Genomic DNA, 138,124 nt, shown 5'->3' on the forward strand with positions numbered 1-138,124 from the left:
TGTTTTCACCAAGATCATCAATAGCAATAGCTACATGGATCTCCCTCAAGTACTTTCCCAAAATTTATTATGAAAAATTTCAAACATACAAAAAATGTAAAAGAATTTATAAGAAACCCGCATATTCATCACCTAGATTCTACCATTAACATTTTACTACTCTTGCTTTATTACACATCTATTGATTCATCTAACTATCTCCATCAGTCTACTTTATCTTTTATAATGAGTTGCAAAATCCTAAAATATTTCTATTAGGATTTCTGAGGACTCTGCTTACACCAAACACTACTTTTGATACTGTACTTAGTTCACTACAGCCACTCACTGGTCTAATTCTCAGCAATTCTCTAAAAACATGTCAAGTATGCAGCATGTTATCCCCATTTTACAGATGAGGACACTGAGGCACAGAGAGCCAAAGGACTTAGAGCTACTGGATGTGGAAGTTGGGTTTGAACCCTGGCCACCTGGCTCCAAACACCCGGTTTTTCATCCATTAATGCCATTTCTCTTCTCTGAAGAACAGGTGAATTTCACCACACAATGAAATATCACACAGTCATTATAAAAGAATGTTTAGAAGAGTCCAGTAAAATAACATTGGTATGTCAGATGATCGTGATTCAACTCAGATCCAGTGTCTAAGAAAAAAGGCTCCAACGAGGGACACCCACTGTTACTAGCAGTAGCTTAAGGGTAAATGAACGCTGTGTGATTAAATGAAATGCTTTTTTAATCATCACAGCTACTATTAATTGAGTTTTTTCTTTGTGCCTCACTCAGGCTCATTATAGGCTTTAGATGCTGTATCTTTCCAAGCACTTATGAAGCACCACCAAGCACCACTTCTCTCGTGGCCCAGTGCTTAAAAGTTTGCCTTCCAATGTCAGGGGTGTGGTTCCATCCCTGTTTGGGGAGCTAAGACCCCACATGGCTCAAGGCCAAAAAAAAAAAAAAACCAACCACCATGAAACAGAAGCAATGTTCTAACGCATTCAATAAAGACTTTAAAAATGGTCCACATCATGCACCTTGAGTCTATTATACAAAGTGAAGTAAGTCAGAAAGAGAAAAACAACTATCATATATTAATACATATATATGGAATCTAGACTGCTGACAGTCCCGTGGACAGCAAGAAGATCAAACCAGTCAATTTTTAGGGAAATCAGTCCTGAATACTCATTGGAAGGAATGATGCTAAAGCTGAGTCTCCAGTATTTTGGCCACCTGATGCAAACGGCCAGCTCATTGGAAAAGTCACTGATGCTGGGAAAGATTGAGGGCAGAAGGAGAAGAGGGTGTCAGAGGATGAGATGGCTGAATGGCATCACCGATGCAATGGACATGAACTTGGGCAAACTTTGGGAGATGGTGAGGGACAGGGAGGCCTGGCATACCGCAGTCTACGGGGTTGCAAAGAGTTGGTCACAACTCAGGGAATGAGCAACAACAACACGCAATCTAGAAAAATGGTACTAAAGAGCCTATACGCAGGGCAGCAATGGAAACGCAGACACAGTGAACAGACTTTGGACTCAGTGGGAGAAGGAGAAGATGGGACGAACTGGGAGAGCAGCGCTGAAGCATAACCATTGCCATAGGTAAAATAGACAGCCAGTGGGGATTTGCTGTATGGCACAGGGAGTTCAAGCCTGGTGCTCTGTGACAATGTAGGGGGCCGAGTGGGGTGGGAGGTGGGAAGGAAACTCAAGGGGGAGGGGACATGTGTATACCTATGGCTGGTTCAATGTTGATGTATGGCAGAAACCAACACAATATTGTAAAGCAATTATCCCCCAATTAAAAATAAATTAAAAATTTAAAAACTGGTCCACATTTAAAAAAAAATCTTAAAAAAAGGAAGTAGCCATTGCTGAACCCATTTTAGAGATTAGGACGCTGAGACTAACAGAAGAGTGGAACTAGTCCAAGGTTACCCAGCCAAGAAATGGCAAAACCAGCATTCAAATTCAGGTTTGTCAGCTGAATTTAAGCTGGTTATCCTTTTCTGACTCTTTCTACTTTCTTATTTTTCAGTAATAAGATGATTTACTTTCAAAAGGAAAGAATATTTTAGAAAGAAGTCCCCTTAAGAAAGCAGACTCATTTATCTTTATTTTATTAGCCATGTGTATTAGTTTTAAAATGTTAACACCACCACCTCACACCATACACAGAAATCAGTTCCAGATAGATTGCCAACCTAAATGTAATGCAAATGATAAAACTTTTGGAAAATAACAAAAGAATATCAATATGATTCAGAGACATGGGGATATAGCTTTATTTATTTATTTATTTTTATGTTGCAAAAAGCTTTATTGTTTCCATTTGGTCCAAGGCTTGAGAGAGGGCTCCAGGGTGTTAACAAGCTGCCTAGTGGCTGCAGAGAGGGGCTTCAGGCAGCCCCGATGTTAGGCGGGTTCTTCAATGGCCACTGGTCTCCAGAAGTTCCTAGTCGTGCTTGAGGGTGAGCCTTTCGAAGAAATACTCGCCCAACCCAGCCTGGGGACCAGCCAGCCTGCGGAGGTTGGTCAGGTGGTCACCCATCTTCTTGATGAATTTCACTTCCTCATCTAGGAAGTGGTTCTCCAAGAAGTCACAGATGTGGGGGTCTCCGTGGGCAGAAGCCAGGCCATGCAGATCCAACAGGGCTTGATTCAGGTTCTTCTCTATGAGAAGGACGGCTTCCATAGCGTCCTGGGTTTTACCCCACTCATCTTGAGATGGCTTCTGCACGTCCAGGAAGAGGGCGCGGCCGCCACGCTGGTTTCGCAGTTTCAAGAGACGCTCCACGCCCTTGCGCTTCTCCTTGGCCAATTCACGAAAAAAGTGACCCACACCCTCCAAGGCCACATCATCGCAGTTGAAATAGAAGCCCAGAGAGAGGTAGGTGTAGGAGGCCAGCAGTTACATGTTAACCAGGCAGTTGACGGCGGCCTCCACCTCGGTAGAATAATTCTGACGAATCTGGAAGCTCATGATTGGTCAGTAATAATGAGTTAAAAAATGGTGGCTGGTCCCGGTGATGGCAGACAGCTGAGTGGCTGACTCCGGAGATTGCGACTGGAAAAAAGGTTGGAGGGTGGTCGGAGGCTGGAGCAAGGGACGTTCCTGGGTCTGTTCCATCCAAGCACTGTTGAAGCAAGAGACAGATCCGCAGGGCTGCTGGGCACACTTCAGGGATATAGCTTTAATAGGATTTAAAAAAAATCCATAAAGAAAAAATTGAGAAATTGAGTGGTGCTAAAGTTAAGACTTTCTTTCCATTCAGTTCAGTTCAGTTCAATCTCTCATTCGTGTGTGACTCTTTGCGACCCCATGAATTGCCACACGCCAGGCCTCCCTGTCCATCACCAACTCCCAGAGTTCACTCAAACTCACGTCCATTGAGTCAGTGATGCCATCCAGCCATCTCATCCTCTGTCATCCCCTTCTCCTCCTGCCCCCAATCCCTACCAGCATCAGAGTCTTTTCCAATGAGTCAACTCTTCGCATTAGGTGGCCAAAGTATTGGAGTTTCAGCTTTAGCATCATTCCTTCCAAAGAACACCCAGGACTGATCTCCTTTAGAATGGACTGGTTGGATCTCCTTGCAGTCCAAGGGACTCTCAAGAGTCTCCTCCAACACCACAGTTCAAAAGCATCTAAAAAATGCCATTAAGAGAGTAAAAAGATGTGATTTCCCAGGTGGTCCAGTGGTTAAGACTTCATGCTCCAAATGCAGTGGGCCCAGGTTTAGTCCCTGGTCAAGGAACTAGATCCCACATGCTGCAACTAAGACCCAGAACAGCAAAAAAAAAAAAAAAAAGGCAAGCCAAAGTAGAAAATGTTCATAGTTCCTATAACTAACAAATGGCTGGTGTTCAGAATATATAAAGAGCAAATTCATTTTAAAAACAAACAACCCATAGAAAATTGTGCAAGACACATAAACAAACACATCAAGATAAAGGATATCCACAAGACCAGCATGCAAATGAAAAGATGGTCAATTTTAATTGTTCATCACGGAAATGCAAATTAAAGCTATTATGAGCTACCACTACAGATCAACCAGAATGGCTAAAAATAAAACACCTGACATGGCCAAGTGTTGGTGAGGATGTGGAACAGTAGAAATGCTCCAACATGGCTGGAGGGAGGAGAATAAATTATTACAATCACTTTGGAAAACTCTTTGGTAGTATCTATCTATTATCTATGTATCTGTCTGTCTGTCTGTCTATCTCTATCTCCCATGAGCCAGCTAGTCTACTCCTGGATTCATACGCAAGAGAAATGTTTACATATGTTCACAATATACTGTAAATGTACTAGAGAAAATACGTACTAGAATGTTAAGAACAAATACCATTTGTAAGAGACAAAAAATGGAAAGAAATCAAATTTCCATCTACAGTCAGTAAATAAATAAACTGTAGAGTATTCGCAGGATGGAATGCTACTTGACCACAAGAAGGAATGGACTGTATGTATAGACCCAACCTGGCTAAATTCTGCAGTTGTAATGTTGAGAGCTGGCTTAAAACTCAACATTCAAAAAACTAAGATTGTGGCATCCAGTCCCATCACTTCATGGCAAATAGACAGGGAAACAATGGAAACAGTGAGAGACTTTATTTTCTTAGGCTCCAAAATCACTGCAGATGGTGACTGCAGCCATGAGATTAAAAGACACTTGCTCCTTGGAAGAAAAGCCATGACCAACCTAGAGAGCATATTAAAAGCAGAGACATTACTTTGCCAACAAAGGTCCATCTAGTCAAAGCAATGATTTTTCTAATAGTCATGTGTGGATGTGAGTGTTGGACCATAAAGAAAACTGAGCACTGAAGAATTGATGCTTTTGAACTGTGGTGTTGGAGGAGACTCTTGAGAGTCCCTTGGCCTGCAAGGAGATCCAACCAGTCCATCCTAAAGGAGATCAGTCCTGAATATTCGTTGGAAGGACTGATTGTGAAGCTGAAACTCCAATACTTTGGTCACCTGATGCGAAGAATTGACTCAGTGTAAAAGACCCGGATGTTGGGAAAGACTGAAGGCAGGAGGAGAAGGGGACGACAGAGGATGAGATGGTTGGATGGCATCGCTGACTCAATGGACATGAATTTGAGCAAGCTTTGGGAGTTGGTGGTGGACAGGGAAGCCTGGTGCACTGCATTCATGGGGTCAGAAAGAGTCGGACACGACTGAGCGACTGAATTGAACGTTGAGAGAAAGAAGAGAGACACAGGAGCTCACAGTGTATAGTTCTGTTTATGTCATGTGGGGTGCAGGCAAAATGAAAGAGGCATGAAGAGACATACTTAGGTGCGGTAACCTAAATTGGGTAGAGGTTAGTGAAGTGGCTACCTTCATGGGGAGGGAGGAAGCCGTGCCTGGGAGGAGTCTGGAGGGAATTTGTAGAAACCTGGGAAGATCTGTTTCCTCACCTGGGCGGTGGTTACACAAGTGTGTTTGTCATAATTCATTCAGTAGAACATTTATATTTCATGTACTTTTCTATATGTATGTCATATTTTGCAATAAAAGATTGCAAAATATATTTTTAAAATTTGTTACTTCACTTGATTACGGATCACACTGCTGCAGTGCGGAAGACTTACGTGGTTTTTTAACTGAGTGACTTCTGCTGTCTGCCGGGGGAGGAGATGGAGGTAAACATTTCCCTTCACCTACTTCTGCGGGGCTGTGAGTGACAGAGACGGGCTACCCTGTGGTCAGGGCCACTGAACTGACATCTAGGATGGCAGGACTCTTCAGGTGGAGGGTTTCGCTGCTCCCCTGATCTCTGGCCCGGGGAGGAGCACCACAGTCATCCTATAACAGGCACCGAGGGTACCAGCCTGCAGATCGCTCTTCAAAGAGAGGTGACCCCCCCCCCCCCCAGGAAGAGATCCAGACTATTCTCTCGAGAGCCAAGTCCATCATTCCTACTGAGCAAGCACAGGCACACCCAGCAGCCTGGGGGGGTGGGGGTGAAGGATAAATAATTTAAAATGACTTTGAAAAATAGGTTTATCATAGCCTTACCTTACAAACTGGGCAGACTGGAAGTCTAGGGTAAATAACTGGGAGGCACTGTGTGTGGCGCTGGCTCTGTGCTGGGCATTGTTCTAAGTAGTTTATATCTATTACCTGATTTAATTGTCACATAACCCTCTAAGATGGCCACTAATAGTATCATTGTTTAACAGATGGAGAAATTGAGGCACGGTGAGGTTCAATCATTTCCCTAAGCTGGTCAATGCTAGACCTAAACACAGGCCAACTCACACCAGAGTAGATGTTCTGTTCGCCACCACAAGATTATTCTAAGGAGAGAATAAGAAATAGGGAAACGGGAGTCTATTGCTCAAAAGCACAAAAGCATCTAAAAAGAGAAACTAGAAATAATTCTATGGCTGTCCTGAGTGGGCAAGAGGCCTGCGTATGATCAGGACAGAGGAGAGGGGTTCATAAGTGAGCTACGACCCCTTTATCAGCCACATCAGGGACCAAAAAGTACAATTCTAGTAGGGCTTTTTTCTTTTCTGGCTGCTCAGCTTGTGGGATCTTATTTCCCCGACCAGGGATGGAACCTGAGGCCCCCAGTGGTCAAAGTGCAGAGTCCTAACCTTTGGACTACCAAGGAAGGCCCCGTGGGTTTTCCTTTTATTTCCTTTCTTTTTTGGCTGGGGTCTTGGTTGTGACGAGCAGGAGCTACTCTTGGTTGTGGTGTGCGGGTTTCTCATTGTGGCTTCTCTTGTTGCGCAGCGCAGGCTCTGAGGGTACGCAGGCTTTAGCAGTTGCAGCGAGTAGGCTCAGAAGTCGTGGTTCATGGGCTCCAGAGCACGGGCTCACGGGCTTAGTGGCTCCGTGGCCTGTGGGATCTTCCCAGAGCAGGGGTTGAGCAGACTCTTCACCACTGAGCCACCAGAGAGACCCCCAGCAGGGCTTTTTAACCTGACTCAGCGATAGAATTCAGGGGCCCTGTGAACTCGGACTGGAAAAACAACTTTGCTTTGACAGCCCTTCAACTCAATGATCCTCAGCATTGTGGTTTGGGAAGAAAGCGATTTTCATAAGATGTGTTTGTCATTTTCACTCTTTAGAAGCTACCTGACCTGCGATGACGTTGTCACTGTGATGGCTAATGAAACGTATGCATGTGTGTCCTTGAGTTTCAAAAACTTCCTCTTTCTGGGAATCCCTGGAGGTCCAACGGTTAGGAGTCGGTGCTTTCACTACAGAGAGCCCAGCTTGGGAAACTAAGATCTCACCATCCTTGAGACATGGCCCAAAGAAAGAAAAAGGAAAGGAAAGAAAAAAAAAATTCTCAATTTTATTTTCTTACATTGTTCTTCAGTCCCTCAGTCATTTCCAACTCTTTTCAACTTCATGGACTGCGGCACGCCAGGCTTCCCTTTTCTTTACCATCTCCCAGAGTTTGATCATGTTCCCGTCCACTGAGTCAGTGATGCCATCCAACCATCTCATCCTCTGTTGTCCCCTTCTTCTCCTGCCTTCAATCTTTCCCAGCATCAGGGTCTTTTCTCGTGAGTCAGCTCTTCCCATCAGGTGGCCAAAATATTGGAGCTTCAGCATCAGTCCTTCCAATAAATATTCAGGGTTTCTTCCATGGTAAATATTGATAGATATAACCCCACATATAACAAAACTCTTTGGGGTCCTCAATAATTTTTAAGAGGGTAGTTTACAAACTGCTGCTGTAATTGAAATTTACCAGGTGCTTCTAACATGGTGGGGGATTGGAAGGACCAACCCCAGGACACAGCAGATTTCTGGCTTTGTCATGAGAAGAAATTACAGATGTTTTTACATCCTATTATAGTCATCCCTATTATAGTCGTCACAAGACTCAAACACCATCAATACACTCAACAAAGCTTCTAAATTACTATTATTTTTAATGCACTGATAAAGAAGTACATATATTACGGTATCACATATACAAAAAATTTCCTGCATCTGTGTAATAGCATCCATTTCCTTTGTATCCTGTGTTTTTTTTTTTTTTTTTCTGTTTTCAGGTTTTATTGTGTGTGTGAATGTTGATCTGTTTTTTCTTCTCTCTCTCTCTCTCTCTCTCTCTCGTCTCCTCTCTTAGAAGCTTACTTTCAGGAAAGTGAAAGGCAAGCTATTTTTTTTTTTTCTTAATGCATGTAAAAACATGATTCAAGGAAGGGCTTCCCCAACCTACCGCAGGTGACTTTAGCAAAAAAACTTCAGGTAGCACTGGTAGCAAAGAACCCAACCACCAATGCAGGAGACGAAAGAGACGCAGGTTTGATCCCTGGGTTGGGAAGATCTGGTGGAGGAGGAAATTGCAACCTGCTTCAGTATTCTTCACCTGGGAAATCCCACAGACTGAGAAGCCTGGTGGCTACAGTCCATGGAGTCACAAACAGTCAGACAAGACTCAGCACACACACAAGAGGAAGCTAAACTTGCTGAGGATTTCCCTGGTGGTCTACTGGGTGGGACTCCATACATCCAATGAAGAGGCAGAGGGTTCAATCCCTGGATAGGGGAACTGTTGGCCCACAGGCCCCGCTGAGCGGCCAAAAAATTAAAAGCAAAAACAATTGCTGAGGGTGAGCAGGGTCTTGAGGTTATTTGAGTTTGACTAAAAGGGCTGCTTTTTTTTTTTTTTTTTCCATTTTAAGCTGCAATGGAGACTCCAGGAGATGGAGAAAAATCCAAGAAGTGCAAAAGCCCATCTTGAACCACGCCCCCAGTGTTCTCGGAAACTGGTGTCCACAGTCAGCAGACACAGCTCTGCTTGAATTTACAAAGCCAAATTGTGGAGTCATTTTGTCAGACAAGAAGAAGCAAAGAAAACCTGGACCCTCTGACTTTTCCTGCTGCTCTGCCAAAATGAGTGAATGAAAGTCGCTCAGTCGTGTCTGACTCTTTGCGACCACATGGACCATAACCTGCCAAGCTCCTCTGTCCATGGAATTCTCCAGGCAGGAATACTGGAGTGGGTAGCCATGCCCTTCTCCTGGGATTGAACTCAGGTCTTCTTTACCGTCTGAGCCAGGCTCCGGGAAAATACCCAAGGCTATCGTGGCAAGCCACTTACAACCTTCAAACAGGTCACAAACCTTTTACAGAGAGAAGTCTCACTGGCTCTCACCTAGTTAGTTAGTGCTTAGTCCGCCCCCCTGGACTGTAGCCCACCAGGCTCCTCTGCCCATGGGATTCGCCAGGCAAGAATACTGGAGTGGGTTGCCATGCCCCTCTCCAGGGGATCTTCTCCATCCAGGGATCAAACCCAGGTCTCCTGCACTGCAGGTAGATTCTTTACCGTCTGAGCCACTAGGGAAGCAAGGTCCCACCTACATCCCAAGGCAGTTTCTGGAACTCACACATTAATAATGATAAAAATAACAGCTGATTCTTATCCAGCCCTTACTCTGGGCCAGGCCCTGTTCTCAGCATGCAATTTCATGTGTCAACTGGTTTAAACCTCAGGATAGCCCACAGCGTTCCAACTGTTATCACCCTCATTTCACAGGCGAAGAAACCGAGTCCCAGCGAGGCTGAGTAACCAGCTCGGGAGCAGCACTGTCATTCGGCGGACCTCGATTTTGTTTTCAGCATGTGGGGGGCGGGGCGGCAGCTGCGGAGGACGTGAGCTAGGCTTGGAGAGAAGGAGGAAGGAACTGCCAAGAATACAAAGCCTGCGAGGAGGGAAAGGGATGGGGAAACTCCCCACGCCAACCCAGGTCGCGGAGGAAGGTGCCTGCACACCTGAGTACCTCGGGATCCTGAAAGGCCAGAGATAGGGACCAGTGTCAGTGCCCTGGGGGCTCCGCAGCTGCAGGGTGAGGCTCCTGGAGACAAGCACAGACTTCCCGGTCCGGGCGCTCACATGGTGGTCAGCTTGGAGGTGGCGGCGGTGGTTTACCAAACCTTCCTGGGTCCCCCTTCCTTCGCTCCGCCCTTGGCGGGGGGCGTGTGGGCGTGGGGCGCCTGGGACCGGCCAGACCAGTGGGACGCAGGGCCCCAGCTGTCTGGGGAGGCCGTCACCTGGAGAAGGCAGGCTCTTCCGGGACTGGGACAGCTGTGGGCGGTGGGATGGCTCATAAATACCACCATCGCATTGGTGCTCGAGACGCGCGCATGCTGGGAGCTGGCGTCCCAGAGGGTGAGCCGGGACCGGAGGGAGTCCCCAGCCCCAGCTCCCGGTTCCCGGATTGACAGTCCCCACCTGCCTCTGCCCTGGCAGGCAGGTCCTCCAGGAGCAGGAGATCCGAAGTGAAGCGGGAGGGGAAGGGCTGGGGAGAAGGTATTGGGGTCACAAAGACGGAAATGGAAGGTTGCAGGATGGAGGAGAGGACCATGAGGCCTCTGAGTGGGGGTGGAATGCTGGCGATGGGGTTGCCAAAGGCAACCTCCTACACTGAGAGCCCCACCCCCAATCCCATTCCCAAACCTCTTGCACTGGGAGTGAACGGTGGATAAGAGCAAGGGTTCTGCAGCCAGGACCCCTGGGTTCCAGTCTCTGCTCCCTCACACTTGAGCCATGCCACTGAATCACTCCATTGCTCAACTTCCTCACCCGTGATACGGGGCTGATGATCACAGAGGCCACCACACACAGGAATGTTGTCGGGCTCCCACGAGTTCATCTATGCAAAGTGCTTAGCACTCAGTGAGGCTCAGAGGGTATTTGTCTCTCAGTCGTGAGTGACGACGCTTGCTTTTGTTTTTTCCCCAGCGTCTGGATAAGCACTCCCTGCGAAGCCCTCCCTGCCATCCCCACTGCCTCGCTCCCTCTCTGCCGGGATCCTCCTCCTTCCCCCATCCTCTCAGCCCCTCCTGCTGATGCCTGCAGGACCCTTCCCCCTCCCCTGCTCCCCACCTCCCCTCTACCATGTGTTCCTTTCGTCCCTGCTGGGCCTGCTGCTGTCTGCTCCTCTTCTTCTCCCTGGAAGTCCAGGGGTCCCCAAAGCCTCCCAGCGCTGCCCCCGAGCAAGTGCACTTGTCCTACTCAGGTAAGTGTCTGTGGCCCCTCCCTGGGCATTTCCCAGTGAGGACTGTTAAATGGGGATTGTAAGCAGTAGGGCATGTGGCTGTGTGGGAAATGATTCTGGTTCTCAGCCTATAGTGAGCATTCTCCTTGGACGATTGGAGTTGTCCTTATTCATTGTGTAACTGCTCATTCTGTTGTCACAAAACTACCTCCTGGTCCTTGATCTTGGGGTGGAGGTGCAAGGGGGTAATAAAACCCTGGACTCTGGACCCTCTGCACCCAGACTTCCGGGTTCTAACCCGAGGTTTGTTGCTTATCTGCTGTGTGACCTTGGGCGAGTGACTTAACCTCTCTGGCCTCAGCCTCCTCATCTGGACAGCGGGGTAATATTAGTGAGACCTCCCAGTGAAGAGTAAGTGAAATATTAACCTGTGAAGTGGCAAACGGGAACTTGGAATGTGGCAGTGGTTCTCACGTGTTTCTGTCTCAGGACGCTTTGGCACAGCTGAAAAAAGTATGAGAACCTCAGAGAGCTTTAGCTTATGTGAGTTATATCCATAATAGTCACCATATCAGAAACTAAAATGGAGGTATTTAAAAATATTGATTCAATCATTAAAAATGAACAATAGTAAACCTATTCAGTAGTAAGGTAAATGAGATTTTTCATGAAAAGTAACTACACTTTAAAAAAGAAAAGCAATATTGTGAGAAAATTGGCATTGACTTATGAAATCAGGGTCTGTTTAATGTCCTCTCCTGCCTGTGACAGTTTCTCAGACTTTTCTTCTGTTTTTGGATCCTTGACACTTTTGGGGTAGTTTCATTTATTTCATTATTTATTTATTTGGCTGTGCTGGGTCTCCCCTGCTGCTCAGGCTTTTCTCCAGTTGCAGCGAGGAGGCTACTCTCTTATTTCAGAACATGGGCGGTAGGGCAGGCGTGGGCTCAGAAGCTGTGGCTCTCAGTCAGTTGCCCCGTGGCATGTGGAATCTTCCTGGACCAGGGATCGAACCTGCATCCCTTGCATTGGCTGGCAGATGATTCTCAACTCCTGGATCACCAGGAAGTCCTAAGGTAGTTTCTTAAAGGTTAGTTGCATTGAGAATCTGAAACCTCATGAATGAAATGGCTTTAGCATTTGCTGGATAAGTAACCTCGGACAAGGCACTTTGCCTGGAAGCCTCTGTTAAAGGGAACAAAAATAAAACTCATCTCACAGGGCTGCTGTGAAAACCCAGTGAGATCATAGCTGTCCTTTGTTTGGCCTACACAATAATGATAATAATAACAAATATACTCTTAGAAGTGATTCAGATGGAAAACTCATTTAACCTCTTATTGACCTTAAGCTGTAGGTACTATTGTTAGTTTCATTTTACAAAAGGATAAACTGAGGCCCAAAGCAATGAAGAGTCTCACCTCAGGTCACACACTCTGGGATTTGAACCCAGGCAGGCTGGCTTAAGAGTCTGCCATATTTGGTCTTCAAACTGTAAATTTTGTACTAATTTTAGATACCATGAGATCTTACTAATACCAACAGTATTTCAGTCCACCAACAAGGGTGTACTTTAGCCTTCTTTCCTCATTTGCAACTTCTTTTTCCAACATTGAGAAACCAAGCTCCCTCTATCTACAATAGACTTGCTTATTTGTTCAGTGCTAAAGTAAGCATAAAGGGGTTGCTCTGTGGCCTGTGGGGTCTTAGTCCCCTGACCAGAGATGAAACCCGAGTTCCCTGCATTGCAAGGCAGATTCTCAACCACTGGACCGCCAGGGAGGTCCCTGTTTTTTTTATATACTTACAGCCCTTTGTTAGTGTTTCTATTCCGTATTGACTTCCCCCTACAACCTACGTGTGTTCTAAGTCACTCCAATTGTGTCTGACTCACTGCAACCCTATGGACTGTAGCCAGCCAGGCTCCTCTGTCCATGGGAGTTTTCAGACAAGAATACTGGGGTGGGTTGCCATACCCTCCTCCACGGGGATCTTCCTGACCCAGGGATCGAACCCTTACCTCTTATGTTTCCTGCACTGGCAGGGAACACTAGCCCCCCTACAACCTAGGAAGGCTTTAATTGTTCATTTCTTGGGGTGTGTGAAGGAAAGATGAAACAGGACTATAGCTCTAGGAGTCAGGGTTTTAAGAAAAAGACAGATTCGAGAAGCATCCTACCCCTGCATCTCGACTAACTACTCCATTCCCTTCCCCTCTGTTTTCTATCCCTTCCCCATTCCAGCCCATGTAAGAAATCCAGCTGTTCAGTTTCTGGTGTACTTTTCTTGTACAAATAAATGAGCAGACACTGGTGTATTCTCTTACACCCTCTTCCGTGAAGAGTAGCTGACTACAGACACCCTTGTGTACATTGCTTCTTTTAATGTTGTGTCCTGGACGTCATTCTGTCCTGGTTCCTAGAGCTCATCGTCTTCCTTTCCGACAGCTGTGAAGTGCTCCCTGGTACGGATGTTACATAGTTCCTTAGGTCACGCTCCTATGTAGGGGCATGTCTGTGGTTTCTGATATTTTGCAATTACAAGCAGTGCTGCCATGAATAACCTGTGCGCGTGCCTTTTGTACACAAGTTGCAGGAAAAAGAATCACCTGGTGGGCTTCCCAGGTGGCCCTAATGGTAAAGAACCCGCCTGCCATCGCAGGAGACATGAGAGACTCCATTTCAATCCCCGGGTCAGGAAAATCCCCTGGAGGAGGGCATGGCAACCCACTCCAGTATTCTTGCCTGGAGAACCCCATGGGCAGAGGAGCCCAGTGGGCTACAGTCCGTAGGGTCTTAATGAGTCAGACACGACTGAAGCGACTTAGCACACGTGCACACACACCACATGGTATTTTTAAAACCTTGATTTTGTTGCTAATGGGGTTTGTTTGTTTGCAAATTGACTTTTCTGGTCATGCCTTGTGGCATGAGAAATCTTAGTTCCCTCACCAGGGATTGAACCCTCGAACCCAGGCCCCCTGCATTGGAAGCGGGAGTTTTAACCCCTGGACCTTGAGGGAAGTCCCTGGTTGCTGACATTCAAGAATTAGAAGCTATTACTTAAAAGTTTGTATGTGCTCTTGGGATACATAAACCACTGTGTAAAGATTTTGGAGAAGGCAATGGCAACCCACTCCAGTACTCTTGCCTGGAAAATCCCATGGAAGGAGGAGCCTGGTAGGTTGCAGTCCATGGGGTCGCTGAGAGTCAGGCACGACTGAGCGATTTCACTTTCACTTTTCACTTTCATGCATTGGAGAAGGAAATGGCAACCCACTCCAGGGTTCTTGCCCGGTGAATCCCAGGGACGGAGGAGCCTGATGGGCTGCCGTCAATGGGGTTTCACAGTCAGACGTGACTGAAGTGACTTAGCAGCAGCAGCACTTAGCAGTATAAAGATCTGCTCTATAAGTTGACAGACTGGCTGGTACCAAGCCTGCTTCCTGCACGGCGGCCATCCCTAGAGCTGAACAGTGGCTTCCGCTCTGAGACAGGGCAGGCTCTACGCTCGGCCACAGACTCCACCCCTCCCTGCTGCCTTCCTCCTTACAGCTGGCCCTTGTTCCCATATATATGACCTAACTGGCCTCCAGACATCTGAGTTTACAACCCCTAAACAGTGTCATGTGTAAAGTATGTGGCACAAGCCTGCACACAGTAACACCATTTATAATAATATCCATCCACTCATGTAACCCTGACTGTACCAGGCACTGTTTCAAGTGCTTTCCTCTTATTTATTCATCTAAGCCTCAAAGAACCCTATAGGGAAGATACTACTATCATTCCATTTTACCGACAAGGAAACTGAGGCTCAGAGAGCTGCAGTGGCTTGCCCAAGGAAAGCACAGCTTGGAAATGGTGAAGCAGGGATTGAACTTGGGACGCTCCAGAACCTGTGTCCTTAACTCCTGAATGTTCAACAGCCTCTCACTCTCTGCACATCCCTCCCCACCTCTGCCCAGGCCTCACTGCCGAACCTCCTTTGCCTCTCTCTCCAGGTGAGCCAGGCTCCATGACTGTAACCTGGACCACATGGGTCCCAGTGCCCTCTGAAGTGCAGTATGGGCTGCAGCCTTCTGGGCCCCTGCCCTTCCAGGCTCGGGGCACCTTCAGCCCCTTTGTGGATGGGGGCATTCTCCGGCGGAAGCTCTACATACACCGAGTCTCCCTGCAGGGGCTGCTGCCAGGGGTCCAGTATGGTGAGAGGCGCCCCGGGGCCCAGGGCGAATGGGAGGAGGAGTGGGATGTGGGCTAGCAGCTACTACTGGTGGGTGGCTCAGGCGGGCTGGTACCCTCTCTGCTTTCCTGCAAGCCTATTGTATGAGACCCTGGGGTGAAAACAGAAGGCTGGAGACTTGGGGTGAGGTGGTCAGAAGGGGCCTGGTTTAGACCCATTCAGTCCCCCCACCAGTTGAAGATGGATGAGGGTGAAGGAGACACCCTGGGGTACTCCTGCCCCCCCCACCACCACCCAGCCCCGGCAGACTGACCTTTTCCTCTCCCCTCAGTTTACCGCTGTGGCAGTGCTCAGGGCTGGAGCCGTCGCTTCCGCTTCCAGGCCTTGAAGAACGGACCCCACTGGAGCCCGCGCCTAGCTGTGTTTGGGGATCTGGGGGCCGACAACCCGAGGGCCCTCCCCCGACTGCGCCGGGACACCCAGCAGGGCATGTACGACGCTGTTCTTCATGTGGGTGAGGAGGCATCGGCTAGGTATGGGGTGGGAGGTAACGCCAGGACTGCGAGGGGCTGGGAGCCGGGGCCAGCGTGGTTCCAAAGGGACGGGGGAGGAGACTGGCAATGGAGATGCTGTCGCGGTTAACCGGGCTCCCGGCTTAAAATCAATCTGGCACTTAGAGCTACGTACATTGGTTTTCTCCTCTGTATTACTGTTGTAAGAGCTGGGACTAGGTTAGAGTCGTCCGACTGTTGTAATGACGATACGGACTTCCCAGGGGGCGCTACTGGTAAAGAGCCTGCCTGCCAATGCAGGAGATGTAAGAGACGCGGGTTCGATCCCTGGGTCAGGAAGATTCCCCGGGAGGAGGGCATGGCAATCCATTCCAGTACTCTCGCCTGGAGAATCCCATGGACAGAGGAGGCTGGCGAGCTACAGTCCATGGGGTCACAAAGAGTCAAACACGACTGAAGCGACTTAGCACGCAGGCACCATGATGAAATAAGTCGACATTGCCTGGCACGCTGTAGGTGCTACATAAGTGTTGCTTGTCATGATTGATTCTGCTGTGATCTGGGAGCCAGGAACCAAATGGGAGATAGAAACGGGCTGATATGATTCAAAGCTGTAGTAGACGCTGGAATCAGACTCCGGAGGTTTGATTTCTGGATCCTTAAGCTCAGCTCTGTGACCTTGAGTCAGCTCTCCACCTCCCTGGACCTCGGTTTCCCCATCTAAAATGGGGATGATAATAACATCCACCTCACAGGGTGTTTTGAAGATCTGGATGATCAAGTAAAGCATCTGGAACACTGCCTGGTACAAAACCAGTGCCAGAGCAGACCATGTCCGTCTCAATGTTGTCATTACTCTGGGAAGGGATGAGATGGGGCTGGGGTGCTGGGGCACAGGAGACCAGTGAGATCCTGGGTCCTGCGGGCATGTCAGGGACCAGAGGCTAAGGAGACGGTTCCACATGCTCATGCCTTGGATGTGAGGTAGGGATTGAAGATGCCTGAGTGGAAGGGGGAGCCAGGACTTGATCAACCAGGTCTCAGTTCTGGCAACAGCAGAGCTGGGTCTGGGTCTTCATCCTCTCCTCCACCCCCCACCTCCCCACCCCCACCCAGGAGACTTCGCCTATAACATGGATCAGGACAATGCACGTGTCGGGGACAGATTCATGAAACTCATCGAACCCGTGGCTGCCAGCCTGCCCTACATGACCTGCCCTGGGAATCATGAGGAACGCTAGTGAGGCCCGAGGGCTTTGGGGTGGGCGAGGGCCTGGCCAACAAAACCAGTCCTTCCTAGTGTCTCACCTTAGTTTCTCACACTGCAGCAGCTTGTTGATGGATGTGAGAGGAGAGGAGATGAGGGCTGGGCTGGGAGCCAGGCTTGGCCTGACGGTGGGAAGTGGGGGGCGGGGGTTGGGGTGGGCACCCAGACCCTCCTTCCTACCCTTTTACTTCCTTTTATCCAGCAACTTCTCCAACTACAAAGCTCGCTTCAGCATGCCAGGGAACACCGAAGGCCTGTGGTACAGGTAATCTGGGGGAGAGCAGGAACACCGGCCTCCCTCCCCTGAAGGATGGGGGATGCAGAGGAGACCCTCACCTCTGACCCCTGCCCTTTGACCCTTCCAGCTGGGATCTGGGACCCGCACACATCATCTCCTTCTCCACCGAGGTATATTTCTTCCTCCATTATGGCCGCCACCTGGTAGAGAGACAGTTTCACTGGCTGGAGAGCGACCTCCAGGTAACCTGTGGATGTCCCCCTGGGATGTGCCCCCCCCACCCCCTCCTCCATCACCGCCCCCCACCCCCCGCCCCTCACTCTGAACCCTTCTCTGCAGAAAGCCAATAAGAACCGGGCAGTCCGGCCGTGGATCATCACCATGGGCCACCGGCCCATGTACTGCTCCAATGCTGACCTGGATGACTGTACCTGGCATGAAAGCAAGGTGAGCACCCCCTCCCTGGGAACAAGATGCCGAAATCCAGGTCGGGGGTGAGCCCTGAAATCCAGGTCGGGGGTGAGCCCGAGTCACGCCTCCCCTCCTTGCTCATCTTGCTTAGGTTCGCAAAGGCCTCCGTGGCAAATTCTATGGGTTGGAGGATCTTTTTTACAAATATGGTGAGTGACCCCCCCCCTCCACCCCAGGACTTGCCAGGCCCCGCCTCCTTTCTCTCCTGAATTCGGAGGCCTGAACCCCTCTTGCTTTGTCTCAGGGGTCGACCTGGAGCTGTGGGCCCATGAGCACTCATATGAACGCCTGTGGCCGATTTACAACTACCAGGTGAGGGAGACCCCCCCGGGAGGGCTGAGACCCATGGAGCTGGTGGTGTCAGTGGACCCCTCAGTCAGATCCCTGGGGGCCTGGCTGGTGTGACACACCCTCTCCACCTTGTCACTTCTCCAGGTACTTAATGGCAGCCAAGAGATGCCCTACACCCACCCTCGAGGCCCTGTCCACATCATCACAGGATCCGCCGTGAGCAGGGCGGGGGGGGTGGGATGTTGCCTTTGACCTCTGATCTATTGAGGGTGGCACCTGTGCCAGCTTGGATGCCTCCTGCTTTATACAGCTGGCATCTCTTAGAGGGTTAGATGTACCTAGTAGTATGCCCATTGCACAGATGCAGAAACAGAAGCTAAGGGTAAAATACTCCTTCGAAGTCACAGGTTCAGTAAGTGGCAGGGGCAGGGGGTGCTTGCCCAGGTCTGCTGGTCGGATCGAGGACAGAGGGCTTATTATTATCCTTGTAACTGGACTCCAGCCTCTATTCACATTGCATGAGCTCATTCTCCACTGTATTTGGTTATTGTGTCTCCTTGCGCTCAGTTGCAGCCAACTCTTTGTGGCCCCGTGGACGGTAGCCCACCGGGCTCCTCTGTCAATGGAATTTTCCAGGCAAGGATACTGGAATGGGTTGCCATCTCCTCCTCCATGTGTCTCCTTAGTCTCCTCCCTTCTGTGACGATTCCTCCATCATTCTGGCCAGTTGTTTGCTTTTGGTCTTTTTCCTGAATGCCCCTGGATCTGGGTTTGTCTGATACTTTCTCATGCCAAGATGCAGGTTACGCATTTGGGGACAATCACAAGTGATGGTTGTGTCCTCAGGACCGAGGGGTCCAGGCCCTCACAGTGTCTCATCCCTGGAGGAGTTTCTCTGAATCACCTGTGTAAGGATGTTCTTCCACCATCAACTTGCTGTGTTTCCCTTTTTGGCGGATAAACATCTTGGGGGAGATGCTTTTAGACCCTGCGAAAGTTGTTTCTCCTCCGACTTTCACCCACTGTTTTCTTTTTTAAATTTGTTTGCCTGCACCAGGTCTTAATCATGGCACATAGACTCTTTCTTTTCTTTTTCTTTTTTTTTTTTTTTCAGTTGCAGCTCTTAGAATTTTTAGTTGTGGCATTTGAGCTCTTGGTTGCGGCATGTGAATCTAGTTCCCCGACCAGGGATCAAACTCAGGATCCCTGCATCGGGAACTCAGAGTCTTAGCCACTGGGCCACCAGGGAGGTCTCCACTTACTAATATTTGAATCCATCAGTGGGTCTTGCCTGCAACAGTGATCACTGGGGCGTTCGCCTGGGAATCGTCTATTTCCCTCATTTCTCCCTGATTTATTAATTAGCAACCTCCTGTGAGGAAGGATTGTCCCTTCTGCTCCATTTAGTTGGTTGGTTAGTTATGGATTTGCACCAGTGTGGCCTCATGGGGAATTATTTCCTCCTGTGGGTTATAATCCAGTTCTCCTGCTACTGATGCTGCTGTGTACAAGCTCTCACTGTGGCCACTGGGAGCTCTTCAGATCAGGTCCCGCATCCTTTCAAAGTGTCCCTGTCATTTAGTGGGCTCTTTCTTACTTTTTGGCTCCACAAGTTGCTCCAGGACCGTCTTGTGTCCCCTCCACTCCCACCACCAGCAGCCTTGGAGTCAATCACTTCCACAAGAAGTGAGGGCTTATTTTTTAAGCTGATTTTACAAATTAGTGGTCTTCCCAGTGGTCACATATGGCTGTGAGAGGTGGACCATAAAGAAGGTGGAGCACCAAAGAATTGATGCCTCTGAACTGTGGTCCTGGAGAAGACCCTTGGGAGTCCCTTGGACAGCAAGGAGATCAGACCTGTCAATCTTCAGGGAAATCAGCCCTGAATACTCATTGGAAGGACTGATGCTGAAGCTGAAGCTCCAATGTTTTGGTCATCTGATGCCAACAGCCAACTCATTGGAAGAGTCCCTGATGCTGGGAAAGATTGAGGGCAGAAGGTGAAGAGGGCATCAGAGGATGAGATGCCTGGATGGCATCAGCGATGCAATGGACATGAACTTGGGCAAACTTCAGGAGATGGTGAGGGACAGGGAGGCCTGGCGTGCTGCAGTTCATGGGGTTGTAAAGAGTCGGACACGACTGGGTGACTAAGCAACAACAAATTAGTGAGATCCAAGGAAGAACTTCTCGTGATAAAAATTCAGACAGTACAGAGGACACGAGATGAAGCCATCCACGTCCCTCTTGCTAAGTCACTGTAGTCGTGTCTGACTCCTTGCGACCCCATGGACTGTAGCCTGCCAGGCTCCTCTGTCCACAGGGATTCTCCAGGCAAGAATACTGGAGTGGGTTGCTATGCCCCCTCCAGGGGATCTTCCAGACCCAAGGACTGAAGTCATGTCTCTTATGTCTCCTGCAGTGGCAGGCAAGTTCTTTACCACTGAGTCCCGCTGTCAATGGTTACGCCTCTTGGGTGGCATTTGAGAATATTTTGTGTGTATGCAAATTAGTCAGTGTCTCAACAGAGACGTATTAGTGCATCACCCTCTTTTCATTTTTTTTGGCTACACTGGATTTTTGTTGCAGTGCATGGTGGGGCGGCGGGGGGCGGGGGCGGTGTTGCTCAACATTACAGCATGAAAGCTTTCTCTAGTTGCAGTGCCTAACTCCCCTGGTGGCTCAGATGGTAAAGTGTCTGCCTATAATGCAGGAGACCTGGGTTTGATCCCTGGGTGGGGAAGATCCCCTGGAGAAGGAAATGGCAACCCACTCCAGTACTCTTGCCTGGAAAATCCCATGGACCGAGGAGCCTGGTAGGCTACAGTCCATGGGGTCGCAAAGAGTCGGACACGACTGAGTGACTTCACTTTCACTTTCAGGCTTCCCGAGTTGTGTCATGTGGGCTTAGTTGCCCCACAGTACGTGGGATCTTAGTTCCCTGACCAGGGATCGAACCCACATCCCCTCCAATCGGAGGCAAATTCTTAACCATTGGACCACCAGGGAAGTCCCATCACCCACTTTTAAAAAACATTTCAGATCATCCTTCATACCCTAGCAGTTCTCAGCCTTGATGCATGTTAGAATTACCTAGGGAGGTTTTAAATCTTTGATGCCCTGGCCTAACCCCAGGACAAACACCAGAAGCTGAGGGCTTGGCCTTGGCCTGTGAACATTTAACCATTCTTGTTTCAATCTCTATTTCTGTCTGTCTGTCTCTTGATATGTGTGTGTGTGCGTGTGTGTGTATGTGTGTGTACAGTTTGACTATCATTTGCAGATCCAATGAAGAGTTCAGTTGCAGAAATGATGCCCCTTTAACCTTCCATCTGTGTTTCCTAAAAAAATGAGGACATTCTCTTACATCAGTACAATATAATAGAGTCAAGTAGTTAACAATTGATAATATACCATCATCCAGTCTCATTCAAATTTATCCAATTGTCTGATTCATGTCCTTTAAGGATTTTTTTTTTTTCTGATCCAGGATCTAGTTTAAGATCATACGTTCTATTTTTGTGTCTTGTTTCTCTCCCCTCCTTTAATCAGAAACATTTTCCCTTCTTTCTGCATTCTTCAAGACTTTGAAAAATTTGAAGAGCACAGCAACGTTGTTTGGTAGATTCTCAGTGTGGGTTCGATTAGATTGAAGTTACACATTTTTTATAAGAACACACAAAAGTGATACTGGTTTTGTCTGTGTGTGTGTGTGTTTTAATATTTACTTATTTGGCCTCGTCAGATCCTAGTTGCCACAGTCGGATCTTCATTGCCTCCTACAGGACCTTTTGTTACATACTGAGTCTTTAGTTGTGATGTGTGGGCTCAGTTGCTTTGCGGCATGGGGGAGGGGGTGGTCTTAGTTCCCTGACCAGGAATTGAACATGCATCCCCTGCGTTGCCAGGCAGATTCTTAACCACTGGACCAGCAGGGAAGTCTCCAGTACTGTGTTCTTTTCAGTGTATCCTATGAGGAAGTGCATGGTATCTCTTTAAGCCTCAGTTTATGCACCTCTTGCACCATACTTATGATTTTCCCCTTTAAAGTTAACAAGTGTCTCCCGAAGTGTCTACTTGGAGACTATGCAGATATCCTGCTATTCCTCATACTTTCCCCGCTACTGTGACCGTCCATTGATGGTTCTTGCTTCCAGCAGTTATTACAGAGATGGCTGCAACATGGGGATTTTCTTTTTTCTTTTTTTAAGCTCCCTCATCCTTCCTGCTCACATCACCTAGTTTTCTACTGCAAGGATAAACACTTCCTCTCTCCCAGGCAATGATGATTTTAAAAGCTTTCTTGGAGGGTCTACTCTGCAGCGAGGGTTGAAAGCCACCGATTTCTTCTATTCTGTGAATTGCATTTTCCCCTTAACAATACATCTTGGCCATCTTTCTATACTGCCCCTCTCTGTGATGGCTACGCTCTAATTTATTTAACTGACCCTTACTGATGGGCATTTGGCTGACTTCCAGCTCAGAGCTTTTACAGAAAACGCTTCAGTGGACAGTCTTGTTCAACCACACACTGTTGTCTAAGTCCAAGACTCAGGGCACAGAAAGCCTGGCTGGGTCAAAACCCCCAGTTGTGTGTGTTACCAAGGTCACGTCTTAACCAGCTTTGTCTTCCCTGGGGGTGGCAGGATCCCACCTGGCAGGTCTTTTCTGCTCCCTGGTGGGTACTTCACCTGCCCCAGCCCTGGGGCTAAATGACTCTTTTCAGCAGGGCTGTGAGGAGCTGCTCACCCCCTTCACCCTCTTCCCGCGGCCCTGGAGCGCCCTGCGTGTGAAAGAGTACGGGTACACACGGCTGCATATTCTCAATGGGACCCATGTCCACATCCAGCAGGTGTCTGATGACCAGGTCAGTGAGCAGCGGCCCGATCACCTGCCTGTAAAAGCAGGCCCGGTGTGTTCTGGAGTCAAGCGGTTTAAAAAGTGGGCTTGAGAGCTGGAGATCCTGCATTCAGATCTTGCCTCTGCTGCTTACCAGCTGGATAAACTCAAGCAACTCTGAGCCACAGTTTTCCCATCTGCAAAATGGGGATGTGAATCGTTTCTGCCCCAGAGGATTGAATGAGGGTTGAATGACTTATTATATAGAAAGTGCTCAGAATGGTTTCTAAAACATGGTCAGTTCTAAAGGGATTTATCAATATGAAGCAGGGGAAGGAAAAATTAGGTGGTGGGAGGCAGGCAGAGGGAAACCAATATGATGTGTGTGTAGCCCCACAGACTGTAGCCCGCCAGGCTCCTCTGCCCATGGGGTTTCCCAGGCAAGGATACTGGAGTGGGTTGCCATTTCCTACTTCAGGGAACCTTCCTGACCCAGGAATCAAACCCGAGTTTCTTGTGCCTTCTGCATTAGCAAGTGAAAACTCTACCACTTGTGCCGTCTAGGAAGCCCCATGGCTTAAGCTTCAGTTCAGTTCAGTTCAGTCGCTCAGTTGTGTCCGACTCTTTGTGACCCCATGAATCGCAGCACGCCAGGCCTCCCTGTCCATCGCCAACTCCCGGAGTTCACTCAGACTCACGTCCACCAAGTCAGTGATGCCATCCAGCCATCTCAACCTCTGTTACATTCAGAAAACGAAGATCATGGCATCCGGTCCCATCACTTCATGGGAAATAGATGGGGAAACAGTGGCTTAAGCTTAGATGGACCCATATAATCATGGCCCACCTTTCTGTATTTTTGCCATCGTAGTTTTAAAATAGCACTAATAACTATGATTGATTGAACACCTATTGTGCACCAAACCCTGAGCTCAATGCCTTATATTTAGTCCCTTTAATCACTACAATAATACTATGGGGCACATTTTCTTTCCATTTTACAGCTAAGAGAACAGAGGCTCAGAGAGAGGGCAAGTAACTTTCCCAGGGTTGCACAGCCAGAGGTTGCGGAGCTGAGATACGACCACAAAGACCATATTCTTTTTACGATAAATAGCTACCATTTATTGTGTGGCCCATACAGGGTCAGGCACTTGTGTGTATTATCTATTCAGTTCTCCCCACTTTGTATTGGGTTGGCCAAAAAGTTCATTTGGGCTTTTTCTAAACATCTTAATGAAAACCACAGACAAACTCTCCGGCCAACCCAAACCCAATAGAATATGAAAGTCCCGCTGAGTTGGACCATGTGCTGGAAGCCATAGAGGGTGGCTTTGCTGGCATATAAAGTGAGTTTTGTCTCACTCTGGGGTTTGTGCTCTAATAGTAACAGCCTACATTTACCCAGTCCTTGCCATGTGCCAGGCTCCCTTTTAAGCCTTTTCCAAATACCTCACTTAATTCTCACGGTATCTATGATGTGCGTACTAGTTCTATCATCCTCTCTTTCCAGATGAGGAAAACTGAGTCTCAAAGAGGTCTAGCCACTTGCTCAAAGTCACACAGCTTATCAGCGACAGAGCTCGGATTTGAGCCCCGGCCACTTGGCCCCAGAATCTGGGCTTTCGGCCCTGATTTCCTCCTCCTTTTTTTTTTTGGTCCCTTGCAGGATGGGAAGATTGTGGACGACGTCTGGGTGGTGAGACCCCTGCTTGGCCGGACGATGTACCCGTAGGAGTGGAGACAGCTCTCATCAGGAACCCCGGGCCTTGCTGCCAGGCCCTAGAGGGGAGTCGGCGGGGGTGGGGGGCGGGCCTCGACTCCTCTGCCGTCCTTGGCACCATGTAGGGTGGATGCAGCCCCGAGAGAGGTGGAGCAGCTCTCACCTCCCAGAGAGCTGGGGGTCCCAGCCTGCTGGGTTGGGAGAGCAGTTGTATGTACAGGCAGAGTGAAGCAAGACAGGTTGTGGGTGGCACCACCCTGCCTTCCTGCATAGCACTAACTGGGCGGAGTGTCCACAGGGCCTCGGGAATAAAGAGGCTTATGGCTGTGTCTCCCTGGACTCTGAACTTCTGCTGGTGATGGCCCCTCTGGGCTGTCTCTTCTGCACGCCTAGCAAAAGGCCCTTAACTAAAGTCAGCAGGGTGGGCACAGCTGTCATGACACCACTGTCCAGCAGGTGGCGCCAGCGACCTTCTCCTCCAGGCCGGCCCTCTGTTCCAATCAGGGGCCTGGCTCCAACAGCCCAAGGGAAGCTAGCCAGTGTGGTCCGTGCCGCAGTCTCCCAGTCTGCCACCGAGTTATCCTGGAAGCGGGCAAGTGTTAACACTCCAAACTGCCAGCTGGGACAGCTGACAAGCTTAGGAGCTCACAGACCTGCGGTTTTCCTCCCTTTAAAAATTTCCCCCCTCCCTCTGTTCGCCTCTTCCTTTTGTGTAATCAATCGTTATTTATTGAGCGCCTATTATGTGCCAGGACCTGTTCTCCATGCCGTGAACAGCACAGAGATGTCTGCCCTCATGGAGGTGAAATTCTATCCAGGGTGTCAGACAGCAAGCACAATAGATAAGTAAAACACATAACAGGGCAAATGGTGATCAAGCACACAGCAAAGGCAGGAAGGGGGTGGAGGAGTCACATGGGCAGAGCGGTCCAGGCAGAGGAAGAGCCAGTGCAAAGGCCCTGGGGCAGAAACACAGCAGAGCATCCGTGCAGAGGCCAGTGTGATGGAGCCAGAGGAAGAGGAAGAGTAGGGATGAAAACAGAGAAGTGAGAACAGCAGATCCCATGGGACACTGTGGGTCACGAGGCGGTCTCTGTCCTTCATCCTGAATGACATGGAGCCACAGGAGGGTTCTGAGCTGCTGATGGGCAGGCCCTGACTCCAGAGGTCCTAGGCAAATGCTGGGCTCCGGCCTCAAGGATGAGGGCTCTCCTGAGTGAAGCCGGTGAGTTCCTAGCTCTGCAGGCTGACGGCACATCACTTCGTCCATTGTGTTGTGCGGTTTCAGCCTCCTCAGATCTTTTCCCCACCCAGCACCCACTCTGCCCAAGGCTGTTTGCAGTGGTGTTTTTTTTTTTTTTTTTAAATCTTGGCTCTATTTATTTATTTATCTTTATTTTAGTTTTTGCTTGTTGGCTGCACAGCACGTGGTATCTTAGTTCCCTGTTGTTTAGTAGCTAAGTTGTGTCTGACTCTTTTGCAACCCCATGGACTAGTCCACCAGGCTCCTCTCTCCATGGGATTTCCCAGGCAAGAATACTGGAGTGGGTTGCCATTTTCTTTCCAGGGGATCTTCCCCACCCAGGGATCAAACCCCTATCTCCTGTATTGGCAGGTGGATTATTTACTGTTGAGCCACCAGGGAAGGCCTTAGTTCCCTGACCAGGGATAGAACCCCCACCCTGGGCAGTGGAAGTATGGAGTCTCAACCCCTGGACGGCCAGGGAATTCCCTCCTTGCACTTTCTTGAGCACCAAGCTCTCTCTCACTGTCGGCCCCCGGCCCTGTGCACTGGCTCTTCACCCTGTGAGTGCCCTCCCTCCGCTCATTCGGGGCTGCATCTGCTCAGCCCCAGGGGTCGGCCTTCCCCGACAACCCCAGCTAAAGGGGTCGCGGTCACACTCTGTCTCATCCTGTCTTGCTTCATGTCCAGCTCTTGGCATTCTGCTATTCACTCATCGACTGATTGGTTACCTCGTTCACTGGCAGTTTGCCTCACTGGGCTGGGGGTGGTCTGTGAGGGTGGAGACCAAGGCCATCTTGTTCATTCATGGGTCCCTACCTCCACACTCACCTCCACCAATCCCTCCCAGACCCCTTCTCAGGCTGAGTGGGGGCCCTGCCCAGTCTGGACTGTCACTGTCTAGGGGTGGGTCTGTCTCCCCCACTGGACTGTCAACCCCACGAGGGCGATGTTCAGGGCTCACTCCAGCACAGCCCAGCACTAGATAAATTCTTGAGGTTAATAAATACTTGTGCCTTAATGAAGGCTGCCATGTGTCAGGCTCCAGCCAGGCAATGTCAGAGACAGAGATGAATCAGCCCGGTAAGATCCTCTGGGAGCCCGAGGGCCGGCAGGGAAATATGGTTACACAATACGGATGAGAAGCAGCAAGAGAACGCCGCAGAGGGAGGCACCAAGCCCATCAAGTGACCAGTGCAGGGGGGGTGGGGGTGGTCATTCATTGCACGCTGTGGCCAAAGACTGAGTTGATGTCCGTGTGGGTCTGGCACGTTCTGTTGGCCTGGCACTGACCACCAGGCAGCAACCGGGTTCGATTCTCCGTTCTGCCACATCCTGTGGGGTGTGGAATCACCACCCCTCTCTGAACCTCTATTTCTTCACCTGTTACAAAAGGGTGATCGTACTTTGTGTGGTGTCCTTGGGATTAAATGAGGTTGAAAGCCTTGGTGTTGTCCCTGACTCCTCTTTTTCTCTCATCCCAGGTTTAATTAGGTAGTAAACGCTGTTGGCTTTTTTTTCTGACCAGTCAACATGTGGGGTCTTAGGTCCCCAACCAGGGATTGAACCTACGCACCCCCATGTTGGAAGCATGGCGTCTTCACCATTGGACCACCGGGGAAATCCCCTGGCTTTGACTTTTAAAATCTATCTAGAATTCGTTTTTTCCTCCCACCTACAAGACTCCCACCCTTGTCCTGTCACCTTGCCCCCCACCTCCCGCCTGGTCTCCCCTGCTCCCCCACCCGCACCATCCCCATGCCATAGTCTGTTCCCTACATACATTCCTGTGGTCACTGGAGTTGGGGAGCCAGAGCTCTCCCCACAGCCCACCCCAATCAGCCTACTGCCATCCCCTCCCTGTGCTCATCTCCCACCACCCGCCCCTTGGCACTCTGCTCCAGCCCCGTGCGTGCACGCGTGCTAAGTCCCTTCCATCGTGTCTGACTCTTTGCGACCCTATGGGCCATAGCCCGCCAGGCTCCTCTGTCCATGGGATTCTCTGGCAAGAACACTGGAGTGGGTTGCCATGCCCTTCTCCAGGGGATCTTGCTGACCCAGGGATCAAACCCGTATCTCTTCTGTCTCCTGAACTGGCAGGCGAGTTCTTTACCACTAGCGTCACCTGGGAAGCTGGCCTCAAATACATCAGGTCACCCTCTCACATTTGCACTGCTTGTTCCTCTGCCTGGGAGGCTGCCCCCAGGGATCTGCTTGGCTCCATCCCTGCCCTCCTTCAGGGCTCTGCTCTAATCTCACCCTTTTGGTCCCTCTTAGACCACTTTGTCAAAACCAGCATCCTCAGCCCCTCCTCCCATCTCCTTTCCCTGCTCTCTTTTCTATTTTGGCCACACCATGCAACCTTCAAGATCTCAGTTCCCTGACTAGGAACTGAACCCAGGCCACAGCAGTGAAAACCTGGAGTCCTAACCACTAGGCCATCAGAGAACTCTCCGTGCTTTATTTCCCTTCAGCGCACTTGGACACTGTGACCTACTATATGGATAGATGTTTAACCATTTCTTCTTCTTCTTTTTTTTTTTAACATATCTGTTTACCTATTTTTCTGTTCTGGGTCTTAGTTGTGGTATCTATTTTTCTGTTCTGGGTCTTAGTTGTGGTGTGTGTATCTAGTTCCCTGACCAGGAATCAAACCCAGGCCTCCTGCACTGGGGGAGCAGTCTTAGCCAGATCACCAAGTAAGTCCCTAACCATTTATTCTTTACCTCCTCCTTCAGAATGTGAGCTTCCAGGGTGCAGGGTTTTCTCCTGGTTCTGTTCACCCCTGTAGCCCCAGCACCTGATTCACAGTAGTTGCTCAATAAACATTGGTTGAAGGAAGGAAGGCAGGCAGGGCACCTGATGCTGGGGGAGCAGGTGAATGACAGAAAAGTTATTTCGGTGAATCAGATAAAGTGGCTCAGCCCTAGGGGCTGCCATGGCTGGGTACATAGGAGATAAGGCATGCACGGCTCATTGCAACACCTGTGACGTTTGACACACACAGGAAGTGTGTCACAGGAAGTGACAGGTTGCAAGCCGGAGACCCTGAGGCTTCAAGGAGGCAAAGCGTGAGCAAGGGTTAAGTTACACAAATGGCTGCCTGGCAGGTGGGGGCAGGGAGGGAGGCGTAGGGAGGTGGAATGGGAAGGGGGCTGTGCGTGCTCCCAAAAAAGGGCATCAGGGCCTGGAACGCTCCTGGGATGTCTGGTTGTGGGGTGCAGGGGCACTATGGAGAAATTAGAAGGAGGAAGCTGCAGGTCTCTAGATTCAGTCATTGACAAATATTTTAATTAATTAAGTCCTGCATTGCTTAAATCAGCCAGACATGGTTTCTGTGGATTGCAAGAACCATGCGAGACTTCTCTGGTGGTCCAATAGTAAGGACTCCAGACTTCCAATGCAGAGGGCAGAGTTCAGTCCCTGGGCAGGGAAGTTCCACATGCCACATGGCATAGCCAAAAAAACAAAAACAAGAACAAAAACAAAAAACCACTATGCACCTACTATGATCACGTGCTGGAGACACAGTGGTGGCCCCTGTGAAGGCTGACTTCTACTGGGGGGAGGGGTGTAGCGAAGAAATCATGAAAACCAAAATGCCATCACAGGGTAGCTCCAGATGGTGATCAGCACTGTGAAGAAAATACACTGAAATTAAAGTGTGGGAATGGAAAGAGTGCTTTCGATGTGGTGTCCAGGGAAGGCCTCTCTGAAGAGGTGACATTTGAGCCAGAGGACAGGGAGTCGGTCAAAGTAAAGACCTGGAAGAGTGATCCAGGCAGAGGGACCAGCAGGTGCAAAGGCCGAGGCAGGACTGAACCTGTGAGTTTGAGAAACAGCCACGAGTTTTTTAATAATTAAATTTATTTATTTTTAATTGGAGGATAATTGTCCTACAATACTGTGTTAGTTTCTGCCAAACATCAACATGAATCAGCCATAGGTCTCCTCCCATCATGATGAGTTTTGACAGATGTGTATTCCCGTGAAACCACCATCAAAATCAAGAATCAGAACATTTCTGCACCCCAAAGCGTCCCCCATAACTGCAGCTAGTGCTTCCCTCTCTCTCTCCGCTTCAGGCAACAACTCATCTCTCTGTCACTGTAGATTAGATTTGCTTTTCCTGGAATGCTCTGAGTGGAACTGTACACAGTCGGCTACAGTGCTGCATCCTTCAATTCAACCAACCGTGGATGGAAAATACCCAGAAAAAAAATTCCAGAAAGTTCCAAAAAGCAAACCTTGAATTTGCTGGATCCTGGCAGCTATTTCCATAGCATTTACAACTATTTACATAGTATTTACATTGTATTAGGTACTACAAGTAATCCAGGGATGATTTAAAGTATACATTCCAGGGGACTACCCTAGTGGTCCAGCTAAGACTCCAGTCTCCCAGTGCAGGAGGCCCAGGTTCAAACCCTGGTTGGGGGACTAGCTCCCACATGCCACAACTAAGACACAGCGCAGCCTAAATATAGTTTCCCAGATGGCTCAGTGGTAAAGAATCCCCCAGCAATGCAGGAGACACCATTTCGATCCCTGCATCAGGAAGATGCCCCAGAGGAGGAAATGGCAAGCCACTCCAGTATTCTTGCCTGGGAAATCCCACGGACAGAGGAGCCTGGTGGGCCTCAGTCCATAGGGTCATGCTGCTGCTGCTGCTAAGTCGCTTCAGTCGTGTCCGACTCTGTGCAACCCCATGGATGGCAGCCCACTAGGCTCCGCCATTCCTTGGATTCTCCAGGCAAGAACTCTGGAGTGGGTAGCCATTTCTTACTCCAGGGGATCTTCCTGACCCAGGGACTGAACCTGAGTCTCCTGCATTGGCAGGCAGGTTCTTTACCACTGGTTAAGCCTCTGGATGAATATTGTCAAAACCTGTCCAGGATCATAGTCCCACATGTGGGATATGAGAGTGGTTGTTATCTTATCTTCTCATCAGCATTGATTATAATATTAAATAAATATTTTTGTGAGAGACCAAAAAAGATCTTTTTAAGAGTCTGATATCCATTTTATTAGTTTCTTGTTCACCAGTTCCGTTTTTCCTTATTGTCTGTACTTTCAAATTTTTGTTCACATTCTTTGCTTACTTTTCTGTTGTATATTCATCTTTCTTATTGATTTGTAAATGCTCTTTACATATAAAGGGCAGAAAGCTTTGTTTGCCATCTATATATTGTCACTGATCTTTTTGTCTTTGATGTACTGAAATTTATAACTTTCATGAGGCCAAATCTGCTTCACTCTTCTCATCTATTTTGATCCATTGGAGGGTCATCTCCTCACAAACCCCTCCAGGAAGTCCTCTACTTGAAGCTCTTTGGGGTCTGATTTCCCCTCTGAGGGCACTGCCATAGGGGAACCTGATTGCCCATCCTGGGGAAACCCTTGGAGTAGATCAGCCACTGGGCTTGTTCCAGGGCTCTGATTGCTAACGGGATCCCCAACTAAATTGTAAGAGGGCTTCCCCACATATGGGTTCTAGAATCTGACAGTCTTCAGTGTGAACAGGACATTAAAGAGGCAAAGGCTGCTGCTGCTGCTAAGTCACTTCAGTCGTGTCCGACTCTGTGTGACCCCATAGATGGCAGCCCACCAGGCTCCCCCATCCCGGGGACTCTCCAGGCAAGAACACTGGAGTGGGTTGCCATTTCCTTCTCCAATGCATGAAAGTGAAAAGTGAAAGGGAAGTCGCTCAGTCATGTCCGACTCTTCACGACCCCATGGACTGCAGCTTACCAGGCTCCTCCACCCATGGGATTTTCCAGGCATGAGTACTGGAGTGGGGTGCCATCGCCTTCTCCCAAAGAGGCAAAGGCTAGATATATGTGTAACTGAATCAGTTTGCTGTATACCTGAAACTAACAAAACATTGTAAACCAACTGTGCTGTGCTCTTCTGTTCTTAGTTGTTCAGCTGTGTCCGACTCTCTGCAACCCCATGGACTATAGCCCGCCAGACTCCTCTGTCCATGGGGATTCTCCAGGCAAGAATACTAGAGTGGGTTGCTATGCCCTCCTCCAGAGGATCTTCCCAACCCAGGGATCGAACCCAGGCTTCCCAGATGGCAGGTGGATTCTTTACCATCTAACCACCAGGGAAATAAAGTGCCATCATCTCAGCTTCTAGACTTGGTGTTTGGCTTTTTTGTTTTGCTTGCAGGATCTTAGTTCCTCAACCAGGGATTAGATTGAACTTGGGCCCCGTGCACTAGAAGCGTAGAGTCCCAACCATTGAACCGCCAGGGAATTTCCAATACTTGGTATTTTAAACATGGAGACCCAGTGAGGCAGAAAGACTTCAAAAGGGCAGAAGAACAAGAATGGTTAATGCTGGCAAGGATACTTTAAAGAGGGTATTCCCTCTGAGCGCTGGCGGAAGTGTGAATTGGATGGAAAACTCAACCTTCAAAAAAACTAGGATCATGGCATCAGTCCCATCACTTCATGAAAAATAGATGAGGAAACAATGGAAACAGTGACAAACTTTATTTTCTTGTGCTCCAAAATCACTGTGGATGGTGACTGCAGCCATAAATTAAAAAGCACTTGCTCCTTGGAAGAAAAGCTATGGCAAAGCTAGACAGTGTATGAAAAAGTAGAAATATCACTTTGCCAACAAAGATTCGCATAGTCAAAGCTATAATTTTTCCAGTGGTTATGTACAGATGTGAGAGTTGGACCATAAAGAAGGCTGAGCGCCAAAGAATTCAGTTCAGTCACTCAGTCATGTCTGACTCTTTGCGACCGCATGGACTGCAGTGCGCCAGGCCTCCCTGTCCATCACCAACTCCAGGAGGTTCTCAAACTCAGGTCCACTGAGTAGGTGATGGCATCCAACCATCTCATCTTCTGTTGTCCCCTTCTCTTCCTGCCTTCAATCTTTCCCAGCATCAGGGTCTTTTTCAATGAGTCAGTTGGCCAAAGTATTGGAGTTTCAGCTTCAGCATCAGTCCTTCCAATGAATATTCAGGACTGATTTCCTTTAGGATTGACTGGTTGGATCTCCTTGCAGTCCAAGGGACTCTCAAGAGTCTTCTGCAATACCACAGTTCAGAAGCATCAGCTCTTCGGCACCCAGCTTTCTTTATAGTCTAACACATCCATACATGACTACTGGAAAAACCATAGCTTTGACTACACGGACTTTTTTTTGGCAAAGTAATGTCTCTGCTTTTTAATATGCTGTCTGGGTTGGTCATATCTTTTCTCCCAAGAAGCAGGTGTTTTTTTAATTTCATGGCTGCAATCACCATCTGCAGTGATTCTGGGGCCCAGAAAAATAAAGTCTCTCACTGTTTCCATTGTTTCCTTATCTATTTTCCATGAAGTGATGGGACTGGATGCCATGATCGGTTTTTTGAATATCGTTTTAAGCCAACTTTTTCACTCTCCTCTTTCACTTTCATCAAGAGGCCAAAGATTTGATGCTTTCCAGTTGTGTGTTGGAGATGACTTTTGAGAGTCCCTTGGACTGCAAGGAGATCAAACCAGTCAATCCAAATGGAAATCAGTCCTGAATATTCATTGGAAGGACTGATGTTGAAGCTGAAGCTCCAATACTTTGGCCACCTGATGTGAAGAGCCAACTCATTGAAAAAGACCCTGATGCTGGGAAAGATTGAAGGCAGGAGGAGAAGGGGATGACAGAGGATAAGATGGTTGGATGGCATTACCGACGCAATGGACATGAAGCTGAGCAAACTCTGGGAGATGGCGAAGGACAGGGAAGCCTGGCATGCTCTAGTCCATGGGGTCACAAAGAATCCGACACGGCTGAGAGACTGCACTGAACCAACCTACAGCACAACTTGCAATGTGAGTCCCAGGCCATACGGCGGCAGCAGAGGGCAGTTAGCGAGAGCCCTGCCGGTGTGTGACTTTGAGCAAATGAAGTTACTTCTCTGAGCCTCAGTTTCCTCCTCTGCAAAGCAGGGATAATCACAGTCCCTGCTGTTTAAATTACACAGCTTAGCACCGTGCATAGTGCATAGAAATGTTTGAGGCATGGGAACAGCTATTATTATATCTTGAAGATGTACATTTCCTTTGACCCAACAGTTGCATTTGTGTTGATCTATTCAAAGGAAATAATTAGAGATGTGCACAAATATTCAGCTACTTGAATTTGGGGGGGGGGGTTATTTATAATAGCAAAATATTTATCACAGTTTAGATGTTCAACGAGTGGTTCAAACAAATTAGAGTTCATGGACAGAATGGCATCTTATGCAGCCATTAAAACAAATGTTCTTGAAGAATATTTAATGACATGGAAAGATACTAGTGGTATTTACAGTCTTGTTTTAAAAAGATATAAAATTATAAATGTGTTTCTGATTCTGTTTTTTTTATTTTATCTTTTTTTTTTTTTTTCTGATTCTGTTTTAAAAGGTAGGTGAATGTACAGGGCTTCTCAGGTGGTTCAGTGGTAAAGAATCCACCTGCCAATGCAGGAGATGCGGGAGACAAGGGTTTGATCCCTAAGTCTGGAAGATCCCCTGGAGAAGGAAATGGCAACCCACTCACTCCAGTATTGTTGCCAGAGAATCCCATGGACAAAGGAGCCTGGCAGGCTACAGTCTGTAGGGTTGCAAAGAGTCAGACGTGACTGAGCACGCACACTGAAAGTACAGAGAAAAAAAAAAGAAATTATGCATCATCCATTCACTGCGTTTGCAGATATTAATTAAATGCCTACTCTGTAAGACACTGTGCCGGGGCAAGAGATATGCGCTAAACATTTAAGAGTACTTCTGCAGAGGTGGATTCACGACTCACCCAACCATCCGTTCAACTAGTGGGCATGCACAGTGACCAAAACAAAACTCCATGCTCTCACGGAGAGACATGCCAGCAAGGCAGGTGGCCAAAACCCGATAACTACGATTAGCTAATTCTGTGTATTAGATAGTATATTAGAGGGTGATCTGAGCAACAGAAAATAAAACCAGACAAGGTAAGGAGTTTAGTAGCATGAGAGAGGGGTGTTTGTTGCATTAGTCAGGGTGGGCTGGAACAGTTCCCCTGTTAAGGTGACATATGAGTAAACCTTGAAGGAGAGAAGGGAGGAAGAAGCCATGAGGGTACCTGTGTTAAGTGTTAATGTGTTAGTCGCTCAGTCCTCTCCAACTCTTTGCAACCCCATGAACTGTAGCCTGCCAGGCTCCTTAGTCCATGGACTTCTCCAGGAAAGAATACTGCAGTGGGTTGCCATTTCCTCCTCCAGGGGATCTTCCTGACTCAGGTATCAAACCCAGGTCTCCTTCATTGCAGGCAGATTCTTTACTGTCTCAGCCACCAGGCGATCCCAAATGAATATGGGATCTTCCCAACCCAGGGATTGAACCCATGTCTTTTCACGTCTTCTGCACAGGGAGGAAGGTTCTTTACCATTGATGCCACCTGGGAAGCCCCGCTTACTAAATTCCAGGTACCAGCAAGCACTTTGCATGCATTATCACACTGATTTTCCCCATTTTGAAATGAGGGTACCTGGGGGAAGTCTATTCCAGAAAAAAGGAATAATCAATGTAATGTTCTTGAAGTGGGAGAGCACCTGAGTTTTTTGTGGGGATGGGGAAGAGCAAACCCATTGACTGGGCTTCCCCAGTGGCTCAGACAACAAAGAAACTACCTGCACTGCCCGAGACCTGGGTTCGATCACTGGTTTGGGAAGATCCCCTGGAGAAGGGGCTGGCAATGCACTCCATTATCCTTGCCTGGAGAATTCCATCGACAGAGAAGCCTGGCAGGCTACAGTCAATGGAGTTGCAGAGTTGGACACGACGGAGAGACTAACACACACACACACACACAAACTCATTGGCTAGAACCCAATGAGTGAAATCACAGAAAAAGATGTACGAGTTTAGTTTATGGGTTTTTTTTTTACCCTTTTTTTTTTAACAAATGCCTGCTAAAAACAAACATCAGTTCAGTTCAGTTGCTCAGTCGTGTGCGACCCCATGAATCGCAGCACACCAGGCCTCCCTGTCCATCACCAACTCCCAGAGTTCACTCATACTCATGTCCATCCAGTCAATGATGCCATCCAGCCATCTCATCCTCTGTCATCCCCTTCTCCTCCTGCCCCCAGTCCCTGCCAGCATCAGAGTCTTTTCCAATGAGTCAACTCTTCACATGAGGTGGCCAAAGTACTGGAGTTTCAGCTTTAGCATCAGTCCTTCCAAAGAACACTCAGGACTGATCTCCTTTAGAATGGACTGGTTGGATCTCCTTGCAGTCCAAGGGACTCTCAAGAGTCTTCTCCAACACCACAGTTCAAAAGCATCAATTCTTCGGCGCTCAGCTTTCTTCACAGTCCAACTCTCACATCCATACACGACTACTAGAAAAACCGTAGTCTTGACTAGATGGACCTTTGTTGGCAAAGTAATGTCTCTGCTTTTCAATATGCTATCTAGGTTGGTCATAACTTTCCTTCTAAGGAGTAAGCGTCTTTTAATTTCATGACTGCAGTCACCATCTGCAGTGATTTTGGAGCCCCCCAAAATAAAGTCTGACACTGTTTCCACTGTTTCCCCATCTATTGCCCATGAAGTGATGGGACCAGATGCCATGATCTTTGTTTTCTGAATGTTGAGCTTTAAGCCAACTTTTTCACTCTCCTCTTTCACTTTCATCAAGAGGTTTTTTAGTTCCTATTCACTTTCTGCCATAAGGGTGGTGTCATCTGCATATCTGAGGTTATTGATATTTCTCCCAGAAATCTTGATTCCAGCTTGTGCTTCTTCCAGTACAGTGTTTTTCATGATGTACTCTGCATATAAGCTAAATAAGCAGGGTGACAATATACAGCCTTGACGTACTCCTTTTCCTATTTGGAACCAGTCTGTTGTTCCATGTCCAGTTCTAACTGTTGCTCCCTGACCTGCGTATAGGTTTCTCAAGAGGCAGGTCAGGTGGTCTGTATTCCCATCTCTTTCAGAATTTTCCACGGTTAATTGTGATCCACACAGTCAAAGGCTTTGGCATAGTCAATAAAGCAGAAATAGATGTTTTTCTGGAATGCTCTTCCTTTTTCAATGATCCACTGAATGTTGGCAATTTGATCTCTGTTCCTCTGCCTTTTCTAAAACCAGCTTGAACATCTGGAAGTTCATGGTTCACGTATTGCCGAAGCCTGGCTTGGAGAATTTTGAGCATTACTGTACTAGTGTGTGAGATGAGTGCAATTGTGTGGTAGTTTGAGCATTCTTTGGCATTGCCTTTCTTTGGTGTTGGAATGAAAACTTACCTTTTCCAGTCCTGTGGCCACTGCTGAGTTTTCCAAATTTGCAGGCATATTGAGTGCAGCACTTTCACAGCATCATCTTTCGGGATTTGAAATAGCTCCACTGGAATTCCATCACCTGCACTAGCTTTGCTCGTAGTGATGCTTTCTAAGGCCCACTGGACTTCACATTCTAGGTGAGTGATCACACCGTCATGATTATCTTGGTCGTGAAGATCTTTTTTGTACAGTTCTTCTGTGTATTCTTGCCACCTCTTAATATCTTCTGCTTCTGTTAGGTCCATACTATTTCTGTCCTTTATTCAGCTCATCTTTGCATGAAATGTTCCCTTGGTATCTCTAATTTTCTTGAAGAGATCTCTAGTCTTTCCCATTCTGTTGTTTTCCTCTATTTCTTTGCAAGAAACATAAAACTTACCAAAAATAGTGTCTTGGTTCGGGGTGAAGTTCTCGGGCTCAGACTGACAGACGTCGTTCAAAACTCATTATTTACTTTCTGTGGTCCCCAAGCAGCTAGTTTGTCCCCTCTGAACCTCAATTTATCCGTAAATGGGCATTAATATACAACACGGTTGCACTGAGTATTCACCAAGAAATTTCACTTGGCAGGGTGTCCGACACATAGTTCATGCTTCAGAGCCGTTTCTGGCCATTATTACCCACTACTGGCTTCCACTCCCTAATTCCTTAGGGTGGAAGGTGGGATGCAGTTACAAGAGAATAGCCATTTTCCCCTTTAAAAATCCAAGTAGGCTTGGAGCCAGCCTACCCGCACCCTTTCCAAATTTTCCAATCCCGGCTTGGCATTTTCCGCCCGAAGGTCTCCGATTGGACAACATGCACCAATCAGAGGCTGGAGAGGGCGCTGCCAGGCGTCCAGCTCCGCCCCTGAGCCGACCCTGCCCCCTGCCGGATCAGCCCCGTTGCTATGGGGACTGGTGGGCGGCGAAGGGGGAAAGCCCCGGATGTTCGTTGGGGATTCAACATGGCGGCGGCAGTGGCGGTGGCGGTGGCGGCGCCAGAGAGTTGAGGGCAGCAGGAGGGCGCCGAGTTCCAGGCCGAGCGGCCAGGCCGCGAGCGACTGCGGTGCCGAGCCGGTAGGATAAGCTGTCTGGCCGGGGGGTTGGTGTGCTCTGGGCAATGCGGTGGAAGAGCGTTTACCCGAGTAGGGGGCGGGGCCGCTGGGGTCAAAGTTCACTCTTGGAGGGAAGGGTCGCTTCCAGGGGGTCGCGGGTCAACGCTGAGCGGGAGGGAGTTGTAGAGGAGGTCAGAGGTCAAACTAACGAAGGGGGCGTGGCGAGGGGGGCGCAAAATTCAAAGTTTGAAGCGGGAGCTCGTTGGAGGGGCACGGGGTGAATGTCAAAAAGGGGGGGTCAAAATTAATAATTTGATGGCAGGATGTGCCCATGAGGGTCAGAGGTCACAGCCTTGGGGGCGGCGGATTGGGGATTTAAGGCAGCAGCCAGTGAAGCAAATGAATGAGATTTGGCTTGGGGGGCATCTTTATGGGACCAAAGGTGGAACGTGACCAAATTGTAGAAAGATCACAGGTGGTGGTCCCAAGGGTCAAAAGTTAAAACCCAAATGGGACATATTGCTGGAGGGGAGGGAGAGGACACTCAAGAAAGAGGTCAAAGGTGCATTCTGAAGGGGGAGAAGGAACCTCCCCTCCCCCAGATGATGAAAAGAATAACAAACTCAGAAAGCACGTACTGTGTGTCAGGCCCTGTTCTGAACGCCTACCGTGTATTTAATCCTGACCACAACCTTATGGGCTTGGTGCCATTACTAAGAGGCTTAGTGTTTTGCACAGGGCCGCCTAATGACTTAGTTTTGCAGCTGAGATTTGAACTCTGGGGTCCTGGGCTCAGAGTTCTATGCTCTGCTGACTCTCAAATACTCATTCTGTTGGTTAATACTTAATGAGTGCTGAGGCTGTTCTCAGCACCCTGTGTGCCTAGTCTTACTATAGCACAATCTGGATAGACCCGCTTCACAGCCAGGAGAAGTGAGGCACGGAGAGCTCCTGCTAAGTAATGGAGGAAGATTCCCTGCTGGATCTGAATAATTCCAGAGCTCCAGCCTCCAGTCGCCACACTGTAAACTGCTGGCGGTCTGTTCCTGGAAGCAGGGAGCTGGGCAAGGCTGGGCCACTCCTTGGGCAGGAATAGATTGTCTCTTTGGCCTCCGTGGAAGGGTGTGATCTGGGAGGAGAGGTTCCCCTGGGCCTATGGGATGCGGTGTTTGTGGGTGGCCCAGAGTCCAAGTGAGTCTGGCAGGCTACTGGCTAGGGAGGGTGTCCTTGGGTGGTACTCTGTACAAAGTTGGGTGTTCTCTGTACTTAAAACCGCAACCTCTCATCACGGCCGTCAGTTGCTCCCATCTCTTGTTCTGCTGCTCTCCCCACCCCTCCGGGAGGTCCAGCCACGCTGGCCTGCTTGCTGTTCTTCGGCTCTGCAGGCTCATGCCTGTCTCCAGGTCTTTGACCTTCCTGTTCCCTTGCCTGGAATCTCGTCTCTGCTCTGTACCCTCTCAGTCACCAGTCGCTCACAGCTTGACGGGTACCACCCTGTCCCCACATACTCTTTATCTCACTGTTGTTCTCTGCCAGCGCTTCACTCTGTGCTTAACTTATTTATCAGAGCGCAGTTGATCTGCCTTCCGCTAGAAGGTGGGCCCCTCACAGGCAGGAGTTTTCCCATGTTCTTTCCCTGAATCCCCACAGGGTTGGTGGCGATTGAATGTTGGGCATGGTGCTGGGTCTGCAGCAGTGGACAGGACCGCGGGGAGCCCCTGGCCCCCAGGGGCCCTCAGTGTCCCTTGGTGGGAGCAGACTGGGAGCAGACCCCTAGCCAGTGAGACATGGCTACATCTCGCCCAGGGTGATGTGACCTGGGAACACATGCTCGGGGGCGAGGAAAAAGCCCCGACACGGGGTCCCAGACTTGGAAAGTCCCCTGGGCAGTCTCTGAAGGATGGGTAGGAGGAATGGGAAGGAGTGTGCCAAGCAGAAGGAAAGGCGTACGTGGAGGTCAGGGGCGCAGAATTGGGGGCTGTGGGCAGCATGGAGCCTGAGTGAGACCCCTGGGGCTCCCGGCTTGGAGTGGGGCGGGCAGTGGAGCAGAGGCAGATGAGTGGCCGCCCCGTGTGTGTGGAGCTCTGAGGCAGTACCTGGGAGTGGTTCAGAGAGGGGACGCTGGGACAAGGATGCCTGGCTCACACCCAGCTCCATCACTCACAGGCTGTGTGATCGTGGGCAAGTCGCTTAACTTTTCTGGGCCTCAGTTTCCCCCTGTGCAAAATGGGCATAATGATAGTGGCTACCTCAGACCTGCTGTGAGGATGTGGAGCGTAAAGAGCTTGGCCCAAGGCCTGGCACACGGTAGCGGCTGTGTCAGCCCTAGTCTTCAGGCTGTTGCAGCTACTGCTGCCTGGGGAGGGCCTCAGAGGTGAAGTCCGTCCGTCTCCACCTGCCTCCTGGCTTGCTCTGGCAGGGTCACTGGGTGGGCACGTGGCCAGGGAGCACTACCAATCCCCGCAGTGGCAGCTCGCTCAGCGGCGTCTCAGGGCTCCGCACAGATAACGGCGGGCTTTGGTGCTGGGTAGGGATTTGGCACTGGACACCGACATTCAGGTTCCCTCCCCGTCACTTCCCAGCCATGGGACCTTGGGCAAGTGATGTCTTGTGTGCCAGTTTTGTTCTTATGATACATTTTAGACTAGTGGAAAGAGTAGAGCTTCAATAAAGCAAAACACCCACGCTTCCAGCGTCCAGCCTGGGACTGTGGATACAGTTACAGGTCCCTGTTCTCTGCCCCTCCTTTCCGATGGTAGCCGCTGGGCTGGATTTGGCCTCCAGCCTTCCCTCACAGGTTTTCCTACTGTTACTACCCTCAGAGGGATTCGCAAACGACAGAGTAATAGCTCTCAACCCTGGCTCCACGCTGCAGTCACTTGGAGAGCTTTCCAGAACGCTGCTGCCCCAGCCCCCTGCCTCCTCCTAGACTCTGGCCTGGGCGCCCTTGGTCTGGGGTGGGGCTAGCTTCAGCACGTGGTGGTAATGGCCGGCCAGGGTTGTCCGCGGTTTCACAGGTCGTCACAAATGGCGCCATGGAAACAGCCTGCTGCTGCTCCTCTGCGTCAGTGCGGCTGTTTCTCAGGTGGACGAGTGTAGATCTGGCGCAGGTTGTTCATTTCCCCCTTGAGTGTTTCCTTTCGTGATGGTGCTGCACCAGAGTTACCCGTCCATCTTTTGGTGGCTGTTTAGGTGGTTTCCACTGGGACTGGACAGACAGCGCTGCCACGAACATTAGAGCGTGTTTCCCTGTGTCCTGCAGCCAGTCTCTCAGGCATATGCCGCACAGTGGAAAGGCTGGACCTTCCCAAATTGCTCTGTTCAGCATTTGTACCAGCGTGTTTCCCAGCAGTGCCTGAGGGTTCCCTGGGCTCTGTGCTGCTTCCGGCAAGCTTGCAGTCCTTGCCGAAACAGTTTCCTCAGCCCTGAGGTGGTGGGTTTTATGCCACCTGTACCCCTTCCCCGGTCTGGTTGCAGACAGGGGTATGGTTCATGTGATGAGCTTAGCTGGGGTCTGACACCTGTTGAACCCCCATACCCAGAGGAGAAGGTAGGCTGGGAAAGGCTTTGACCTTTGCCCTCCAGGGCATCCAGGACAGTGGCTGAAACTTTGACCCACCTCTCCTAGGGGATCATCTCCCAGGGCTGGCCTTTGGAAAGGGAAACATACTGACTTAAACCTCCTCAGGAAGGAGGCAAAGAGAAAGGAAGTGCCGCTCGGAAGGGGATGAGGAAAACCTGGTTACACTGTGTGTGTGTGTTACACTGCTCATCGGTCCCCATGGCGACCAACGCAGTCAAAGCCCAGTCCTCGGGGGTCGCAGGACCGTGAAGGAGACAGACCTGGCCCCAGAGTGACAGCCCAGAGTGGTCAGGCTGGGTAGGGATGCTCAAGCAGAATGGTCAGGGCTGGGACGAGGTAGGGACTAAAGGAGCCCGGAGGCGGCTCCTCACTCCACCTGGGGATCCAGTGAGGGCTTTCTGGAGAAGGGAGAACTGGGAAGAACAGAGCAGGTAATGGGTACAGAAAGTGTGAAGGCCTCAAGGTCCCAAGGAGCTTGGGATGTTTGGGTCCCACCAAAGAAGCCAGGGTGGCAGAGTCAGCAGCGAGGCCAAGGACATGGGGAGGTCTGGCAGACAGGATACAGCAGGGGTCGACGGGCTGAGACAAGGAGTGTGGATTTCTTTCTGTGTGTGATAGGAATCATCGCAGGGCTTTAAGCAGCATCTGCTTTCCCTTTTATAAAGATCGCTCCATGTGGGGAACAGATCAGGGAAGGCGGGGGAGGGAGAGGGATAGTCCATGCCGGGGAGGGTGGGCAGCATGAGGCTGGTGGAGATGGAGAAGGGTCCTGAGTGCTGGCTAAGGTTTTGAGTCCTTTACTCGTATGAACCCATTTGATCTTCACAGCAGCCTACAGGCAGGCACCGCTCTGTGGGGGTGTATTCGCTCAGTCGTGCCCGCCTCCTCGCAGTCCCATGGACTCTAGCCCGCCAGGTTCCCCTGTCCATGGAATTTTCCCAGGCAAGAATACTGGATCAGGTTGCCATTTCCTCGTCCAGAGGATCTTCCCGACCCAGGGATCAAACCCATGTCTCTTCATCTCCTGCATTGGCAGGCGGGTTCTTACCACTGTGCCACCTGGGAAGCCCATAGGTACGGTTATTAACCCATTTAGAGATGACAGAATGAGCCCCAGAGAGGTGTGTGACCTGCCTGGGCCACACAGCAGGCAGGTGGCAGAGGCAGGACTTGAACTCCAGGCCTCTGGGCTCCAGAGTCACTGCTTGTTTTCACAGTGGCCCTCCAGTGATTTGGAAGTGGTTTTGATAAGGGCAGGCTACTTCCTGTTCTTAACCCAGGTTCCTGTTTGGACAGAAACTCTTTAGGGGCAGCCTGGGTAGTTTCTGAGCCCTGGGCCCGCGACTCCCTCAGGACCTCCCACAGCTCCTTCCCCTTCTGGTCCACTGCGTCACCCCTCCTTGTCCTGCTGGCTCCCAGTGAGCCAGACTTCCTGGCCAGACGGCGGTTGGGGTGTCCCCAGCAGCTGTTTCTCCCATCACCCCAGCCAGGCGGCCACAGATGCTGCCAGCAGGAAGCGGTCTCCTTCCAAGTCACGGCCAGGGAAATGGGACCCTTCCCGGCCCAGCCACCCATCTGGGGCTGGGGCTTATTGTCTCACAGCTGCTCTGGCCCACAGGAAGGTTGAGGGGGAGGCAAGGAGGGTCAGAAGGGGAGCTTTCCCAGCTCCCAGGGGAGCCAGCTACGGCAGATGTATCAGAAGCCACCACTCACCGCTGCCGGTGTCACAGGGCCCCTGGTCCCACCCTGCCCTTCCCCAGGGTGCCAGGGGCTCTGCTGCCATCCTGGGAGCAGTGGCAGCTTCCCTGCCAGGGCCACGCATTCCCCGCACCCCGCAGCCCGACCCCCTAGCGGGGACCCCGGGGCGGGGGGCGGAAGGCAGGGCCGCCCCGGCCTCTCCTTCCTCACATGGTGCTCATGCTGTTGCTTCAGTCGTGTCCGGCACTTTGAGGTCGCGTGGATTGCAGCTCGCCAGGCTCTTCTGTCCCTGAGATTCTCCAGGCAAGAACACTGGAGTGGGATGCCATTTCCTTCTCCAGGAGAATCTTCCCAACCCAGGGATCGAACCCGCATCTCTTGCATCGCCTGCATCGCAAGCGGGTTCTTTACAGCTAAGCCACCGGGGATACCCTCCTCAGCTGTTAAATGAGCTATTGGGAAGGTTGGAGGAGACTGATGTCGACGTGCTTGCATGTTGCCGGGCACAGAGTAAGCTTATCGGATGTGCCCCCCTCTGGGCTGCAGCCTCCTTTTCACCTGCTCCCATACCCTCAGGACACTGTGCGAGCCCCCAGCTCCCAAGTGCTAAGAGCTAGATGTGTGCTTTATAAGCATCTCTCTGCAGCTCAGCCCGGAGCCCTGAGGAAGGGGTGTTATTAACCTCATTTCTCTTTTCCTGCATTTTAATTTTAAGAAGGCCCATTTTTGCCCCAGCGGCATGTATGATCTGTTTGCAGTTGAGAAGCCGCGCAGAGCACAGAGGCTGTGCAGCTGTAGGTCTCTTTCCCACCGTGGTGGTTGGCCCCTTCCCAGAGACAGCCTTGTTCTGCTTTCTCTTCTTTCCTGGACATTTGCTCCTGCCCGTGTTCTCTCCCACTTTTGTTTTGCTCACATGGAGCTGACTTTTCACGTTTGTATTCTGTCTTGCTCCTTGCACTTTTCGCTCTTAAGTTCTGTGTCAGGAGGTCAGGGGCTCCCTTGCACTTTCTACGGCTGGGGCAGGTTCCATGGTGTGATGTCTTCCTGCACACGCGTGTGAGCTGTGCGCACCTCTGGAGGTGCTTGGGGTCTGAGATGTGTGCCCAGGAGCCCTGCAGTAGTGTCCTGGTCTGCCAAGAGTCCGTGCCGGTTCGCACCCCCACCCCCAGTGTCCAGGGGCGCCAGGGTCTGTCTCCTCCCATGCTCACCCTGTGGACGGGTGTCATCAGATGCTTTGACCTCGGCCAGTCAGACAGGTGCCGAGTGGTCCTCACTGTGGTTCTAATTTTAACATGAGCAAAGGGGAGCATCTTTGTTGAAAGCCATTTGGAATTCCTTTCCTGTCTATGTGTGATATTTTGCTTTCCCTAAAAAGAAGAAACTGAGGCAGAGGCTAGACACCCTACAGCGTGTGAGAGGCAAATGTGGGACTCAAACCCAGGCAGGCCTGCCCTCTCCAATCCGGAGCTCTTAACCTGTCTGATGGTAGTGGAGATTGAGGGCACGGACTCTGGAACCAAGCTCGCCACTCTTGGCTGTGTGATCCCAGACAAGTCACTTCACCTCTCTGTACCTCCGTGTCCTCATCTGTAAAATGAGGATGATAACGATACCTCCTTTATGGGGTTGTTCTGAGGATGTAGATGCCTGCTCATCAGGCAGAATGCATAGTCAATGTTCAAAGACTGTTAGCTGCTAGTATTAGTCCTCATAGGAGTTCTCTATGTTATTGGTATTAGCAGGTACCGTTCTGCGTGTTTTGAGTAAATGAACTTATCCCATCTTCCTAGCAACCCCAAGATGTAGGTATTTAGGGCTTTTTGTTGTTGTTGTTGTTTGTTTCGGCTGCGCTGAGTGGCATGTGGAATCTTCAGTTCCCTGATCGGACCGAGCTTGCACCCCTGCAGTGAGCTCGGAGTCTTGACCGCTGACCACCAGGGAAACCCTAGGTGTACATGTTCTTGAGTGAAGTGAGTGAAAGTCACTCAGTCGTGTCTGACTCTTAATGACCCCATAGACTATACAGCCTATGGAATTCTCCAGGCCAGAATACTGGAGTGGGTAGCCTTTCCCTTCTTCAGGGGATCTTCCCAAGCCAGGGATCCAACCCAGGTCTCCCGCATTACAGGTGGATGAGCCACAAGAGAAGCCCAAGAATACTGGAGTGGGTAGCCTATCCCTTCTGCAGCGGATCTTACCGACCCAGGTTGCAGACAGATTCTTTACCAACTAAGCTATCAGGAAAACCCCGAACTTGTTCTTCTCTTCCTTTTAAGAGGAGGAAATTGAGATCCCAGGAGACCAGCCGGGTGTCACAGAGTCAGCAGGGCTGGAGTTTGGCCCGGGGCTCCTAACCACTGGGGGGCACTCCCTGAGCCACCCCCTTCACTGAGCCAAGGGATTAGAAGGCTGTCCCTCTCGCCCCGTGCCCACTCAGGGCTGGCTGCAGCGGAGCTCGGAGGGCACACCTTGGCAGGTGGGGGCGCCAGGCAGGGGCCCCACAGAGAGAGCCTCCCTCCCCCGCCCTCTGCTCCCCTCCGCCAGCCCCAGCCCGGCCCTGGAAACTCCTGATAAAGCGGCATTGTGTGGCAGTTTCGGGCTGGCTTCCCCCAGCGGGTTTCAGCCACTCCCACCCTACGGGAAGCGGCCTGGGCCGCCTCCCCGCCCCCGGCCCTCCTCACGCAGTGCTGGGAATGGGGAGGAAGTAGGCCAGCGGGAGAGGGCCGGGCTCCCGCCCTCCCCTAGGTGAGGGCTCCTCCCCCATCAAGCCCTAAGCGCACGTGCTCCCTCTTTCTGGTGCTTTCTTTTTCCCTAGGGACCCCCTCCTCTGCTGCCTCCAGCACCTCCACAGCCCCCTTCTCCCTCCTCCTAGTCTTCAGCAGAAGCCTGGCCCCAGGTCGCTGTGTGTGTATGTGTGTTTTAGGTACTTTGATAATTCCACCTCTTTTTCAACCTTTAATAATTGTGAAGCTTAACATACCTACGGAAAAGTGCATCAGTGCACATATCAGTCTAACAGGTAATTATAAGGTGAGCAGCATTTCCCCATACCTAGGCGGAGACTGAGAACACCCCACCCCAGGACCTCCCTGTTGACCACAACCCCAGTAGCGGCCACCTCCCTGACTTTGGGGCTCACCAGCTCCCTGCCTGTCTGGCGGTTTTACCAGGTCTGCATCCCGAGTCCTAGCCGCCACCTTGGCAGCTCGGGCCCTTTGCACGAACGGACTCCTGCGTCTGGGAGGCGCATCCCTGGGGTCGCGGGTGTGAGTGGTCTGTTTGCCGTGCAGTATTCTAACCATAACTTACTTCTCCGCTCCCACTGCCCGGGTGTGAACGTGCTCTTTGAACATGTCTGCCGGGAAGTCTGTGCCTACACTTCCCCAGGGATCACGTCCAGGGTGCAGTGCTCGGGTGGGGTGGGGGGTGTGTCTCGTCACCTTTAGCAGACCCCGCCACGCAGCTGTCCTTGCCCGTCGGCAGCTGCACAGCCTCCCTCCCTAACACGGGGCCTGTCAGATTCTGCAGTTGACCTTGGAGCATTTTATATTCTCATCTCCTGCAGAAGCTTATCGCTAAGATAAGTCCTCTTGTCCTTTTCTCCTCCCCGGGGTTCCTTACCCATCCTGCTTCTTATGCTTGCCTCTGGGCTCTTGAGACCCCGGTGAACACAACAGGCTCCCTCACTGGGCTCGGTCTGGCAGGGGACGCTGTATGGACCAAGAGTGACATGGAGACACGGAAAATAGACCAGACTCCGGGCCCCATCTTCTCCTAGCGGCCCTGCCTCGTTCACGGGCGTCCCATCCACCTTCCTGGTCAGGCTGGGAATCTGATGTCATCCTGACTCCTCTTGGCCTCTTCCTCCACATCCAGGATGTCCAGAAAGCCTGCGTTTCTACCTTCAGATGAGAACCCGGGACCTCCCACTCTTTGTTGCCACCCTCAACTCCAGCCTCCACCGTGGGGGCAGCCCACCCCCGCACCCCCCCAGCCACTGCCCCACAGTCGGTCCGCACGCCCAGCTAGAGGGAGCCTGGGTCAGATCCCGCCGCTGTCCTGCGGGGGACCCCTTCCCTGGCTTCATCTCTTTTGGGGAGCAGCCTTCCAGGTCCCGGAAGATTCTGGCCCAGTTTCCCTGCTCGCCTTCACTCAGCTTCTGTGGCCCTGTCGCTAGAGCGTTCCGGGCCGAGTCTGCCTCAGGCTCTTTGTTCAGCGGCCCCTCCTAGGTCTACAGGTCCTTGTCACTCACTCCCCACCTTCGCCTGCTTGGCTTCCCTGGTCCACTCACCATCACTACTGCTCCAGGGTGGCCGGGTGTGTTGCTTGGTGTCCCCCTCGCCCACCACCCCCCATAACTTAGCTTCGGGGCGGGGGCAGGTGGGCCACTTACTGTGTCCCTTGCTGTATCCTCAGGGCTTGACTTCCGCTAGTTGCTCCCTAAGCACTGGTGGGCTGAATGAATGAATGAGAGGGTGTAAGAAGTGGAGTGTATCTCTGCCAGGGTGTATGTTGGATGGAGGGGAGGGGGGTAGTTCCCCCAGGTGAGGATTCCAGAGCAGGCTTTCCTGACGAGGAGCTGCCACTTGAAGGATGAACTCGGGGAGGTAGAGGGTCGTGGGTTCGAGGCTGAGGGAGCTGATGTCCGAGGCGGGAGAGTGCAGGGCACCTTTGAGGAACTGAGAGAAGACTGACTGTTCTGTCTGCTCTGGAATTGAATCTTGACAGCCACTTGGGCCTCTCTGTGTCCCAGTTTCTTCCTCTCTAGAACCAAGGCTCCTCTGGGTGTCCCAGGGCATATCTGAGGTTCTGCTCCTAACACACTTATCCTCGGGCCTGGCAGAGAAATAGGAATGTGACTGGTTTATTATCTTTTTTCCAATAAATACTCAGGAGTGCCTGGCCCTTTGTGGCCTCCAGGAACACTGTGCTGATAAACAAACCCAGTGGCTACCCAGTTGGAGCCTGTCTCTTGGACTCTCAGCCTTCTTGCCACACCCCTGACATATCCCAGCTCCATCTCGGAGGCGAGAGAAGGCCTCAGTGACCTTGAGCCTGGGGAGTCCTTATTCCTGAGGCTGATTAATAGGGAGAACTAATTGAGGGTTTGCACGTGCCAGGCTCAGTGCCTATACAGAACTCCCACACTGCTTCTGCTCAGTCCTCCCGGAAGGATTCGACCCATTTCAGAGATGAGGGAGGTGAGGGCAGCGCCAGTGTTGAGTGCTGGGCCCGTCCTGCCCACTGGTGCTGAGCTGGCGTGGTGGCGTCTCCTCCCGGGCCAGAGCAGCCTTCCCCGCTCTGTGCACATCTGGAGTGCACATCTGGAGCGCCCCCTGTGAAGGGCCCATTCCAGCCGCTTGCCTCTTTCTCCTCCAGGCTGTCTGCATTTTCATTTTGAATGTCTGTGAGTTAAGTCTTAAGAGTCTGGACCAGAACCTGTGTTTCTAAGCTGGTCCTCCTTATCTTCTCTCATTTGGTGGCCTGTCTTTTCAGTTTCTTTAAATTGTGCCTTTTGGTGAAGCTTTTAATTTTACTGCAGGCAGATTTATCACCCACTTCCTTTATAGTTTTACAGCTCTGCTTCTCACATTTAGTCGCTCTTTGTTCTGGAATTCGTGTGCGCGCGCGCACGCAGGTCTGTGGTGTGAGGTGTTCACTCAGTTTCACACTTTCCACCTGGATCCCCAGTCATTCGTACACCATTGTGGCAGTAGGCCGTCGTTTCTCCTCTGCCGCCTGGGCCGTAAAGTCATGTCTCTGTAAGTGGGTCTGTTTCTGGGCGCTCTCATGCTTTCTTGTGCTCAAGTTTGCCTATTCCTGTATCAGTACCCCGCTATCCTAATTCATATAGTTGTCTTTTTTTCTGAATATTTCCATTTAAATGGCCAAGCCAGGTCTTAGTTGTGGCGCAAGAGATCTTCAGTCTCTTTAGCAGCCGGCAGGATCTTCAGCTGCAGCGTGTGGGATCCAGGTCCCTGACCAGGGATCGAACCTGGGCTCCCTGCATTGGGAGAGCAGAGTCCTAGCTACTGGACCACCAGGGACATCCCACTAGTTGATAATTAGTCTTGATAGCTTGGAGAGCAAGCCTTCCCACGCATGCGTCCTTCTTCCCAAGTATCTCGGCCAGTTGACTTTTTGTACCACCACTTAGATATGAGACAAGCCTCGTGCCCCACAAACAGACATGACGTTGAGTCTCCCAGTCCATGAACGTGGTCTGTCTCTCGGTTTATTTAGGTCTCCTCTGATGTCACTTAGCAGAGGGTCACACTTCTCCAGCTGGGCCTTGCCCACCTCTTGCGGGGTTTATTCCGGGCACTTGGTGACGTGGCAGAGGGGAGCCCGTGGCCGCCCCTCCCGCGTGGCGTCTTGCTCCCTGGGCTCGGCCTGGCTGGGTGAGGCCCTCAGAGCAGAGGCAGGAGCCTGGCTCCCCCATGCTCTGCTTCCTCCCAGGCACCGCCCCTGGGCCCTGGCAGAGGGCGGGCAGGTTGCCCGGAGAGGAGGTTGTAATTTTCCTGAATGATTTCAAGGGCTAATTAAAGGTTTTCCTTGACTAATCAGCTTACGGTTTAATTATCAGGAAACAGGCTCAGGGATGCAGGAAGCAGCTCGCTGGGGTCTCCTCACAGAGTGGCCAGAGGGAGCCAGGGCCGGGCCGCTCCTCCTGGGGTGGTGGCGGGATGTGGGGATAGCTGAGCACCCTTGGAGGCCGGCCGCGGTTCTCCAGCCCTGCGAGGAGACCAGGTGCAGGGCAGCCGGCGCCTGTGGTTGCTGTCTGAGCGCGTCCCTTCCCGGCTCCAAACCCTTCCAGGTCCCCTCTGGTGGGCTGGGCCTGACCCCTCCAACTCACCTCCTGCGCTCCAGCCTCGCAGGCCTTTGTTTCACGCTCTCACCTCGGTTATTCTCTGGGGTTGGGCTAAAGGTCACACCTCTGGGCAGCCTTCTCAGGCCACTCCCGCCTCCAGAGCAGGAGATGAACTCTGCCCGCCACGTGCTGCAGTCAGCACCGTGCACCTGCCACTGATCAGGGCTCTGAGCCTGGGCTGCGCTCTGTGGTCCAGCACTGGGGGGAAGGGGGACCCAAGAGGAGAAAGGGGCTCAGGACGGGCACCTCAAGGAGAGGGCTAGGAGTAGGCTTCAGGCCCGGAGGACTGAGTGGTTGCCCAGGCCTTGGGGGAGCAGGGGGCGGTTGACAGCCTGGCCAGTGACCTGGCCAAGGATGGGCTCTTGGCAGTTTGCGAGGGGGGCGGGGACCTGGGGATGGCCGTGCCAGGCCTGGCTTCATTCCTTGCATTCCTCAGCCGGCCCCAGACTCCGGTGGGCAGGCAGAGAGGGGCCTCCTGGGCCTCGTGACCTGCCCCTCCCTCTCCTTTTCCTTTCCGCCCCCTACCCCACCCCCCATCAGTCTGTCTCACTTATACCACCCCCTGAGGACTCAGTCCTGGGACTCTGTGTCCAGGCTCCTCTCCGCCCCCATCCCATGGTCCTTAGGGTTACCTGGCACAGGTGTGCATCACTGACTCAACGGACATGAGTCTGAGCCAACTCCCGGAGATGGTGAAGGACAGGGAAGCCTGGCGCGCTGCAGTCCATGGGGTCGCAAAGAGTCAGGCGCCACTGAGCGACTAAACAACAAAAGGTCAGACCGCTTGAATCTGAATCTCTGGCTGTGGGGCCTGAGCACTGGGTTTTGTGTTTTGTTTTTTTTTTAAGCTCCCTGGGCGACTGTAGTGTGATTCTGAACCGAGATGAGAGCCACTGGCTTACAGAAACGGTAGGAATCACATATTAGCTTTCGCAGTGTTTGGACACTTTTCTAGGCTTCTGACATGGGGTAATTAAGTCGTGTCAGCCCTGTCACCCCCACAGCCTCACTACAGGAAGATGTGACTGTTATTCCCACGTTACTGACAAGGGAGCTGAGGCCCCAGAGGAGGTGTCGGGGCTGCTTCATCCCTGGGCCCACCAGCCCGTCTGGGCAGCTGACTGTCCCCTCCTCCTCCCGTCTTTCTCTTCCCGAGTCTTTGCCTCTTGTCTCTCCTCTCCTCTCCCTCAGTTTCTACTCCCTCAACTCCCCTGCAGAGGCTTCCCTGTTTGCAGGCAGGATCCTGCCGAAGCCACACAGGGGAGATGGTTTCTGCAGACCCAGGACGAGGGGGCGGTGCTGGTCCCCGCAGGCCAGCCGCCCTGGCTGCTCCTGGCACCTGGAGGGGGAGGGGGTGGGGGGCAGGGCATGAGTGCCCCTGCTCGTGGAGGGCCTGGGGTCCTGGGACCAGCCCTGCAACCTTGCAGGGAGGAGCGCCCAGGCTGGTGGACCCCCCAGATCCTGTGGGCCGCCAAATCTGATGTTGTCATCCGTTGCTGGTTACCATTTCAGGCTCCCATGGAGTGGCTGATGGTTTAATTTCAGGAAAGGTTTGTGCTCAGATGTGACTGTGGCATCGCAGGAGCCATTATGATTCATTCAGTGGGCATGAGGGGAGCTGAGAGGCCAGAAGCCCCTGTGCCCCCGCTCCCCAAGGGCCCCCTGGCCTCCTCTCCCCCATCCCCTCCGGGCAACGACTGGGCATCCAGCTTTCCTGCTGGCCTCACCCGGCTGCCCCAGCCTCCTCTGTGACCCGGGGCCAGGCCCTGAGCCCGGGGTGTCTCTGCACTGGTTCCCGTTCAGAGCGACTCTCGGCCCAGGTCTGCCATCGCTATAGCTGCTGCTGCCGTGAGGTCTGTTACAGCTGCTAGAGGCAGGATACGTGTCCACAAGGTGAGCGACCCACGAATTCGTCACTGTTCTGACTAGGTCACATTCCCTTTTATTTAAAACCTCTGTATGATGGAAGTGTCCACACGTTCTTCTGAACAATGGCCTGCCGCCCTCCTCACGGCCCCGCCCCAGCTTCAGCAGTTACCTGTCACCACCTGGCTTTTTCATCTGTACCCCACCCCACCGCCCTGATTCTTTGGACGCAGTTCTTAAACATCGGTATACTGCAGCCATAAATATCTCAGATTTTTTGCATATAAGAGATAAGGAGTCTTTAAACACACCCCCACACACGATACCGTGGTCACAGGAGAAAGAGAACCAGTACTTTCCGAGTAGCCTCGCATTTCCCCAGTTGTCCTGTCATCCTTTTCTCCAGCATGTGTGTCTGACTTGGCGTCTGGACAAGGTCTGCTCCGCGTTTGGCCGACAGGCCCCTCTTCCCTGTGCCCGCTGATTGGGTCACTGACCTACCAAAAGCCCGATCCTCCGTCCTCTGGAGCTCCCCACGGTCTGGGTCTCACCGGGGCATCCTCGTGGTGTCATTTCACGGGTTCCTCTGTCCCCCGTGCTTCCTGTTTGTTGGGCCTTAGGTCTAGAGGCGCGATTGGATTCGGGTTCCGCTACTTCATAGATGGTGCTTTGTAGGAATTCAGGCCAACCTTCATGTCTGGCTGACTATTTTGAAGTAATTTCTTTTTTTTTTTTGCAAGTGAGTGGATTAAAATGGAAATTCTGAAGTTGCTCTTAGTGAGGCTGGTAAGCGGTGTAGCAGAACAGGCGACCAGGGTCTGGGGGCGCAGGGCTGTGCTGAGCCCCTGGCTTCCAGCGAGCCTTCTTCACGAACCGAACCGTAGCTTTGGGCTCCCGCTCTTCTGGGGCCAGAGGCCCCCAGCTGAGAGCCATCCCTCTCCCCCACCCTCGCTCTTCACCCTCCCCTCTGCTTATCTTTAGGGGCTCCTGCCCCAGCTCCGCCCTTGGCCAGCTGGGCCCCCGGGGAGCTTTCCCATCCCCCCACCTGCTTCCTCCTCAACATAACATGATGGCGGTAGGGAGGGCTGTGCTCAGGAGGGCTGGGCTCCGAGCAGCTCTTCTGCATTCAGTGTAGACTCTCTGACCTCAGCCACGCCACTCTCCCCTCACACCCTCCCTCCCTTCCTGCCACACCGGCCTCCTGGGCCAGCCTCAGGCATTCTGGAACGAGCTTGCAGTTGTGGTTCCTTCTACCCTGAAAGCATTTCCCTGGGTTCCCCACGTGGCTCCCTCACTCCCCCTGCTTCTGCTCAGGGACCCCCACCCCCCTAGACACCCCATCCCCCACACTCACGCCGTGCTCTGCTCCCCCTCCCACTGGTCATGTGCTTTTTTGTTTGCTTTTATGTTATCTTATCTCCCTCAGTCACTAGCATGTCATCTCCGGGAAGGAGGGACTGTCTTATGCACTGTGTCCCCAGTGCCTAACAATGCCTGGCATACGCTGAGTGTATCATCAAGAGTTGCTGAGTGCATGGCCGAATGAGAGTGTAAACATGGTTAAGTGAGGGACTCCGGCCTGGGTCAGACCTGCCATGGAATCCTGGTTCTTTCTGGTTATTTTAATTTACTTTTAATTGAAGAATAATTGCTTTACAATATTGTGTTGGCTTCTGCTATGTGTGTGTGTGTTAGTCGCTCAGTCGTGTCCGACTCTTCGCAGCCCCATGGACTGTAGCCCGCCAGGCTCCTCTGTTCATGGCATTCTCCAGGCAAGAATACTGGAGTGGGTTGCCATTCCCTTCTCCAGGGGATCTTGCTGGCCCAGGGAGCCGGGGTCTCCTGCATTGTAGGTGGATTCTTGACCATCTGAGCCACCAGGGAAGCCCTGGTTCCTGCCCTACGTCAGCATGACTCAGTCATAGGTACTCATGTGTCCCTTCCCTCTGGAACCTCCCACCCCATCCCACCCCTCTAGGTTGTCACAGAGCCCCGGTGTGAGCTCCCTGAGTCACACAGCACATTCCCAAGAGTTGCACGGGACCAAGGAGAGCCGCTGCTCTGATCACAGGACCAGTTACAGCCTTGGGGGGTGGGTGGAGAGAGAGAGTGTGTATGTGTTAGAGACAGATGGACAGGGAGAGAGCGAAAGAGACTGTGTGTGAAAGAGATCAGAGAGCCACCTGATGGCCTCCCCTGGGCCTGTTGCCCAACTAAGAGAGGAAACACACTTGCCGTGGTTAGAGTCCCCAGGGTCCCCTCCTGCAGGTACCCCGGCCTCGCTGTGATTCCTCGTTGCTTCCCCAAACAGTATCCATATCATATCGTGCTGCAGGTTTGAAAACTGGATGTAAATGGTTCCCTGCTCAGCTGCAGCTTGCTCTCAGTATTGTGCTCTGGAGACTTCTCTAGTGGAGAGATGAAGTCGCCTGCCAGTGGGAATGCAGAGGGAAGCCCCTCCCACAGCCAGATGAAGGCAGCCCTGCCCTGGGGGAGCCTCAGGAGGGCGCCTGGGGGCTCCTCTTGGCTCACCACCCTCCCCCTTCCCCCGCCCCACTCCCTGGTTTGATACCACTGCAGGAGACATAAGAGATGCAGGTTTGATCCCTGGGCTGGGAAGATCCCCTGGAGGAGGGCATGGCAACCCACTCCAGTGTTCCTGCCTGGAGAATCCCATGGGCAGCAAAGCCTGGCGGGCTGCCGTTCATGGGGTCACAAAAGAGTCGGACACGACTGAAGAGACTTGGCACGCACGCAGGCATGCGTCCAGTGAAGGTGGGCACTCCTCTCCATAGAGGGCACCGCTGGCTTCCCAGGTTGATAAATTGGATTCAGTTACAGGCCCTTGACGTGGAAGAGGCCTTCCTGGATGCCTGTTAGGTGGGAAGGGGGTTCTGGTACCATTCTGGGTATGTCATTTCCACAGAAGGGGCCTTCCATGGAGGAGGGTAAGCACGCCCCACCCCCCACTCCATGTGGGAATGGACTAGGGACTAGGGAAGAGGCAGCAGGGTCTCTTCCCCTGCCCCCCTGCCCGTTGGCTTTCCCCTTCAGCTGGTCTCATCCAGCCTTTCCTGGAGAACCTTGTGGATAGTGATCCTATCGAAAGCCCTGATCTGGAGGCGTGGGTTTGCTTCCCAGCTCTGCGACCTGCTAGCTGGGTGACCTTGGGCCCATAGCTCCTCCCTCATCCCTCCTCCACCACCACCCCCGGCGGCCTCAGTTTCCCCATTTGTAAAATGGGGTTGTTATACAGGTTATTTTATCCATGTAAAGCTCTCAGAACAGATCTAGCACATAGAAATCTCTCTAACAAGAGTTAGCTGCCAATGTTACTGCCAGTGCCACTCTCTCTTGCACTTTGTAGATAATCACTACGCTCCTCCTCTGACCTGTCTCCCCACCACGACCCTGCCCTCATGTCCAGGGATAGAAACAGACGCGGCACCAGGCAGTGACGGCACCAGGCAGTGACGGCACCAGGCAGTGACGGCACCAGGCAGTGACGGCCCCAGAGTGACCTTAAGGAAAGCACAGGCCCCTGTGGCATGGCTTGGGTGGGGGAAGCCCTGAGGACTGAGATGAGCCCTGGCTCCAGCCTGGGAAATCAGGGAAAGCTTCCTGGAGGAGGAGACATCGGAGCTGAGGGCTGTAAGAGGAGTCAGTGTGTGGAAGCCTGTGTGCTCCAAGGAAAATGAACAGCATGTTCTAAGGTGGGAAAGGGTCTGAAATTTTTAATAAATTATTAGTAGTCATGTATAGATGTGAGAGTTGGACCAAAAAGAAGGCTGAGCGCCGAAAAATTGATGCTTTCGAACTGTGTTGCTGGAAAAGACTTCTTGAGAGTCCCTTGGACAGCAGGGAGATCAAACCAGTCAATCCTAAAGGAAGTCAGCCCTGAGTATTCATTGGAATGATTGAATGCTGAAGTTGAAGCTCCAATACCTTGGCCAGCCGATATGAAGAGCCAACTCGTTGGAAAAGACCCTGATGCTGGGAAAGATTGGGGGCAGGAGGAGAAGGGGGTGACAGAGGATGAGACGGTTGGATGGCATCACTGACTCAAGGGACATGAGTTTGAGCAAACGCCGGGAAATGATTGATGAAGGACAGGGAAGCCTGACATGCTGCAGTCCATGGTGTCTCAGAGTCAGACATGATTTAGAGACTGAACAACAATATTAGTATTTTTTCATGAAGCTTTTCACTTTGAGATCATTGTGCCTTAATCTGGAGGTGTGAGAAACAACACAGAGAGAGCCCCTGTAGCCTTTAGCCAGCTCCCTTCAGTAGTGACATTCTGCAGAATTAGAATCAGTGCAAGATCACAACCAGGACGTTGTCACAGATACAGTCAGGATGGAGAAGACTCTCTCACAAGGATCCCCCGTGCCCTTTTTATAGCCGCATCCCGTCCCTGCTCTGCCCCTCACTCCAGGCAGCCACTCATCTGTTTGTTCCCCATTTTCATAATTCTGTCCTTTCAACAGTGTTGTGTAAATAAGATCGTACTGTACATAACCTTCGGGTGTTGGCATTTTTTTCACTCAGCATGGTTCTCTGGAGATTCATCCAGGTTGTGGCCTGTGTCAACAGTTGGTTCCTTTTTTTTTTGCTGAGTAGTGGACGTGCCATAGTTTATTGAACCATTCACCCACTGAGGGGCATCTGGGGTGTTTCCAGTTTTTGGCTGTTAGAAATGAAGCTGCTGTTAACAATCTCATACAGGTTTTTGTGTGAATGTAAATTTTCGTTTTTTCTGGGACAAATACCCAGAAGTGCAGCTGCTGGTATGTAGGTGGATGCATGTTTAAAGAAACTGCCAAACTATTTTTTAGGATGGCTGTACAACTTTACATCCCCACCAGCAGCGAATGAGTGATCAATTTCTCTGCGTCCTTGCCAGCATTTGGTGTTATCACTACTTTTTATTTTAGCTATTCTAATGAGCATGTAATGATAATTCTCTGTGGCTTTAATTTGTATTTCTCTAATGGCTAATGCTGTCAGACATCCTTTCATGAGCCTGTCTGCCATCTGTGTATCCTCTCTGGTGAATCATCTTCATGTCTTCTGCCCATTTGCTGATTGGATTGTTTGGGTTCTTTTGCTGTTGAGTGTTGAGAATTCTTTATGTCTTCGAAATATTAGTCCTTTGTCAGGTATGTGGCTTGCAAATATTTTCCCCCAATCTGTTACTTTTTTATATTGTTTACATGGACTTTTGCAGACCAGAAGTTCTTAATTTTTAAAAAAAATTTATTATTGTTTTTTAAATTTTGGCCGCTCTGGGTGTTCGTTGAAGCACATAGACTTTTCTCTAGTGTGGGACACAGGGGCTTCTCCCATCCAAGTACTCACCAGGCCCGACCCTGCTTAGCTTCTGAGACCAGACGAGGTCGGGTGCATTGAGGGCGGTATGGCCTTACACGAGGGGCTTCTCCACTTGCAGATTAGACTGGGGGCTTCTCCACTTGCAGATTAGACTGGGGGCTTCTCCACTTGCAGATTAGACTGGGGGCTTCTCCACTTGCAGATTAGACTGGGGGCTTCTCCACTTGCAGATTAGACTGGGGGCTTCTCTACTTGCAGATTAGACTGGGGGCTTCTCCACTTGCAGATTAGACTGGGGGCTTCTCCACTTGCAGATTAGGCTGGGCTTTCCTACTTGCAGATTAGACTGGGGGCTTCTCCACTTGCAGATTAGACTGGGGGCTTCTCCACTTGCAGATTAGACTGGGCTTCCCTACTTGCAGGCTTCTCATTGTAAGCGTAGGCTCTAGTGTGCAAGGCTCAGGAGTTGTGACGTGTGGCCTCTAGTTGGGGTGCTTTGGCTTAGTTGCCCCACAGCGTATAGGATATAAGTTCCCCAACCAGGGATCGAACCCATGTCCCCTTCACTGGAAGGCGGCTTCTTAACCAACCACTGGACCACCAGGGAAATCCACCAGAAGTTTTTAATTTTGATGAGGCCTACTTTAATAATTTTTCCTTTTATGGGTTGTGCTTTTGGTATCCAGTCTAAGAAGCCTGTGCTTAGCCCTAGATCGTGCAGATGTGTTGGTTTGTTTTCTAAAAGTTTTGTTAAGATTTGTGTAAGTCCGAAGTTCAGATACAGGTTCATTTTTTTAGCATATGGATGTCCCGTTGTTCCAGTACTGTTTGTTGAAAATGCTGTCTTTCCTCCATTGATTGCTTACAGTTCTTTGTCAAAAATAAATTACAACAATGAGACACAGCTTCCCACCTACCAGGACGGCTATTATCTTAAAAAAAAAAAAAAGAAAACTAACTTGTTGGTGAGGAGATAGAGAAATTGGAGCCCTCATGGACTGCTATTGGAGATGCGAAATGGTGCAGCTGCTGTGGGAAACAGTTTGGTCATTTCTCAAAAGGTTAAATATAGAACTACCATATGACCCAGCAATCCGACTCCTAGATACGTATCCAAAGAACTGAAAGCAGAAACTTGAACAGATATTTGTACACTTTTAATGTTCATAGTTGCTTTATTCACAATAGCTTAAAAGTGGAAACAACCCAGGCGTCCAGCAGATGAATGGGTAAACGAAATTTGGTGTCTACATGCAATGGAATATTATTTAGCCATAAAAAGGAATGGGGTTTACATGCATACTACAAAATGGATGGACCTTGAAACATTATGCTTAGTGAAATAAGCCACACACAGGAAAGATATTGTTGGAGTCCACTTATATATTCCACAAAGAACAGGCAGATTCATAGAGAAGGAAGGTAGAATAGGGGTTTCCAGGGGCTGAGGGGAAGGAGGGAGTGGTGAGCTAGCGTCCATGGGCACAGGGTCTTTGCTGAGGATGATGACACAGTTTGGAGCATGAGTCACAGTGGTGGTTGCACAGCGTTGTGAATGCGTTCAGTGCTACTGTAGTTCACACTCTAGGATTAAGGCTGGTTAAAATCATAGATAGATATATAATAGTAGCTCCGTCATGTCCGACTCTTTGCAACCCTAAGGACTATAGCCAGCCAGGCTCCTCTGTCCATGGTATTCTCTGGGCAAGAATAGTGGAGTGGGTAGCCATTTTCTTCTCCAGGGGATCTTCCTGGCCCAAGGTCTCCTGCATTGCAGGCAGATTCTTTACCGTCTGAGCCACCAGGGAAGTCGTTATGTATACTGTATAGGCAGCAGTAACCAAAACCATCCCCAAGAAAAGGAAATGCAGGAAGGCAAAGTGGTTGTCTGGGGAGGCCTTACAAATAGCTGAAAAAAGAAGAGAAGCGAAAGGGAAAGATGTACCCAACTGAATGCAGAGTTTCAGAGAATAGCAAGGAGAGATAAGAAAGCCTTCTCAGTGATCAGTGCAAAGAAATAGAGGAAAACAATACAATGGGAAAAACTAGAGATCTCTTCAAAAAAATTAGAGATACCGGGGGAGCATTTCTTGCAAAGATGGGCACAATAAAGGACCGAATCAGTATGGGCCTAACAGAAGCAGAAGATACTAAGAAGAGGTGGCAAGAATACACAGAAGAACTGTACAAAAAAGATCTTAATGACCTGGATGACCATGATAGTCACTTACCAGAGCCAGACATCCTAGAGTGTGGAGTCAGGTGGACCTTATAGTAAGTGCTACTACAAACAAAGCTAGTGGAGGTGATGGGATTCCAGCTGAGCTGCTTCAGATCCTGAATGATGATGCTGTTAAAGTGCTGCACTCAGCATGTCGGCACATCTGGGAAACTCAGTGGTGGCTGCAAGACTGGAAGAGGTCAGTTTTCAGTCCAGTCCCAACTACCATACAATTGTGCTCATTTCACATGCTAGCAAGGTAATACTCAGACTCCTTCAAGCTAGGCTTCAGCAGCATGTGAACTGAGAAATTCCAGATGTACCAGCTGGGTTTAGAAAAGGCAGAGGAACCAGAGATCAAACTGCCAACATCCATTGGATCATAAAGTATGTATGTGCTTAGTCGCTCAGTCGTGTCCGACTGTTCGTGACCCCATGGACTGTAGCCCGCCAGGCTCCTCTGTCCATGGGATTCTTCAGGCAAGAATACTTGAGTGGGTTGCCATGCCCTCCTCCATGGGATCTTCCCAACCCAGGGATCAAACCCAGGTCTCCAACATTGTGGGTGGATTCTTCTTTACTGCCTAAGCCGCCAGGGAGCCCTTGGATCATAGAGAAAGCAAGAGAATTGCAGAAAAACGTCTACTTCTGCTTCATTGACTGCGCTAAAGCCTTTGACTGTGTGGATCACAACAAACTGGAAAATTCTTAAAGAGATGGAAATACCAGACCACCTGACTTGTGTCCTGAGAAACCTGTATGCGGGTCAAGAAGCAAGTTAGAACTGGACATGGAACAATGGACCGGTTCAAAATTGAAAAAGGAGTACGACAAGGCTGTATATTGTTACCTTGCTTATTTAACTTGTATATAGCATCATGCAAAATGCCAGGCTGGATGAATCACAGCTTGAATCAAGATTGCTGGGAGAAATATCAACAGCCTCATATATGGAGATGATACCACTCTAATGGCAGAAAGTGAAGAGGAACTTAAGAGCCTCTTGGTAAGGGTGAAAGAGGAGCGTGAAAAAGCTGGCTTAAAACTCAGCATTCAAAAAACTAAAATCATGGCATCTGGTCCATCACTTCATGGCAAATAGATGGGAAAAGTAGAAACAGTGATAGATTTTATTTTCTTGGGCTCCAGAATCACTGCGGACAATGGCTGCAGCCATGAAATTAGAAGACATTTGCTCCTTGGAAAGAAAGCTATGATAAACCTAGACAGCATATTAAAAAGCAGAGACATCACTTTGCTGACAAAGGTGCATATAGTCAAAGCTGTGGTTTAACCAATAGTCATGTATAGATGTGAGAGTTGGACCATTGAAGAATTGGTGCTTTCAAATTATGGTGCTGGAGAAGACTCTTGAGAGTCCCTTGGACTGCAAGGAGATCAAAGCAGTCCATCCTAAAAGAAATCAGTCCTGAATATTCATTGGAAGGACTGATGCTGAAGCTGAAGCTCCAATACTTTGGCCACCTGATGCGAAGAGCCGACTCATCGGAAAAGATGGTAATGCTGGAAAAGATTGAAGACAGGAGGGAAGGGGATGACAGAGGATGAACTGGTTGGATGGCATCACCAACTCAATGGACATGAGTTTAAGCAAACTCTGGGGAATAGTGAAGGACAGGAAAGCCTGGCGTGCTAAAGTCCATGGGGTCACAAAGAGACACAGCTTAGCAACTGAAGAACAGACAAGGTATATTTTATCACAATGAAAAAAAAATCAGTGTTTTAAAAACCAGCTGGGTGTATTTGTTTGGGTCTTTGTCTGGATTCTTTATTCTATTCGCTGACTTCTGTGTTTTTTCCCACTGTCTTGATTACTGTGGTTGTACCCCAGGCCTTACCATCAGGGACAGTGAGTCTTCGGGCTTTATTCATCTGTTCCACAATTGAGTAGTTCTGGGGCCTGGCATTTTTGGAGCCCCCCTGGCGCACCCTTGTGTGAAAGACAGCAGTGTGACTTACCGACTTTCAGAGTCGCCCTTGGTGCCTGCCTTGCCCTCGGCCCCCACATGTGACTCATGGACAGGAGTTGCACGTTGCGGGCAGACACACCTCTGGTCTGGGGCCCTCCCTGCATGCCCGGCCGTGGCCGCCTTCAACAGTTGCCCGGAGCAGCGCCTCGGTCTCGTCACCTGTCCCCACGCCCACTCAGGCCGTAGCCAGAGCTCTGTCTTCCAGACGCAGGCCCTCCTCAGCGCCTGCCTTGGCTCCCCTGAGTCCCCTGGCGGCCTGGCCCCTGCCCTGCTCCGGCTCGGCGCCGCTGTGCCCTCATCCCCCCAGCCACCCTTCCCAGCTGGAGTTTCACATTTCCCTGGGTGGTCCTGGACTGTAAGCCCCAGGGGGCAGGGACCATGCTGCACCCCTGTCCCAGCCTGGATGGCACATGGTGGACACATGTTCTGTTTCTGTTGACAAAATACATGAATGCGAGATAGAACCCGTGATTGGGGGTGGTGGTGGAGAAACGAGGCTGGAGAGGTGGGAAGAGCTGGGAGCTGGGGTAGGTGTACAAAGATCTTGACCCTCACAGAAAAACAGACAAAGGCTTTTTCTTTTTTTGGCCACGCTGTGTGGCATGTGGAAATTTAGTTCCCCAACCAGGGCTTGAACCCCCTGTAGTGGAAGTGTGGAGGCTTAACCACTGGACTACCAGGGAAGTCCCAAAATCAACCTTTTTTTCTTTTTTGTCTACGTCATGCGGCATGTAGGAGGCAGAGGCTTTTAGGAGACTGTTAGCAGAAAAGGAGTTCTGGTGACTTTTACAAATTTAAAAGGATGCGCAATTACAAAGTGCCTGTGTGCTTGCTCAGTCGCTAAGTTGTGTCTGACTCTCTGTGACCCCATGAACTGTAGCCCACCAGGCTCCTCTGTCCATGGGATATCCCAGGCAAGAATACTGGAGTGGGTGCCATTGCCTTCTCCAGGGGATCGTCCCGACTCAGGGATCAAACCTGAGTCTCCTGCACTGGCAGGCAGATTCTTCCCAGGTGCTGCGCCATCTGGGAAGCCGGCAATTACTAAGCACCAAAAGGCGGATGAAAACAAGGCCAAGAGGGGCCAGACTTCACCTGTCTGAGTGGGGAAGATGGGAGGGTGTGACAACACCCTGGGCCTGAGGCCAAGGGAAGGGCTGAGAGCGGCAGCTTGGCAGTGCTGTGCTTTGCCCGGCAGTCCTGCTGGTAGGCACTTGGCCCGCAGACATGCTGGCACACCTGTGAAGTGACTTCTGCCCATGGTTTTCACTGCTGCACAATGTGTAAGAGCAAATGGCTGGAAGCCACTGGCCTGGCCCCGTGGGGACTGGCTCAAGGCATCGTGGCCCTTGCACGCAGCTGCTAAAGCAGCAGGGCTGTGCTTTGCAGAGATGGAAGCCTGGAAAGATCATTAGACATATCTATTTTTTTCATTTAAAAATCACGGTTAGCCTACATGTGGAAAGCGCATAAAGTAGAAATGTACAGTATGACCGATTACTCTAAGGGGAAGACCTACGTAACCACTTCCTCCAGCTGAAGTAACAGATGGTGCCAGCCCCCGCCCCCGCCCCGGAGGCAGCCCCTCCCTGACTTCGAGGCAGTCGCTCCCTCCCTTTTCTCTTTGGTTTTGCCCCCTCTGTGTGCATCCCTAAGGAGCATATTTCATTTTACCTGGTTTTGAACTGCTTCTGAACAAAGTCCTAGGATGTGTTGGGTTTGTTTCGCTGCTTCTGTTTGATATCACGTTTGATGTCCGTCCACACCTGGCTGTGGGTCAGTGGATCCGCCTGCTGTGGGCGAGCGTTGCTGGTGTTCCCAGTCTCTCGACCATTCAGACTGTGCCGTGTGCATCTCCCCGTACGTGCCCCTGGGGGTGCGTCCGGGAGAGCACACCAGGTCCCCAGCGTGTCTTCACCTCCACCGGTCGCTGCCAAACGCCTCCTGGTGCCCGCGGCACAGAGGAGCCAAGGAACGGCCTTGAGAAAAGCAAAGTGCGGTGGCGTGTGTGGTGTGCTGCCGTTTATGATTGTTTAAGTGCGAAAGCATCTGTGTGTGCACATGCCTGTGTGCACATGCACACTCGCACAGGTGTGCGTAGGCTCTCAGAAGACAGCAGAATCTCCAGTAGAGGTGACTCCACGCCGAGCTGGGGCCAAGCAGGGGGGCGCCGCCCTGTCCGTGTTACCCTTCGGTGCCACTGGCTTTTGAACTGTGTCCATGTTATAAAGAGACAGAGACTGAGCCAGAGAGAAGGGAAAGAAAGGGAGGGGAGAGATGAAGCCTAAATATGGCAGAACTTGATGGCTGAGAATCTGAGTGATGGATCTTATGGGGCTTCGCTAGTTTAGTCTCTCTTTGGGAGTATGTTTTAAAACTTTTGCTATGAAGATCTGTTCTGGCGTGAGAGACTCTCTTTTCTCCCCCTTTAGCTGTTCCAGGTGTTTAGTTGTGGCATGCAGGCTCTTAGTTTTGACATGTGGCCTCTAGTTCCCTGACTGGGAATCAAACCAGTGCCCCCCTGCACTGGGAGCATGGAGTCTTAACCTCTGGACCACCAGGGAAGTCCCTGTGAGAGGCTCTTGAACGGACCTCTCCTTGCCCCTGAGGCCTGTCCCCAGGAGGACCCCTTGTCTCCAGGGAGACTTCCTTTTGGAGAAGGGGTGCTCCCTCCTTCCCTCCCCTCCCGTCCCTTCCCATGGGACCTAGTTTCCCTAGGTCAGACCTACCCAGTCCTGACCGCCTCCCTCACCAGAGCCCAAACCAGCCAGTCCGGTTTGGGGACCCACCCCATTTGGCTCCTGTCTGGGTGGCTGCCTGACAGGTGCTTCACGCTGCCAGCGGAGGGGGTAGGTAGCCTGGGACCTGGGGAGGGGCCCTGAGACCTGCCCTGCGGCGGCCCCAGGCTCAGCTGGAAGCCCCAGGCTTAGTGGGCAGGTGGTGGACAGAAGGTGTAGATAGGGTTTCCAGGCCAGTCAGGTCTCCTGGTCCACATGATAAAACGGCCTGATAAAGTACCCGCCCGTTTAGGGCAGTGCTGAGCTAAAACTTCATGCATGCTAAGAGCACGCCCCAGCCCAGAGGAGGTTCTCCAGAAAGTCAGGCCACTTATTTTCAGAAGGGTTAATTACATCCTGGCCAGCCAGCCAGCATGGCACACAGAAGTCTTGGCCGTCTCCGCCTTTCTCTCTCCCCATCGCCGTCATGGTCTTCCAGCCCGCCTCACACCTAGATATGGCAATGAGGGGGGTTCACCGTGATCTCCCCTGGTGAGCCTGCAAGTCTCAAGTTCATCCTGATGGGCAAGGGCGGCAGAGCAGGAGCGCCCTGGTCACTGTGCCCTCTAGAGCTCTTGCTAGAATCGCAGCCTGGGTGTCAGGGGACGCAGCAAGCCCCAGATCTCCCGCCACCCTCCCCATCAGAGAGGACGCTTACGCCCTGGCGCCCTGTCCCGCACCGCAGCCCTGGCCGGTATTTCACACCTAACTGGCCCGGCTGCCCCCCTCAGACGCGCAGCCCCGGGCTGGGTAGCCTCTGCTCCCCTGGCACCTTGCCTGGCCTGGATGTGAGATGCGGGCGTGCGTGTGTGGTGGGAGAGTGACCCTGCATGAGCAGGGGCAGTGGTTGGGTCCCCTCCCCTCCACGGGGCCAGTTGTGGGCCACGTGGCCCAGGCTTTCCAGGCTCAGCCCCGCCTCCCTCCGCCCCGCCCTCCACCCTCCCCCTCCCGGGGGTTAGAGCCACAGCCAAGCTCAACTCCTGCCAGGGCAGGGCCAAGTTGCCAGCCGCTGCCAGGGCGGCTGGGGCACAGAGGCCAGCCGGCTCTCCTCGGTGGGCCAGGGGAACCCCTCGATCCTGGCTCCCTGCTTGGTTTCAGCTGGGAGCCCCCTGTCTGCTGGCCTGCCCCACTGCGGGCAGCCCAGGCCTGAGGGAGGGCCAAGGATGGTGGAGGTGAGCTGGCCCGGCCTCGAGGAGGAGGGGACGGGCCGCCTGGGTGTGGGGGAGGGCAGCCACCTGAGCGCATGCGAGGGGCCACACCTTCATCGGGGCCAAGGGCGGGGTCGCGTGTGTGTTTCAGGCGGAGATGGCAGGTGTCTGTGCGCTGGGACTTAGCCCAGGTCTCAGCACGGGCTCCCCCTCCACACCTACCCCTCCTCCGAGCGTCTCTGTGGGAGTGTGTTCTCGGGGTCTGGTTTGCATGGGGGTGGTTCCGAGGGGTCCCTGGGTGGCCGCGGACTTGGTGGTGTGTGTGCCTGGGTCTGTGGCAGGTCTCGTTGCCCACTGTGTGTGGTTCCCATGGTTTCCCTCTGTATCAGGAGGGCTCCTAGGTGGATGGGGTCTTGGGCTCTGCCTTCCTAGGGGAGTCCAGCCGTCACGGAGTGTCTGGGATTGTGTTGTCGGCTTCCCCCAGGATCTTTGTATGCGTCTCTGGGTTTCTCCGGAGCCCTTGCATCTTTGGAGTGTATGGCTCTTTACACTGTTTGTGGAAGGGCTTTCTGGGTCCTTAACTTCTTGGGGTCCCGACTGTGGGTCCCCAGTGTTGCGACCCTCCGTTCTCAGGGCTTCCTCTGAGCCAGGCCCCTCTTAAGACTGCTCCCCACCTTCTCCCACTGACGCCGCACAGTCGGCTCCGGCCACTTCCTGGGCCCGCGTTCCCGAGGCAGGAGCTGAGGCTCAGGGCAGGCCGGCCCTTCCTGCGCCTAGCTCCCGCTGTCCCGTCTCAGGCGCTTTGCCGTGTGACAAGAGTATGTGTTCCTGTGGTCTGGGGTTGTGTGGCTGGACGCCCGTGCTGCGTGTCTGTGTCAGCTTCTGTGCACTGTGGCGCGACCTCGTGTGCTCTGTATCTTGGGGGTGCGCGTGTGTCTGTGGGGGGGGAGGACTTGCGTAAGGGGGGCCAGGGAGGCCTCTGGAGTCTCTTTTCTGCCTCCCGCCCCCTCCCTCCTTCCTGCCCCACCTCAGGGGAGGAACGAATGAAGTCTCGGTCTGATTTCCCCAGTCTCCGGGGGCTCGCCCACACTCTCAGGTTTGTTACGGCATCCATTCCCCTCCCTGGGGGGCTGAGGGACTCCAACAGCGCCCTTTGTGTCTGTGCCCCGTGGAGCCTGCCCGGGGGGCGGGTGGCAGGGGGCCAAGCCTGGGGCTGCCACAGGAGCCGCCTGGCCTCCCGGGGGCTCAGAGCACCGTCTCTTCATCCAGCCACATTCTCTGAGCTGTGCCCCGACCTGTGCTGGGCAGGGTGGCCGAGATGGCCCCAGGGCCTGTCCTCCGGGGGGACACAGTCTGGTGGGAGAGGCAGACTGGCCCTCGGAACATAAAGGGGGACCATTGTGCTGCTCCATCCCAGCCCTGGAGAGGGAGCGTCTTAACAGAGACAGGAGGACTGGCATGTCAGCTTGGGGGCCCTGCTCGGGGGGCCCTGCTCTGGGGACCGTCTTTCCTTCATCTGTTCCTTTATTTGCACGGAAACAGCAGCAGCGCTAATAACCACAGTCAGCCTGTAGCGGTGAGGACCCACTAGGCGCCAGGCACTGCTCTGAATGCTTTGCTAGGTCATCTCTTTCGATCATTCAAACACCCCAGGGGAGAGAGGAACCGTCATGACCCCCAGTTTGCAGACAAGGACATAGAGGCCCAGAGTCACGAGTTCCCGGCCCACAGCTTGACGGTGGTAGAGCAGCCACAAGCTTGGGTGTCCACTCTTCCTCACCAGCTGCCCTTGGAGTCCTTGTGGGCAGAGGCCTGCGGTGTGGCTGGAACATGGAGAGCAGGGTGCCCCTCGATCCCTACCCGGCCAGCTCCAGGCCCTGCTCCCCCAGGCCAGGGTGGCCCCGGATCTGTGTCTTTTTGTGGGATTTCACCCATCGTGGGGACTCACGGATCTCTGACGGCATACCCCCTGTGTGATGTGCCTCTAGCCAAGATTTACTGCCGCTTGCTCAAATTCCCCGCCTAGGCTGTGTGGTGGGAGGGCCTGGGGAAGTGGGCTCACAGCTGGGCACCTCCGGTGTTTGGAACAAACACCAGGTTATTTGCTAAATAGCCAGACTCAGACTCTAAGGAGGCCCAGTTCCTTTGCAGGCGTCAAGGTCAGACTTGCAGGCGGTGTGGACAGGGCTTGGGGACTCCTGTCTAACCCTCTGCCCTGCTCCTCCCGGGGTCCAGCCTCATCACCGCGGCAATGGCGTCACTCAGTCACAGCACAGGTATTGCCAGTGCCTGCTGTGCGCCAGGCCCCGCTCCAGCCGCCGGGGTGCAGCGAGAACAAGACAGACGAAGGCCCCTGTTCTTGGGGAGCCACTGCTCCCCTGCTGGGGGCAGGGGCGGGAGGCAGGACTTAGGATCGACCGGTGTATGAAATGCCAGATGGTAATAAGTGCCACGGAGAAGTATAAAGCTGCGGTGCAAATTTTGTCAGGGGGTCAGGGAATGTGTTTGCATTAAGACCTGATGATCGAGGATGGGTGAGCCGCGCGGCTGTGGGCCAAGGGCGCAGTGGGCACCGAGGCCCTGAGGCTGGAGCAAGCTCCACGTGTCTAGGCCTGGAAAGGAGGCGCTCGTGTGGGGAGGAGGTGAGGCCCCGAGGTGGGCAGGGCCCTGCTCAGTCCCAGTGGGGAGTCTCATCCCGGTGAAGGGGTTTGTTTTCTTCAGATTCCCTCCTAACCACGCGGCCTCTCTGATCTTGGTCCTGGTCATCGGAGGCTGAGCTGTCTCTTGTGAGTGTTCTTGTCCCATATGCCTCTAGGTCCTGCATCTGGAGCAGAAGCTTTGGCAGGAGCCAGGGTTGCTGGGAGGCAGGAGGCTAAGGGGGCAGTGACAGGTCTTCTCCAGGGGGCAGAGCGGACACTTTTGTGCCCCGGCGCTGGGCAGCCCTGGCAGGGACTTCCTGTCTCTGGGCCTCAGTTTCCTAGTTTGGGAAACAGGAGAGGAAGGCCTCTCCACCCATATACCCAGGAACTGCCCAGAGGGTTTATCGTGGTCAAAGTCAGTGCTGAAACCCGTGGATCCCCTCCACCCACCCAGTAACCACACAGGGCAGAACCCTGTTACTGGGATGCAGCTGTAACAGCCGGAACACGGTTCCTGCCCATGCTGAGCCACCAACTTAGCGGGAAGACAGCTGACACGATTGTGACCATGTGACACGTTAGGTGATGCTAAGGGCTGGGAGAGAACGGATCAGGTGCCAGGCTTTGGGGGGATGCAGCCATGGGCAAGACCAGACCAAAGCCTCCCGCCTTCTCGACCTGTCCAGCGCACCCAGAGCCTGCCCACTGCTCCCGCTTCCACAGGCCCCACGTGTCCCATCCACCCTCCTCCTGCTGGCCTCAGGCGTCCTCCTCCTCTGGGCCTCCCTGCTCCTGTCCTGCTCACACCCTTCCTGCGGCTCCATCTCACGCAGGTAAGAGCCGAGTCCTCCCCTAGCCCCCCGCCCCGCCCCAGCCACTCGGCCTCACTCTGCTGTTTGGCCATCAAGCACACTGCGGCCCCAGGCCTTTGCGCTGGCTGTTCTCGCGGCCGGGTCCTCCTCCCCCAGGCACCCACTCCTCTCCCCACCCTGCTCTAGTGCGACCTCCTCTGCGAGGCCCTCCCTCACCGCTTCGCTGAAGTTCCCCACGTCCCCTCACCCTGCACACCCAGCTGACCCCTGCTCTTTTCCTTCTCAGCGCTCACCATCTGACTCACTAGCTGGCTTTCTGGTGTATCTTGCCGTGAGCTGTCTCCTTTCCCCTCGAATGTGAGCTTGGCGAGGGCAGGGACATCCCTGGCTCTCCTGGCCTCTGCTGTGGGCCCTGCCCCGGGCCTGGCAGAGCTCAGCTCTCACCCGACAAGGATGATGGAATAGATGGCGAGTGGGTATGATGGGCCCTTTGTGGGGAGAGCAGGTGTCTGCCAAGGAGAGAGCTTGGGCACATGTCAGTCCCAAAGCTTGAGGCGGGGTCTGGGGACAGGGTACCTGAGGATTCCCTGCAAGGACTAGGCAGGAGGAGAACGGTGAAGGGGGGGTGATGGGCACGTGGATGGGGTGAGCAGAGGTGTGAGGGGGAATGGTCTGGGGTTTCAGGGGGACCGTGAGAGCCTGCCGGGGCTGCCAAGGTAAGGCAGACCCCCGTCCAGCGTCAGCACAGCGCAGGGAGGCAGGCAGCCAGGGGGCTTCTGGAGCCAGTGGCTGCAGATGATGGCAGAAGGGTGAGGGGCCCGGTGAGCGCGTCTCCTTCACCGGCTTCCTGCTCTAGTTTCATTCAGTGACTAGGAAAGGGTGGCCGTGGCCCCTGCTGCGTCCTCCGCTCGGGCCCCAGGGCCTTGGCCGAGTCAGCCCCCTCCATTGCCCTGTGGGGTGGGGGCAGTTTTATTCGGGACTGCAGGCAGGGCAGGAGGAAAGGAAGTCTGCACGCACACACACACGTGTACCCAAGACACTCCCGAGCGCTCGATCATACTCGTGGACTGGGCTCCTCCACGGACACTCATTTCCTTGGTGCGGGGAGCCGCAGAGTGGTGCCATTTTTCTCATGGAAGGTCAACGGGTAGAGCCTGTGAGCGCAGGGGGTGACTGGAAAATGGGAAGGTTTTGCTCGGACAGGTCGGAAACTGCCCATCCCACATGTGAAATCATTCAGAAGTTTTTGGGTTTTTTAATTGAAATAAACATTTTAGCGTAGTATCAACCTGTGTCTGCATTGGGGGAGCAATGAGCAGTGAGCTTCAGAGGCTTCTCTGCCCAGGTCGGTGGCTGCAAGCTGCGCCCTGCCCTCCCGTGTTCCACGTCGCTGGGGTCACGGCTTCACCCTCTGCCTCTGGATTCCAGGCCTTTCTCCGCCAGAGAGAGACCCCGGGCAGAGCCTGAGGTGTCCGAGCAGGGGCGCCGCGGAGCGGGTTCAGGTGAACTGTTCGCTCACCAGATGTTCCTCGAGTGCCTGCCACGCCGCGTCGTAGGCAGTGGGGCGCTCGACAGAGGCCAGGCCCCGCTCCCCTGCAGGAGCTGGCGTTCTCGTAGGAGCAGACACCGGAGACTCGCCCACACACACAGAGTTACGTGGAGAGTACAGTGCGGAAAAATAGAGCAGGGAGGGCGCCGAAGAGGACGGGAAGGCGGACATTCGAGCATAGACTTGGGCGGAGACAGAGAGGGAGGGAGGGAGCTCTGTGGAGATGAGTGAGAAGAGAGTTGGTGGGGGCCAGCTGCCAGAACAAAGGCCCTGAATGGGCCACGTCCAGGGTGTGAAGAGGCCGAGGTGGCTGGGCCAGAGGGGGCGAGGGGGCGAGGGGGCCTGTGGAAGGAGAGCCGACCGGCCGATCATGCAAGACCTCATGGGCCACGGGCCAGAGTTTAAAAATGTTGACTTTGCGGTGGAGCAACTGTCTTCCATGCCCACCTCTGCTTCATGACCGTAGCAAGAGGTTTCACCTTTGTGAGCCTCAGTTTCCACATCTGCACAATGGGAGTGAGGTCAGCCACTCCACGGAAGTCCTGGGAGGCAGTGAGCTCAGCATCGGCGTCTGTGCAGGCTCAGGGGCCCCCACGGTGGTGGAGGTGGTGGTGTGAGCCCTGGGGCTGAGCCGTGGTAAACCACGTTTGGTGGCTGGCACTGGCTCTTGGACTGCTTTCTCGCTGCAGACGGACATGCTGAAGGCCTGTGGAATAGGCGAGGGAGGAGCCCTGGGGGGTGGAGGGTGGTGGTAGGGTGGGTCCCCACATTATGCCACCTCCCACCTACCACTGGGGGCCTGGGCAGGTTGGAGGAGGAGGGACCCTCTCCGCCAGGACGGGTCAGGGCAGGAGAGAAAAAGCAGTGTCTGGGTGAACAGAGGAAGGGGATGGAGGGAGGATGGGGCAGAGACCAGGGACAGCCTGGGAGTTGATGATGATAATGACACAGAAGCACAACCACAGGACAGGCGAGTCTCCAACTGCCCGGGTTCAAGTCTTAGGGTTCCCCTCGCTGGGCCTCAGTCTTCCCACCTGTGAATTGGGGATGATGGGCATGCCTATCTCCCGGGTTAGGGGCGAGGGTGGAATGCGGTTAGACACAGAGCAGGCCTGGGCACACACGTGTCTCCAAGGATGTGGCTGCTATCATTCCGAGAACTGGCAGGGCCTGGACTCAGGTTAGACCAGCCTGGTGTCTTGAGTCCACTCTGCTTCCCAAGCTGTGTGTGACCTGGGCCAGTGGGTGCCCTCTCTGTGCTTCCTCTTCCTTGTGTGTAACACAAGGCCCAAGTTGGCCTCTTCCTCCGGGGTCGGGCCTGCAGATTGCGGGTCAAGTGCCTAGCAGAGGTGCCAGCAGGGCTGGTACTGACACGGTGACTGATGTCTCCCGCCCGCCCCCTTGTGTGCACCGGCCCTGGGGCCAGGCCATCGCGCTGGGTTCTCTGTGACTGCTTGCAAGAACTCCTGGAAGCAGGTGCCGTCTCGGTCCTCTTCTAACAGAAGAGGAAACTGAGGCACAGAGCTGCTGGCCCAGGGCCACACAGCGTGCTTCCACCGTGGGCTGGCTCAGCCTCCCAGCAGAGCCGGCCTCCGGGCCCTGGGCTGTCTGACTCCTGAGTTCTGGGCATGCCTGGGAACCCAGCGCCCACTCCTTGACGCCCCGCTGCTCCTGGCCAGGCCCCTCCCTTCACATGTAGCAGCTCCTTTCTCTCCCCTCTGTGGCTCCAGTTAAGTCAGGAGCTTGGGGACTGATGGAGAGGTCAGGGGAGCCAGCGGTGCTCAGAGTTGCCCTGGGGTGGGGCTCCCGCCTGGCCACTATAAACACGGCCGGTTCCTCTGTTTGTCCTGCTCTCTGTGCAGCGCCCAGAGGGAAGGGGTGGCCCCAGGCAAATATCCGGAGGTGTGCCCCTCTCTCCCCATCCTTTGCAGTCACCCGCCTCAGGGGGCGGGGGCTGGGTGGCCTGGGGCCTCGCGGGTGGGCATCCTGGGTTGGCTGCCCCCTCTAACAGGCTGCCTCCTGCCCACCCTGTCTGGATCCTAAGCTCCTCCCTCTCCTGGGTTTAGTGAGGGGTCATGCGGCTAATCCTGTCCTGCAGAGGGCTCCAAGCTGACTTGGGGCCCACAGGCCACGGGCTGGGGGGCAGGGATGGGCTGGCAGAGTGAGAGAGGCCAAGGTGAGGAGTGAGGCTGGGCCTGAGGCCAGACAGGGGCAAATCTGGGCAGACAGGAGGCATTGGGACCAGGGGTGAGGTGAGGGGGGCGCACGTCTGGGCAGATGGGGGAGAGTCGGGATGTAGGGATGAGGAGAGGAGCTGGGCTGCAAGGGAGGCGAAGGCAGAGAAGCCTGGAGGGAGAACGGGGTCGGTCAGGGTCCCCGAGGCCTGGGAGGGTGGAATGGACAGTGTTCTGGGTTCTGGAATGGGGGAGCCGCACTGAAGGGGCTCCTGGCTTGGTGGGGGTAGAGAAGGGGCTGGGGCAGAGGGCCCCCCGACCCTGGCCAGGTCTGTTCCCCAGGCAGAGCCGAGGCTCTGGCCACCTGCTGGCCAGGAGGCCCAGGCCAGTTGAGACAGGTTGGCTGCTTGGGTCCCCACCCGCCTCCCACTGGGCTCCCGCCGCCAAACCGGTTCTCCTGGATGGCTGCCCACCCACGGTCCCACCTCTGAGCTGGGGATGGTGGCCTCTCCGCCCTCACGCCTTGCTCCCGCGGGAAAGGAGCCAGGAGGATGACTAGGGGCTACTGGGGCCTCATCACGGATCCTCTTATGGGTGTCCTCTCCGGGTCACGAGACTCACTGCGCTGGGGCCAACCCCGCGCCGGGCACCATGCCAGGTGCTGAGGAGCCAGCCTGAGCCAGATAGAAATCCCCACTCAGGGCACTTACCCTTGCCTTTCGGGTCTCAGTTCACAGGAGCCCTTTTTTGGGAAGCCTCCGTATCCCTACCCTGCCATCCCTGCAGGCTGGGTCTGGCACCCTGTGACCCCAGCCCCAACCACCCTGGGCCTTCAGAGGCTGTCTGGGTCACCACTGTGTCCCTCACACTGACCAGCACAAGGCTGGGCACAAAGGAGTGAGTTGCTGATGGCTGGATGGAAGAGTAAGCAAAGCATGTTTTCTTCCCACTTTACAGATGAGTAACCCAAAGCCCCAAGAGGAGACATCACCCACCCAAGGGCACTTCTAGCACAGCCAGCAAAGCAGGTCTGTGGGGCTCCAGGGGCGTGCGTGTGGGGCCGGGGTCAGGGGCTGCACCTGGGCCCCAGGGGCGTGCGTGTGGGGCCGGGGTCAGGGGCTGCACCTGGGCTCCAGGGGCATGCGTGTGGGGCCGGGGTCGGGGGGCTGCACCTGGGCTCCAGGGGCATGCATGTGGGGCCGGGGTCAGGGGGCTGCACCTGGGCCCCAGGGGTGTGCGTGTGGGGCCGGGGTCAGGGGCTGCACTTGGGCTCCAGGGGCATGCATGTGGGGCCGGGGTTGGGGAGCTGCACCTGGGCTCCTGACACAGCTGGGAGTCATCCTCGGCATCAGAAGAGCAAGCGCTGACTGGGCCCTCCCTCCGTGCCCGCACCGAGCCCTGATCGTTAGCTCATTAATTCTCCTGGCAGCCGGCCCGCAGGGGTCAAGCCAAGGCACAGACAGGCCAAGTCACTTGCCCAGGGTTGCACAGCAGGCAGCAGAGAGAGATTTGCACTCTGGCCATCTGGTTTCCCTGCTCTTCATGTCTCTGGCCCCCGCTGTGGGACACCACCATTCCGCATGTCCCCTTCAGCCCCTTCGGTTTTTAAGTTCAGCTTTCATAGGTTCAGGAAGACCCCCTGGAGAAGGGCATGGGTACCCACTCCAGTATTCTTGCCTGGAGAGTTCCATGGACAGAGGAGCCTGGCGGGCTACAGTCGATAGGAGTCACAAAGAGTTGGACTGAGCGACTTACTTTCATTGAGCATTTACCGCTGCTTTGCCAGTACTGTTTTGAGTGCCGGCCTGGAAATCACAGGCCCGAAAGACAGGGGCAGTTTAGTCTTTTAGGATCCTTCATGAAGTGGGTCTTGCACCACTCTGTGAGCAACTTGCCTCCTCCAAGCCTCAGTCTCCTCACCTGTAAAGTGGGAGTATATTAGTGAGGCTGCCTAGGGGTCACGCGTCGGACAGGGGCTTGGTAACCATGTGTTGAACAAGTAACCAGAGGTACGTGCTGTTTCTAGCCCACAGTCCAGGCTGAGAAAGCAGGCACAGAGGTGGCCGCCGCTAGGCACGGGTCACAGAGCACATCCTGTGTGTTGGGCGGGGGCTGGGACAGGTGGCAGCACACCGGGAAACGGGGCAGATGAGACTGGGCCCATGGCACCAGGAGTCGCGATGGGGGTTGCAAACGCTGAACTGTAAACACAAGACTGGCTGTGTGTGTGAGTCGCTCAGTCGAGTTCGATTCTTTGTGTCCCCATGGACTGTAGCTGGCCAGGCTCCTCTGTCCATGGGATTCTCCAGGCAGGTACACTGGGGCAGGTGGCCGTTCCCTTCTCCAGGGCATCTGCCTGACCCAGGGATCGAACCCAAGTCTCCTGCATTACAGGCAGATTCTCTACCGTCTGAGACGCCAGGGAAGCCCAAACGTAAGACTGAGCAGCATAGTTTCCAGAAGTTAGACATGCTGTGAGACGGGGTGGAAGGACAGGGGCCCTGGGGTATATGTTCAGGAGAGGGGCCACCAGTGCCTGCCACCTGAAGCGGGCGGGAGTCAGGCGCCAGCCCCACAGAGGGAACCGCCGCGGTGGAGGCCCTGAGGTCAGAAGCCACTGTGAGCCAGAGGAGGAGCTGAGAGCAGAGGAGCCCACGGGGAGTGCTCGCCTTTCTACCTGAGTGGGCCTGACTCGGGTGCTCACAGGGTCCCTCAGGCTGCAGGTGGGGTGCAGGCTGTGGGAAGGGTGGGGGTGTGGGGAGACGGGAGGAACGGAGGTTGGAGGAGAAGCAGCAGGTCCTGGCGAGCTGCGCCCTTCCGCAGGCTGCCGGCCGGAGCCCCGCTCTGCACTCTCCACGCGGAGAGCCTGGCGCCATGTTCGGGAAGAAGAAGAAGCGGGTCGAGATCTCTGCGCCGTCTAACTTCGAGCACCGCGTGCACACGGGCTTCGACCAGCATGAGCAGAGGTTCACGGGGCTGCCCCGCCAATGGCAGAGCCTGATCGAGGAGTCGGCCCGCCGGCCCAAGCCCCTCATCGACCCCGCCTGCATCACCTCCATCCAGCCTGGGGCCCCCAAGGTACGCTGGCGCCTGCCGCTGCCTCTCCTGACCTGCGCCGGCCCCCGTGGGGTAACCCCAGCCCTCAGCCCAACACTGGACCCGCCCTTGCTGCCCGCCAAACAGGCGCACCCCAACCACACCCCCCATCCTCACCTGTCACTCACCCATCCGCCACTGATCCCTCACCAGGCACCAGCGCCAACCCACCTTCCCTCCTGAGAAGCCCCTGCTGACCTTGACCCTCTGACGATCCCCCACACCAGCCCCAACTCATTTGTCTGTCCTGAGCCCTGTGCTTCTGTCCCCAGGACCACAGACTCATCCTGGGTCTTGACAGGCCTCCCATTGCAGGCAGAGGGACAGACCGGTTCCCACATGGTGACCGCCCCAGTGGTCAGAGCTGGGTCAGGAGAGGCCCCAGGGGCCGTCTGACCCATCCCCGGGGTCCAGGCCAGCTTCCTGGAGTCAGGGTCACCTGAGCTGAGCCCTGAGGGCAGAGGACAGGAGGTGTCATTCAGGCAGATAGATGGTGGAGAGCCAGGGCTTGTAGTGGAGGAAACAGCCCTCAGGAAGCGCGGAGGGTGGGGGGTGGTTTCAGTTTTTTCCCTGCCATCTTAAGCAAACTGTGCCAAGCTGGTATTTGAATCAAGGTCCGTTTCCAAGGCCCGTGCTCTTAACCCCATTCCTGTCTCCACGGTCTTGGCTCCCCGGGCGTGGCCTGTGGTGAGGCTGGTCTGGGGGCAGGGGGTGTGGCCCCCATAGCCTGCAAAGCCGGCCTGGAGCACAGACTTTACCCAGAGGGCAGTGTAAACCAGGAAGGGCAGCCTGGGTTGTTCCGAGGGGTGGGGGTGGGGGTGGAAGGGCTGGTTAGCAGGCCCGGGGCTGACTCATCCTCCGCTGGTGCCCTGGATGCCATGCCCAGCCCAGCCTGGCGGGAGGAGCCCCAGGCAGACCTCTCCTCCAGGGTCTCCCACTGAGGTGTTTGTGCGCCCCAGGCAGGGGTCTTGGATACTTTGAATTCTTTGCCACTGCCTAGAAAAGCAAGACTTTACATCCAAGTCTGTTTCTGCCTTCTGATGAATCAGCTGGGGCCACTGGAGGGGCGCTGGCCCCACCCAGCCCACCTCCCCCTGCCGGGCCCTGTGGCTGCATGCCTGCTGGTTATGCCCTCATTCAGGCACTTCCTAAAAAATCCTCCCCGGCCCCCAGGGATTCCTGACCTCTTACTCCAGCACCAGAGCCTGAGCAGGCGTCTCCCTCATCTCACTGGGCCCCGGGGGTGAGGCCAGGCTGCCCTGCTAACAGCCAGGGTCCAGGAGGGGCAGGGGCAGGGGCCGCCCACAGGGCACAGTGGCCTGTCGGTGCGCTTTGCGGGGCTCGAGTTTTCTGCACAGTTGAGGCAGTGCTGGCCTCAGGATGTCTGGCAGCCCGTGGCCCTGCCCACCAGTGACTGACGCACAGGCCTGGGGCCTGTGCTCTGCGCTGGCAGCCCCTTCCCAGCCTGCCCGCCTCACTCGCTCACTCATGGGCTCAGCCTCCTGCAGACCAGCCACTGTTGTAGGCTTTAGATGCAGCCAGGGGCCACCCTCACGAACACTGCACGTGGGGAGCAGGCCACAGACAGCTGTGCGCCTGCTTCATGTCCGCTGCTTCCAAGTGCTCTGAGAAAAGGAAAGCAAGAGAGCGGAATAGGGAGGGTTCGAGGCTGGCGTTTTAGACCACAGGAAGTCAGGGAGAGCCAGCAGCCGAGATCTGAAGGGGGCGCACTGAGGAGGGGAGCCCCGGGCAGACGAGGGGCAAAGGACTCCAGGCAGGATGAGCAGCCAGTGCCTGAGGCTGCAGTATGTCTGGTGTGTTTGAGGAGCAGTTAAGAGGCCCCGAGTGCCTGGAGCTGGTGGGTGGTGGCCCCTGGGGGGAGCCCTGGAGGCAGTGAGCTGGATCAGGATGGTGCAGGCAGGCAGGGTGCACCTGGGACCGGCCCTCGGGCACTCCTGCCCTCTGCTCCGGGCCCAGACCTTTCTCACTTCAACTTCACCCCACCCTCAGCCTCCACAGGAACAGAGGGCGTGTTCAGGGCTCACAGCCCTGCCAGGCTGCAGGGAAGGAGGTGCCAAGCTGGGCCCTGGCCCCCGCATCCTGTAATTTGCAGCTTTCCAGGGCTTGTTATGGGCTGGTGTGGCCTCTGCCCTCCTTCCCCTGCACCCCGTAGGGCAGGGACCCCCTCCCCCGCAAGCCTAGAGAACAAGGAAGAGGCGGGGGGTGCTTCTCCAAGGGGCATCCTGAGAACCGATGCTCCCAGCCCGGGGGCAACAGCCCTCCTGCCAGGCTCGGTGCTGGGGGCGGGGCTGGGGGCCTCCCCGGGCCGCCCCGCCCTCCCGGCCCCACCGTCCCCCGTGGCATTTCTTCATCCTGTCTCTGTCTTGTCTCTGTGTGTTGTGTTGTCCTGTCCGCCTGTGTTGGATGCACGTCCTGTGTCCCCCTCCTCTGTGCCCGGCCCCCACCCTGCCATTGCCCTGGACCCCAGACCATCGTGCGGGGCAGCAAAGGCGCCAAGGATGGGGCCCTCACGCTGCTGCTCGACGAGTTCGAGAACATGTCGGTGACGCGCTCCAACTCCCTGCGGAGAGACAGCCCGCCGCCACCTGCCCGTGCCCGCCAGGAAAACGGGATGCCCGCGGAGCAGGCCGCTACGGCCAGAGGGGCCCCAGAGAAGGCGGGCAGCCAAGGCCGGGGAGCCGGTCATGGCGAGGCGGGTGGCAGCAGTGGAGACAGGCGGCGGGCGGGGCCGGACAAGAGGCCCAAGTCTTCCAGGGAGGGCTCGGGAGGTCCCCAGGAGTCCTCCCGGGACAAGCGTCCCCTCTCTGGGCCTGACGTCGGCACCCCCCACCAACCCGCCAGTCTAGCCAGCGGGGCGAAAGTGGCGGCTGGCCGGCCCTTTAACACGTACCCGCGGGCCGACACGGACCACCCGTCCCGGGGCACCCAGGTAACCATTCCCCCACCCCAGGACCCCTGACTGTCACCTTGCCCACCCTGTTCCCACCCCCCAACTCCAGCCTGCCCCAGCCCACTGTCCATCTCCATCTTGACCACCATTGTCTGTCCCGCAGCCGGGGTCCCTGTCCCCCAGCCCCTCCTCTGACAGCCACCTCTCTTTTCTGTTGCAGGCGGAGCCTCACAACATGGCCCCCAACGGGCCATCGGTGGGGGGCCTGGCCATCCCCCAGTCCTCCTCCTCCCGGCCCCCTGCCCGAGCCCATGGCGCCCCCAGCCCTGGAGTGCTGGGCCCCCACGCCTCTGAGCCCCAGCTGGCCCCCCCAGCCCGCACCCTCACCGCCCCCGCAGGGCCCCCTGCCCCCGGGCCCCCCGGCCCCCGCTCACCGCAGCGGGAGCCCCAGCGAGTGTCCCACGAGCAGTTCCGGGCTGCCCTGCAGCTGGTGGTGGACCCCGGCGACCCCCGCTCCTACCTGGACAACTTCATCAAGATTGGCGAGGGCTCCACCGGCATCGTGTGCATCGCGACTGTGCGCAGCTCTGGCAGGCTGGTGGCCGTCAAGAAGATGGACCTGCGCAAGCAGCAGCGGCGGGAGCTGCTCTTCAACGAGGTGGGCCTGCCACCCCGTCCCCATAGGGCCCCCCTGCCCCCCCGTGCTCCTCCTGGGCCCCCCTGCCCCCCCGTGCTCCTCCTGGGCCCCTGCCCCCCCGTGCTCCTCCTGGGCCCCCCTGCCCCCCCGTGCTCCTCCTGGGCCCCCCTGCCCCCCCGTGCTCCTCCTGGGCCCCCCTGCCCCCCCGTGCTCCTCCTGGGCCCCCTGCCCCCCCGTGCTCCTCCTGGGCCCCCGTGCTCCTCCTGGGCCCCCCTGCCCCCCCCCGTGCTCCTCCTGGGCCCCCTGCCCCCCCGTGCTCCTCCTGGGCCCCCCTGCCCCCCCGTGCTCCTCCTGGGCCCCCTGCCCCCCGTGCTCCTCCTGGGCCCCCTGCCCCCCCGTGCTCCTCCTGGGCCCCCCTGCCCCCCCCGTGCTCCTCCTGGGCCCCCCTGCCCCCCCGTGCTCCTCCTGGGCCCCCTGCCCCCCGTGCTCCTCCTGGGCCCCCCTGCCCCCCGTGCTCCTCCTGGGCCCCCCTGCCCCCCCCCGTGCTCCTCCTGGGCCCCCTGCCCCCCATGCTCCTCCTGGGCCCCCCTGCCCCCCCGTGCTCCTCCTGGGCCCCCCTGCTTCCCCCAGAACCCCCCCACTCTCCCACCTGCCCCACTCCCCCCAGAGCCCCCCCACCCTCCACCTGCCCCACTCCCCCCAGGGCTCCCCCACCCCTCCACCTGCCCCACTCCCCCCAGGGCTCCCCCACCCCCCACCTGCCCCACTCCCCCCAGGGCTCCCCCACCCCCCCACCTGCCCCACTCCCCCCAGGGCCCCCCCCAACTACCCCACGCCCCCTGGGACCCCCCTGCCCCCGGCTCCTCCCAGGGCCCCCGGCTCCTCTCAGGGCCCGCTGTTTCCCCCAGGGCTCCTGTACCTGCCCCCATTCCTCCCGGGGCTCCCCGCCTCCCCACCTGCCCCCCGCAGCTGCCCCACTCCTCCCGGGGCTCCCCGCCTCCCCCCCTGCCCCCCCGCCGCTGCCCCACTCCTCCCGGGGCTCCCCGCCTCCCCACCTGCCCCCCGCAGCTGCCCCACTCCTCCCGGGGCTCCCCGCCTCCCCACCTGCCCCCCGCACCTGCCCCCACTCCTCCCGGGGCTCCCCGCCTCCCTACCTGCCCCCCGCAGCTGCCCCACTCCTCCCGGGGCTCCCCGCCTCCCCACCTGCCCCCCGCACCTGCCCCCACTCCTCCCGGGGCTCCCCGCCTCCCCACCTGCCCCCCGCCGCTGCCCCACTCCTCCCGGGGCTCCCCTACCCCACAGTTTGGAGGGCATGCAGGGCTGAGAACCAGGAGAGGTCCTGTGGGGCTGGGGTTTGCCAGGCGTGAGTTCCGAGCCCAGCTCCTGTCCCCACTCCTTGCGCCTCCCCAGGCTGTGTCCTCTGTCCCCATGATACCCACTGCCATGCCGTCCTGTCCTGGCCAGGCCCCACTGACTCTCTATGTGCCTTCCAGGCCCCTCACCACCAGGTCCAATACTGGCCCCACACTGTTGACCCCACACCTGCCTTTCCTGGTTCCCCATCTCAGAGAGGCCCCACCACCCCTTGTCCCCAGGCTGGGGCCCTGAACCTCCCCATTCCCACTCCAGCCCCTCAGGCCTGAGCCTGTCGCCCTTCCCCCAATGCAGCACACGGTGAGCGTCATGTCCCCACCTCCAGGCTTTGCCTCGATAGGCCTTCCTGCCCCTGGAATCTAACCCCCAGCCCCGCCTTGTGTCTGAGCTGCCTGCTTGTCCTTCTGGTCTCAGCCCTGTGCTCAGTGCTCTCGTCCCAGCGCCCTCTCCCAGTGCCAGCCTGGCCATCAGGGCTGCTCGCAGACCCACTCAGGGCTGCTCGCAGACCCACTCAGGGCTGGCCAGAGGCCAGCGTCAGCAGTGTGAGGTGTGCATGGGGTGGGAGCACCCCGGAATAGAACACAGATATCAGGCCCTCGCTGCCTCTGGGCCTCTTGGCTTCAGCCGTGGGAGGACAGTCCCTGGACTGGACCCCGAGGAGCAAGAGTGGCAGGTGGAACTGGACCTGCAGTTTGGCAGGGCACCCCCCCAGGCCAAGAGGGCGGGCTCTGGCGGCAGGGACTGCTGGTCCTCCCCGCACTGTGCCAACCCCGCCTCCCGCAAGCAGGTGGTGATCATGAGGGACTACCAGCATGAGAACGTGGTGGAGATGTACAACAGCTACCTGGTCGGGGACGAGCTCTGGGTGGTGATGGAGTTCCTGGAGGGAGGTGCCCTCACCGACATCGTCACGCACACCAGGTACAGCCGGGCAGCTGGACGCTGCTGGGTCCCCAGAGTGTCCCCAGACCTCGCCCATATCAGGACTGCTCCCCTCTAGACCCCTTGGGGTGGGGCCACGTCTCAGAACCAACACACTGTCCCCATCACTCCTCCAGGGTGGGGCCGTGTCCCCATCAGACCCCAGGATGGGGCCCTTGTCTTCCCCACTCACTCCGCGCCCCCCCACCTGCCCTGCCCTCCCAGGATGAACGAGGAGCAGATCGCTGCTGTGTGCCTGGCCGTGCTGCAGGCCCTGTCCGTGCTCCACGCCCAGGGAGTCATCCACCGGGACATCAAGAGTGACTCCATCCTGCTGACCCACGACGGCAGGGTGAGCAGTGGTGGGGTGGCTTGGCCTCCCCTGGCCTCTGCCCAGCTCTCGCCCTGTGGGTGGGGTGGGCCCAGCGCCCAGTTCAGTCCCTTGAGGAGCAGTACGTGTATTCCTTCCTCGTGCATCAGTCCAGAGTCAGGGGTCCAGGTGAGTGGGGGGCTCTGCCATCATCAGCCCCAGCTGCTGAGAGCTGGAGTCTAGCCCCGGACCCAGAGTGGGGAGATTGCATCCAGGTGGCCAGCCACAGCTCTCGGCCATGTGGCAGCCTGCCCCTGGCCTGGTGTCCAGGACTGGGCTGTGGACTCCCGGTCCTGTCTTCTGGACTGAAGCTCCAAGCTTGCAGTCCATGGATAAGCCTCCTGGTCCCAGAACCTGCATTCGTATTCCAAGAGCGGATGTGATTTTTCAGGGGGAGGGGGCCCTTGACTTTCACCAGATTCTGGTTGGTGATCTGCCTGCCCTCCCCCAGGAAAGTTAAGCCAGTTCACAGAGGCGGGGGATTGGGGGAAGGCTTTGCTTCCCAGGGAGTCTCGGTTGGGGTCATGGACACCTGAAGATTCTACAGACGTGTTTGGGGCACACGGGTGAGCACAGAACTGTATGTGCAGTGTGTGAACGTGCTCTCTGGAGGGTCCACTGACATCCTCGGGAGTCTCAGTAGGGCCCATAGTTCCCAAGAAGGTGTAAATCCTTGGTTCTGAGGAGTTGGTTGTTGCAGAGGGACAGGCAGCATCCATCTCACCCCCTGCCAACTAAAGACATGCCTCCTGCCGGGAAGCCAGGGCCCCGGGCACGGCCTGGAGAGCCAGCCCGGTCCGAATCCCTGCCCAGCCTCTGGTACTCATGGGACTCGGGCTGCCTCCCCCGGGAGCCCCAGCACAGACCCTGTCAAGGAGGCAGATGGGTGATCTCGGGCAGCTGACACCGCTGAGGGCCCCGGCCAGGAGATGGCAGAGCTCCGCCGAGGTCAGGCTCTAACTTCTGGGCGGCACGTAGAAACCCAGCGTGTCAGAGGCTGAGGGATTAAACAGGCGACTGCCTCTGCTCACTCTGCCCCGCCGGCATCTCTGACCCCCACTTCTGCGCCCTGCTCCAGGTGAAGCTGTCAGACTTCGGGTTCTGCGCCCAGGTGAGCAAGGAGGTGCCTCGGAGGAAGTCCCTAGTCGGCACACCCTACTGGATGGCCCCAGAGCTCATCTCCCGCCTGCCCTATGGGCCAGAGGTGAGCCAGAGGCAGCCAGTCGCCCTGCTGTCAGCACTGGCTTACACCGTTGCAGTCCAGAGTGTTGGGGTGAGGGGCTTGGTTGCCAGGGACAGTTTGGGGGGAGAAGTAGGCTTGCCTGCGTGCACTCCTCATTGGCTGAGTGCTGGTTCGGAGCCAGTGCTTGGCAACGGGAACAGGAGGTTGGGCAGGAGCAGTCCTTGACCCTGTCTGCCAGCCTGGGGCGGAGGCTTCAAACTGGCTGATGTGCTCTGAAGATGCTCTTGCAAGCATTTTTTTAAAAAAGAGCTCTCACGTGAGTCTGAATTTGGTGGAAAGCCAAGTGATCTGGGCACAAGGAGGCCGCGTTCCCTTATGGCAACAGTCAGGTGCCGAGGAGCAGGGGAACCCTAGTGGTCTTGGTCACAGCCCCAACCCGTCTGTGTTGCCTACACTGACCTGCTTCACTCCCTGCCATTCCCTGCCTGGCCCTGAGGTCTTCCAGCTGTGGCCTGTGGCTCTGAGGACAGTCAGTCAATAAGACTTGACCCAGTGCCTGGCCAGGGTGCCCGTGGAAGCATTGCTTGGGGAACTGCAGGCAGGAGTGGGGTCACATTGGGAGGGGAGGCTGGTAGGAGATTCTGAGGGACCATCTCCACCAGGACTGCCTGTGACAAACCCTTCTCAAGAAGGATTTAGCAAAGTGGAAAACTGGTCCCTACGACTGTAAAGTTCGGCGGGGGCGCAGGCTTCATGCCCAGCTGTGTGCAGTATCCCTCCCGGCTCTGATTTTCCCCGTGTAGCCCTCACTCAGGCAGTGCTGCCCCCATCAGAGCAGAAATGAGGACTGTTTTCCTGACTATCTTGTTGCAAGTCTCAGGGTCGACTGTGACTGGCTCAGCTTGGGTCACACGTCCGTTCCTGAACCAATGACTGTTTCTGCACTCTGCAGATTAAGACAGCTTGGGCATGCAGCATGGACTGAAGTAGCGAGGAGGGGGTTCTCCAGAGGAGTCCAGGGGCAGGGGGAGGGGGTAGCAAAAAGAAGGGGATGGATGCAGGGTTTCCTGGGAGAGGAGTGCATAGAGTCTGGCAGGCTGGGTATCAGTGTTCAGGGCCCAAAAACTCCAGAGTGAAGAGGCAAAGATGGAAGCAGGGCCACCTGCCTGTGGGTGCCCCCCGAGCGCTGGCCGCACCCGCACGGCTCAGCCCTGCTGCCCTGCCCCCACCACAGGTGGACATCTGGTCTCTGGGGGTGATGGTGATCGAGATGGTGGACGGGGAGCCCCCTTACTTCAATGAGCCACCCCTCAAAGCCATGAAGATGATCCGGGACAACCTGCCACCCCGACTGAAGAACCTGCACAAGGTGGGCCCCTCCCGCAGGCGGCGGGCGTGGGGGAGGCCACACATGGGTGGGGGGAGGGCACCGCCCAGCCCAAACCCAAGGAGAGTGCTGGGTGGGGGTGGGGCTCGGGCGCCGATGGCTCTGAGGTGGTGCTTACTGCATGCCGCGCCAAGTCGCCCCCAGGCCTCGAGCGTCCATGTGGACTCTGCATCCTCTGCCCCTCAGAGCTTGCGCTCAGGCTGGCTGGCGAGGTCCAGCAGAGGGACCTTCCTGGTGGGGAAATTGCCTGCTGAAAAAGGGGTGCCTCCAGGGCCCAGCTGTTGCCAGCTCCTGCTGAATCACAAAAGTGGGGCGGTGAGCCCCTGGGGCCAAGCTGTCTGTGCTGAGGGCCTCTCTGCCCCTCCCTGGGGAGTAAATGCCATCGGCCCGTCTGGCAGGAGGAAACTGGGGGCCTGTCGGCAAGCGAGCAGTGGAACTGCTCACCGACCCTCTCGCCCCGCCCGACAGGTGTCACCGTCCCTGAAGGGCTTCCTGGACCGCCTGCTGGTGCGTGACCCAGCCCAGCGGGCCACAGCGGCCGAGCTGCTCAAACACCCGTTCCTGGCCAAAGCGGGCCCACCCGCCAGCATCGTGCCCCTCATGCGTCAGAACCGCACCCGATGAGGCCCGGTGCCACCCCCACCCCTGAACCAAAGAGCCCCCTGGGTCACCCCTGCCTGGCCAGAGGCCAGTGGGGGGCCGGCCCCGCTCCTCCCAGCCCCGGAGACACTCCGTGTGGCGCCGCCCTCCTTGCCGGGGGGTGTGCGGGACCCTACTACTGAGCTCCGGTTTTGATTTTGTGATTTTGAAAGAAACACAGGGACTCATGGGAGCAAGTGAGGCTCCCGAGACCCCCCACCCTCTGGGACAGGCCCGTCCCCGAGGTTTTCCTGTCTCCAGGAAGGGCAGGCGGCCTCCCATCACTGGAAATCCGCTGTGGGGACTGCCAGGGTGGAGACAACACTACGAAAGGTGTGTGTGTGTGTCTGTGTGTGTGCGCGCGTGTGGGTGTGCATGTGGAAGGTCCAGTTCCGGTGTCTTCCAGCCTACAAGTGGGGGTGTCTGAGACCTCACCTGACACGCAGCCCCTCCCCCCGAGCCATTGCAGGGGTCGATCATGAATGTCTGAAGAGTGGCCTTTTCCCTCGCCCCGTACCCCTCTGTGTGGCTGGACCTGGGATCCAGGGGGCAGGGCTTCCCACCCACCCCCAGCCTCTGCAGAACATGACTACTGCACCTGGACAGCCTCCTCTTTTCTAGAAGTCTATTTATATTGTCATTTTATAACACTCTAGCCCCCATCTGGGGACAGACGGTCCTTGGCCCGCGGGGTGGCTCCAGGGACAGAACCACCGCTTGAAGAATCAGGTTCCTGGCCCCTCAGCGCAGCCCCGCCCTCCCCTCCCTCAAGTTAGTTTTACAATTAAAACATTTTCTTGTTTTGTGTGTGTGCAGTGTGTGTGGAGCTTCCCCCCCACCCCAGGTCCAGGCCTGCTGGTGGGGAGAGCTGATGGGGTGGGGCTCTAGGCTTGGGGGGAGGCTTGGCTGACCCCAGGATTCCAGCCCCACTAAGGGCCAGGGCCATGCCTCTGGCAAGGAGGTGGTGGGGAGTGAGTTCCAGCCCAGCAGCCAGTAGCGCCTTCTCATGGGGACCGGATCGACGACCCAGGCCTGGAAAGGCAGCCAGTTTACCAGTCCACATGCCACATGCTTGCAATGTCTGCGATTTGCTGGAAACATAAAGGTTGGGTGGAGTGCATTCAATGGAGAACTGATCCTTGAGAGCTGACGTTAGGAAACTGGTCAGCAGGCAGATGGGCTTTGGGGGGATCGGCTACAACGGAGGGACCCAGGGCTCCCAGCCTCAGAAACACTCCATTGGCTGAGTCCTTCCCTCCAGGCTGAGGCTGGGTCTCAGGAGAAGAGCCGGCTGACAGGTGACACCGCTGCTTCTGCATTCCGGGCAGTGACCGCCCCAGGCTGGGGTGGGCTTTGCGCATGCCCTCTCCAGCACCTGGGAGAGCAAGGAGGGAACCCCCCACCCAGAGCCCTCCAGGCATCAGTGGCACCAGGGACCCCAAGCTGGTGTGTGGTCAGAAAGTGTGGAGAAGACCCAGAGAATCCAGCTTAGTCCTGTCTCCCCCCAGCTGTCAGCACCTGCCCCCTGAGCATCCCTCTCCACAGGCCCTGAGTCCCCCAAGAATCAGGGCTCTGTTTCTGTGACCGCCTGGCTGAACACATGCATGATAGACAGACATAGAGATTTAAAACAGCAGTACAGCCAACTCATACTGCTCTGTATGAGTATGTTTGAGGCCTGGGTGAAATGGATACATTTTCTGTGGGGGGAAAAAAATATATATGCCAAAATTGGTGTGGGGAGAAACAGCACAAGAAAAGACTGAAATACGCCCTCCACACCCACCCATGACAACACACACACACGCAGAGCTTCAAACTTGAGTGCTTTTACAAATGAATTCCACCCGACAGATGGATCAGGTAATTCCCACCAATACAGGTTGTTCCAGAAAATAGAAAAAGAGGATAGCTCCTGGTTCCTTGCGGAAGCTGCTACACCCGTGAGCCAAGAGCCAGCTAAGGCCAGTGGAGAAGATGGCTGTCTCTGACAGTCCTGTGTGATGAGCTCACGCGATGCCCAGAGAGCTCTAGGTTTCAGGACGAGAATCACTTGCCCGTCCATTGCGTGGTGGGGGCAGCTCTGCATGGTTCCATGGAGACCTTCAGTCACCATCACTGCTGTATCAAGAAGGGTCTTGGGTGGTGTGAGGGCATCTCCTCCAGACCTCCCTCCAGGTACCATGCAGAAGCGGTCCCAGGGTATCAGTCAGCCTCTCCAGTTGTTTCCAGTGGGGTCTGGAAGCAGGGAGGGGCAGGGCTTAATCCAGGGGGTTGGTTACCAAGGCACTGGGAAGACTGGAGGAGCCAGAGGAGCCAGCCATGCGGTGGTCAGTTGCTCCATTGTGTCGCTCTTTGTGACCCCATGGACTGTAGCCCGCCAGGCTTCTCTGTCTGTACAAGAATACTGGAGCAGGTTGCCATTGCCTCCTCCAAGGGATCTTCCCCACCCAGAGATCGAACCTGCATCTCCTGCATTGCGGGCAGATTTTTTACCGCTGAGCCAGTGACCCAGCCAGCAGTCATTTAAAGGCGGGAGGCCGCCGCCTCCTGGAGGCTGGAGTAACAGAGTCAGTCAGAACCAGAATGGGTCTGCCGTGGCTGGAACGGGATTGCTTTCCCCACTTCTGCCTTCTGCTCCCATTCCAGTGCCTCCTACCGCCAGGACCTCACTGATGTTCACTGGCAAGGGAGTTCTACGAGTTTTCAGGCTTCCCGCCTCTACAGAGAAGGCAATGGCACCCCACTCCAGTACTCTTGCCTGGAAAATCCCATGGACGGAGGAGTAGGCTGCAGTCCATGGGGTTGCTAAAAATCGGACACGACTGAGCGACTTCACTTTCATGCATTGGAGAAGGAAATGGCAACCCACTCATGTTCTTGCCTGGAGAATCCCAGGGACGGGGGAGCCTGGTGGCAACCCACTCATGTTCTTGCCTGGAGAATCCCAGGGATGGGGGAGCCTGGTGGGCTGCCGTCTATGGGGTCGCAGAGTCAGACACGACTCAAGCGACTTAGCAGCAGCAGCAGCCTCTACAGAACAAGGGACCTCCCTAGTGGTCCAGTGGTTAAGAATCTGCCTGCCAATGCCGTGGACACAGGTTCAATCCCTGGTCTGAGAGGATCCCCCAGGCCATGGAGCAATGAAGCCTGTGTGCCACAACAATCAAAAAAAAAAAAAAAAACAAGGGAGCTCTTAGAAGCGCAAGTGGGGCAGAGCAGCAGCGGACGCGTCCCTCCCGGCCACGTGGCCTGGAGGACTCCCTCTGTCCACATGCTACTGACCAGGCACCGAGTGAACGTTACCTCCGCTGCAGCAGGGGGCGCTCTGGGTGCCGGTCTGAACTGCAGACGCCCAGGAAGGGGAGTCAGGGATGTACTCACCTGTGGATCAGCGGTGTGTTTACACCGACCCAAAATGAGTGATTGAAACAAGTCAGACCGGTGGCTCTCAAAGTGTGCTTCCTGGACCAGCACCATCCTTGGGAACTTGCTGGAAATGCAAATTGCTAGCCCCCACGCCAGGCTGAATCAGAGACTCTGGGTGGCGCCAGCAATCTGTATTGTAACAAGCTTTCCAGGGGACGCGGATGCCCACTCAAGTCTGAGAACCACTGAGATCCACAGTTGCTCTTGGTAAAAAGGCCAAGGAGCGTGGGACGCAGCCCTGCTCAGTCTGCAGGGTCCCAGCCTCCTACCACTTTGCGGCTCCTCCATCCTAGGATCGCGGCCCCTCCCACGTGAATAGGAGGGCACGCCTCTTCCCCGTGGCCTCTTTGGCCTGAGTAAGTCACACGGCCACGCCCAGAAGCAAAGGCTGTTGGGAAATGTAGTCTTTATTCTGGGCGGCTGTGTGTCTAAAACTTCTGTCACTACAAGATCTTGCTGTTCACTAGGTGCGCCAGGCTTCACGCCAGAAAACTCAGAGGCAGACCCAAGTGTACGCAAGAGCAAACGGATGAGGGGCGGGGGGAACAGATAGTTTAATAACAGTGTTGAGGAAATTGGTTCATCTTATCACTTCATGGGAAATAGATGGGGAAACAGTGGAAACAGTGTCAGACTTTATTTTGGGGGGGCTCCAAAATCACTGCAGATGGTGATTGCAGCCATGAAATTAAAAGACGCTTACTCCTTGGAAGAAAAGTTATGACCAACCTAGATAGCATATTGAAAAGCAGAGACATTACTTTGCCAACAAAGGTCCGTCTAGTCAAGGCTATGGTTTTCCAGTGGTCATGTATGGATGTGAGAGTTGGACTGTGAAGAAAGCTGAGCGCCGAAGAATTGATGCTTTTGAACTGTGGTGTTGGAGAAGATTCTTGAGAGTCCCTTGGACTGCAAGGAGACCCAACCAGTCCATTCTAAAGGAGATCAGTCCTGGGTGTTCTTTGGAAGGACTGATGCTAAAGCTGAAACTCCAATACTTTGGCCACCTCATGCGAAGAGTTGACTCATTGGAAAAGACTCTGATGCTGGGAGGGTTTGGGGGCAGGAGGAGAAGGGGACGACAGAGGGTGAGATGGCTGGATGGCATCACCGACTCGGTGGACAAGAGTTTGGGTGAACTCCAGGAGTTGGTGATGGACAGGGAGGCCTGGTGCACTGCAGTCCATGGGGTCGCAAAGAGTTGGACACAGCTGAGCAACTGAGCTGATGGAAAAAAACCTGACTCCTTACCAAATACAACACAAGGGAACCTGAGGTCGGTACTGTGCAGGGCAGTAGCCGCTATTCACATGTGCTTATTTACTTTTAAATTGAAATAAAATTAAATATTTAGTCTCTGTTGCACTACCCACATTTCAGACGTTCAGTTGCTGCTTCTGGCCAGTGGCTGAGAATTACACATTAGAGATGTGAAAACTATTACCTTAGTTTATCGGACAGTGTTTCTCTAGCTGGATTAAACATCACCATGAAAGGTCAACTATAAAGTTGATGGAAGAAAATAATTGATAACCTAGGGGCAGAGAAGGACTTCTGAAAACCCCAAAGGAATAAATTACAAAGGAAAAAATATCAGTTTGATTATGCCAAAATTTATTTTGTTCATGGAAGGACAAAATGGGCAAATGTACTGGGTTTCAGAATGGGAGAAAATATTTGCAAATCCTAACATCTTTACGATATATTTTTTAAACAAGAAAAAGAGCATTCCTTACAGAAAAAAGGGGCATACACGATGGTATAAACAAGCAACGAAGAAAAAAATTCCAAAAAGCAACAAGGATGTGCACAGGTGCTCAAACTCATTAGTAATCAGACAAACACAAATTCCAGGGACTTCCTTGGTGGGCCAGTGGCTAAGACTCCGAGCTCAGAATGCAGGGGGTCCAGGTCAGGGAATTGTTAATATATCCCGCATGCCGCGAGTAACTTTCCATGCTGCAGCAGAAAAAAGAGGCCACTTGCTGCAACTAAAGATCATATGTGCTGTAGTGAAGACAGATCTCAAGCGCTGCAACTGAGACCCAGTGCCGCAAATAATAATAAACATTTACAAAAAAAAAAAAAAGCAAAATTTAACAATGAGCTGTCATTTTAACACTATGAATCTGGTAAAAATTAATGTCTGGCTTAGTCAAATGAAGTGCTGCAAGTACGAATCTCCTAACAATTCCACTCTTGGGTGACTTCCGGAAGAAATTCTCTCTTGGGACCGTGAGGGGGCGTGCCCAAGGATGTTCGCGGCAGCAGTATTTATGTGGGAGCTGAGGGCACAAGGCAAGGTTCCTGCGACATCAGCAGGAGCCAGGGCCCACCTGTGCCCATAGCAAAAAGCCAAGCCAACCAAGTCTGCAAATCAAAAATTGTGTATATAAAATAATCCTGGCTTCCCAGGTGGCTCAGTGGTAACAAACCCGCCTGCCAATGCAGGAGACTTGGGTTTGATCCCTGGGTCAGGAAGATCCCCTGAAGAAGGATATGGCAACTCACTCCAGTATCCCTGCCTGGGAAATTCGACGCACAGAGGAGCCTGGTGGGCTAAAGTTATGGGATCCCAAAAGAGTTGGACACAACTAAACAGCAACATTTTGCAAGACCAAAAAAGAGACTTGTTCGCACAATAGGATGACTCCCATGAGAAGAATGGGGGAAAGGAGGGGCATAGAGGAAGGAATGAAAGAAGAGAGAGGTCTTGGGAGGAATAAAGGCCTTGAAGGCCACAATGAAGGTCTGTTTTGTAAGCAAAGGGCAACCCCCTTTGGTGTGGGTTGGGGTCTGGTTACAGGTATTTAAAATGAGAATTATCCAGGAGATTCTAACATGCAGCCAGGAATGAGAATGGCAGTTTATCTGCCACTGTAAGTCATTGTTGACCTCAAACTTCGTGCCTGCCTCCCGCCACGTCCCACAGGGGAAAGGCCAAGGAATCATTCCACACCTTCCCCCATTTCACAGATGAGGAGACTGAGGTCACATGGCCTACAACGGCCAGGCCTAAAGCCGTGAGTCCCTCATGGGCTTTCTTCTTTAAAAAAAGATTGTTTATTTATTTATGGCTGTGCTGGGTTTTTCTTGCTGCCTTGACTTTTCTCTAGTTGCATTGAACGGGGGCTACTCTCCAGCTGTGGTGTGCAGGCTTCTCATTGTGGTGTCTTCTCTTGCTGCAGAGCACGAGCTCTAGGGCCCACGGGCTTCAGTAGTTGTGGCTGCCGGGCTCTAGGGCACAGGCTCAGTAGTTGTGGCACGTGGGCTTAGTTGCTCCTCGGCATGTGGGATCTTCCCAGACTAGAGATCGAACTGGTCTCCTGCGTTAGCAGCGGATTTTTTTTTTTTTTTTTTTTTTTTTACCACTGAGGCACCAAGGATGCCCTCATTGACTTTCTGAGCCAGGCCTCAGGCTGGGCAGAGAGGCTGCAACAGTGAGCAGGACGTTCTGACTCCGACACCCCAGGGCCAGGCAAATGACATGGGGCAGGGGGAGGAAGTGGCCACACACAGGTCCCTTCGAAGGTCAGTGACTTCTCAGGGCTCCACAGCCTTGCAGAAGTTTGGTCTGATGATGCCAAATGTTCTGATTTTCCTCAAGAAATCCCCATGTTCGTGTGAAAGTCCTTGAATCTCAAAGTAGGTCACTAATTAAAAACATTTAACAGTATCATGTGGGCCAAGCAAAATCGAGGGAATAGTTAGCATTCATCAAAACCTTACGGTGTCCAGCGCTTTGCTGAGTTCCTAGTGTTACCTCATTTAACCCTGTAGAGGCTTGAATAGTGTTCCCCTCTTCCCCCACCAACCCCAAAAAAGAAAAAAACCAGATACGTCCCCATGGAACCTGTAAGTGTGACCTTATTTGGAAAAGGGGACTTTGAGATGTGATTAAGGACCTTGAGGTGAGATCTTCCTGGCTTATCTGGGTGGGCCCTAAAACCAGTGACAAATGTCCTTATAAGAAAAAAAAACAGGGAAATTTGAGACACCCATGAAGGCCTTGTGAAGACAGGCAGAGATTAGAGTCCTACAGCCATGAGTAAAACCACACCAGCAGCCTCCGGAAGCTGAAAGAGGCAGAAAAATCTCCTCCTAAAGCTCCAGAGGGAGCAAGTCCTTGCTGACACCTTGACTTCAGACTCTCTGCTTCCAGAACCATGAGAGAATACGTTTATGCTGTTTCAAGCCACCCCAGTGTGTGGCAATTCATAATGGCAACCCCAGTCCTCCTAGGGCTTTCCCAGTGGCTTAGGCAATAAAGAATCCACCTGCATTAAAGGAGATCCAGGTTTGATCCCTGGGTCAGGAAGATGCCCTGGAGAAGGGCATGGCAACCCACTCCAGTATTCTTGCCTGGAGAATCCCAAGGACAGAGGAGCCAGGTGGGCTATAGTCCTTGGGGTTGCAAAGAGTCAGATACAACTGAGTGACTAACTCTCCAGGCTCACCAACCTTCCTAGCAGCCCTCTGAGGAAGTACCTTCCTTGTCCTGTTTTACAGCTGGGACCCTGTGGAACAGAGACTCCGAGTTACCAGCCTGAGGTCACACAGCAAGAAAGTGGTCAAGGCAGGGTTCAAAGCCATCACCATGCCACAGCCTCCTGAAGACTGAGACTCTCTCCCTTCTGCACCTGAGGGACCACAGGTCTGAGCAGGAAAGGGTCAGCCTCTGTCTTCTGGGGCTGCAGTCAACCAAACTAGGCCAGACCCCCAAAAAGAGACTCCAGAAGAGAGATGGCTGTTCTTGGAAAACGCTGAGAGGTGTTGGGCTGGAGCAGGGGACAAGACAGGGCAGCAAACAGGGTCCTGACCTGTTGCTTGGGGGTTGGGGCCAGCTCACAGCCTTTTCCAGGTTGACCAAAGGTGTCTGCAGAAGTCTGGGGACCACAGGGTTAGACAGAATTAAACTCTCTCTTCCTTTCTTCTCCTCCCCCTCTCTTCTCTACACCTTTATCCCCAACTTTCTATCTCTCTTATTCTGCCATTTAATCGTGTTGAGTATTTGAACAGGTAACAGAAGCCCATGGTTCAAAATATAAAAGATTCCAAAGAGACTAAATTGCAAAGTCAACCTTCCTTCCTCCACATGCCCTGCCCCAGGGTCCCCGTCCCCCAAGGCAGCCACCGAGACAAGTTTCTTGCATCTCCTTCCAGAAATGTATGTGCGTACCTAGAAATACCTACATGCGTTTACTGGCGTATATTTTACCTTGCACAAACGTTCACCAAATGTGCACATCCTTCTAATTGCGACCTAACGGTGTATTCTGGTGGTCGGTCCCAGGTGGGGTACCTAAGCAACCTTGCCCATGGTGATGGCTCAGTAGTATTCCGTGGTGCATATGAACCCTGATTTCACTGGAACAGCCTCTGCTGATGGACGTTCAGGGAGCTTGCGGTGGTTTCCTAAGCAATGCCACAGGAGAGACCTTGCACGTACTTTCTATCTGGCAAATTTATCTTGCCCCCTCCCCTGCCTGCCCCTGGACTCCCACCCGCCCGCTGCCCCCAGGTGATGCCTTCTGGATATCTCTGACCTTCTGGATCCTTCCCTGGATTTGGTCAACTCCATTCCAGTCTCCATAAGCATCTCTGTTGTCTGCCTCTCTGCTTCAGCCTCTCTAGACTTCTCTGCCTTTCTTTCCTTCTGTCTCCATCCTCATCTCTGTCTCTCTTTGTTTTCCTCCTTACCAGCTTCCCTTGTCTTCCTTTTTCTCTCCCTCCATCCCATCTTGTTTCCCTCCTGTTATCTCCCAACTCATCCCGCCTCTCTGTGGCCCCCTACAAGGTGAAGCTGGCCCAACACATGTCCCCACCTCAGAGCCCAGTGGTTTCTCTCTGGGGATGTGGTACCCCTCCCAGCACACCTTTCTCCCACCCTCACGCTTCTCTTGACCTGGCTGGGCTCTCCCATCCTCTGCAGTCCTGGTGGAGAAGCCACCATCTGCTGGTCCAAGCCCTGGTGCCCTGGTGCCCACCCCCACCCTTTCTTTCTCTGTACCAGCAGGATTGGACCCTGGGCCCAACTGGCACTCCTGGGGGTGATACTGGTTTTTCATCAGGAGTCATGGGAAGCTAGACTGAAGCAGGTTGGATGTGGTTCTGGGCTAGACAGAGCCTCGTCCTCCTGTTGGGGACCCAGCCTTCTTGCCCTCCCTGCTCAACAAACAGAGCAACCAGTTTGTGTCAACCCTGAGCTGGGGACAAATAACAAACCCCCACCCAAGGCCCTGCCCTGGTGAGGTTGACATTCTCACCAGGTGACACAGTTCATGACCAGGTGAACATACCCATATACTCATAGGTATTTAAAGACCACACGAAGTTCGAGAAGGAAAGAATGGGCTGTGGTGACAGAGGAGAGCAGGGTCTAGGAAGCTGACCTGGTGGGGGAGCGCCCAAGTGGCTTTATATGAACCAATAGGGACAATCACTGAGACGCTTTGTTAGACAGAATAAAGGAAGAGGGGTGTGTGCCTGAGGAAGAGATGACATTTGAATGGAGAGGAAGGAGGAGGCACGGAGTGGAAGACCTTGTAGGCAGAAGGCGAGGCATATTCAAAGGTCCTGAGGTGGAAGGAAGTTGGCGGCTCAAGGACCAGCAAAAATACAGGACTTACGGTGGGTGAAGAGGAAAGTGTGGACCACCTCACATAGCACCGTGGGGAGGAGATAGACCCATTTTACAGATGAGAAGCTAAGCTTTGGAAAGAAGGCAAGTCCTTTGCCCAAGAACACACAGGGTAAGGGTGAGGACTGCTGAACGCAGGCAGCCTTCCGCTCCTCACCACTAGGACAGTGGTTCTTGGTGAGGGAGCCCAGACCAGCAGCACAGCATTGCCTCTTGGGTCCACCCCAGAACCATCGAATCAGAGACTGGGGGTGGGGGCTTCGCTAGAGGTCCGGTGGGGAAGACTCCACAGTTCCACTGCAGGGATGGGTTCCATCCCTGGTTGGGGAACTAGGATCCCACGTGCCGCAGAGCAGCTGAACGCCACAACCACTGAGCCCACAAACTCCAGCGCCTGCACCACAACTACAGAGCCCTTGTGCCACAACTAAGACCGATGCAGCCAAAAGAAATAATTTTTTTAAAGGAGTGAGACACAAGGAAATGAGAGTGAAGGAAGGCCATGTGACCATGCAGGCAGGGACAGGAGTGATTTGACCACAAGCCAAGGAATGCTGGCACCACTGGGAGCTGGGAGAGGCGAGAAAGGCATCCTTCCTAGCCCCTCTGAGGCGTTGCCACCTGCCAACTTGATTTCAGACTTTTGGCTTCTAGAGCCATTAGAGAATAGATCTGTTTTGTAAGCCACCACACATGTGCTAATATGCTGAGGCAGCCCTAAGAGACGAATCCACCGTGTGATGGGGCAGACGGAGCAGCGGGCTCCAGCTCGACTTCCCACCTGGGGCAGAAGACAGAGCCCACCCAGGCTTCCCCCTGGCCGCTTCTGAGAACTCAGAATCTTATGTGTAGAATTCAGAGATGCCGGGATGTAACGAAAGGGACAGAGACGGGGATGAGGTAAACTGGGACCAACTCAACGACTTAGAAGTGGGGCTGCAAACCAGAATCTGGGGTAGGGGAGAGTCTGGGGAGCCGGGAAGGGTTTCAGGAGAGCAGAGATGACTCACCAGATGGCTGGTGAGAAGGATCAAGATGCAAAAGGAGCTTAGGCCCTAACCTGGGCCACCCTTGCAGGGGATGCAGACTCTGGGGCCAGACAGCAGAGGTTCCAATCCCAGCTCTGCCACTTTCTGGCTGTGTGACCTTGGGTAAGACACTTCACCTCTCTGTGCCTCAGTTTCTTCATCTGTAAAGTTGGTTTAATGATAATCCCTACCTTCCAGGGTGCGTTTGATTTAATAGACATGGAGCACATAGTGCCAGGCACACAGTAACTGCTCCACGATTGCTGTTACTGTTGTTTTTATCATCTCATTCTGTTCCTCAGGTGTTGACATGGTGATGCCTCTCAGATTTGTGTCTCAGCCCTGATACCTGTCTTTGAACTCTGCCTTGTACATCCAGCTGCCCCTGTCCCCAGTATTGCCCCTTTAGATGTCCGGTACTGACATCTGGGGCTTCCCAGGTGGCTCAGTGGTAAAGAATCCTCCTGCCAGTGCAGGACACATGGGTTTGTGTAGCAACCCACTCCAGTATTCTTGCCTGGGAAATCCCAGTGACAGAGAAGCCTGGTGGGCCACAGGCCATAAGGTCGTAATAGAGTTGGACACAACTTGGGGACTAAGCAACAACAATGACTGACATCTGAGATAGAATACTGCTTCCTGCTTCCTCCTCACCGTCAATCCTGTTCTGGCCTCATCTTCCCCTCTCTGCAAACGGTACCACCTTCTTCTGCCCATTGCTCAGCCCTCAAGGCCAATCAAGCCTTTCCTCTCTGTCAAATCAACAAAGATATTCAATCCGTTCTCGACCCAGCAGTCACTCCATGGCGCCATTCTGGTCTTGTCCACCCCCAGCTCCTTCCTTATTGGTTTCCTGCACCCTCTGCCCACACTCAGCTAGAGATTAGTTCATCACTTCCCAGCTGAAACTTTCCCCGCAGTTTCACTGTGAATTTATTACACTTAGATAAATCCTACAGAGCTGTTCCCCACAATGCTCTATCTGATCTCATCTCCCCTGCGCTCCCTCCATTCCAGCCACACTGGCCTCCCTCCTGTTCCCCAAACCCACCACTCCTGGTCCTACCTTAGAGCCTTTACACTTGCTGTTGCCTCCTTTTCAGGTCTTTGCTCAAATGTCACCTCCTCCAAGAAGCCCTCCCTGACCACCTCAGCTAAAACGGGCTTCCTACCCACTCCTTTTCCCTGTCATTACAACCTTTTTCACCATCAGAGCATTTAGTGCTGCTCGTTCATTAGTTACTCATTGAGGGAATTCTCTGGTGGTTCAGTGGTTAGGACCCCGTGCACATTAAGGTGCAGGTTCAATCCCTGGTCAAGAAACTAAGATCCCACGAGCCCAATGACTTGGCCAATAAAAGAAAGAAAGAAAGAAAGAAATTCTTAAATTGCTGAAGTCCATCCCTCCTCCCACAAGGAAGCCGCACAGGGATAGGAATCTGTTCTTCCACCATTATATCACCAACACAGAGGGATTGGACACTGTGGATGTTTAATAAGTATTTGTTGAAAGAATACATCTTGCCTTTTTCACCCAATAGCCTTGTGGCTAGTGGTAAAGAATCTGCCTGCCAATACAGGAGATGCAAGAGACAAGGGTTCAATCACTGCGTCAGGAAGATGCCCTGGAGATGGAAACGGCAACCTACTCCAGTATTCTTGCCTGGGAGATCCCATAGACAGAGGAGCCTGGCAGGATACAGTCCATGGGACTGCAAACAGTCAGACATCATTGAGCAACCAAGGGCGGGGCAGGGAGGTGTGTTGCTATTTCCTGTCTGTATCAGGACTGCCATGTCCTTTTGGCTTTTTTTTACTGGGATATAATTTACATACAAGAAAATACACCCATTAATTTAAAAAAAATTATTATTGTTATTTTTGGCTGAATATAGGATCTTAGTTCCCCAACCAGGGGTTGAACCTTTGCCCCCTGCATTGCAGCATGAAGTTTTAACCACTGGACCACCAGGGAAGTCCCTAAACCCTTTTTTTCTTTCAGTCACACTGGGTCTTTGCTGCTGTGCTCAGGCTTTTCATTGCACTGGCTTCTCTTGTTGCGGAGCAGGATCTCTAGAGCACAGACTCAGTATTTGCGGTGCTTAGGCTTAGTTGCTCCCAGACATGTGGGATCTTCTCAGACCACAGACCAGGGATGTAACCCATGTCCCCTGCACTGGCAAGCGGATTCCTAACCATTGGACCACCAGGGAAGTCACCCCCCCCCCTACACACACCCATTCTAAAGATATAGTTTGGTGAATTTTGGCAGGTGTATACTCCCATATAACTACCACCACAATTAAGATAAAGCTTTTTTCTCACCCCAGAAAGGCCACCCCTCTGCCCTACAGCCCAGGCAACCATCAACCTGCTTTCTTTGATTCTAGATCACTGTTTTGGAGCTTGAGTCCCCACACTGGGACCTTTGCTGATCAGAAGGTGAAGAAAGGAGACACTGGAGATCTAGTGTTGAGAGACACTTGGCTCTGTATGGCTCCTGGATTGCTCAGATTTAAGCAAAAATACTTCTCATAGTATGGAGTGATAGGGTGGGTGTTTCTAAAATTTCAGATTCTGGGGTCTGCAGGGACTGAATTAGACTCCTGGGCGTAAGGTTTGAAAATACACTTTTTTTTTTTTTCTTTTGGCCATACCATGAGGCATGTGGGATCTTAGTTCCCTGACCAGGGATCGAACCCATGCCCCTTGCATTGAAAGTGCCAATCTTAACCACTGGACTGCCAAGGGAAGCCTGAAGATACACATTTAAAGTAAGTTCCCTGGGTGAATCTGGTGAGCCCTAAAGTTTGGGGATCATGTGGTATGAGGATATGGGTGAGACAGAAGGGCATTCTGGGTAGAAAGAACTTTCTGAGCAAAATCCCTGAGGTGGGCGAGAACAGGGACCAGAAATCCAGGGCCTCGAGCGCTGGCAGAGAGCTGGGCTTTTTCCCCTAAGGGCACTGGGGCACCATGGCAGGCTTAAGCGGGGGAGTGACTACCTGTGTTTAACCTTTCATAAGACCCCTTTGACTGTGGCCCGTGTGTGTGTGTGTGTGTGTGTGTGTGTGTGTGTGTGTGTGTGTGTAAGAGAAGGGGCTGAGGCCCCCAGGAGTGAGATAATGTGGACACCATGGCAGGAGGGGGCAAACAGAGGAGGGGTGTTGATCCTCATTCTACAGATTTCCTGCCCTTTTTTTTTTTTTTTGGTCTCTGGCTCTAAGCCACTCCCTGCCCTGGATTCTGACCTGGGGACAGCTCTGACTCCACTAGACAGACACTCTTCCTCTTGACTGTGTCCTTTCCTCCTCCTCCGATGAAGACAGGCCGGCAGCCAGGCATGGGTGTGGGTCTGTGCGCTTGCAGTGGCGGTGGGAGTGTCTCCAGTTATGCGTGGACCACGGGCTCTGCAGGTATTTGGAAACCTCCTGAAGACTTCTGGGTGAGCAGGGATACTGCACATAAGTTAGTTTGTCCCATTCTGTGAGTCCTTCCTCCCCTCAGGTCCCTGGCTAATTCCCAGCTTTCCTAAGATAGGTCAGTTCACCTCTTGCCTCTCAGTTCCCCAGTCAATGGAGGAACTATTACCCGTCCCCACCTTCCAGGGTTGTTGTAAGACTTAATGAGTTAAAGGCAGACACTCAATAAATGTAACTATGTTCTCCCATCTGTTTCTGTGTGAGCCACTGTCTCTGGGGGTAATTTGAATCTGTATCCCTGTGTATCGCATGAAACTCCATGTCCAATTTGCCACATAGCAGCTGTGCAACCTTGGGTGAGTTACTAGACCTCTCTGAGTCTCAGTAACTGAGACTTCTACTCTCAGTTATGGAGACTTCTACAAAAGTAGAAGTCTACAAAATGGATATAACAATAGTACCTATTTCCTATGGAAGATGTGGAGATTAAATTAATTACTCCACCTAAAGAATTTAGAACAATGCCTGGCACACAGGCGTTAATTACACGAGCATCATCATTTGGGTGTGAGCTCCAGTCCATATGTCTGCCTAATGTGTCTGTCAGCATCTTGCGGGAATCTGGGGCGGGAAGCGTATGGGGTTATCTGGGGTGGTGTGGGACCAGGCCTGTGAGGGAGCCCTCTGGTTTTTCATCTGTGAAATGGGGATGACAGCAGCTCCCTACTCAGGCTTGGTGTGCAAGCTGGATGCTGGGGTGTGTGTGGCTGGCGCGCAACTCCATAATCATTCACTATTATCTTTTCTTTACATATAAAATGCCCGTAATAGTAGCACCTACGTTGTTAGGGGATGAAATGAACTTGTAAAAGCTTAGGACAGCATCTAGCAAGCAGAAAGCACTCACTGTAGCGCTTGTTACTGGTAACTTATGTGGGACTGAGCCTGTGCTTACCTGGGCAGGCTGTGGGATGTGGCAAGGGCAGAATGTGGGCGTGGGCATCCGGCCCTTCAGGTTCATCTGCCACCCCACTGCCTCCACACCCCCGACCTCCTGCCCCCGCCATTGCTCCAGCCCTGACCCCAAACTCCCTATGACCTCCCAGGGAGGAGGTTTGGCCAGCCTGCACCGCCTGCCCAACCCCAGGAAGAGATGCAAGGCACCCTTTCTGACACTATCTCAGTGTCTCCCTCGGGTCCCCCATCTCTGTGACTCCCCATCTCTAGCTCAGAGTCTCTCTGGGTCTCTCTCTCTCCCCCACCCCACCCCACTATGCTTCCGGGACAAGAAATTTTAGGTCCCAAGTTTGTGTCCCAGTGAGGGCAGAGGAGGAACAATCAGAGGCGGGACTCCCCTCCCACCCCCACCCCTTACAGCACGCTCAGCTGACGGGGAGGTTGCGGGGGGGGGGGCGGGGGGGGGGAGACAGGGGGCTTCATTAATTAAGCTTACCTCCAGCCACGCGGGATGTTAACGAGGTGGATGGGCCTCATTAGAGAGCCGAGCCCTGGCATTAGCGCCTCGGTCACACCCCTCTCCAGGGCTGATGTCTGGGGAAACTGGAGCAGGAGGCTTGGGAAACCCAGCTGGGCTGGGACCCGGACTTCTGCAGGCTGGGAGAAGGAGGGGCTGGGACCTGGGCTCCCCAGCCCTAGGGAGGAGGGCCTGGGAGCCCGGATCCTTCCCCCAACACACCCCTCTACTTAAAAGCCAGTCGAGGCGCTCCGCCCTCTCCCGCCCCGGGTTCACCCCGAACCCTGCGGAAGAGCCGGGACAGTCACCCAGACCCGAGCGATGGAGAAGGTGCGGGAAGGACCGGAGCTCGGCAGCGGGATGGAGGAGCCCGCGAGCCCCCAGGAGCCAGCGTCGCCGCCCCCGCCTCCGTCGCCGCCTTCGCCCGCGGCCCCTGAGACCCCCGGGCTCCCTGCGCCCGAGTCGCCAACCGAGGCCCACGCGCGGCAGCTGCTGCTGCAAGAGTGGGCGCCGCCGAGAGGGAGCCTGGAGCTGCCCCCTCGCCTCACCTGGAAGCTGCTCTTCCTGCGGCGGCCGCTCTACCGCAACCTACTGCGCTCGCCCAACCCCGAAGGTGCGGGGCGATGGTCTGCGCGAAGCTGGAGCAGCCCGGAGGCCGCCACGCCTCCGTCTCCTTCCCGCGGGCTCGCTCACCTAGACCGTCGGTCTCGTCTTCTCTTTGCTTTCTTGTCTCTCTTACTCTGCTCTCGGTCTCTGTCTCTTGATGTCTCCCTCTGTGTTTTTATTTCTCTGCGTCCTTCTCTGGGGCTTTCCCCCCCCCCCCCCCCACAGTGGCACAGCGGTAAATAATCCACCTGCACTGTAGGAGATGCAGGAGACGCAGGTTCGATCCCTGGGTAGGGGAGATCCCCTGGAGGAGGGCATGGCAACCCACTCCAGTATTCTTGCCTGAAGAATCCCATGGACAGAGGAGCCTAGTGGGCTCCAATCCATGGGGTCGCAAAGAATCTGACACGCCTGAGCGACCGAGCAGCCGTGCATTCTAGCACTTCCTTCTCGGTCCCTTTTTCTCTCAGCGTGTCTTTGTCTCACTTGCATCTCTGTCTCTTTCTACATCTTGTGTCTCTATCTCTCACAGGGTCTGTCTCACCCTGTATCTCTCCGACCCTCCTCCCATGTTACCGTTCCGTCGCTCAGTCATTCCAACTCTTTGCGACCCCGTGGACTGCAGCACGCCAGGCTTCCCTGTCCTTCACTATCTCCTGGAGCTATCTCCCTCCTCCCATGTTCTCTCTCTTTTTCCTGGTTCCTCTCTCTCTTTCTCCCTCTGTTCCTCCCCTCTCGCCACAACGCCCTCCCCCTCCGAGCACTGGCCCTCTGACCCCAGGACATTCTCAGGGCTCTCCCTGGGCCCTGACTCACTCCCCGCTGCCTGGCTGGGCTGGTCTGGCAGGCGGGGCATTGATTCCCGTCCTTCCAGCCGAGTCCAGCGGGCAGGGAGTGGGGAGACTGCAGAAAGGAGGGCAGCTTCAGCACGCCTGAGGCTCCGCTTCCCTGCGCGTTTCAGGCATCAACATTTATGAGCCAGCGCCCCCTACCGGTCCCACCCAGCAACCCCTGGAGGCTCTGGGTAAGCGCCCGGAGGCTAGCCCCATGCTGCGGAAGGGGTGGCCCTGGAGAAGCGGCAAGTTCTAATCTGTTGCTCCTCCACCCGCCAGGCAATTTCCGCGGCTGGCACATCAGGACTGAGAAACTCCAGCAGAACCTCAGGTGAGTGGCCAGGACACACGTGGCCTGCGTTTGATTCCCTCTTCTGGCCTCCCTCGCTGTGGGACCTGGAAAAGCTCTGTTTACCTCTCTGGGCCCTTGTCTCCGGCTCTGTAAACAGGATGAGTCCTAAGAGCATGCCCGTAAAACACACGGCATAGGGTCTGGCCAGTTTGCTCATAGTAGGTGTTCCATGCCGTGCTTAGTCACTCAGTTCGCGTCCAACTCTTTGCGACCCCATGGACGGTAGCCCACCAGGCTCCTCTGTTCATGGAATGCTCCAGGCAGGAATACTGGAGTGGGTTGCCATTCCCTTCTCCAGGGGATCTTCCCGACCGAGGGATCCAGCCCGGGTCTCCGGCACTGCCGGCGGATTCTTTACCGCTTGAACCGCCAGGGAAGCCTAGCAGTTAATACTGTTCCTATACTCAGCCTCTTTCTGTGGGAATGGGAGAGTCACCTAGGCCACCAGCTGTCTGCCTTTAAACCAGGCCCCCTTTCTGCATTGTGGGTGGGATGCCGCAACTCAGGGGCTCCGAGTCACAGGCACTTGGGTTCAGCTCGCCACTTCTTTGCTGCTCGATCTTGATAAGTCACTTCCCTGCGTGCACCGCGGTTTCCCCATCTGCAGCACAGGGTTCAGGATGCATCACCCTCAGAGAAGCTCATAGGAGCCGAGACTGTGAGGTGCTGTGTGGCTGATCAGCCCCCATAGGCCAGCGCCCTTGACGTCTTTAGGAGGGTGCAACGATCAGGGTGTTCCACTTCTGGGGGCCCGGTTGACCTGGGAGAATGCCAGCAGATGGCAGCCCTCCCCCGTGCCCTCTCTCACAGCTGGACGGTGAAGCAGCAGTGCGTGGACCTTCTGGCCGAAGGCTTGTGGGAGGAGCTACTGGACGATGAGCAGCCGCGTATCACGGTCATGGACTGGTACGTGCCTCCGCCCCTCCCACCTGCCCAGCCAGGTGGCCCACGTGGGCTCCCCAAAGCGCATGCCTCACCCCATGCTCCCTGAGACCCTCCTGCCACTGGGGGACCCAGCCCTTTCCATCTCTCTGGCCCTTTTGGTCTGAATCTTTCTGTTCTTGAAATATTCCAGCCCAGAGCCTCTTCTTTCTTCCTTGGATGTTGGTCACCCTCTTTTCTTGAGATGGACTCCCCCCTCTATTTGGCTGCGTCTCACAGCTTGAAGGATCTCAGTTCTTCAACCAGGAATTGAACTCAGGCCACGGGGAGCCTTCCCTGACCACTCCTAAGCTGGGTCAGATGCATTATGCTCCCGTACCCCGAATGTCCCCTATCGCACCCCTGACCATGCCTAATTGTCGCTTCCTAATGACATGTCCACCTCCCCTACTGGACCATTATTAATCCCATGAGAGCAGGGCGTAGGGTTGTCTTGGTCACCACCGTGTCACAAGCAGCACCCAGCCCCAGTGCACGTAGTGGGTGCCAGAGGGTGTGTGTGTGGAACGGCAACCATACCAGGAGCGGGGGCTGTGGTAGCAGCTGAAGGCCTGCTCCCCACCCCAGGTTCGAGGACAGCAGGCTGGACGCGTGTGTGTATGAGCTGCACGTCTGGCTGCTGGCGGCTGACCGCAGCACAGTCATCGCCCAGCACCATGTGGCCCCCCGCACCTCTGGGAGAGGCCCTCCCGGCCGCTGGATCCAGGTGAGACGCCCTACCCCGGCCACCACCCCCACACGTGCTTTCGTGTCCCAAGACCTCATAGAGGGAGGAGGCAGGAGAGCAGGGCTTGTGGGTCCCTAATAAGAACTTCTTCCTGGCCCTGGTGCTGCCCCAGGTGTCCCACGTATTCCGCCAGTATGGCCCCGGCGTCCGCTTTGTCCACTTCCTGCACAAGACCAAGAACCGGATGGAGCATGGTGGGCTGCGGCGGACGAGGGTGACCGACTCTTCTGTGTCTGTGCAATTCAGGGAGTGACTGGCTGACCCTGGGCCCCTCCTGACCTCTTATATGATGATACGAGATACCAACCCCTCAGCGACTTCTTATTCCCTTACCACTTCTGATATCTTAGCATCTCTCTGAACCCCTAGCAGCTCCCTAAGCCTTAGAAGTCCCTAACCCTTAGTACCTCCTGACCCTTAAGCTCCACCATGTTCCCTGAGCACCCCGATTCTCCCTGTATACCCTCCTGTCCCCTTGGCTGCTCCTGGATCACGTACTACCTCCTGTGCCCCGTAATCCTGCCTGGGCCTTGGCTTCTCATTCGACATCTTCACACATCTTTGACTGTCTGGCTGGCTGGGATTTTCGCTGCACTCTCTGCATGAGGGCAGTGGCCACTTCTTCCTGAGTCAGTGCTTAACAAGATAATAGGGGCTCAATAAACCTTTGTTGACTGAATGAATAAATGCGTGTGCCCAAGGAATGCTGTTTCCCTGGTGTTTGCTCCTTAGAACTTCGCCAAGTTCATTTCCCACTTGCACGTCCTCTAATCCTTGATCTCCAGTGCCTCCCTTGACCTCAGATCTCTTATGTTCCAAACTTATGGCCTCGTAGCCTCTCTACTCACCTCCCTCTTCTCCCATGCCTCTTAACTCTCAGAATGTCCCCAGATTTCCTTCCTCCCTCCAATCCCATGTTATCATCCCCCAGAGCTTCCCTCTGCTTCTCCTCCTCCCAAGACCCCTCATTGCTCCTCTTTTACTCCTCCAGAGCCCCCAAACCCAGGTACTCATCAAGGGTCCTTATCCTTAGGAGTAGTAAATTGCAAATTTGAATTTTCAGAAATATGCAAATTAGAATGAAAGTGTTCTCCATGGGTTGGAGCCTGGGGCATTAAAAGTATTTCACAACCCATGAGTCCTGGACTGTGGGCAGATCACAAAACAGACCCTGGACCTACATGGGGCAGAGTCCTTGAAGGCCTCTTACCATGGTAGGTATGAATCCTGAGAGAGTCTTGAGGTCCCTGGCAGGCCTGAACATCTGGTGTGGGGAGGGGGGGATTCAGAAAATGGCTATCCACCAAAAAGTGTGGAAAGCATTTCAGTGTTTAACAATCAGCCAGCCGTGTGACTTCTCTGGTAGTCCTGTGGCTAAGACTCTGGGCTCCCAATGTAGAGGGCCCAGGTTCTATCCTTGTTCAGGGAACTAGATCCCACATGCCTCAGCTAAGACCCAGCATGCATGCTCAGTCATGTCCGACTCTTTGCAACCCCGTGAACTATAGCCCACCAGGTTCCTCTGTCCATGGAATTTTCCAGGCAAGAATACTGGGATGAGTTGCCATTTCCTACTCCAGGGGCTCTTCCCGACCCAGGGACTGAACCAGTCCTTGCATCTCTTGCACTGGCAGGCAGATTCTTTACTACTGCACCACCTGGAAATCCCATGACCTGATACAGGTCATATTTTAAAAAATCAGCCAGCAGTACCATTACTTGTCACACAGATGCCCTATGGGTATGTGCACATGTGTGCGCACCTAAATCCATGCACGTGCCCCCACAGGGTCTATGCATGTGTCCCCACCCACAGCAGGTACTATGGGCTGACCCAGCCCTGACCACCCTGCTCCCTCCTCCGTTCCCGACCCCACATCTGCGTGGACTTGGGGCCCAAACACAAGCAGATGGCAGACAGAGATGGCTTCATAAAGGCTGTATTACAGGGAAGGCAATATGAGGGCAGGCAGAAAGCTCTGTTCTCCTGGGTCTTACAGACTTCAGCAGACCCCATGGACAAGGCCAGGTGAGGGGCTCAGCACTTTGTGAGGGCTGGAGATAAGCGATCTCGTAAGGTATCATTTGCAACTGCAACAGAATAGAAAATTATTGCCAGGGGGTGCCAGGGCCTCAGAGATTTATGGTAGGAGGGATTCTAGAAGCCTGAGATGGGGTTAGGGGCTGGGGCTGGGCTCCAAATTCGGGGGCTAGGCATCCTGGCCTGGGAGTTTGGGGCTGGGGGTTCTTGGGGGTAGAGGGGCAGGTGGGTGGTTTTAGAGGGTGCCCTGGGTGGATCTAGGGCCGCGGGGTCTGTGAGTTTGGATATGTGTCCAGGGTGGGCTCAGGGGCCTCCAAAGTTGGGCCTGGAGGCTTCAGAACCTTAATGGGGGCACTGGAACCAGTTTCTGGGGCCAAGGCTGATGCTGATGAGAAGAGTGGAGCATGAGGGCTAGACAGGGTATTCCTGGAATTAGGTCTGGGGTCTTGAGGTCTGGGTCAGTCAGGTTTAGAATCTGGGAGCCCCAGAGCTGGGTCTGAGAGCCCTGGGATCTGATGATCTAGGGGGGTGAGGAAGGATTAGCTTTGGTTCTGGGGCTTCGAAGTGAGGGGGTTGATGGCTTCCCATCACCAGACTAGGCTGGAGGTCACCAGAGATCACTCACCTGAGAGTGCAGCCGTCTGGTGGGTAGGCAAGTGGGCAGTTCAGGGAGGTGGGAGGGGGAGCCCCCAGAGTGAAGACTGGATTGAGTCTGGGAATCTCAGAGTTGGGTCTGGGAGATCCAAGGGGCATGGGCTTGGGGAAGGGGGCGTGGGGGAGGAGAAGGGGGACCTCGGGAACTGGTTCTAAGGACGCTCAGTTTGGGTCAGAGGCTCAGGGGTCTGGGTGTTGGGGCCGGCGGGCAGGCACCTGCAGTAGACGGAAGAGATGGCGTTGGACCAGTCCCCGAAGAGGCCGCGGCGGTACTCCTCCAGGCGCGGGTAGCTACCGGCCGAGAACTTGCGCGACTTGCCCTCCTTGCCGCGACCGGACCACACGGTGAGCTCGCAGCGCTGGCCCACCACGATCGAGGAGATGACTTTCGTCCAGTCCGAGGGCAGGTAGGGCAGGTCGGCGCCCGACTCCAGGGAGAGCACGGCGCCGGCGCAGCAGTTCTCGTAGTAGGGGTCGCTCTTGTCGTAGAGCTTGGCGCACGTGCGCGTCCCGTCGGCGTTCGTCAGGTCGGCGGCCGCCGGGCAGGCGCCTCGGACGCCGGGGACGGCCAACAGGGCCAGGGTCAGCAGCAGTGGGCACAGCGGGGACATGGTGACGCTGCGAGGCCGAGCCCCAGCTCGCTTTTATGCGCCCGACCCGTGGGAAGCGAAAAGCTGCGAGATAAGGACTTGGGGAGGGAAAGCGAGGGCGCCCGGGAGCCGGGAGACTTCCCAACCTACATCAGAACCCACAACCGCGCATACAGGACGGACTTGATTTGCATAAAACTCAGCTGCTTAAGACGGATTGCAGCAAATGACAGGACCTGTGGCTTGGAATACAGAGGGTAGCATAGGGTTAATACTTATTGGGGGGGGGGGAGCTCTTAAAAATTGACAGCGAGCGGACAACCCCCTCCCACTTCCAAATAGGGAGAGGCCCAAAGAAGGGAGGGGAGCTGGGCCTCCGTGCCAGCCGTGTACCCTTACCCCCTAGGCAGGCCCTTGGGAAAGGACAAGCTGGAGATAAGGAGAGACAGACCTTGAAAGAGAAAGGAGAGATGGGAGGGAGGAGATGAGAAGGGAGTCGCCCCCACCTCCCCAGGAGCAGATCTTCCAGAGCAAGGTTGAGAAGTTAGCTAATGACATATTTGCAGGGCGAAAATCATTGCAAGGTAATATACAAAAGGCTTGGGGGGAAATTTGCAACACTTGGAACAGCACAGAATTAGTAGTTATTATATATAAAGATATATACCAGGGCTTCCCTGGTGGCTCAGAGGTTAAAGCGTCTGCTGGCAATGCAGGAGACCCGGGTTCAGTCCCTGGGTTGGGAAGATCCCCTGGAGAAGGAAATGGCAACCCACTCCAGTATTCTTGCCTAGAGAATCGCATGGACGGAGGAGCCTGGTGGGCTACAGTCCACGGGGTCGCAAAAAGTCGGACACGACTGAGCGACTTGACTTCACTTCACTTCATATATAAAGATGGAAAGAATACAGGGACGAATTGTATTTAAAAAAAAAGATCTTAATGAATCAGATTACTACAATGGTGTGGTTAGTCACCCAGAGCCAGACATTCTGGAGTGCGAAGTCAAGTGGGCCTTAAGAAGCATTGCTGTTAATAAAGCTAATGGATGTGATGAAATTCCAGCAGAACTATTCAAATCCCTAAAAGATGGTGGTTTTGCGTTCATTATCCCAGCAAATCTGGAAGACCCAGAAGTGGCCCCAGGACTGGAAAAGGTCAATCCTCATTCCAATTCCCAAGAAGGGCAGTACCAAAGAACGTGCTAACCATTGGACAATTGCACTCACTTCCCATGCGAGTAAGGTCACGCTTAAACCTTGCATGCTAGGCTTCAGCATTATTCAAACCAAGAACCTCCAGATGTCCAAGCTGGGTTTAGAAAAGGAAAAGGAACTAGAGATCAAATTGCCAACATTCGCTGGTTTATAGAGAAAGTAAGGGAATTTCAGAGAAACATCTATCTCTGTTTCATCGACTACGCTAAAACCTTTGTGTGGATCATGACAAACTGTGGAAAGCTCTTAGAAAGCTGGGAATACCAGACCATCTTACCTGTCTCCTAAGAAACCTATATTCGGGTCAAGAAGCAACAGTTAGAACCCTGTATGGAACACCTGATTGGTTCAAGATGGAGAAAGGGGTATGACAGGGCTGTCTGCTATCACCCTGTCTGTTTACTCTATATGCTGAGCACAGCATGAGAAATGCCGGGCTGGATGAGTTACAAGCTGGAATCAAGATAGGCGGGAGAAGCACCAACAACCTCAAATATGCAGATGATACCACTCTAATGGGAGAAAGTGAAAAGGAATTGAAGAGCTTCTTGTTGAGGGTGAAGGAGGAGAGTGAAGGAGCCGGCTTAAGACTACGTATATTAAAAATACTAAGATCATGGCATCCGGCCCCACTGTTGCATGGCAAATAGAAGGGGAAAGGTGGAAGTGGTGACAGATTTCCGTTTCTTGGGCTCCAAAATCACTGTGGACGGTGACTGCAGACATGAAATCAGAAGACCATTGCTTCTTGGCAGGAAAACAATGACAAACCTAGACAGTGTGTTGAAAAGCAGAGACATTGCTCTGCCGACAAAGGTCCATATAGTCAAGGCTATGGTCTTCCCAGTGGTCATGTATGGTTGTGAGAGCTGGACCGTAAAGAAGGCAGAACGCCAAAGAACAAATGCCTTTGAACTGTGGTTCTGGAGAAGACTCCTGAAAGTTCCTTGGACAGCAAGGAGATCAAACCAGTCAGTCTTAAGGGAGATCAGCCCTGAATATTCACTGGAAGGACTGATGCTGAAGCTGAAGCTGAAGCTCCAGTAGTTTGGTCATCTGATGCAAACAGACAACTCACTGGAAAAGTCCCTGATGCTGGGAAAGATTGAAGACAGAAGGAGAAGAGGCATCAGAGGATGAGATGGTTGGATGGCATCACTGATGCAAAGAACAGGAACTTCGGCAAACTGCAGTCAATAGTGAGGGCCAGGGAGGCCTGGCGTGCTGCAGTCCATGGGGTTGCAAAGAGCTGGACACAACTGGGCGACTGAACAACGACAACATATATAAAGAGGACTTACAAACTGACAAGATATCAAGCAACACCCTCTGCCACATACCCCAAGAAGGACAAGTCAAGGGAGGGGAGAGGGAAGGAAGAAGCTGCCACTGTCCCCCCACCCCAGAAGTCTCACTCCCAGGGAACTAGATTTTCTTAACCAAGATTGGAAATCTTGCATCTATAAAATAAACAGGGGACTTCCCTGATGGTCCACTGGCTAAGACTCCACACTCCCGATGCAGAGGCGCTGGGTTCCATCTCCAGTCAGGGAACTAGATCCCACATGCCACAACTAGGACACAGCACAGCCAAATAAATAGATATTTTTTAAAATAAAATAAACAAAGGATAGGTTAAACTGCATAAAACTTAAACATTTTGTATAGCAACAAATAGAAAAACATAATCTGGGGGGAAATAGACAATTTTTGTAACATGAATGTTTACTGATCAGCAAGTCAAAATGGTACAAACCAAAGGCAAAATTAAGGGGCTCTACAGGAAGGTTAGGGAGGCTAGGACCTCAGGGACATGAGGCCCCTGGCATCTGGGAGTCTGGCCAAGGCCCTTCAGAAGTTCTCTGGAATCCCTGGCCTCCTGCCATATGAGAACAGGGTCAGGTGTGTGAATGAGCTGATCAGATAGATAGTGGTTCAAGTCTGTGGCTCTGTGGGTGAGTCCAAGTCTGGGTCTCAGTTTCCTCATCTGTAAAATGGGTGACATTTCTTCCTACACTATAGGATTGCTATGAAGATTACAAGGGATAGTAGAAAAGTACAGGGGCTAGAGGAACAGCCTATGGAGCCAGGCCGCCTGGAGCCAGATCCCAGCACCTCCATGAGCTTTCTCAAATGACTCTATCTCAGGGTCTCATGGAGACAAGGACGGGCGGTATCCACCTCAGGATGCTGGTGTAAGGAGTAAATGCAATAATCCGCATAATAGCACTTAAAGTAAGGCCCTTGCTATGTGCCATATGACTGTTTGCCTATTCTTTTTTTTTTTTTTTCAATATTTATTTGGCTGCGCTGGGTCCCAGTTGCGGCACATGAGATCTACTGTCTTAGTTGCAGCATACTGAATCTTGAGCTGTGGCTTGTGGGATTTAGTTCCCTGACCAAGGACTGAACCTGGGCCCCCTGCTTTGGAAGTTCAGAATCCTTAGCCTCTTGCCCACCAGGGAAGTCCTTGCCATATTCTTATTATGAAAGCCCTTAGCATGGTGCCTGGCACACGGAAAAACTCAACAAACGTACACCAGCACCCCACCACACTGACAACAGTCTGCTGTTATCCACAGCCACTCGGCTAACCCTGTTCCTCCCTGTTCTAGACACGGTCTTCTGCTTTGCCCAGAGTGGCGTAGGAGTTAAAAGCCAAAGGCTGGAGACACTAAGACTAGGTTCACGTTTTGACTGTCACCTTACTGAGTGACCTTGGGCAAGTGAACTCATCTCTCTGAATGTTTCCTCCTGTCTTCCAAAGGATAATACAAGATGATGATAGAAACAGAAAATGATAATAGAATTACTATCTAAAGTAATTTATAACCAATAAAATAGTATTTAAAATATTAGGAACAATGCACATAATTATTTATAAATATAATATATGTACTTAATTGTGATGGTGAATAAATACAATAGTACAAATATTAATATGTTGTGGAGTCGATAAATTGGGTCTGACTCTTTTGTGACCCCGTGGACTGTGGCCCACCAGGCTTCTCTGCCCATGGGATTGCCCAGGCAAGAATAGTGGAGTGGGTTGCCATTTCCTTCTCCAGGTATCTTCCCTACCCAGGGATCAAACCCACATCTCCTTCATTGACCGGTGGATTCTTTACCACTGAGCCACCTGAGAAGCCCCAAATATAAATATGTTTATAAATGACAGTATAAATGTAATATTTAAAAAGTACAAATATAAGTCCAAAGCACAGTGCCTGGCACACGGTAAATGCACAATTAACAGAAACTGTTAGGACTATTCTTACAATGATTCTGAGACCCTGTACCCTGGCCTGACCCGGCCCCAAATCAAACCTGGATCCTTCTCCCTCCTTTCCTCTTGTGACTATGAAATCTAATCTCCAGCTGCTAACTTCCCAGCGGGCCTCCTTAACTTCAGGGACACAGAGTCCCCACCCTCCCAGCTCTGCGAGGGCTGGACTTGGGGACAGACACAGTTACCTAGAGCCCCAGCCACCCAGGAGGGCCGTGAACTTCAGACACAGAGAGCAACAGGGGATGGTGAGGAGACCCTGACAGGGACAGGAACGCAGGACCCTCTGGGGCACAGAGTCAGAGAGAGTCCACGGAAACCCAGGGCATGGGCACAGCATCCCCAATCCAGGGACACACACACGAGTTGAGGGAAGGTAGGGATACCCCTTCAAGCATCAGTATCACTGATGATCACTGATACTCACTGGTGAATCCTAGAGGATTAAGTGTAGGCATACGCTTGATACACAGTGCCAGAGAAACACGGCCTCAGACAGTCTTGCCAACAGAATCACACGCCCACCATCACTGACAAAGCCCCAGTTCTCAACCACTCCCACCCTATGCTCTATGAAATCTCAAAATTGCAAAACTCCATGCAAACATCTAACATGCCCATGTGAGCACTCACTAGGCATCTTCCTCTGGAAACAATTTCCTTGCTGTTAGTAACATAAAGTGGGCAAATGGTAGAAAAATAAACATCTCTTTACTGCACTTTTTTTTTTTTCTTCAAACGAAAGAATGTCCTGCCCTTGAGGAGCCCATGAGCCCTTGAGAAAGTTAGATGGTAAATCAATAATTCAAACACAATGAAAAGAGCTATTACAGGGGCACTGCAAAGGACTCCGGGAATGCAGTGGGAGGAACAGCAGGTTTAAAAAAAAAAAAAAATCCACTGATATATTTTTATTTGAACAATGTGAAAAAAATTTCCCTTTTTACATCTCATGTCTTGATTTGACATTTTTCATCAGACCATAAAAAATATCTGGGTATACATGTGAAACTGCTAATAGAAGAAAAAAGAAAGTTTTGTCTCAATCTGGGTAGAATCTGAACATAAATAACATTATGAAAATGCTAAATCTGCTGCATGAATACAGGAAAATATTCAAATCAGTACTTAAACTTACACTGGATCACTAGAATGAATCACTTTTTAAATGACAGATCACTGAGAGGGGTCATTTCTATATAATTCTCAAGGGCTGATATAACCCTCCAAACCAACCCTGACTGGTTTGGAAGCAGCAGTTCTCAAAACGTGATCTCTGGACCAACAGCATCCATCAGCATTCCCTGGAAACTAGTGAGAGATGTAGATTCTCAGCTCCACCCCAGTTCTATGAGTCAGAAACTCTAGGGATGGGGCCGAACAGTCTGAGCTTGCTTGTTTGTGGCTTTGTTTCGAGGGGGTGTTGTCCAGGCTGGCTTGAGGGATCTTAGTTCCTAACACACACCCTGGACTATAAAAGCACAGAGTCCTAACCACTAGACCCCCAGGGATTCCCAACACTCGGAGATTGTTTGTTTGTTTAAGATTTATTTATTCATTTATGACTATGCTAGGTCTTCACTGCTGCACTCCAGCTTTTCTCTAGTTGCAGTGAGTGGGGCTACTCTCTAGTTGTAGAGGCTTCAGTAATAGCAGCTCCCAGGCTCTAGAGCGCAGGCTCAGTGGTTGTAGCAAACGGGCTTAGTTGCTCTGAAGTGGGATCTTCCTGGGCAGGGATCAAACTTGTGTCCTGTGTGTTAATAGGTGGATTCTCAACCACTGGACCACCAAGGATACCCTCCAACAGTCTTGAGTTTTACATGCCCTCCTGATGACTTGACGCTGGAGTTTGAGAACACTGGGTCGGGGCTTTGGTCTTCGAAGACTTCATATGTCACTGTTTATTATATCTAGAATTTTCTGTATTAATAGCTCAATTTGCTCAACTCCTAGAAAGTTTATTTCATATATTTTTCCAAACAAATTAAGCCAAATTTCATTAGCAATAGAAAAGGGAACATCTCTTGGGCTCCATGATGGAGTCTCATTAGACCATACCTGGAAGCCAAATTTCTGGAATGTACTTGAACCTTCTCCAGTGCAGACAAAAGGTCACCCCTCATCTAACTTCAAGACACACAGCTGAAGACCATTTTCTCAGCTACATCTGCTTCAGGCGAGGCACCTATTTGGAAGCCTCCCTGGGTCCCATGGTCCCCTGGTGCTGTAGGCCAGGGCTACTCAAACTTCCTGATGTGTGCATCCCCAGTCACTTCTGTTGTGCCCGACTCTTTGTGGCCCTGTGAACTGCAGCCCACCAGGCTCCTCTGTCCATGGGATTCTCCAGGCAAGAATACTGGAGTGGGTTTCCATGCCCTCATCCGGGGGATCTTCCCCTGCCAGGGGTCGAACCTGCATCTCTTAGGTTTCTAGCCTTGGCAGATGGGTTCTTTACCACTAGGGCCACCTAGGAAGCCGCACTCAGGCTTCACTGCGCCCCAAATTACTCGGGGGTGAGATGGGGTGGAGATGGTCCTGTTAAGATACTGATCCGATTCAGCAGGTCTGGGGTAGGATTTCGGTTCCGTGTTTTCTACCAGCTCCCGGTGCTGGGGACCATTAAGCAAGCCTGACATTCCCATCTGAGATAGACAGAGCCAAGAATTTGGCTCCAGACAGGCAACCTGCTACCAGGAGGGTATGGAGGAATTCAGAGGCGATCAAGGCTGAGGAGGAGACGTAGGGAGCCCGGGGGCACCATAGGGGAGTCGTTGAAACTGAGAGAGAAAAATCTAATGAAATTTCAGAGCAACCCGTGGAGGAAGCAGAGTGTGAAATTCCCAAGGGCTGTTAACACTTTTGACCCAGAGACCGCCCCCCACCCCGCCCCACCCAGTGAAAACCCTAAACCAAATCTGGGGAGGGGGCGGAGTTTCGCGGGCTGCGGGCCGGGCGAGGGGAGGCTGGGCGTACCCGCGAGGTGGCGCCCAAGCAGAGATTCCTGGAGCCGGCTGGGGAGAGCTGGAGCCTTGGGTTCAAACCCCGACTCTGCCACTTACGGGCTGCCTGAACTTGGGAAGCTTCTCAGCATCTGGGAGCTTCAGTTTCCTCTCGTGTGAAGTCGAGACAATACACACAAAAGCTAGTTCCCTCTTCTAGTTCTGAGACTTGTAAAGGAGCGTTTTCTTTTGTTTTATTTATTTTTTGTGCAATTGTTAAAGGTTACACTCCATTTACAGCTATTATAAAATACTGGCTGTATTTCCCGTTCTGTACATCCTTGAGCCTATCTTACACCCAGCGGTTTGTGCCTCTCACTCCCCCACCCCTATATTGCCCTTCCCGCTTCCCCACTCTGGTAACCACTAATTTGCTCTCTGTCTCCCTTTTTTTTTTTTTTTGACACCTCGGCTGTGAGATCTTCCTGACTACTGGACGCCTAAGGAATTCCCTGTTTCTTGTTTTGTAGTTGTTATCCTCACTAGTTGGTTGTATTTTTTAGATTCCACATATAAGTAATACCGTACAGTAGTTGTCTTTCTCTTGTCTTATTTTGCTTAGCCTAAAATACCCGCTGGGTCCACCTTTGTTGCTGCAAATGGCAAAACTTCAGAAGGTTTCCTTTTCTGTTGCTTATATTGGTCATTGGTACATTCTCTCTCTCTTTTCTTCTCATTTCTAGTTTTACTGAGATATAAGTTTCTGGTTTTATTGACATGAAAGTGGAAGTGTTAGTTGCTCAGTCCTGTCCAACTGTTTGTCACCCCATGGGCTGGCACTCCCCCACCCCCGTCCATGAGGCTCTTCTGTCCATGGGATTCTCCAGGCAGGAATACTAGAATGGGTAGCCATTCACTTCTCCAGGAGATTTTCCCCACCCAAGGATTGAACCCAGGTCTCCTGCATTGCAGGCAGATTCTTTACAGTCTCAGCCACCAGGGAAGCCCATAATTGACATATAGTATTGTATATGTTTAAGATCTACAACTTAATGGTATATGTATATATTGTGAAATGATTACCGCAGTAAGTTAACATCCATACCCTCAAATAATTACATTTTTTGCCTTGTGGTGAGAACTGTTAAGATCCCTCTCTTAGCTTTTTTTAAAAAATTTATCTATTTTGGCTGTGCTGGGTCTTTGTTCCTGCCCCAGCTCTTCTCTAGTTGCGTCAAGCAGGGGCTACTCTCTAGTTACTTCTCTCACTTCGGAACATGGCTCTTTCTAGGGCCCTCTGGTATCAGTAGTTGCCCTTGCAGGCTCTCGATCACAGGCTCAATCGTTGTGGCCCACGAGTTTAGTTGCTCTGAGGCATGTGGGATCTTCTCGGATGGGGGATTGAACCTGTGTCTTCCGCATTGGCAGGTGGATTCTTTACCACTGAGCCACCAGGGAATCCAGCAACTCTTAAATATACGATACAGTATTGTTAACCATAGTCACCATGCTGTACATTACATCCCCAGGATTTACCTATTTTATAACTAGAACTGTGTCCCTTGTGACCACCTTCATTCATCCATCAATCTGTTCTTGGTTTCTGTATGAGTTCAGCTTTTTGTTTGTTTTTTAGATTTCATATAAAAGAGAGATCAGGCAGTCCAACGGTTAAAACTCTGTGCTCCCAATACAGGGGAACTAGGATCCCACATGCCTCACAGTGCAGAAAAAAAAAAAAAAAAAGGTGAAATCACGCAGTGTTTGTCTTTCTCGGTCTGACTTACTTCACTTAGCATAATGCCATCTATGCTGTTTCGAATGGCAAGATTTCTTTCCTTTTTTATGGCTGAATTTTTTTCACCAGCTTTGAGATGCAATTGCAATTTTTTTTTCAAATTACTAGCGATAACCAACACTTAGCTTTATAGATCCTCTCTATTGTATACTTAGGGTTTTTCTTTAATTTGCTCTTATTTCATTAACAATAACACATAACATTCATTTCTATTGTACATTTGGTTTTTACTCTTTTTTTTTAAATGTATTGTGCTGTTCTTATCCTAACGTTTGAGATTGATGTTTAGCTTGCTAATTTTCAGCCTTTTTTTCTTTTCCCACATTTGTATTTAACGCTTCCTACTTCCTCCGTGAGATTGTGGTGAAGCTTATATAAGATAATGTGTTGTGTGCCAAGATTATATCAGGCACACAAAAATTCTCAGTTTGTTGACTATTAATGTTGATGCTGGTTTTGTTTATCATTATTAATGAGATAATTATCATTATTTTCTCCCTTAAAAACAGAGAAAGATTCAGGAGAAGAAAACAGGATCAATTATGTGTTAGTTTTCTATTGATGCCAGAACAAATGATTACAAACTTGGTGGTTTAAAGCAATACAGGGACTTCCCTTGTGGTCTAGTGGCTAAAACTCTACACTCCCAATGCAGGGGGCCTGGGTTCGATTCCTGGTCAGGGAACTAGATCCTACACACAGCAAATAAAGATCTCACATGCTGCAAGAAAGACCAAAGATCCCACGTGTAAGCCCTGGTGCAACCAAAAATAAATAAATAAATACTTTTTAAAAAAGAAGCCAATTTCAAGAGGTAAGTTTAATAGTTAAATAAAATACAGATTTGTTATCTGACAGACATGGAGATCAGAAATCTAAAATGGATCTTCCTGTGCTAAAATCAATGGATCTCACTGGGCTAAAATCAAGCCTCCTTCTAGAGGTTCTAGAAAACAATCTGTTTCTTTGCATTTTCTAGTTTCTAGAGGCCACCTACATCCCTTAGCCTGTGGCCCCTTCCTTCTTCAAAATTAGCAACATAGCATCTTCAAAGCTCTCCCTGACTTTGAAGGATCTTTGTGATCACATTGAACTCACCCAGATAATGCAGGATAATTTCCTTATTTTAACGTCAGTTGATCAGCAGCTTTTCTTCTATCTGCCACTGTATCTCCCCCGTTCCATGTAATATAACATATCCACCGAGACTAGGGACTGGGAAGGGCATCTTTGGCGGGGGTGTTAGGCTGTCTATCACAAATTAGTATGAGATTTTCCTGACAATAAGTTTCCTTCTCTTTCATGTGAAGATAGGTGCTACTCAAGCTGTCCAGGGCTCCACAGTGCGAAGAACCAAGCTTCTTCTATCTTGTTGCTCCATCATCAATATGTGACTTCCTCATCATGGTCCAAGATGATTTCTTGAACTCCATCTTTGCATCCTTACTCCAGACCACAGATGAAGAATAAGAGGGAGGGAAGAAGAGAATGTTCCATTCTTTAAGAGCTCTTTCTAGAAGTGACACATGATACGCCTGTCTCCACCCTACTGTCAGAACTTAGTTATAGGAGAGCCTACGATGCCATGAGAAATCGAGTCGTGGACTTGCCTTGTGGTCCAGTGTTGAAGAATCCGCCTGTCATTGCAGGGAACACTGGTTTGATCACTGGTTTGGTCCAGGAAGATTCCACGTGCTATGAAGCAATTAAGCCCACATACCGCAACTACTGAGCCCGTGTGCCCTAGAGCCCAAGCTCTGCAATGAGAGAAGCCACCGCAATGAGAAGCCTGTGCACTGAAACTAGAGGGTAACCCCCGCTCACTGCAACCGGAGAAAGCCCATGTGTAGCTATGAAGACCCAACACAGCCAAAAATTGATTAATTAAAAATTTTAAAAAATCAGCCGTATGCCTGGTGGAAAGTCAAGTTTCCTGTTCCTGAAGGAAGATTAGATATTGATGTATTAGATACTGATTAGATATTGAGGTACAGTCACATTGCTTGGGTAAGAGGCAGGTTAAGGGATGAGAGACAGCCACAGAGGACACAAATCTCCAGGGAGGAAAGAGGAATTCAGCCTTTACACCACCTGCATACGGTAGAGGGAATTTTGACTGTGGTAGGCTGATCAGGATCAGTATCAGTTCAGTCACTCAGTCTCATCCGACTCTTTGTGACCCCATGAACTGCAGCACGCCAGGCTTCCCTGTCCATCACCAACTCCCGGAGTTTACTCAAACTCATGTCCATCGAGTCGGTGATGCCATCGGACCATCTCATCCTTGGTCGTCCCCTTTTCCTCCTGCCTTCAATCTTTCCCAACATCAGGGTCTTTCCCAGCATCGGGGCCCCACCTGTGTACGGTAGAGGGAATTCTGACTGCGGTGGGCTGATAATGGCCTCCAGGGATATCCAGGTCCTCATCCTGGAACCCGTGAATGTGACCTTTACTTGGCAAAAGAAACTACACATGTAATCGAATTAAGGATCTTGAGATGAGGAGATTGTCCTGGATTATCTGTATGCCTGCTAAATCAGAGACTGCAGTGATGTTCTTTGAAGATAGGCCACAAGCCCAGGAATATAGGGGGCCACTAGAAGTTGAAATAGGCAAGGAATCAAATTTTTCCCAGAATTCTCCCTAAGGAGTCAGCCCTATTGACACCTTGATTTTGACCCTCTAAGACTCGTTTCAGAGACTTTCGTGGCGGCCCAGTGGTTAAGAATTCCCCTTGCAATGCAGGGGACGGGAATTCATTCCCTGGTCCAGGGACTAAGATAAGACCTGCTGTGGAGCAACTAAGCCCGCACACCACAATTACTGAGCCCCAGTGCTGCCACTAGAGAGTCCATGCACTGCAGCGAAAGGTCCCACGTGATACAACAAAGGTCTCTGTGCTGTAACTATGACCTGATGCAGCCAAATGGGCAAAACATTTTTTAAAGACTCATTTTTATGCAAATGACTAATAAGCACGTGTAAAGACGGCCGCTAATCATTAGGGTAATGCAAACCCATTTGGTTTTTTTTAAAGATTGATTTTACTTTGGCGTGTATATGGTTACTTGGTTTATTTATTCATTGGTCAGTGAACACACTGTGAGTGAGATGGAGCCAGAAGAGCGCTCTGGGTAGGGGAGGGGCCTGACTTGACTCAGGTATTTGCAGATTTCCTCTGGCTTCATGTGGGGATCAGACTAAGGGTCCACAGCAGGACTGGGGAGCACAGGGAAGAGGCTGCTGCCATGGTCCAGCTGAGAGAGCGTGGACAGGAGCAGGGTGGGGCCAGTGAGGAAGTAAGCAAGGGCCCAGTGCAGTATATTCTTACAAGTAGCATCAACTGGACTTACTAACTGGATGTGGGAGATGGGAGAAAGAGAGGAACCAATGATGATTCCAAGGTCTTTGGCTTGGGGATCTGGAAACATGGAGCTTCCATTTTCTAGGATAAGAAAGATTGCAGAAGAAACAGGTTTAGGGTGGGGAAGAGCAGAAGTTACATTTCTGGCATGGTAAGTTTGAGAAGCCCATTAGATATCCAAATGGAGTTGTTCAGTAGTGAGTTTGATGTGTAAGCCTGGAGTTCAGGAGTGAGGTCTGGAAAGCTAAGTTTGGGAGGTGTATCAGTCAGTGTGTGCTGTGTAATAAACAACCACAAAAACACAGTAACCATTGACTTAGCTCAGCTCTCTGCAGATGAGCTGGGGATGGCTCTGCTGACCTCTGGGGTTGGATGATTCCGACTGGGTTCAGTTGGGTGGCTCTGATTCAAGCTGAGGGTCTGGATGGCTCAGGTCTGAGGCCAAGCTAAAGGAGAGCAGCAAGCCAGGAGAGCTCTTCTCAGCATCAGAGCAAAACCCCAGGAGATAACAGGAAACCCGTGAGGCTTCTTGAGGACTGGACTGAGAACAGGCACATTGTTGTATATCATTGCATATGTATATATATATACAGCTTTAAAAAGTCGCATGGCTGGGTCCAAAATCAAGGGACAGAGAAGTAAACTCTGCCTTCAATGAGACCATGGGAAGGGTTAAATGCAGGAAAGGGGAAGAATATGTACCAAGAATTCAATCCGCCACAAAGCCGTGACTATAGAGATGGGATTGGGTTCTAAGCCATGAGAATAAATACATGCATCACAGATAGATGAGAGATAAGCACTGTGATGAGCCCTGGATGTTCCAGGAGATGGAAAATCAGAAAAGGAACTGAGAAGGAACCTCCAGAGAGAGAAGGAAAACCAGGAAAGTGGGAACCAGAGAAGAATGTGTTTCATAGATCAGAGAATGAGCACCCGTGTCAATTACTGCTGAAACATCAGGAAATATTGGTCTGAGTATCAACCACTGGGTTTGGCGATGGAAGGTGGATTCTTAACCACTGGACCACCAGGGAAGTCCCTAGACAATTCTTTTGACAAACATTGCTGAAAATGGCATGTGATGGTCAGCTTTATATGTTAACTTGATTGGGTCATGGGGTGTCCAGACATTTGGCCAAACATTGTTCAAGGTATGCCTGTGAGTGTGTTTCTGGATTAGATTACATCTGAAGTGGTAGAGTAAGTCAAGTATATTGCCCTCCCTACAGTGGGTGGACCTCATCTAATTAATGGCAGACCTGAATAGAAGGAAAAGGTTGAGTAAGAGAGAACTCCATTTGCCTGACTGCACTGAGCTGAGATTGTGCTCTTTTCTGGCTTTCAGACTCGAGATGAACACTGGCTCTTGCTGAGTCGTGAGCATCCTGGTTTGGGGACTGAAACTTATACTATAGGCTCTCCTGGTTCTCAGGGCTTTGGACTTAGCCTGGAACTACACATCAGCTCTCCTGGGTCTCCAGGTGGCCAATGGAAGACCCTGGGACTTGGCCTCGATAGTGCATAAGCCAACTCCTTATAATAAATATATATGTGTGTATATATTTAGGGCTTCTCTGCTGGTTCAGCTGTAAAGAACCCGTCTGCTGATGCAGGGGATGTGGGTTTAATTCCTGGGTCAGAAAGATCCTCTGGAGATGGAAATGGCAACCCACTCCATTATTTTTGCCTGGGAAATCCCATGGAAAGAGGAGCCTGGTGGACTACCGTCCATGGGGTCACAAAAGAGTTGGACATGACTTAGTGACTAAACAACTATATATATATAGTCTATATCTGTATCTGTATCCAGCCAGAGTTCTGTTCCTCTGAAGAATCCTGACTAATACAAGGAGGCAGAAAAATGTGGTAGCTGGAGTGGGTATAGGATTGAGCTGGAATTTTTTTAATTTTTAAAATATTTATTTTATTTATTCGGCTGTGCTAGTTCTTAATTGCAGCACATGGAGTCTTCAGTCTTCATCTCAGCACGGGAGATCTTCAGCTGCAGCATCTGAGATCTACTTCCCTGACCAGGGATCAAACTTGAACCCCCTACACTGGGAGCATGGCGTTCCAGCCACTGGACCACCAGGGAAGTCCCTATTTTTATTATTTATTTATTTATTTTTTGACCACATTATAGCAAGTGGAATTTTAGTTCCCCAACCAGGGATCAAACCCATGCCCCCTAAAGTGGAAGCTCAAAGTCTTAACCACTGGACTGCCAGGGAAGTTCCAGTAAGTAAGCACATTTATGATATGTTGGAAGGAGATATTTGCTGGGGGGAGAGGTGGAAAGTCAGGCACTGGGATATCAGGACCACTGGGGTTTCCCTGGTGGCTCAGCTGGTAAAGAATCTGCCTGCAATACAGGAGACCCTGATTTGATACCTGAGTTGGGAAGATCCCCCGGACCGGGACATGACAACACACTCCAGTGTTCTTGCCTGGAGAATCCCCATGGACAGAGGAGCCTGGCAGGCTACAGGCCACGGGGTCACAAAGAGTCAGACACAACTGAGCAACTAAGCACAGCACAGAGGATTGCAAATTTTGGAAACTATTTACTTCTTTGGCTATGTCAGGTCTTAGTTTTGGCCCACAGGATCTTTCGTTGCGGTCCATGAGCTCTCTAGCTGTGACTTGCAGACTCAGCAGTCGCATCACACAGGGTCTGAGATATGTTGGATCTTAGTTCCCCAAACAGAGATTGAACCCACATCCCCTGCACTGCGAAACAGACTGTGAATCACTGAACCACCAGGGAAGTCCTGGGATTTGTTCTTCTTAATGAGTTGTTGGTGTGGGGTTAAAGGGAAGTCTGCTAGGAGGCTTCTGGGAAAGGTTTTCCTTAGTGATAAGCAGGACACATGGATATTCTTTCCTTTTTCTGCCCCAAGGATTTAGTGTCTGGAACTGTGGTAGCCACCTTACGACCTGAGATGATCAAACCTGAGGAGGCAGCTGAAATGCACAGCTGAAAGATGGGAAGAATTTGAATTATTAATAACATTAGTGTGATTTTTTGAATTAGCCAACTCCTGATCTATCTTACCATCAGGTTTCTTGTTGTATGAAATTACAATGTCCTGATTGTTTAAGCAAGTTGAATTGAAGTTTTCTGCTATTTAAGGAAAAAGAAAAAATCCCTGTAAACATATTTGCATTTCACACACAATAGGATTGTTCCATTTGTTCTCCAACCACATGTGATATGACAATATGCCATTTTAAAAATCTGTAAGTGCTGAAGAAGTTAACAGGCAGTCACCAAGCTCCCAGTGATGGAAGAAACCACCTTCTTCTAGCTGTCAGTGGTGTTCAGAACCATGGAGAGTGGACGCTGATCCTGCCTTCTCAGCCCTGTGGACTAGCTCTTCTTATGGGAGTTTCCATCAGTCAATCCCTTTCTAAGGACCATTATTCAGAAGATGGCAAGGGAACTTTCAGGGACAGTCTTTGTTACTATTGGCTTATCAGCTGGTCCAGTTTAGATCTGAACTTGAGCTGATTTCTATGCACAATAATAATGCTAATTTATCCTGTCTTTAAAGTCAGAGTTGGAGATAAGAACTTAAGATGTTTTATATTGCCTTATCATTCAAAATATTTTCTTCCCGGGGACTTCCCTGGTGGTCCAATGATGAAGAACCCACCTACCAATGCAACAGATGCGGTTTTGATCTCTGGTCTGGGAACTAAGATCCCACATGCTGTGTGGCAACTAAGCCTGCACTCTGCAAAATGAGAGCCCCTGCACCACAACTAAGACCAGACACACGTCAAAAGTAAATAAATATATCTTCTCACCTTCCAAAGAGAGGAATCCATTTCTGTGGGAAACTATTAATCTCTACCCAATTGACCTCAGACATGGCTGTGTCACTTGTTTGGGCCAATGAAATGGGGATGGAAGTGAAGTGATCTGTATCATTTCTGAGCAGAAGTTCTAAGAGCCAGTGACTAGTCCATCATGTGCTCTTGTCTCTCTACTCTCTCTAAGACCATCAAAGTCCAAGATAGAACTGCACCTTCATCTTGGATCCCAGTGAGAAGCTGAGAGTCAGCCTACTCACAACGGTTGTGTTGCATGAGTAAGCAATAAACCTTTGTTGTTATAAGCCTCTGGTTTGAGGGTCATTTGTTGCTGAAGCATAACCCAGCTTAAGTAGGCTGATGCAAAAGTAGTCAATGAGAATATAGTTGGTGAATCTATGAGGATTTGTGAGAAGACCCCAAAGAGAGTATAGAGAAGAGAAATGAGGATCTAGGATAGGCCCCTGAGACACTCCAGTACTCAAGAGATATGGAAGAAGAAAGAGAACCAGAAAATGTGACTGAGAAGAAGCAGGCAGACATGGAAGGAAGACAAGAAGAGTGTGGTATCTCGAAGGTCAAAGTAGGAGAGAGTTACAAGAAGGAGTTACTGAGGAATGGGTTAGCTGCTGCTGAGAAGTCTTCTAGGGTGAGAACTGGAGAAGTAATGCAGAATTTAGCTGTAAGGAGATTGTTGTTGGGGAGTGCAGATCTGGGAACAGAAGCCGACGGTAGGGGTTACAGAGACCTGGAGTCGAGAAAGAGGTGGAGCCGGTAAAAAGAGATGGAGAAACAGTTGCAGAAAAGAGGACAGATTAAGAAAGGGATTTAATAAAAGAGGAGACTACCAATGGGCGGGTACTTGTAGAAAGGAAGTTCTAGAAAATGGAGGCTAAGAGAAGGATAATTTATGGAGGAAGGACATAAGAGGGAACAGGGTCAGGCACTGGTCCAAGTTAGGAAGAAAGGCGGCTCACTGATCTTGATGGGGAAGCAAGAGGAGGGTGGGGACAGGTAGGGTGTGGTATAGATGATGTGGAATTTTTACCTGGTAGCTTCTGTGAGGAAGAGAGCAAAGCAATCTGTTTGGAGAGAGAGAAAAGACATGATGGAGTCACTGATAAGAGGAAGCAGAGAAGACTTGAAAGAGTTGGAGTGAAACTTTCAAGAAACAGAGGTTTGAAGGAACAGCGATGTCATAGAGACTGGGGTAGGCAGAAGAGCCTGTTCACCTGGACTGTAGCTCCAGGTTATTCATCTTCTGCCCCACTTCCATGGATACTGATTATGAGGGCTCTTTGCAGCTTTGAATCAATGACAGTCTTGGGTATGGTGGAGGCATAACAATCTCATACAGCCAGAATCGTCAGCTCTGTGGGAAACCTGCCTTTCATTTCCACGTGTATCATTAAGGACGCTTTTGGCTGCAAGTAACAGTAAGTTTTGGGCTTACCTGGTGGCCCAACAATAAAGAATTCTCCTGTAATGCAGGAGACACAGGAGAGGTGAGTTCAATCCCAGGTCTGGGAAGATCCCCTGGAGGAGGGCATGGCAACCTACTCCAGTATTCTTGACTGGAGAATCCTATGGACGGAGAAGCCTGGTGGGCTACAGTCCATAGGGTCGCAGAGCCAGACGTGACTGAAGTGACAGCAGAGCACACAGTAAGTTTTAACTCGACTGGCTTAAAGAATAGTCTGAACTTGTTATTACACAAAGTAAAGTAATGCATACAGACACAAAAATCCTTAGCAAAATGTTGGCACATAGAATTCAGCAGCACATCGAAAGAATTATACCCTACCACCTAAGGGATTCATTCCAAGCATACGAGATTGGTTCAACATTTGAAAACCAATTAATACAATTCACCAAGACAGGCTAAAGAAAAAAAAGATCACATGATCATATCAATGAAGAAAAAACATTTTCCAAACACAAACATTCATTTATGATTTTTGAAAACTCTTAGAAAAAATAGGAATGAAAAGGAACTTCCTCAACTTGAAAAAAAAAGCATCTTGGGACTTCCATGGTGGCCCAGTGTAAGACTCCATGCTCCCAATGCTGGGGGCCAGGGTTTGATCCCTGGTCAAGAAACTAGATCCCACATGCAGCAATTAAGACCTGGCACAGCCAAATCAATATATAAATTTTTTAAAAAGAAAGAAAGAAAAGAGCATCTACAAAAAAACAAAAACAAAAAAACCCTACAGCTGACATTTACACTCAGTGGTGAAACTGAATGCTTTCCCCCTAAGATCAGGAAGAAGGAAAATATGTTCTCTCTCACCCTTCTTACTCAACATAATAGTGCAGTCCTATCCATTCCAATAAGGCAAGAAAAGGAAATGAAAGACACATAGATCAGAAACCAAAATGATTTGTAGCCAACACAATTGTCTACATAGAACAATGCTCACAGTGGAACTAAATAGTTTTTGATGATAACTTCCTCTGTGATAATTCTCCCAGCAAATGTCCAATCTGACAAGCCATCCCACGTTCAGAACCACAGGTAGTTGGGGTGAATGAACCATAATCACAATTTTAACACATATCCTTAGACATACTCACCGATACAGACTGTAGGTCCATGATAAAGACATTGTCCCACTGATCTGACCCAGACCCAGCCACCTCTAGACATCTTATTTCTTAATGTAATGACAGCTTATGGTGCAATAAAATCTCCCCTTGTGGTGGTTGGAAAAATCCTTAGTGATTCTTGCACTCCTTGCTCATTCATTCTTTTATAGTCTCTTTTTAAATATGATTTACTTCTTTATTTTTGGCTGCACTGGGTCTTTATTGTTGCATGCAGGGTTTCTCTAGTTGCAGAAAACAGGGGCCACTCTTTGTTTCAGTGCATGGGCTGCTCATTGCAGTGGTCTCTCTGTGGCTCAGCACAGGCCCTGCGAGCATGTACTTCAGCAGTTGCACCTCAAGGGCCCACAGCATGTGAGCTGTAGAGTGCTACCTCAGGAGCTGCTCCCACAGGCTTAGCTGCTCCATGGCACGTGGAATCCTCCCCAACCAGGAACTGAGCCACACTCCCTGCACTAGCAGGCAGATTCTTTTCCACTGTGCCACCAGGCCAGTCCCTGTTCTTTCATATTCTCTTCGGTTCTCTCTAACCATTCCCCCTGCCACATATGCAGTCACGTATTCAGACACATATAAACAAGGTCAATGTCATGAACAAATAGTTTATTTTCACACATTGTATAAAAAGTACAAGAATAAATATTATTTAGGGGCTTAATAAAAATATAGAAATCTAGAACCAATAATTCAGTGGAGGTAGTTGGTGCATAAAAAATATCTAAAAGGGTGGGACAGGTTGCAGGCGGGTCTCCAGGGTCAGACACACTGGTCTCCACTGGCAACACATTTCAGGTCCCGGGTGAGGAGGCGGAAGAGGTTGAACATCACGGAGGCTTCGAGGCAGTCCTGGGACTCCTGAGGGAAGAGGGGGACGGCTCAGTATCTCCCACGCCTGGGATCCCAGCTGCCCCGGACATCGGTTTGCTTTCTCCGCTCACTCACCTTCTTTTGGGCCTCCTGGAGCCGGTGCAGCCAGTGGTGGAGGCGGCCCCGGGGCCTGGGGCCTGCTGTGGGCTGAGCTGGGACCTGGGGGCAGAGGAGAGAGGGGTGAGGCTGTGAGGCGGAGCCGGGGACCGAGGGGGACGCCCAGGCGGTCAGAGCCCAGACCCGGCCCGGGGCCCCAGCACTCACACAGGCCTGGAGCTTGGAGTGGACGTGCTGCAGCGTGAGAAGGGGCTGCTCCAGGCTGCGGCCCAGGGACGAGTTAGCCATGGCCTCCAGGACCGTCAGCGTCAGGGCCAGCTCTGCCTCCAGAGCCACGGGGCGCTCCCACACCTGAGGAGGAGACAGAAGACACGTGAGAGCTGCACATGAGAGAGACCAGGTGAGGGGGCAGGTGAGGGGGCAGGTGGGGGGCAGCTGAGGGAGGCAGGGAGGGGGCAGGTGAGGGGGCAGGTGAGGGGGCAGGTGGGGGGACAGGTGAGGGGGCAGGTGAGGGGGCAGGTGAGGGGCCAGGTGAGGGGGCCAGGTGAGGGGGCAGGTGGGGGGACAGGTGAGGGGGCAGGTGAGGGGGCAGGTGAGGGGCCAGGTGAGGGGCCAGGTGAGGGGCCAGGTGAGGGGGGCAGGTGAGGGGACAGGTGGGGGGGCAGGAGGGGGAGCAGCTGAGGGGGGCAGGGGAAGGGAGAGAGGGAGGGGAAGCAGGGGCAGGTGAGAGACACAGTCCACGAGGTTGGCTGAGGGGAAGCGGTGGGAGAGGACTGGGGAGGGCAGGGAGAGAAGGAGGAGGTGAGGGGGCACCTGCGGAGCCAGGGCAGCTGAGGGCAGGCGGGCCTGACTCTCCCAGCTCACCTGCAGGTGCTTCAGGTCCCGGGTCCTGGGGAACAGGCGGCCGCCGCAGTCCCAGTCCTTCTGCAAGCGCGAGTCTTCCTAGAGAGCAAGGGCAAGGTCGGGTCACAGCGGGAGGGACGGGGGGGGGGGGGGGGCCAGGGAGACCGGAGGATGGCCAGCAACAGAGGCGGGAAGTTCACTTCCCAAAGGATGGTAGAGGCTCATCCAGTGCAGGACAGGGGATCGCCCACTGCGGGGAGGGGGGAGGTCAGCCCCGTGGAGGGGGGCAGACCCGCCTGCAGCCCAGGTGGTCTAGGAGCCCACAGGAGGGGGCTGGGGGCTCACCCACTGCAGGAGGGGTGGGGAGACTCACAAAGGCATCCCTGACCGTCTTGAAGGCCTGCAGCTCTTGAGGGGACAGAGACTTGAACTGGGCCATGTGGCAGCCCCTGGCAGGTGGGAGGGCCCTGGGGGCAGAGGGCACAGGAACTGCTCCTGTCCTGCTCAGCGCCGCAGTCATCAGCATCAGCACCAGCACCAGCGTGCAGCCCGGGGCCATGTCTGGTTAAGGAAGGATAGAAAGGTGAGGGGAGGGAGAGCGTCAGGGAGTGAGGGTGCAGGCTCCGGGGAGGTGAGGGTCCCAGACAGTGATGCGGGGGCTCACCCAGCTTCATTCCTGCTCTCTGGTGTCTGTCAGAATCGGGGATCAAGTGTCCACTCGGAGGCTGTTGCCTAGGATCTCAGTCTTGTCTGGCGTCTCTGACTTCAGCCTCCTCTTCTGGATCTCGGCTCGTTGCTCCGTTCGTGTCTCTGAACTTCCAGCTCTGTCTGGTCTGAGGTGTAACTGCTGCCTGAGCTCCATGGTGCAGCTTTTAGCCTGTGCAGTTGGGCAATCCCAGCTGATGTAGGAAAAGTGAAAACACAGCTACAGGCTAACCCTGGAAAGCCCAGAGCAGGGCGGAGCCAGTGAGCCAGGTGAGCAACTGAGCGAAAGAGAAACTGACATTGATTGGTGCTCACTTCCGAGGAAGTGAGTAATGAAGACAAAATCAGGACTGGAGTAGCTTCAGCCCCACAAGGGCGGGTCTCCTGCAGAGACCAGGCTGATTTAGGACTGGGTGGGGAGGGGACAGAGGGATTTTCTTTTTTGCAGATGCTCCAGTGTGGGGAATAGAAGGAAAAGACACTCGTAGAAAGTGTTACCTTGAACAACATGGACCTTCCAAGAGGGAGGCTGTTCAGAGGATGAGAGAAGATCCAAGGGTGCTGTTGAGGGGGGAGGGGGGGGGAGAGGGAGTCAGAAAGGCAGAAACACTCTAGAACTAAGAGAGACCAGTTCCTCCCCACCTATGGATAGTGACAGAATGGGGGAGGGGTGGAGTCTGCACGAACCTGTTCTCTGATTTTCAGGCACAGAGGGACCCAGGAATAGGAGGATCTGCTGAGATTGGGGTGTGACTAAGACTTCAGAGAAATCAGATGGGTTTGAGAAAAATGCCTTCATTCACTAAGTAATTATTTACTCCTCACTTTCGGTCAGATTCTTTTTAAGGTGCCAAGAAAACAGGATTGAAAAAAATGAAAGACATAAAATGATCCTTCAAGAGCCATTTACAAGAAAAAGGTACCAGAGAGTATGGGATGGGGGGACTAGGCATGTGGGATGTATTATGCTAGATAACATCAGATAATGGAAAATGAAAGAAATGAGCCAGGGTCGAGAGTAGAATGGAAAAGAAAGTTGCACTAAATAAGGTAATGAAATGACACTTGAGGGCAGCCCTAAAGGAAGTGAGGGAGGGAGCTCTGTGGAGATCTGAGAGGGAACCTTCTAAGAAAAGGGAACAGTCAGTGCAAAAGGAAAAGAGAGAGAACCTCCTCCTTTTGTGAGCCTGTCTATGTCTCTGCTGCAATGTGGCCTTGCTCGTGATAGCATCCAAAGACATCCATGCTTACCTACATTTCAAATACAGAAGATATTGAAGGGACTCGGAGAGGTTAAGAAAGTTGTTCAAGGTCACACAACAAATAACTAGTGAGGGCAGGATGTGAACTGAGTTTTGTCTGACAGCAGACGAGTAACTACTGCACTCAGCAGCCCCAGTGTGGCTAGATCTGGACTTGGAGGGAATGCACTTCTCCAACAGAAAGTGTGGAGTCCTGGAGAGGGTGGACCACAGCCCTCATCTGGGAATATCTATGAGCGCCAATGCATAATTATGCTTCCAAAGCTACCGCAAGGATGTGCCTTGAGCACCTACAAGTGTTCTGGTCAGATTCTGTCAACTGCACGCACTTTCTATCAAGGGGAAAGGTTGGGGTCAGTGCTTGCTTTTAGGGCTTACCTGGTGGCTCAGAGGGTAAAGCGTCTACCTGCAATGCAGGAGACCTGGGTTCGATCCCTGGGTCAGGAAGATCCCCTGGAGAAGGCAATGGCACCCCACTCCAGCACTCTTGCCTGGAAAATCCCATGGACAGAGGAGCCTGGTAGGCTGCAGTCCGAGGGGTCACTACTAGTCAGACACGACTGAGTGACTTCATTTTCACTTTTCACTTTCATGCGTTGGAGAGGGAAATGGCAACCCACTCCAGTGTTCTTGCCTGGGGAATCCCAGGGATGGGAGAGCCTGGTGGGCTGCCATCTGTGGGGTCGCACAGAGTCAGACACGACTGGAGCGACTTAGCAGCAGCAGCAACAGCATATCAGGGGAAAAGATATCCCTACAACAACAATGAATCATGAAAACTGACTGTTTATCTGAAAATTCCTAGAAAGGAACTTCAGGGGAGTGGTTAGGAGCATTGGAGCTGGAGGAAAATATTCTGGGTTCAAACCTGGTTCTGATCACTACCTATATGACCCTGGGAAACAGTCTTTGCACTTGGGCTACAATGGTTGCCCATCCACAGGTCAGGACAAGTGAAAGAAGTACAGTTTTTGTGCATTTATGTGTGTGGTGATTTAATGGAGACCAGTTATTAAGGCCATTCTGTGACTTCAGCTGGAAGCTTCAGAAACATTATCTCAATGTATATTACTCACTGTAATGGAAGTGTAATAATGTTATGGCATAGATGAAAAAACTGAGGCTCAAAGAGAAGCAATTGGTCCAGACACACAGCTATGAAGTGTGTGTGGAACAGACACTTCTGTGCAGGGACAGAACCGAAACTCAAGTCATCAGATTTCCCTGTCTCAGCATTTTGTTATCAACAGCCCCGCTCACAATGATCACAGGGGAAATAACCAACAGAAATGCAAAAAAAGATTTAATAATTGGCAATAAATTGACAACAGAAGACAGAATAGCAAACATATACAGAAACTTCATTAATACAAAACACACAAGTTATGGAATTAAAAGAAAAAAAACTGCTTCTCAGGACTTTTGGCCCCTTCACTACCCAGTCCCTCAGGGAATGAGGCCTCCCCAGCCGGGAGCTCCAAGAGTCCCAGATTCATGGACTCTCAAGGTGACCACTGAAGGTTCAAAGCTGGGATTGGAACCTCTCATGGGACAGGGGTTGCCGTAACTACAGAAGTAGAAACCGGTCCATGGTCTGTGGTGGTGGTTAGCGACCAAGGCAGACACGGACTCCAGTCTTTTCCTGGGAGGTTCTTAGGGCAACGCATCCCACGGGAATACCGCTGGTTCCCGGGGACTCTTCCTGGTCTTTGGGGAAAGGGTGCCTCAGGCGCCAGCGCATACGGGCGGAGGCTGACAGACCCCCTGGTTCAGTGAGACCGCGGAGGAGGGCGGCGCCCGCAGCCAGGCGCTCTGAGCGCTCCGGGTCCAGACGCAGCGGCGGCGGCATCACAGACAAGGTCCCGCGCGCGCCACCAGCCGCAGGTCCCACGCGAGCAGGCGCAGGAGGTGGAAGATGACGGCGGCTTCGTGGCACCGAGGCGAGTCCTGCAGCCCGGGAAGGAGGCAGGGCGGGGCTGAGTCAGGACTCTGCTTCGCGTGAGACAACCCCACTCCAGACCCTCAGGGCGCAAGCCCGGCCCCCGCCGCGTCTCCACCTCCCGCGGTCCTCCCTACGGTGCTCCCTGCGGTCCAGCCGCGCTCGCGCCGGCTCCACTCACAGCTCGGCGAGTCTTGGGACGCCTCCTGGGCCGCCGCGGGGACCTGCTCCAGGAGCCTGGCCGGGCCACCTCGAGCTGGAGCGGGGAAGGAGGTCAGCGAAGGCGGTGGAGACCCGAGCCTCCCGCCCCCTCCCCGCTGACGCGGGCCCTCTCCCTTCCGGCCGCAGAGCAAAGCCGGGAGGCTGCGCTTGGGGCCCGTGCCCGTTTCCGGGCTCAGTGGGACAGCTTCGCAGTGCGGGTCGTGGCCCTGAGACCAGGGGCGCCGAGCGAGCCGGGAGCGGCGCGGGGCCAGGCCGCCGAGCACTCACGCAGGCCGCCACGTCCCGCCCCGCGGCCGCCAGCAGCTCCAGGGTCTGCCCGACGCCGGGGAAGAGCTCGGGGCTCGGCAGGCTGCTCAGCACGGCCTGGGCGTCGGCGAGGTCGCGGGCCACCCGGCGGAGCATCGCACAGGACTGCGGGGACCGGGCTGGAGTTAGACGGGGCGGCGCCGGAGCCGCCCCCCACCACACACACAACCCCGCCCGCCTCGGGCCTCACCGACGGCCTGGGAGGGTTCCTCTTCAGGCGGATCGAGCAGTTTTGGGGGCCCCAGCCCAGCGTCTCTTCTTCCTGCGGGACAAGAGCTGGGGTGATGCAGGGCCTCCTGGCCAGGGCCCCTGGAGCACTGAGACGTCGAGGATTCCTGGACGTGGATCAGGACTGGTCGGGACCGTGGTGTTTTTCTTGTCTCGAACCAGGCTGCGCTCTGATAATTGTGCGGAGCTGTAAAGCTCCTGCCTTCCGGTGCGGAGCCGGCGCCTCGACGTGAGCTAAGTCCGCCTGGAGGGGGCGCCCCTCTGTGACCCTCACCAAGGCCGTATGTGAGCCGACCACGGGACACCCGGGAAGAGGTCAGAGTCACAGTTGTGGACCCTGAAATCAGAGGTGTGCCTGCTGGACGCTAGAACATGAGCGCCCCTCGGGCCAAAGACTGGTGTCTCTGAGCCTGGAGGGCCCGGGGCCGGAGGGTCCGTGGGGGGACCAGGGCCTCTGAGCATCACTCACATAGTGGTCCCTCCGTGCCTTGACAGCCAGCAGCGCCCGGGGGTCCAAGGAGCGATAATGTGAGAGGAGGCAGTGCCGGGCTCACCAAAACCCACAGCCCGACGGCTGCTGCGGCTGCACCATTCCGCCCCATCTCTGCTCCTGCTGGAGGCGACAGATGTCAGGGAGCCCAAAGAGAAGGCCCTGAGTCCAAGCCCCTGCCTCTGGTTAGACTGGCACAAGGACTGTCACTCACAGCGTGGACGCTGATCACACCCAGGGGAAGAGACAAGGCGGGTCCTGACACCCCTCCTCCCCTCAGCCTCTCTCCCCTCACTCCTCACCTGCACTGTGGCTTGGGTGCCTGGCACTGGAGCAGGGCCTGTCTTCCACTGGCCTCTGGGTGGTGTCCAGAGTGGTGCCCACCTAGGTCGGCGGTGTCTGCACCCTCCATGGTGGCTTTTAAGTGTTTCAAGTGGGACCAGTGAGCAACTGGGCTTCCCCGGTGCAGGGTAAGCTTTCCCAACGTCAGTGCTGGCCAGTGGCCAGCGTGTGTGGACTTTACCCACCTTGGGCCAGTGCCAGCGATGACTCTGCCTGACCCTCGCTCCTGAGCCAGTTGCTACTGTTTGCATTCTGGACTCTGTATTTTCTGTGTGTTGATCTTTCTTTTGCTCTCTAGTGATGAACTGAAAACACACCATTGCCTTCAATTGGAAGCGGCAAGCTTGGCAGAGGTACCAATACAAGTGCCTGCCCTCCAGGAGCTCACACTAGGGTTTCTAATGCTTGCTCTTCCATCACACTCTTGTCGTTACATCGTGTCTTCTCTCCCTGTCTTTTTCTTTCTCTTTCCTTGCACAAATATCCCTCCCTTCTGTTTTTCGGCCTTTTTCCTCATCTGGGTCTTAGAAAAATTCTGTCTTCCCTAGAGTGTTATTTAGTGTGTGTGCATGTTAAGTTGCTTCCATCGTGTCTGACTGTGATTCCATGGACTGTAGTCCGCCTGGTTCCTCTGTCCATGGGATTCTTCATTCAGGAAGTGCTCAGCATGTATCAGCTATAATGATTGTTAACAATGGTTGAGAAAAACATGTCTGCAATTCCAATTTTCAACAGCAAATGAACAATAGTTTCATATTATTAAATGAATAAATATCATTTAATAACACTCCACTAAATGATATGTAGTCCTTTACCAATTACCAACTAACAGGCTTAGTTGCTCCACAGTATGTAGGATCTTCCCAGGCCAGGAATTGAACCCATGTCTCCTGCACTGGGAGACAGATTCTTTACCACTGAACCACCAGGAAAGCCCCACATGTTTAGTGTTTTAAGAAATGACCAACCCTGTTTTCCAGAGGGGCTGTACCATTTTGCATTTACACCAGCAATGAGTGATCAATTTCCTGTATCCTCACTAGCATTTGATGTTATCACTATTTTTTTAGGCATTCTGATAGCCATATAATGGTATCTCATTGTGGTTTTAATTTGCATCTCTCTAATGACGTGAGTTTGAGTGAACTCCGAGAGTTGGTGATAGACAGGGAGGCCTGGCGTGCTGCAGTTCATGGGGTTGCAAAGAGTCGGACACGACTGAGCGACTGAACTGAACTGAACTGAATGGCTAATAATGTCCAACATCTTTTCATATACTTATTTCCCAACTTTCACTCTTTTAGTGAAATGTCTCTTAATGTCTTTTGCCCATTTCCCAAATGGATTGTTCAATTTTTCTACTGTTGAGTTTTGAGAGTTCTTTATCTATTCAAGATACTAGTCCTTCATCAGATGGGGTTTGCAGGTATTTTCTCCCAGTCTTTAGCTCCTCTCTCTTCTTTTTTCATTAATTATTTTTGGTTGTGCTGGTCTTCATTGCTTCACGAGGGCTCTCTCTGGTTGCATGCTCTGGCTTCTCATTTCGGTGGCTTGTTGTGGAGCACAGGCCCTAGGCACATGGGCTTTAGGAGTTGCAGCACTTGGGCTCAGTAGTTGTGGCTCACTGGATCTAGAGCATGGGCTCAGGGGTTGTGGAGCACAGGCTTAGTTGCTCCCAGGCATATGGGATCTTCCCAGATCCAGGATCGAACCCATGTCCCCTGGATTGGCAGGTGGATTCTTATCCACCGTACCACGAGAGAAGTCCTGTCTTTTTAACATGGTCTTTCACAGAGCAAATTTTTGATCAAGTTCAGTTGATCAATTTTCCTTTTATGGATTAATCCCTTTGTCCACCTCTAGACCTTGAAGATGGTCCTCCTAAGTTTTTCTAACTTCTGTAGCTTTATGTTTTACATTTAAGTCAGTGCTCCATATTGAGTTAATTTTTATTTTCATGTGAGTTTTCGATCAACGTTCATTGTTTGGCCTATGGATGTCCAGTTACTCCAGCATTGTTTTTTTAGTTAATTAATTTGCTTATTCTTAGCTGGGTCTGGTCTTCATTACTTCACGGACTTTCTCTAGTTGCAGCAAGTGAGATCTCTTCATTTCAGTGCATGGGCTTCTTATAGTGGTGGCTTCTCTTGCTGCGGAGCAGGGGCTCTAGGGTGCTTCAGTGGGGGCTTCAATAGTTGCTGTTCCTGGGCTCCAGAGCACAGGCTCAATAATTGTGCACAGGCTTAGTTGGCTTGGGTCATGTGGAATCTTCCCAGACCAGGGATTGAACCAGGTGTCTCCTGCATGGGCAGGCAGGTTCTTCACCACTAAGCCACTAAGGAAGCCCAGCACTGGTTTTGAAAGGGCTCTTTTCCCCAGTGAATTGCTTTTGCATGTATGAGTATTTCTAAACACGGGGAGTGTCACAACGTGTGCATTGTTCTCAACATTTCCTTTTTTCACTCTATGTCTTGAAGATTTTTCCATGTCAGTACACATAGATCTACTTCATTCTATTTAAAGTCCAGCTTCACCTGGGGTTCATGAGCCACCCTACAGTAGGATTCAGGGAAGGGTGAACTTGCATGGGAGAAAGTTACATCTTCTTCACTAACCTATAACTGAAATTTAGCATTTCTTTCCCTTATGAATGTAAGCAACAAGCTACAATAATATTAGCAGAAGTTGTGACTTTGTCATAAAAGAAGGCACAGATATTTCATAGCATTTTACAGATATGGCACATGTCTTGCAATATCATTTACTCCTTTTAGTACCTCAAAGTATAGTAGTTGTTAAACCTACTGCTCTATCTTGTACTTAGATCATTAGGCATATGTATCACTTATTGCAAAGTTACTCTAATGTTTTGGTAACTGTGTTTCAATATAATCAGTTTTCTTAATATTTATGTGTATTTAATTTTATGTCTTTAAAAACATATATCTGGGAAAAAAACATTTCTGAATCAATAAGCGATTACAGCAAGGTGGCAGGATATAAGGTTAATACACAAAAGCCTATTGCTTTCAATGAACAATTTGAATTTGAAATTAAAAATACCATTTACATTCAGCATCCCCCCAAATTTAATACTTAAGTATTAATACAAATCTAACAAAATATAAACAAAATCTGTATGAGAAACACTATAAAACTCTGATGAGAGAAGTAAAAGAACATCTAAAAATAGAACTCTTCTATGAATATGGATAAGAAGATTCGATATTGTCAAGATGTCAGTTCTTCCTAACTTAATCTATAGAGTCAATGCAATCCAGAATTCCAGCAAGTTAATTTGTGGATATTGACAAAGTGAAAGTTAAACAGAAATTCAAAAGGCCCAGAGTAGCTTTCACCGTATTAAAGGAGAAGAATAACGTTGGAGAACTGACACAGTCACGTTAAGACTTACTATAAAGCTGCAATAATCAAGACTCTGTTATTAGTGACAAGATAAATAAATCAATGTAACAGAAGAGAGTGCCCAGGAATAGACCCACACAAATGCAGTCAATTGATTTTTGAGAAAGGACCAAAGGCAATTCAGTAAAGAAAGGATAATCTTCCCACAAATGGTATTGAAACAACTGGATAGGGAATTCCCGGGTGGCCCAGTGGTTTAGACTCCGAGCTTCCACTACAAGGGGTGAAGTTTCAGTCCCTGGTCGGGGAACTAAATCCTGCATGCCTTAGGGTGTGGCCAAAAATAAATATAAATAAATAAACCTAGATGCAGACTTTGCACATTTTCACAAAAATTAACTTAAAATATATCATAGACCTAATGTAAAGTGCAGAACTATAAAAC

The 138,124-nt window shown here is 52.7% G+C and overlaps 5 protein-coding genes, 2 long non-coding RNA genes, 1 other non-coding gene and 1 pseudogene across 18 annotated transcripts; 3 read left to right on the forward strand and 6 right to left on the reverse strand.

The window, feature by feature from the left end:
- Positions 1–2,266: 2,266 nt before the first annotated feature.
- On the reverse strand, positions 2,267–3,161 carry LOC106991569 (ferritin light chain-like; annotated as a pseudogene).
- A 6,524-nt stretch (positions 3,162–9,685) lies between these two features.
- ACP7 (acid phosphatase 7, tartrate resistant (putative)) lies at positions 9,686–27,205 on the forward strand. Of its 6 annotated transcripts, none has more exons than XM_042232006.2 (13): positions 9,686–9,842; positions 10,739–11,015; positions 14,998–15,198; positions 15,508–15,690; positions 16,805–16,928; positions 17,158–17,220; positions 17,321–17,435; positions 17,533–17,640; positions 17,756–17,813; positions 17,909–17,976; positions 18,100–18,171; positions 22,682–22,822; positions 24,464–27,205. In XM_042232006.2, the coding sequence occupies exons 2-13, from the start codon at positions 10,895–10,897 to the stop codon at positions 24,527–24,529; spliced, it is 1,320 nt and encodes a 439-aa protein (XP_042087940.1). In that variant the 5' UTR covers positions 9,686–9,842; positions 10,739–10,894; the 3' UTR covers positions 24,530–27,205. The 6 variants fall into 6 exon arrangements, with proteins under 6 accessions (XP_042087940.1, XP_027834069.1, XP_042087942.1 ...); XM_027978268.3 differs by having other exon boundaries at positions 22,685–22,822; XM_042232008.2 differs by having other exon boundaries at positions 9,686–9,756.
- A 10,786-nt stretch (positions 27,206–37,991) lies between these two features.
- On the forward strand, positions 37,992–86,087 carry PAK4 (p21 (RAC1) activated kinase 4). 6 transcript variants are annotated; one of them, XM_042232012.1, is made up of 11 exons: positions 37,992–38,125; positions 68,955–69,064; positions 73,724–73,794; positions 75,590–75,844; positions 78,351–78,812; positions 78,994–79,431; positions 81,572–81,705; positions 81,931–82,057; positions 83,154–83,279; positions 84,493–84,627; positions 85,114–86,087. In XM_042232012.1, the coding sequence occupies exons 4-11, from the start codon at positions 75,641–75,643 to the stop codon at positions 85,267–85,269; spliced, it is 1,782 nt and encodes a 593-aa protein (XP_042087946.1). In that variant the 5' UTR covers positions 37,992–38,125; positions 68,955–69,064; positions 73,724–73,794; positions 75,590–75,640; the 3' UTR covers positions 85,270–86,087. The 6 variants fall into 6 exon arrangements, with proteins under 6 accessions (XP_042087946.1, XP_027834070.1, XP_042087945.1 ...); XM_042232013.1 differs by lacking the exon at positions 37,992–38,125 and adding an exon at positions 65,408–65,616; XM_027978269.2 differs by lacking the exon at positions 68,955–69,064.
- Positions 49,359–49,431, reverse strand: TRNAG-CCC (transfer RNA glycine (anticodon CCC)). Its single transcript has one exon. It is a non-coding gene; the product is annotated as a tRNA-Gly (tRNA).
- Positions 86,088–87,097: 1,010 nt separating the features above from the next.
- Positions 87,098–89,022, reverse strand: LOC114117986 (uncharacterized). Its single transcript, XR_003591532.1, has 2 exons — positions 88,669–89,022; positions 87,098–87,522 (listed from the first exon to the last, which is right to left on the reverse strand). It is a non-coding gene; the product is annotated as an uncharacterized LOC114117986 (long non-coding RNA).
- A 10,545-nt stretch (positions 89,023–99,567) lies between these two features.
- On the reverse strand, positions 99,568–101,551 carry LOC121816512 (uncharacterized). Its single transcript, XR_006056174.2, has 2 exons — positions 101,257–101,551; positions 99,568–99,822 (listed from the first exon to the last, which is right to left on the reverse strand). It is a non-coding gene; the product is annotated as an uncharacterized LOC121816512 (long non-coding RNA).
- A 28-nt stretch (positions 101,552–101,579) lies between these two features.
- On the forward strand, positions 101,580–105,868 carry NCCRP1 (NCCRP1, F-box associated domain containing). Its single transcript, XM_027977929.2, has 6 exons — positions 101,580–101,890; positions 102,845–102,907; positions 102,996–103,047; positions 103,879–103,974; positions 104,578–104,716; positions 104,850–105,868. Exons 1-6 carry the CDS (start codon positions 101,599–101,601, stop codon positions 104,988–104,990), a joined length of 783 nt encoding a protein of 260 aa, XP_027833730.1. The 5' UTR covers positions 101,580–101,598; the 3' UTR covers positions 104,991–105,868.
- A 793-nt stretch (positions 105,869–106,661) lies between these two features.
- SYCN (syncollin) lies at positions 106,662–108,052 on the reverse strand. The gene is made up of 2 exons (XM_015100209.4): positions 107,649–108,052; positions 106,662–106,828 (listed from the first exon to the last, which is right to left on the reverse strand). The coding sequence occupies exons 1-2, from the start codon at positions 108,041–108,043 to the stop codon at positions 106,819–106,821; spliced, it is 405 nt and encodes a 134-aa protein (XP_014955695.3). The 5' UTR covers positions 108,044–108,052; the 3' UTR covers positions 106,662–106,818.
- A 19,666-nt stretch (positions 108,053–127,718) lies between these two features.
- On the reverse strand, positions 127,719–129,382 carry LOC101115898 (interferon lambda-3). The gene is made up of 5 exons (XM_015100353.4): positions 129,193–129,382; positions 128,841–128,918; positions 128,184–128,327; positions 127,995–128,078; positions 127,719–127,907 (listed from the first exon to the last, which is right to left on the reverse strand). Exons 1-5 carry the CDS (start codon positions 129,376–129,378, stop codon positions 127,809–127,811), a joined length of 591 nt encoding a protein of 196 aa, XP_014955839.4. The 5' UTR covers positions 129,379–129,382; the 3' UTR covers positions 127,719–127,808.
- Positions 129,383–138,124: the final 8,742 nt, after the last annotated feature.

Source organism: Ovis aries, chromosome 14 (genome assembly GCF_016772045.2).
Source record: "Ovis aries strain OAR_USU_Benz2616 breed Rambouillet chromosome 14, ARS-UI_Ramb_v3.0, whole genome shotgun sequence".
Classification (NCBI taxonomy): Eukaryota; Metazoa; Chordata; class Mammalia; order Artiodactyla; family Bovidae; genus Ovis; species Ovis aries.

Coding starts and splice junctions, on each gene's coding strand:
- PAK4 (XM_042232011.1), top strand. CDS start 37,994: ATGTTCGTTGGGGATTCAACATGGCGGCGGCAGTGGCGGTGGCGGTGG. Junction 75,845..78,350: donor TCCAGCCTGGGGCCCCCAAG/GTACGCTGGCGC, acceptor CCTGGACCCCAG/ACCATCGTGCGGGGCAGCAA. Junction 83,280..84,492: donor GCCTGCCCTATGGGCCAGAG/GTGAGCCAGAGG, acceptor CCCCCACCACAG/GTGGACATCTGGTCTCTGGG.
- ACP7 (XM_042232006.2), top strand. CDS start 10,895: ATGTGTTCCTTTCGTCCCTGCTGGGCCTGCTGCTGTCTGCTCCTCTTC. Junction 15,199..15,507: donor GCTGCCAGGGGTCCAGTATG/GTGAGAGGCGCC, acceptor CTCTCCCCTCAG/TTTACCGCTGTGGCAGTGCT. Junction 18,172..22,681: donor ACATCATCACAGGATCCGCC/GTGAGCAGGGCG, acceptor GACTCTTTTCAG/CAGGGCTGTGAGGAGCTGCT.
- NCCRP1 (XM_027977929.2), top strand. CDS start 101,599: ATGGAGAAGGTGCGGGAAGGACCGGAGCTCGGCAGCGGGATGGAGGAG. Junction 101,891..102,844: donor GCGCTCGCCCAACCCCGAAG/GTGCGGGGCGAT, acceptor TGCGCGTTTCAG/GCATCAACATTTATGAGCCA. Junction 102,908..102,995: donor GCAACCCCTGGAGGCTCTGG/GTAAGCGCCCGG, acceptor TCCACCCGCCAG/GCAATTTCCGCGGCTGGCAC.
- LOC101115898 (XM_015100353.4), bottom strand. CDS start 129,378: ATGGCCCCGGGCTGCACGCTGGTGCTGGTGCTGATGCTGATGACTGCG. Junction 128,328..128,840: donor GGGACCTGAAGCACCTGCAG/GTGAGCTGGGAG, acceptor TCTCCTCCTCAG/GTGTGGGAGCGCCCCGTGGC. Junction 128,079..128,183: donor ACTCCAAGCTCCAGGCCTGT/GTGAGTGCTGGG, acceptor CTCTGCCCCCAG/GTCCCAGCTCAGCCCACAGC.
- SYCN (XM_015100209.4), bottom strand. CDS start 108,043: ATGTCCCCGCTGTGCCCACTGCTGCTGACCCTGGCCCTGTTGGCCGTC.